Source organism: Mizuhopecten yessoensis, unplaced genomic scaffold (genome assembly GCF_002113885.1).
Source record: "Mizuhopecten yessoensis strain PY_sf001 unplaced genomic scaffold, ASM211388v2 scaffold8333, whole genome shotgun sequence".
NCBI lineage: Eukaryota > Metazoa > Mollusca > Bivalvia > Pectinida > Pectinidae > Mizuhopecten > Mizuhopecten yessoensis.
This window is the reverse complement of record NW_018407495.1, coordinates 23,428-158,572: the sequence shown is the minus strand read 5'-3', so window position 1 is coordinate 158,572 and position 135,145 is coordinate 23,428. Positions and strand designations below refer to the sequence as shown.

General features: G+C 38.3%; 5 protein-coding genes across 12 annotated transcripts in view; all 5 read right to left on the bottom strand.

Annotated features, from left to right (window-relative positions):
- Positions 1 to 1,817, bottom strand: part of LOC110455611 (coronin-2B-like) — a 118,575-nt gene extending 116,758 nt beyond the window's left edge. For all 6 annotated transcript variants that reach the window (XR_002463471.1, XR_002463470.1, XM_021505818.1 and 3 more), the window contains exon 1: positions 1,734 to 1,817. The gene's annotated coding sequence lies outside the window, so the exon portion shown is untranslated. The remainder of the gene's footprint in view (positions 1 to 1,733) is intronic.
- Positions 1,818 to 13,886: 12,069 nt separating this feature from the next.
- On the bottom strand, positions 13,887 to 39,812 carry LOC110455615 (CTD small phosphatase-like protein 2). 2 transcript variants are annotated; one of them, XM_021505825.1, is made up of 13 exons: positions 39,725 to 39,812; positions 34,670 to 34,833; positions 34,178 to 34,364; positions 33,565 to 33,681; positions 31,942 to 32,028; positions 30,621 to 30,786; positions 27,882 to 27,992; positions 27,402 to 27,513; positions 26,712 to 26,798; positions 26,153 to 26,295; positions 25,272 to 25,398; positions 23,931 to 24,023; positions 13,887 to 18,017 (listed from the first exon to the last, which is right to left on the bottom strand). In XM_021505825.1, the coding sequence occupies exons 2-13, from the start codon at positions 34,802 to 34,804 to the stop codon at positions 17,955 to 17,957; spliced, it is 1,428 nt and encodes a 475-aa protein (XP_021361500.1). In that variant the 5' UTR covers positions 34,805 to 34,833; positions 39,725 to 39,812; the 3' UTR covers positions 13,887 to 17,954. The 2 variants fall into 2 exon arrangements, with proteins under 2 accessions (XP_021361500.1, XP_021361501.1); XM_021505826.1 differs by having other exon boundaries at positions 33,565 to 33,678.
- Positions 39,813 to 49,593: 9,781 nt separating this feature from the next.
- Positions 49,594 to 79,449, bottom strand: LOC110455607. The gene is made up of 9 exons (XM_021505812.1): positions 79,396 to 79,449; positions 75,757 to 75,801; positions 72,260 to 72,336; positions 66,836 to 66,907; positions 65,528 to 65,657; positions 63,959 to 64,291; positions 63,426 to 63,704; positions 61,946 to 62,032; positions 49,594 to 51,457 (listed from the first exon to the last, which is right to left on the bottom strand). Exons 1-9 carry the CDS (start codon positions 79,406 to 79,408, stop codon positions 50,238 to 50,240), a joined length of 2,256 nt encoding a protein of 751 aa, XP_021361487.1. The 5' UTR covers positions 79,409 to 79,449; the 3' UTR covers positions 49,594 to 50,237.
- Positions 79,450 to 100,237: 20,788 nt separating this feature from the next.
- Positions 100,238 to 117,188, bottom strand: LOC110455610. 2 transcript variants are annotated; one of them, XM_021505813.1, is made up of 8 exons: positions 117,081 to 117,188; positions 110,845 to 111,008; positions 107,246 to 107,370; positions 104,887 to 105,041; positions 104,102 to 104,162; positions 103,393 to 103,552; positions 102,653 to 102,809; positions 100,238 to 100,647 (listed from the first exon to the last, which is right to left on the bottom strand). In XM_021505813.1, exons 1-8 carry the CDS (start codon positions 117,160 to 117,162, stop codon positions 100,442 to 100,444), a joined length of 1,110 nt encoding a protein of 369 aa, XP_021361488.1. In that variant the 5' UTR covers positions 117,163 to 117,188; the 3' UTR covers positions 100,238 to 100,441. The 2 variants fall into 2 exon arrangements, with proteins under 2 accessions (XP_021361488.1, XP_021361489.1); XM_021505814.1 differs by lacking the exon at positions 117,081 to 117,188 and adding an exon at positions 116,539 to 116,642.
- A 7,337-nt stretch (positions 117,189 to 124,525) lies between these two features.
- Positions 124,526 to 135,145, bottom strand: part of LOC110455606 (E3 ubiquitin-protein ligase MIB2-like) — a gene marked incomplete at its 5' end in the record, with an annotated part of 29,964 nt that continues 19,344 nt past the window's right edge. The window contains 6 exons of the mRNA XM_021505811.1: positions 124,526 to 126,290; positions 127,728 to 127,936; positions 129,489 to 129,500; positions 129,967 to 130,154; positions 130,357 to 130,442; positions 131,807 to 131,909. Of these exons, the coding sequence (XP_021361486.1) occupies positions 126,250 to 126,290; positions 127,728 to 127,936; positions 129,489 to 129,500; positions 129,967 to 130,154; positions 130,357 to 130,442; positions 131,807 to 131,909 (639 nt within the window). The remainder of the gene's footprint in view (positions 126,291 to 127,727; positions 127,937 to 129,488; positions 129,501 to 129,966; positions 130,155 to 130,356; positions 130,443 to 131,806; positions 131,910 to 135,145) is intronic.

Here is a 135,145-nt window from a genome sequence, read left to right as displayed (position 1 = left end):
GAGTAACCTACATATCAGGTTGTGATAGTCTCAGTGCCCAGAGTAACCTACACATCAGGTTGTGATAGTCTCAGTACCCAGAGTAACCTACACATCAGGTTGTGATGGACTCAGTACCCCGAGTAACCTATATATCAGGTTGTGATAGTCTCAGTGCTCAGAGTAACCTATATATCAGGTTGTGAAAGTCTCAGTACCCAGAGTAACCTACATATCAGGTTGTGATAGTCTCAGTACCCAGAGTAAGCTACATATCAGGTTGTGATAGTCTCAGTGCCCAGAGTAACCTACACATCAGGTTGTGATAGTCTCAGTACCCAGAGTAACCTACACATCAGGTTGTGATAGTCTCAGTACCCCGAGTAACCTACATATCAGGTTGTGATAGTCTCAGTACCCCGGGTAACCTACATATCAGGTTGTGATAGTATCAGTGCCCAGAGTAACCTACATATCAGGTTGTGATAGTCTCAGTACCCAGAGTAACCTAAATGGGTAGCCTCATGGGCTGCTTCAACTTATTAGCATTATTATTAATGCAGGTTCTTTTGTCTTCAAACTTCTCCGGGACTTATTGAAAATGTTTGTTCACTTTTCATCAATAAATACAATACCCTTTTATAGTAAAAGTTGATATTTCCAGTACATGGTTCTTTAAATAGAATGCAAAATACTGTGGCAGGTTTTAGTTGTACATAGGATTAAGGTTACATTCTCGCTTCAAGCTCGAGGGAATTTCCCTTTAGCTCAGTGGTAGAGTGTCCGACTAGGAACCTGGAGAATAAGGGTCCGATCTCCGGTGGAAGCACACTATATTCTCTTTCCTGTTACAAAAGTATCAGAGTCACAAGCAGGAACTTATTTAAGGGTCAATTGAGCTAGGTTCTCTTAAAATTTTCTTCAAGCTAGCATCGATAAAGTAACAATTCTCAAAATGACATCCAAATAAATAGCATGCATGGCATGTTAATTAAGGAAGTTGTGATTACGTCATTATATTTCCAACCTAAACATTTCCATGTAACAACCATCACCAGTCAGCTAACAATGCTGATGTACAGTCAAATTGACATGGCACTGAAAAAGTACCGGCATTCGGGAAAATGCTTCTTTGCACTGCATACCAATTTATTGAGCCACTTTTCCGTTTTGGGTTCACTGATGTTAATAAACTGTTTTCTATATAATATGTACTGTCAGTAAGAATCTAATAGGGATTGTTCATTGATGTGTCAGACATTGGCGTCGAAATAATTGTGATGCATAACAGCAGCATATTGATCCTAAATGAAAAATTGCATAATGATCCTTAGGTTGTGAAACTAATATAAAACGTTCAAGTGATGTTAATGGTCTGACAGGTCCCTGTGTTAATTACGATTGAGTACACAGTCGTTACGGTTGTATGACCATGTGTGTACACATGTGACATTAACCGTACGGTAAACATACCGTTAACTTTCCATATATGGCCAGGTTATTCGGCGTCATTCACGTCAATAAAAAACCTTTCTGTGAATCAGACTGCCCATACACAATGCTCGGCTACATAAGTGACACACACACCGATACGAAAAATCGATAAAATAAGGCGCAACAGCGTCCCAACATCGGAATCTGCAGTCCCAACCTGTAGCGCACACGACCCAACTTTTAAAATAATTTCTCATCAAATTTCTTCAATTATTTTCAATATTTCTACCATATTTAAGTGCACAATATCACAGTCTTACCTAGATATATATCCCCGCAGCAGACAGCTCCGTGTTGTTTGTGCTACTGTCAGCCATGTGTAATCGCTCTCGGATAAGTCACGTGACTTTTGTGTTTATTCTTGGATACTCTTGGCAATGTGTATTGCAATGCAGATAAACCAAAAGAGAGCTCGAAGATGGCTTGTAACTCTTCACGAGTGAGATAAAAAAAAAAATACCATCTCAATCGCGGGAAATTCAAAAGAGCATATTTCTTCGTTTTCATAGTCTTAACGTCCTAAGAACATTAGGGAAGGTCATATTTTGTGAAGTTATAATTTTCAATTAAAATAATGATGTTAAAAAACCGAAAAAATAACTTAGATCCCTAAAATCGATGGGTTGAAACCTGCGCATAAGTTGGTTACTGTAGAGTTTCCAGTCACGTCTAACTAAACATAAGTGGTTAACTTTAACCGGTGTCTTTTGTCTGATGTCTTTTTAGAACTAATTTTGCTTGTAAACCCCTAGCTTCTTATTGGCATCAATATTTAGATAAAAAAAAACACTCTAAACACCGGTTAAAGTTAACCAGAGACGTATATATTACAATATATACGCCTCTGAGTTAACCAATCTTTGAGCAACCCACATATTAGTCCTTAGCTGTTACTACACTGTTCCCCCGCTAGAAGTCTCGTCCCAAGACTACGCTGCTACCATGTAACGTGGGGCTGTCACCCATCCTACTGACCACAGGGACCTGATAATTTGTTACAGCTATACTTCTTATTAAACCTAAACTAAGGTGTTCTGAGTAAGTTTACACGTTTAGGGGGTTTAGATCGATTTTCGGTAAAAATGTCACCCTCAATGATCATATGTACGAAATGATTAGGTCCAAATATAGCTGTAACAAATTATCAGGTCCCTATGCTACTGACCACGCTTGACGTTGCTGAACTAGTGAGCGGGTCCCTGGACCTGTTTTATACTTCTTTTATCGGATTGCATCAAAGCTCAAATGGAAATAGAAAATGTTCTGAATATCAGTTTATAGGCAAGTAGGATTTGATTCAAATGAGATGTTGCATAAATTGATATCTCTATACAATATTTTTTTTCACAACTGAAAGTAGATATATGTTTAAGATCATATAGAAAAATTTGATCAGTGTGAAAGTTGAAAGTTGGTCTTCGCAAATTCAGGTAAGAAACTTACCAGGGCATAGCTTCTTGTGTGCATGATTCATGGATCGTTTGATGGTCATTTTGTGTATACTGTTCAACTTACATCAAGTCCATCACCCTCATGTTTATATAATAAAACATAATTATAGTTTTGCAAGGAGAATTACATTTATTCTTTTTATACTTCTGCTTCAAGTCGGGGTATATAGAATTCTCTTAGTCTGTGCATGCAACCGTCCCTACTGACTGTGGTTTCTTGAACATATCTCTGTCACTGTTTCATAAATGGGCACTGACTTTGTATATAGGTACATTATGAGATGGTAGTGTGTCACATCCCATAACAAGGTCGCTGTGACCTCAATTTGACTTTTAACCAAGATAGAGTTGCATGACATTTATAATATTGTTATATTACAACCATTTGAATTGTTCTGTTCAGATATTAATACAAAGGAAATTAATTGTTATCAGTCATCACACTTAATACATAAAACAGTAGGCTATACTAATATGTATTTTAACAAGAATGTCACAGTATTTCATCCCTCGCCAGCCCCCACTTTGACCACCAACAGCAATAAGTTTGAGAATCATTTAACATTCATGATGACCTAACTTTATTGATGTTTACTTAATTTAAATCTTTCAAATTTAAATCAAATTAAAATTTTCCATCATATGCAAGATGAAATTGGTGTTAATAAAATAAAATCCTAGTCCTATGCATTTAATGTGTATATAAGGGTAATCTTCTATAACTGTCCATTCACAGAGACTCTTCCTTCACCACTTCCACTTGGTATGTCTCTAAATTGATGTCCTCTGCTATGTTGAACAATAGGAAGGGTGAGAAGACATACAATACTATCTGTGCCATTTACTGCAAACGCCATTCCATCTTGCCAATCTCTCTGATTGTGATGCCTTAAAATTCCAGCGGATACTGGTGTGTAGATAATCTATAATGGGAAATATATGTATTTTGATAAAGGTCAGCTTTTGCACTACAGTTGTCTACAGACCTAATTCAAAATTGAACAAAAAGAGTACAGAGTTGAATATTAATTCCCATCAAATCAAATTGAAATCCAGGTACAGGGTTCTCAGTTAATTGTTTAATATTATAAGAATGTAACTTAATATCTGCAATAAAAAAAAAACACAATAAAGCAACACACTGAACGATGAAGATAACAAGTATTGGAAGAGTAAACCATATTGATAGTTTTTCCTTTGACAGAAAAGTTTACCTCAAAAATAAATCTAGGCCTCCACTAATTTTATAACACAGGGTTCTATTCAATTGTTCAATGCACAGGAGCCTGAAGTTCTGTCAAAATTTAATAATAACAGTAATAGTAAAATATTTCGACCAATCAGAGCTAAGTATTGCCAAATTCATCAATGGGATTAATGCCAACTATTGCCCGCCAGGTGGCATCGTAGATTTTGTCAGCTAACGTAAGTGCAGGCAAATTCGTCACATTAGTAAGGGTTTCAGTTAATAATTTGTCCAAATACACATGTATCAAAATGCCATTGAGCACCAGTACAGAAGAAGATTTGACTGAAATGCCTATAAATAAACATTGTTGTAAACACGCCTGGTTGACGTCACGCAGCAACATTTGTGACGTCATCAGACCTTCCGTGGTTTTGCTCAAAGGTGCAGGCAGTTTCGCCACATACTGTACGTTTATGTTAAACAAGTCGTACTGATACTAACAGCTCCAAATGTGTGTGTGTAACAATGTTTAACATTGAAATAAAGGAATTTTCTTAGTTGTGATAGTTAATTTTCGGTTTCCCCAGGAGGTAAACGTGAGACCCTAGGGTCATAAACCTTAAGACCCTTCCATCTATGAAGAGTGTTTGATTCTACCATATCTGGGTCTTGAGAAGAAGATTTTTGAAATTTCAGTAAATTTGACCTTTTTGACCCCACCCATCAGCCCCGGGGGTCAGTCAGGGCTCATATGTACATACCATTAAACTGCTACCCAATACTGATAATGCTAACCTAAATTTAATTACTTCCAATGGAAATTAAACAAATGTTGGTCCAAAATGTGATTTCCCTATATAAACTATAATAAAGTTTACCCCCCTCCCCAGGGGGAAACATGATACCCAAGGGTCATGAAATTCACAAGTTTGGTAGAGCACCTTAAGACCCTTCCATCTATGAAGAGTGTTTGATTCTACCATATCTGGGTCTTGAGAAGAAGATTTTTGAAATTTCAGTCAATTCGACCCTTTTTGGCCCCACCCAAATAGCCCCGGGGGTCAGTCAGGGCTCATATGTGCATACCATCAAACTGCTACCCAATATTGATAATGCTAACTTAAATTGAATAACCTCCAATGGCAATTAAACAAATTTTGGTCCAAAATGTGATTTCCCTATATAAACTATAGTAAAGGTTACCCCCTCCCCAGGGGGAAACGTGAGACCCCAGGGTCAAGAAATTCACAATTTTAATAAAGCACCTTATAATAAAGACCCTCCATCTATGAAGAGTATTTGATTCTACCATATCTGGGTCTTGAGAAGATGATTTTTTTTGAAATTTTAGTCAATTTTACCCTTTTTGGCCCCGCCCCTCAGGCCCCTGGGGGCCGGGGACCAAACGGGCGACTAGTTTTGTTGACCTTTGGCCATGGAAGGTTTCTGCAAAATTTCATTGAAATTGGTTCAGGGGTTTTGGAGAAGAAGTCGAAAATGTAAATTGTTTACGGACGCACGACGGACGACGACGGACAAAAGGCGATCGCAATAGGTCACTTGAGACTTTGTCTCAGGGGACCTAAAAACTTCCAAAGCGGTGCCCAAAAATATTTGTCACATCTTATGTATTATGACGGGTGGCGAATTTGGGTGCATTGCGAATTTGCCTGCACTAACGTTAATATAAATTCTACCAAAAATGTACCAAACCCCAGTAGACGATAGAATCTACAACATAGAAAACTACGATCATGGGACAACATAGGAAAAGAGGTGTGATCATAAATGTAACCGCCACTATTGATTGTGACCCTCTACAGCAAACAGGACCCTTTGAAGAACAAGTATCCTGTATACTTAACCTAAAGGATAGGGACAAACTTGCTATCTATTGTATCTACAGAAGCCCAAACAGCTCGGCAGTAAATAACAACCACCTTCACCAAGTCTTAGAAAACCTATGTCACCAACCAGTCTCACACATACTAATCTTAGGGGACGTTAACTATAAAGAGATAAACTGGAACCAGCGTTAGTGAGTCACATCCAAAAACACTCTTTTTAGAGTGATTAGGGACAACTTCTTGTACCTTGTTCTTTAAGATTCACAATAATTTTACTCCTAACTATCTAAACACCCTACTCCCTCCTATTGTTGCTAATATTTCTCAGCTCTATCTTCGCAATGCACTATCTTAGCTATCAGGCACGATGTATCATTTACATCTTTTAAAAATTCTATCCGTAACACAGATTTATCCCAGGTACCTAAATTTTATTTCTATGGAGAAAGAAAAAATAACATCTTACATACAAGATTAAGAAATCAAGCTAGTACATTGAGAAATCACTTATTTAGATTTAATCTTGTCGCTGATCAAAATTGTCGCTGTGGCTATCCTAATGAAGACACCTATCATTTCCTTTTTAACTGCAATACTTATGCTGAACAAAGAATAACCCTCTTTCGTGAATTTAATGCATATATTCCTTACTCCTTTTTAGAGATACAAATTTATCTGAGCAGGAAATGAATCAATCTTCATGCATACTCAGCAATATATTCATGATACAACATATTTTAACCCACTCCGCTTCCTTCCCTTCTTTCTATCTCTCTCTGTTATAGTTAAAAATCAAATCAAGGCACCGGAGTGATGGACAATAGTAAAAGCAGAATGTTTAGGAAAGTGTATAGTGTCAACTCCTGCCGTCAGTGTCGGAAAAGATTGTCCACATAATGAAAAAAATACATATTTAAAATATCTCTCTCTCTCTCTCATAAGATATGTACAAATGGTTGTGTATATTGTTTATACCATCTCGAATTTTGTAAATATATATATATATATATATATTTTTAAAAAAAAAATAAAAAAATATCTTTTATTTATCCAGGGTTACATATTCAGACAATGTCTAGTTTACAATATGGCCCTGCATTAATACATATATACAAGCATGACAACAATTTTAGCATAATAATAGGATGATATGTTACATAAAATAGAATTACAACATTACGAACAGTATATTTAATATCATAGATCAGACAAATCAGGGTTTTGTAAAGTAATGATCCAGATATCTGCCTTTAAAAACACTAACACTACATGAATCTCTAACTGTGTCACTTGTTTCGTTCCATAACACTGAACATGTATATGCAAATGATCTCTTAAAATACGTGGTTCTGGCTGCTGGAACATACAGTTTATTTGTTACAGAAGCTCTAGTAGTTCTTACAACAACATTTCTAACATAGGAAAACATATTATCTAACATCCCCGGGGATTCACAGTGTAGAATTTTGTAAGAAAGAACCATTTTTCTAAAAACATAAAAATCTGCTATTGGCATCCATCGCAATTTTTCAAAAAGAGACCTGGATGCAGTAAGAATGTCACTAACTTTTAATAAGATCCTAGCTGCTCTCTTTTGTAATTTAAAAATCTTATCCGTATATAATTTGTTGCTAGGTTCGCTCCAGACAGTTGAACAATACATAAAATGAGGAAAAACAATACTGTTATAAACTTTTTTGATAACATCATTTGACATGAAAGACCTAAGTCTTCTCAACACACCAATCTTTTTGGATATTTTCTTTGATACATACTCTATATGCTCTTTCCATGAGAGACGACTATCGATAAAGACACCCAGTAGTTTTGCACATTTAACTGTTTCAATCGTAAGGTCACACACTTTCAAAACCACCTGTCGACATTTTGCGAGCTTTTGAGAGGACCCTATCATCATACATTTGGTTTTTGTTAAGTTAAGGCTTAGTTTATTTGCCTTCATCCATTTAACTGTACATTCAAGATCTTCTGACATTTTTTCTTCCAGACTCTCTGCTGTTTTACTCTTTATACTGTGTGACGTATCGTCTGCATACATCATAACTGTAGAATGTTTTAAACACTTAGGGTAATCGTTAATGTTTAAAATGAAAAGTAGTGGCCCTAAAATTGAGCCCTGGGGTACACCAATATTTATTGGTTGAAAACTTGATAACACACCGGAAACACTTACTGCTTGTAATCTTTCAGTGAGGTACGATTTGAAAAAATTTAAGGCTGAGGACGATACACCATATGCTTTAAGTTTATGTAACAGAACAGTATGGTTAACTGTATCGAAAGCCTTTCGAAGATATACAGATGTTTTATTTTATATTAGGAAAAGGGCTTTAAATAAGTTGTACAACTCGTGCCCAATCCTGTTGCTTTAAAGGCAATAAAATATGTTTGAATCAAATCAAAATCTTGTACCAACATGTTACAGAAACTACTAGATACAGAGAAGGACAAACACAATCAACATTGGATATAATCCTCTCTAATGAAGAGGGAAAGGTTGAACATCTGAATTATTATAATGGACTAGGGAAAGCGACCAGCTTGTACTAACTCTCGACTTTATCTGCTACAGTCAAATTCCACGAGTAGAACAAGGTTGGGCACCCACGAAACATAATTTCTTCAGAGGCGACTACCAAGAAATCAACGAGGACCTCAAACAAATGGACTCTCAGCAACTTGTTAGGTGTTCAGATGTCAATGAGGCTTGGGAGGAACTTTCTGTAATTATCAATAAAGAAATAGAGAAGCGTGTACCAGTGAGGAATAACTCCCGATCCCTCCCAACAAGGAAAATCAACGTCAAAGCTTCAAGAGACTCTATTAAGAAACAAGAGGCCCATGAGCATTAACGGTCACCTACAGTATTTATTTTTGTTGTTGAAATATGTACCAATTTGAGTAAAACAATGTTAAGTATAACGTTAACTTAAGTTTGTCAGGACCATGAGCTGATCATTCCTAGACCGATTTTCAGTTAGACCGGCCTATTAGAACTTGTTTTTAAGTTTGAAATAGGTACTTTCAAAATAGCGGCCATGGCAGCAAAATTGTATTTCTGATCGACCCGAAAAATAAACAACACTTTTTCAGGACCACGAGTCGATCATTCCTACAAAGTTTCAGTTCAATCGGCCAAATAGAACTTCACTTTAAATGGCGGCCATGGTGGCCATATTGGATTTCTGATTGACACGAAAAATAACAACAATTTGTCAGGACCACGAGTCGATCATTCCTACAAAGTTTCAGTTCAATCGGCCTAGCAGAACTTGACTTTAAGTTTGAAATAGTTTGTCAAAATGACGGCTGTGGCGGACATATTGGATTTCTGATCGACCCGAAAAATAAACAACACTTTGTCAGGACCATGAGTCGATCATTCCTACAAAGTTTCAGTTCAATCGGCCGAGCAGAACATAACTTTAAGTTTGAAATAGTTTTTCAAAATGGCGGCCATGGCGGCCATATTGGATTTCTGATCTACCCGAAAAACAACATCACTTGGTCAGGGAGATGCCAGTAACCTTCCCATGAAATATTAATGAAATCCCTTTGCAACAATTTCAGCTTAAGTTGAAAATGTAAAACGGACAACGGACGACGGACGACGACGGACGAAGACGGATAGCAATAGGTCACTTGAGCTAAAGCTCAGGTGACCTAAAAAGGTCAACTTTGGCAAATCTATCTTCAATGTAAAACATCAGTCAACTTCAGAAAAAACAAGACTGAGAGAAATAGAAGCCTTCATCTAATAAGAAGATCAAAATCTACTTTTGAAAAGGATTTGACAGACAACATTAAAACAAACCCAGAAACGTTCAGAAACAAAAAATGTTCGACCAGTCACAAGTGGAGTACAAGTGGAGTTCCCCAGGGTAGCGTCCTTGGTCCTATACTATTCTTGATTTACGACAATGACATGCCGGAACTTCTCAGCTGTATAACCAAATTATTTGCGGACGATACCAAACTCTACTCAAAAACGGGTACAGAACTAGAAAGACAGCAACTCCAGACAAACATCGACAACATAAGTAATTGGACCGAGACCTGGCTGATGATGCTAAACACCATGAAGTGCGAACATATGGAGATTGGTAATAACCCCAAATCATCAAAATACTATTCAAAGCAAGATGGACAAACAACCAAAATAGAGAAAGTGCAGCAGTGTCGAAAGCTATCCAAATGTTAGGTATTATGTTTAGAACTTTCGTTTTTATGGACTCAACTCATTTTACAATCCCGAACAAGTCCCTAGAATCCGTTCACATCTGGTATTCGCTATGCAAGTGTGGTCACCGTCTCTAAACAAGGACAAAATAGTATTCGGAGTGCAATCCAGTAATCTACATGGTGTATTGTAAATCACACAACAGTTTTAACACAAACACAACACTTACATCGAAATAATACCCAATACTTTTGCAACTATACTCAATAATTAATGCACGAATGTGAGCAGTATTTCTTGCGAATGAACGCAGTATTTATGGTAAATGCATCTTGGGGTAACTTACGATAAAACCTCATACTGCTGTGAGGATTGTACTTTCAAATAAAGGTTGCCGTTTGAAAAATATGCAAGCCTGCATGATTTCTTTGGAAAATACTCTATTTCGTTTTGTAATAAGGTCAATATTTTTGTATTATGCTTATAGTGTACATTGTTTAGATAGCACTAGCTCCGGAAGATCCTTCCACTACTTCGTAAGTAGCCATACAAAATTTAACTGTCAAATTCCAATTTGTGATCGTTTCAAAAATAGAACTGGCAGAGATGAATTTAAAAATTCTCTCTGGTACTCTCTGGCTAATAATGAGAATAATCGTTAAAAGTAAAATTCCAAGATTGCAACCAGGCAGCCATCCTCTTTTCCAGATCAGTCTCAAAATGAAACACGCACTAATCAAGTCAAGGAAAACAACCTACATCTGAAAATGGAGAAAGATTTGTATGATGTTATATCAATATGACCTTTAAGTATGTGACCTTGACCTTATACCAAGGAGCAATTGCAATAAATCCAAATTATTTGGCTCAGTCCCACGATGCAAACATCACTGCTGAGAGTATGGAAGTTGATGTCCCTGACCGTGTCCTTATACAAACCAGGAACCACATACAACCTGCGTACAAAGTTTGAGAAACGTCAACCGGTACACATACTTTCCTAGAAAAGAAACTGCGCTAAAACTTCAAATCCAAGGCAACCAATAGAATTATTCAGATAAAATATACTGAACAAAAAAAGAAATGCACAAAGTTCCCCCCTATAGTATACCTTAGCTGTAAGGAAATAATGGAATATTTGGTCAGGTGTTACATCAAGAACGATCTCCCTTCTCAACAATCTACCCTAAAATCAGCCAAGCGTGACGATGTCATTGTGTGACTTTGTGAGCTTCTTTAGTCCAAATCACGCGGCGTGATCAAGGCAAGCCGGAGTTTTTTAAACAAATAATCTCAACGAATACTCTTAAGTTCAGCCACATTAATTTTCCACGTTGGCATTTTGATTTTGCCATTGACTGAGATGCCACGCTTAACGCAAATTCAGAGGGGTAGAGCAATTGCGATGTTGATTAATGGTCATAGCCAAACTGCTGTCGCACGGCAGTTTGGTGTTGGCCCGTGTACAATTAACCGTCTCTGTACACGTTTCCTGGGTTGGGTTTCGATCGTACAAGGAGCGGTCGTCCGCGTGTAACGACCGCACGACAAGACAGGGCGATTCGATTGTCGCACTTGCGCAACAGATTCAAGACTGCTGTAGACTGCGTCGCATACCTTAGGTACTCATGGCAGTCATCAAACTGCCAGGAACCGATTGCGTTCCGAGAGAATCATTGCGCGCCGACCTTATGTCGGGCCACCTCTGACACCACAGAGGCGGCAAGTGCGTCTTGACTGGATGCGCAGACATGGCCGAATAGGTTTGGGATGCGTCGATGGAGGCGTGTGATGTTCACCGACGAGTCTAGATTATGTCTGTATCGCTCAGACGGAAGAAAAAGGGTATATCGCAGACACGGTGAGCGTTTCGCCGACGCATGCGTGGTTGAACGCGATAGATTCGGTGGGGCTTCTGTAATGGTTTGGGGAGGCATCTCCCATGGAGTAAAATCCCCCTTAGTGGTCCTGGATCAAAACCTCAATGCCGTTCGATACAGAGACCAGATCCTCCAACCACATGTCCTTCCACTTCTCAGACGTCATAACCTAATTTTCCAGCACGACAATGCTCGACCGCATGTTGTCAGAGTCTGTCGTGATTTTCTCACGGCAAACAACGTTCAGTCTCGTGAATGGCCGACATGTCTCCCATTGAGCATCTTTTGGATGAGCTGGACAGGCGTATTAGGAAACGTCAAAAAAAAAACCCACTAACCGCGCCCAGTTGATCGCAGCATTAACACAAGAATGGAACAACATTCCCTTAAGGCGAATAATGTTCTCATGAATTCAATGCATATGAGAATCCGTGCAGGGAATCGTGCAAAAGGTGCCCACACCAGGTACAGAAGTGTCATTTTGTTTTTCGCAGGTATCCCACTTTGAGTAACTACTGATGACACGAGTGACGTCACACAGACTTTTCTTCTACAGTATTGTAAAGAGTAGACTTGTCCCTTCATATTGATATAAAATTTTGTACAAATTTCCCAAAATATCATAGGCTATTGATTGCATAATCTCAATGTGCGTTTAATTTTTTGTTCAGTATATGTTTAAATTAAACCAATAGCCATACTGTTCTTATTTACAAACAAGTGGCTTTTGCAATAGGACCCAAGTAATTTCTGTGAAACATAGACTAGAATTGTTTACAGATGGAAGAAAGGCCATTTGAAAGGCTCTCACCATCGTCAGATGGATGGCTTAAAGGGCTTAAGACAATCTTTCACCAATCAGCTTACTAACAGTTAACGCTTGGCTAATATTAACTAGAATTTTGTTTTTGTGAACAAAAACATGTCTCCCCTTATTAGCCAATTGAAAAACTTCAGTATAAAAAATTAACAAAAGGGCCATATCTCTATATAGTGTGGCACGAGACCCGAATTTAGAATGCGACACTCCTTCTTCCCAAGATACATTGTACTTTAAAACTTTAGCAAGTTTGGTCAACGTAGGTGAAATAACATGGAAGTTAAGCCGTGGCAAAACTTCAGTATTAAAATTAAACAAAGGGCCATAACTCTGTATAATGTGGGGTACGAGACCTAGTTCCAGTGCACTGCACACCTTCTGTGGGTGATGCAGGTATACTTCAAGTTAATATATCTTTAATGGTTTAGAAGTAATGCCGTGGACAAACTTCGGCATTAGAAATAAACAAAGGGCCAATACTCTGTATATAGTGGGGCCCAAAACCTGATTTTAGTGCTAGAGATTCCGCCTTCCCAAAATACATAAATATGCTAAGTATGGTCAACGTAGGTGAGATAGCATGGAACTTATGCTCCGGACAAACTTCCGCATTAAAATTAAACAAAGGGCTATAACTCTGTATATAGTGAAACATGAAACCTAATTCTATTGCACTGCACACCTTATGTGTGTGATGCTGATATAGCGCAAGCTTGATCAAGATATCTTTACCGGTTTAAAAGTTATGGGCCAGACAATAATTTACTGAAAATGTTGCACTTATTTGACCTTGAGGTGAAGGTCACAGTGACCTAATTCCAGTGCACTGCACACCTCCTTTGGGTGATGCATGCATACTTAAGTTTAATCAAGATATCTTTAACGGTTTAAAAGTTATGGCCCGGAAAAGTTAGATTAGAAGAACCAGAAGAAGAATTAGAAGAACTAGTACTTATACAATATGTCTCCCTTCATTCGAAGGAGAGACATAATTAAACAGTTAAAAAAGATGTCAAAAAACAAAATGTAAGAAGAAATGTTTATTCAAAAGCACTTAGATGATAAATGCTTAAAATAACAATACAAGACACAGAATATATATATATGATCAATGTTGAAATTATTTTCATTCTAAAATGTCATAAATCATATCTATTTAAAAAAGACTTAAAACTTCATGATTGCATACATTCCCAAATTATGAATATTCATCAGATGACAATTTCACATGCTATAAATATTCATCAGATTAATCATGTATCCCGACAAAACATTCCTCAGAATACAAATTACTACTGCTGACTGCCAGAACAGGACTCAGCAGCTCCGTACACGTTGCATCCCCTCCCATGTAGAACCATCTATAGTGAATACTCATAAGGGTTAACATTTGTGCCACAAGAAGATTATATGATTACCCATGATTATTTTAATTTAGAAGTCATTACTTAGCATTAAAGCCCTGCCTTAACTTATACAGATGTCAATGGTTTGATAGCTGCCAGATTAATTACATGATATATGCACAATAATCCCACTTATGAATATTCATGCATAGTCATCCACTCATTTAAATAAGTACACATGTTTCAATATTTCTAAACAATGATTTATCTTGAATAGCTGTAAAAGTATAATAACCTTATTTTAAGAAGACTCCCTCAATAGAGAAAACATTCAATGACAGCGAATCTGATGTCAATTTCACTCATGATGGTTTAAATGGTTCGGACACATTGCTGTATAGATGACCAGTAATCAAACAATGATCAACGGAGCATACACCCTGTAACAAGTTGCAGTTTATTAAACAAATGTTGTCTTCATCTTCCAATCTATGAACATTTCTGTCATGAATGTGATCTTAACTTCATGAATAGTCTAGAACTAGTCCTTCAGGATTACTGTTAATTTGATCAACTCATCGTCATTCTGCCATGGATGTTGGATGTAAGGAAAGTCAAACCAATGAGTGAAGGACGGACAGCCCAATTCAGGAGGATGATAATGTCAACAAGGACACACAGTGATAACAGAACACATCTATTACACATAGCAAGTAGTAATTGTAACAAGTTTAAATGCAACACAAAAAATATACAAAATCAACTGTTCATGTATCCGAAAGCTGCAGTTTTATTGGGAGTCTGTGAGGGAAGGAAAGGTTACATGTTAAAATAATTGTTACATCACATATTGGGAGTCTGTGAGGGAAGGAAAGGTTACTGGTTAAAATAATTGTTACATCACATGTTGGGAGTCTGTGAGGGAAGGAAAGGTTACTGGTTAAAATACTTGTTACATGTTGTATCACTTGTATAAGTGACTTTAATTGGCCGGGTGTTTGCAGGGGCTCGGGTTTATTGATAGGGGTCAGCTATATTAGTTTGGGATCAGTTCTAAGCAACAAATTTGAGATTTTTCTTATAAACAGCAGCTGCACTTTGCATATATGCCCTATGGATTAACATAATAAAAACAAATCAACATTATGACACTTGAATTGAAAATGTAGGAAAATTCCCAAATGCTACTGTATCTGACAAAAGGAACATTGGATTGGTTTTACAGCAAATAAATCAAAACAGATGTACACTATTATTTTATACCTACGTTGTGTTTCTGTCAACAACGTGTGATATTCATGTTAAATATGTTTAGGAAGTTCGTATAAAGGATCAAACATAACAAGCTTTGCTGTGGCTTGTCTGTCTGAATCCTGAAACACTTACAATATTTGTCTAAAACACACCATAGATGATTGGTTGAAATCTCGGATGCAAACTGAAATGTGTATCTGTTTTCACTCAAATTGGTCCACACATATCTAGTACAATACTGCAAATTGCTGAGACATTTTTTCCAACATACAATACACAGTGTTTTTTTGAACAGGTATCACCAGAGAAAAAAAATCACCATCAGTACATGTGTCTTAATACTTCTATTAAAAAGATAAAATGTATTTTTTATATAAAATTGAAAAAATGGTTATATAAAGCTATTTGTCATTCTTTCCCCCAGAACCAATAAAATAACTTGTCAGTGATAGTACATCATATGGAGAGCCCTCTGTGGGATACCAAACAGCTCTGAAGGAAATCTCACCAACTACTGATGACAACTGAAATTGTCTCAAAAATTAAAACTACAATCTACGTAATCTGTAATTCAATAGAAGATTGGATATGTACATCACAATATTATCAGTACCATAATCAGCCAACTTGTTCCTGTTTATTTATCAAATGTCTTATGGTATTTTTTTTTTACAAATTCATGATACACAATCCTAACAATGAAGACAGTAGACCTTTTGAGACAAACAACCTGTACTAAGTCCTAACCTGGCCAATGATTAACTCCTGTACTAAGTCCTAACCTGGCCAATGATTAACTCCTGTACTAAGTCCTAACCTGGCCAATGATTAACTAACAGGTTCCTTGGGGTGCGTGACTAAGTACAAGTTGTTCAGATTATGTTTTCTAACTATTTTCAATTGCACAATAAAATTTCAGTTTCTATCTCCTAAATTGTCATGGTTTTACTTAGCCTAGCAATATTATTCAGGAAACTGAACTGCACAACATCTTTCGAACACAACTAATCTTCCATTTAAAGTTACATTCATGTTATAATAAAATTTTGCAATAATGTAAAGTTTAACTAAAATCATATTTCTACAAGCTAACACAAAATCAACGTGCCACTCATTATTCACAAGCATCAGCAGCTAAGATATTAATTACAATATGGTTTTCTGCAGATAAAGCATTAAAAAAAAATCTGAATTTGAATAAAGTAACTGATTCGAAAAGTCAATAATCACATCAGAGGGAATGGTTTTATCTTTCACCCTTGAAGCATAACCAATGGGCAATAGTAAGTTATGCAGTATAGAAATTACACACTAAAATGTGTAAATAACAAATAATATCTGCAAGAACCATCCTTACATTCTTAAATGGGTAATATTCACAATCAGTCTAGAAGCCTCTAAAATACATTTAAAATACACAACTTTATCTTCACAATAAATGCAAACAAAAATTAAAATCAAGGATGAAATATATATTGCTGCTTATGTTCCTACAGTCTGAAGTGTCCTCTTCTCCAACCAAAATACCATTTTCATTTCTCCGGTGACCTTAGATTCCTATTATATGTCAGGTTCACCTAGTCACTAAGGATATACACAATTTACACATTGTACCTGTGTTTGTTAAATTGCTTCGTCTGTTACACCAATTCTACATCACAGGGGTATCATCAATGCATCCCATTTACCTTTCAAACATGTCATTAATTAAGTCTAGATCTAGGTTTACCTTTCATTTTCAATGTTTGATAGATTAATGATTCTGTATATTAAACATATATTCACTTACCAGCATATCCATCAATTAAATGTTTTTTAGCAACAGGTAAAAATATGGCTTTCAGTCGCAACAGATACATCAACTAACACTGTTCTTTACATGGCAACTAGAATAAAGGCTGAACAAATATGGTCTAAAACATTACAAATACCGTCTAAAACATTACAAATACTCAATATTGAATCAAGTTTGACTTCACTGCAGAAATCAAATATAAATCTTCAAGCAATATATTAAAAAGCAAAATAAAATTCTATGGGGTTTTCAATGTCAACCAATCAGATTGTAGGTAACAAATTATTTAAAAGATAAAAATTTAACCAATCAGATTGTAAGTAACAAAACAGTACAATGGTTAATATTTTGAGTAACGATATTGTATGATGCCATTAACACTGATGTAAAATGTTTACCAGTTATATTTAACAAACAAGACTGGTGTAAAGTTCAACAGGTTTTACTTAGTAATGATTTATATGCTACACATAAAATGATAATAGTACACTAACAATACAATTGGTCAAAGGTAAACTACAATTGGCCAATCAGATTGCAAGACATATTTATGAAATGAACCAATTCTGCAGTGATTGTGACACAACTATGTTTAAGAAGATGCATTGTCTCAGGCCAAAGTTCAAGGGGTCACTGTAACAGAATGTAACATGATGGAGTTGTCTGCCCTTGAATCCTGCGTCCTTGTTGGGTTGATTTCATGGAGGAATGAGTGAGTGTAGACTGAAACTATCATGGATGTAGGGTCGAACATCATCCTTCTGTAAAATTGTTAACATTAAATACTATTTAAGTGTCGAATTCAGTCAACTTGAAATTTTGAAACAGTGCTAACATGCAAAGCTTGGAACATAGTAAAAAAGAACTGACAGTTTAACTGTTAACATCAGGTAATTACCACTGCTTGAATGAATCTTACAATAGAGGTGAGAAAAATCAGCTTTGTTTGGTCTATAATACTATTATCTTTAGATCAACATTTAGATTTCACCAGGACAAAGTATCCTTCTGAAATGAATCTTGGCCACACAATCAATGCAAGTTTCAAGTCCAGACATTATAATGCTGACAATAAGTTCCGACAATTGCAATTAGTATCGAGCAACGATGTGCAATGATATATGCTCGCAGCATAGAACATATAAAATCCAACCACTAGTGAAGGTGATGTCACCGTGCGATGGACATGTGCAATGATATATGCTCGCAGCATAGAACATATAAAATCCAACCACTAGTGAAGGTGATGTCACCGTGCGATGGACATGGGCAATGATATATGCTCGCAGCATAGAACATATAAAATCCAACCACTAGTGAAGGTGATGTCACCGTGTGATGGACATGGGCAATGATATATACTCGCAGCATAGAACATATAAAATCCAACCACTAGTGAAGGTGATGTCACCGTGTGATGGACATGGGCAATGATATATACTCGCAGCATAGAACATATAAAATCCAACCACTAGTGAAGGTGATGTCACCGTGTGATGGACATGGGCAATGATATATACTCGCAGCATAGAACATATAAAATCCAACCACTAGTGAAGGTGATGTCACCGTGTGATGGACATGGGCAATGATATATACTCGCAGCATAGAACATATAAAATCCAACCACTAGTGAAGGTGATGTCACCGTGTGATGGACATGGGCAATGATATATACTCGCAGCATAGAACATATAAAATCCAACCACTAGTGAAGGTGATGTCACCGTGTGATGGACATGGGCAATGATATATACTCGCAGCATAGAACATATAAAATCCAACCACTAGTGAAGGTGATGTCACCGTGTGATGGACATGGGCAATGATATATACTCGCAGCATAGAACATATAAAATCCAACCACTAGTGAAGGTGATGTCACCGTGTGATGGACATGGGCAATGATATATACTCGCAGCATAGAACATATAAAATCCAACCACTAGTGAAGGTGATGTCACCGTGTGATGGACATGGGCAATGATATATACTCGCAGCATAGAACATATAAAATCCAACCACTAGTGAAGGTGATGTCACCGTGTGATGGACATGGGCAATGATATATACTCGCAGCATAGAACATATAAAATCCAACCACTAGTGAAGGTGATGTCACCGTGTGATGGACATGGGCAATGATATATACTCGCAGCATAGAACATATAAAATCCAACCACTAGTGAAGGTGATGTCACCGTGTGATGGACATGGGCAATGATATATACTCGCAGCATAGAACATATAAAATCCAACCACTAGTGAAGGTGATGTCACCGTGTGATGGACATGGGCAATGATATATACTCGCAGCATAGAACATATAAAATCCAACCACTAGTGAAGGTGATGTCACCGTGTGATGGACATGGGCAATGATATATACTCGCAGCATAGAACATATAAAATCCAACCACTAGTGAAGGTGATGTCACCGTGTGATGGACATGGGCAATGATATATACTCGCAGCATAGAACATATAAAATCCAACCACTAGTGAAGGTGATGTCACCGTGTGATGGACATGGGCAATGATATATACTCGCAGCATAGAACATATAAAATCCAACCACTAGTGAAGGTGATGTCACCGTGTGATGGACATGGGCAATGATATATACTCGCAGCATAGAACATATAAAATCCAACCACTAGTGAAGGTGATGTCACCGTGTGATGGACATGGGCAATGATATATACTCGCAGCATAGAACATATAAAATCCAACCACTAGTGAAGGTGATGTCACCGTGTGATGGACATGGGCAATGATATATACTCGCAGCATAGAACATATAAAATCCAACCACTAGTGAAGGTGATGTCACCGTGTGATGGACATGGGCAATGATATATACTCGCAGCATAGAACATATAAAATCCAACCACTAGTGAAGGTGATGTCACCGTGTGATGGACATGGGCAATGATATATACTCGCAGCATAGAACATATAAAATCCAACCACTAGTGAAGGTGATGTCACCGTGTGATGGACATGGGCAATGATATATACTCGCAGCATAGAACATATAAAATCCAACCACTAGTGAAGGTGATGTCACCGTGTGATGGACATGGGCAATGATATATACTCGCAGCATAGAACATATAAAATCCAACCACTAGTGAAGGTGATGTCACCGTGTGATGGACATGGGCAATGATATATACTCGCAGCATAGAACATATAAAATCCAACCACTAGTGAAGGTGATGTCACCGTGTGATGGACATGGGCAATGATATATACTCGCAGCATAGAACATATAAAATCCAACCACTAGTGAAGGTGATGTCACCGTGTGATGGACATGGGCAATGATATATACTCGCAGCATAGAACATATAAAATCCAACCACTAGTGAAGGTGATGTCACCGTGTGATGGACATGGGCAATGATATATACTCGCAGCATAGAACATATAAAATCCAACCACTAGTGAAGGTGATGTCACCGTGTGATGGACATGGGCAATGATATATACTCGCAGCATAGAACATATAAAATCCAACCACTAGTGAAGGTGATGTCACCGTGTGATGGACATGGGCAATGATATATACTCGCAGCATAGAACATATAAAATCCAACCACTAGTGAAGGTGATGTCACCGTGTGATGGACATGGGCAATGATATATACTCGCAGCATAGAACATATAAAATCCAACCACTAGTGAAGGTGATGTCACCGTGTGATGGACATGGGCAATGATATATACTCGCAGCATAGAACATATAAAATCCAACCACTAGTGAAGGTGATGTCACCGTGTGATGGACATGGGCAATGATATATACTCGCAGCATAGAACATATAAAATCCAACCACTAGTGAAGGTGATGTCACCGTGTGATGGACATGGGCAATGATATATACTCGCAGCATAGAACATATAAAATCCAACCACTAGTGAAGGTGATGTCACCGTGTGATGGACATGGGCAATGATATATACTCGCAGCATAGAACATATAAAATCCAACCACTAGTGAAGGTGATGTCACCGTGTGATGGACATGGGCAATGATATATACTCGCAGCATAGAACATATAAAATCCAACCACTAGTGAAGGTGATGTCACCGTGTGATGGACATGGGCAATGATATATACTCGCAGCATAGAACATATAAAATCCAACCACTAGTGAAGGTGATGTCACCGTGTGATGGACATGGGCAATGATATATACTCGCAGCATAGAACATATAAAATCCAACCACTAGTGAAGGTGATGTCACCGTGTGATGGACATGGGCAATGATATATACTCGCAGCATAGAACATATAAAATCCAACCACTAGTGAAGGTGATGTCACCGTGTGATGGACATGGGCAATGATATATACTCGCAGCATAGAACATATAAAATCCAACCACTAGTGAAGGTGATGTCACCGTGTGATGGACATGGGCAATGATATATACTCGCAGCATAGAACATATAAAATCCAACCACTAGTGAAGGTGATGTCACCGTGTGATGGACATGGGCAATGATATATACTCGCAGCATAGAACATATAAAATCCAACCACTAGTGAAGGTGATGTCACCGTGTGATGGACATGGGCAATGATATATACTCGCAGCATAGAACATATAAAATCCAACCACTAGTGAAGGTGATGTCACCGTGTGATGGACATGGGCAATGATATATACTCGCAGCATAGAACATATAAAATCCAACCACTAGTGAAGGTGATGTCACCGTGTGATGGACATGGGCAATGATATATACTCGCAGCATAGAACATATAAAATCCAACCACTAGTGAAGGTGATGTCACCGTGTGATGGACATGGGCAATGATATATACTCGCAGCATAGAACATATAAAATCCAACCACTAGTGAAGGTGATGTCACCGTGTGATGGACATGGGCAATGATATATACTCGCAGCATAGAACATATAAAATCCAACCACTAGTGAAGGTGATGTCACCGTGTGATGGACATGGGCAATGATATATACTCGCAGCATAGAACATATAAAATCCAACCACTAGTGAAGGTGATGTCACCGTGTGATGGACATGGGCAATGATATATACTCGCAGCATAGAACATATAAAATCCAACCACTAGTGAAGGTGATGTCACCGTGTGATGGACATGGGCAATGATATATACTCGCAGCATAGAACATATAAAATCCAACCACTAGTGAAGGTGATGTCACCGTGTGATGGACATGGGCAATGATATATACTCGCAGCATAGAACATATAAAATCCAACCACTAGTGAAGGTGATGTCACCGTGTGATGGACATGGGCAATGATATATACTCGCAGCATAGAACATATAAAATCCAACCACTAGTGAAGGTGATGTCACCGTGTGATGGACATGGGCAATGATATATACTCGCAGCATAGAACATATAAAATCCAACCACTAGTGAAGGTGATGTCACCGTGTGATGGACATGGGCAATGATATATACTCGCAGCATAGAACATATAAAATCCAACCACTAGTGAAGGTGATGTCACCGTGTGATGGACATGGGCAATGATATATACTCGCAGCATAGAACATATAAAATCCAACCACTAGTGAAGGTGATGTCACCGTGTGATGGACATGGGCAATGATATATACTCGCAGCATAGAACATATAAAATCCAACCACTAGTGAAGGTGATGTCACCGTGTGATGGACATGGGCAATGATATATACTCGCAGCATAGAACATATAAAATCCAACCACTAGTGAAGGTGATGTCACCGTGTGATGGACATGGGCAATGATATATACTCGCAGCATAGAACATATAAAATCCAACCACTAGTGAAGGTGATGTCACCGTGTGATGGACATGGGCAATGATATATACTCGCAGCATAGAACATATAAAATCCAACCACTAGTGAAGGTGATGTCACCGTGTGATGGACATGGGCAATGATATATACTCGCAGCATAGAACATATAAAATCCAACCACTAGTGAAGGTGATGTCACCGTGTGATGGACATGGGCAATGATATATACTCCCAGGATTGAACATATAAAATCCAACCACTAGTGAAGGTGATGTCACTGTGTGATGGACATGGGCAATGATATATGCTCGCAGCATAGAACATAAAAAATCCAACCACTAGTGAAGACGATGTCACCGTGCGATGGACATGGGCAATGATATATACTCGCAGCATATAACATATAAAATCCAACCACTAGTGAAGGTGATGTCACCATGCGATGGACATGAGCAATGATATATACTCCCAGCATAGAACATATAAAATCCCTAGTGAAGGTGATGTCACCGTGTGATGGACATGGGCAATGATATATACTCGCAGCATAGAACATAAAAAATCCAACCACTAGTGAAGACGATGTCACCGTGCGATGGACATTGGCAATGATATATACTCGCAGCATATAACATATAAAATCCAACCACTAGTGAAGGTGATGTCACGATGCGATGGACATGAGCAATGATATATACTCCCAGCATAGAACATATAAAATCCCTAGTGAAGGTGATGTCACCGTGTGATGGACATGGGCAATGATATATGCTCCCAGCATAGAACATATAAAATGCAATGCAGTAAGCTTTATGTTAAGGAACATGCTGTGTTTGATTTGACCTAAGGTACCAGGGAGTTGAGACGAGGGCTGACTTACATCTACAAGGCTCTCCAGAAACGGCACTAGGTTGATGAGTTCTCGGTCTCTTTTATCCATGAACCAGCTCACTATAGGTATTCCGTTGTCTAGCTGTAGCAGAGAACATCAACAATTAACACCAGCAATGATTCGCGTAGTTGTAGACGAACTGAACATTAATCAATCTACAACGTTTTATATTACAACTTGTAATGATGATTTCCAAATTGGCAAAATCTTGTAATGCTGACAACAACTTATGTTTGGGGAGATATCAAATGGATAGGAGAATACACATGCCAGGTGCACTGTGGTTTACAGGGTCAACTAAAACTGTCACCAGAATGGCATACTTATAGCCCCCATTGCACTAAAAACTGTAGGAATAGTTCTTTAAGAACATTTTTTTAATAAACAAGACAAAGTAATGCATGACAATCCATCATCCCCCTAGTAATGCTTTATTTATTTACCTGGCTGTACACTTATCTCAGGATATAGGTCACAGTGACATACTTTATTTATTTACCAGGCGGTACACTTATCTCAGGATATAGGTCACAGTGACATACTTTCTTTATTTACCAGTACACTTATCTCAGGATATAGGTCACAGTGACACACTTTATTTATTTACCAGGCTGTACACTTATCCCAGGATATAGGTCACAGGGACATACTTTCTTTATTTACCAGGCTGTACAATTATCTCAGGATATAGGTCACAGTGACATACTTTCTTTATTTACCAGACTGTACACTTATCTCAGGATATAGGTCACAGTGACATACTTCTTGAACTCCAAACTCCGCTAGCCAAGACATACTTGCATACCAAATCTGGTCACTCCATGTGAAATACTATAGATGATATGTCCCTTACAAACTTGTTCAAATGTTGAAGTAACCATAGGCCACAGTGATTTACTTTCTGTACTGGACACTCCACAATCCCAAGAAAATAATAGTATAGATGATATGCCTCCAACAAACTTTTTCAAAACTTTCATAAAAAGGGGCACAACTCCCATAACAATGTCTGGATCAAAACTCAAGGTGCTCACTTCTGCAGGTGTTGATAACATCAGCAATGTTTTATAAAATTCGGCTAAAAACTGTAGGAGAAAATATCCAGACAAAAGTGTGTCTACAGACGAACAGACAACCCAATTCTCGCCCCTTTCCATCTTTGTTGCAGGGGGTTTAACCATACAAACAAACATAGGAAAAGCCACATTTTATTTTGATCATGCTACTAGTATTTTGGCAGGTATGGTGTGCACAGTAGTCTTTTATATCATGTAGAATGACAAATATAGTTCGTTCCATTTTGCCATCCTGCTTACAAGATTAACGTACCTGGTAACCGAAGGCTTGAGGAGAGTTGTCAATGATGATGGTTTTGGTCAGGTCACGCCCCAGGATTGTTAGATCTTTGATGTAGTTTCCATTTACACATAGGCAGTGTTCCCGGAACAAACGGTGTCTGTAAAGGATGACACTACAGCTGTAGCAGGCTATTGTTACACACAAAGTATCAGGCCTGTTAGGTTATCACTAACATTCAGAAGGAATAACTACATATCATTATCCTTTGCACTGGTTTCTCTGATCAAGTGAAGTGCAAATGATTTTCAACAGATACAGTGTTTGAATTTGATGTCTCCTCAATCTGGAGTTTGATAATGCTTTAACCCTTTCACCCCAACGTAACTTTCGAGACTCTACTCTGCAATGATATCGATGAGTCCATTGTAGTCTGCAGTGGTGAAAGGGTTAACTACCGCAAAGATACTTTTAGAGATCAATTCCTTAGAGATGACATATTACTGTACAATCTTTCTGATAAAATAAGCAAACTGGAGGAATAAATAAGAGTACACGCAGAGAAGTGAACCTAGCAGTGATCTCGCAGACTTTTTATGTTACTACAATTTCACCTTATGCAGCTATTTCCCCAGGAATGTGCATTATCATTGATTTCTCCATTGTATGTAGAGCAATGTATGGTAATAATTGAATACACAAATCAATGGTTTCGTGTTACTACATGTACCATGTAAAATGTTGCGTGTCCCACATTGCTACCTTGTCATGGATTGTCTTATTGCTATCGCTGTGGCCCTCCTGTATGATTTTTTTTTTTACTGGGATTTTTTTTTGTATTAACTGATCTAGTCATGTTCCTTTATTGTGTAAAAATTGATAACCACTTAACACTTCCTGTAGTATAAGCTTACTTAATATAGCGTTTATCAGGATCCAGTAAATTCATCAGTTTGTCTGCGTAGACTTTCTTGGAGGCAGTGAACAAAATGACCTCATAAAGCTGCGAAACTCGCTCAAGGAATTCGCGAAAGTGGGGCCGAGTACGCACAAACACCTGAAACAAATGACACATGTAGAACAGGGACATAGAACAGGATTTAATGAAATAAAACTGATATGTAGCTTCCAATTATTTCAATAAGCAAGCTCAAAATTATTATAGCTATTTCAGTATGGGGCAAGGCCCTGCCCTTCCAAATTCTTTTTTAACACTTTTGTAATTGATGGCAATTCTGGTGCTTTGGGTTTTTATATACCTTGTTTTAAAACATCTTTGTAATAAAAAAAAATAACAGATGTAACAGTGGTCACTGATGTTCCCCGATGTTATCAACAAAATTTGTGGGAGGATGTATTTTTTCATAAATATTAAAGTTAAATAAGCTAAGTGGAAACCACACACAAACTACCGTAATTCCTATTATATCGCTCCCCTCATTTATTATTATTTTTTGCACATATCAGTTTTACCTGGTAGGTGACATCTTGGAACAGGACGGGAAATGTGAATGCAGCATCCTCAAGCTCAGTCAGGCTACAGTGGACCAGGGTCTCATCCTGAAAACCAAATCTCTTGTTCGAGATTATCCTTATCATAGACAAGAGTTCAGTTTGTCTACTGATTGTTTTAACAACATTTGAGATAAAGGGTAAAATTATCATTAAAGTCATCTATGCAAGTTACTGATATTAAAGAAACATTTATGAATCATTAGTGTCTTTTCTTAAGTTCATGGAAGGGGATGTTTTAAGATATACACCATAATTTTATATACAAGAGGCCCAAGGGCCTTAGCGGTCACCTGAGTTATATCATAGATNTACCCGATCTCAAGACACACTTCACGTAAAAACTAAACGTAGGGTTTCACACTATATACACAGAGATGTACAAGTCCCATTTTCAATACGCAAATCTTGTCTTTCGCATAAAAAATCCCAAAATGATAGCTGGATTGGACACATCAACATGTTGTGAACAAAGGACCACCAGGACTAATTTTAGTACCTCACATTCCATTATCTGTAGAGGTAGTACAAACCTAGAGTAAATAGTACCAGCGAGAGATCACTGACAAACTATTGTAAAAGCATAATATTTAGTGAACTCATTCCCTATGCACTGGTCTACTGGTTTTAATTCTGAACGTAATAAATTACCAGGTCAAGGACCAGAGAGAACTCGGGGGAACTCCTGGTCTTTAGAGGTAAGGCAGGCATGCGGACACGCAGCTCATCTGTGAGAGGTGGTAGGTTCTTTATAAACAGGTATCTACAATAAATACGTCTCTTTATGATCACACAATGGACTGATCTACAACATCACTAATCTGACATGCTAACCAGACAACAAATGCTCACTATGACACTCATATGTTTAATACACATTTTAAACTAATCTGGTGAAATTTTATATTTCTATATTTGTTAATAAGTGATACTTAAAAACACAAAAGTTTGAGGCCAAATCTTTCTTTGAATTATTTCACTTTCTTCCCTAGGTCTAGCCGATCATTGCTCTAACTGTTGATCATTGTTATGATTTTATCATATTTGATTTCCTAATCGTAAATTTACGGATAGTTAAAGATAATGAGTTGAAACTGTGATCTATAAAGGACTCAATTTGTATCAACTTACGGATCGAATGGTTCCACCTCCCAGTCTCCCTCCTCAAACGACTCCTCTGTTGTATTCTGTTCCTCCTCACCCGGATAAACCACTATCTCCCCTTCTGAACCCTCCACCTTCCTGTAATTAAGCAATGGATTGACAATACTTACACATGTTAAAGGTATGCCCAAGGCAAGTTTATGTATCTAGATTTCTGAGAATCTGTTACAGCCACTTTCAGTGATTACAAACCATTTTGTATAAGAATTATATTTTTAGTAACAGCGACCTTGACTTTTGACTAATGATACTAATCAGTGCAAACACAACTATGAAGTTTCAAGAAAATCTCTCCAGACATACGGCCACTAGATTGATGACAATGAGTGTGACAGTGAACTTGACCTTTGACTTACAACTCCCACCACGACAAACACTACCAGGAAGATTCATAACAATCTGTCAATACTGCTGCTAGAGTGTTGATTAAGGGATATGATGATAAAGTCTCACTCTGTTTTTGACCACTGACAGATAATGTCTATATTCAAAGTTGTTGAAGGTAAGACAATGGCAAACAAACCTGCAGAGTTTCAACAAAATGTAGCTGTTGGAGTGATGACAAAAATAGTGTGATACAGTGGAACCCTCTTATTATGATACATCGGTTATTATGATATTTTTCCCATGTACCGATTTTTTCCTCCTTTAACTCATTCACCCCTGAACACACATTTGAACTCTTTCGATTCAAAGGTTGGAATAGTTCATTACGAAATTTCAGGGGTGAATGAGTTAACTAAGCAAACAAAATTCATTTATTATGATGTGGTCAAAGGTAGGACCCCGCTTATTATGGTATTTTTTTCTGCCGCGAATGGATTTTATAAGGTAAAAACTCAGGTAAGTTGTCTGTGTGAAACACCTGGACAATTACGCAACAGGTCCGGCTAACTGTACATCGCCCGAGGTAATCATCTGTCCACTCAAGGTACATTTTTCACACCTCGCTTAACCCCAGTCAGCGGAAAACAATAGATCGACCATCGCTTGCTGGTCATACATTTTAAACAAAACATTTGGTGAAGTTAAATGCTGTAGGACTGTATATCAAATTAAAATAATTAGGCCAATTCCGATAAGAAAACGAGAATGCCTTTCACAAATATTCATGGTAACCTTGACAGGTCATGTGAGAAAATCATGCCGATTTCAATGAAAATATTACTTCAGAAAGAAGACCTGAGTTTTTAATCATTTAAGCAATAGTTTCTTAATTGCATTAGAAGTTTATTTCACCATGTTTCCGTTGAAATAGTGCCGGAAATCGATCAAAATTTTACGTTATTGTCGTAAAAAATTTACGACGGCTGCTTTATTTACAATTTACACCATTTTCGTTAAATACAATATTTGATTATTGTTAAAAAGGGATATATTGTGTTTTTAATTGTTATTGTTTCTTTGCAAGTTGATTTCACCGAACGACTTGCGAGGCATGTGATTGTCATGTGATCATAATTGACATAGCGCGGCAAAAAATGTTTACGCTTACGGGACAAATTGTTACACAACTTCTCGTTGCAAAATAGGTAAATCATGACTATTTATATCACTTCTTTCATACTACTGACTGTAACATTACGATATTGTAAGCTACAAGTGTAGGATGTAGTATAAAGATAGTTCTAAGGAATATTCTCGAAGTTATTTGAAAGTGAAAGTAGAATTTACATACTGATCATTACGACGGCAAAACGACAACTTCTCAAATTTTTCCAACACGCTGATATGAATAACAATGAACAAATTATTTCAATTATTAATTTATGTTTTTCCAAATTTCCACATCAATCTATGTCTGATTGATATAGGGCATCTCACTTCCGATTCCGACAATATAAAAACGATTGAAAACAAATAGCTTGATCGGTTATTATGATATATCGGTTATTATGATATTTTTCTCAGGCAAATAGGTATATCGTAATAAGCGGGTTCCACTGTATTGAAATTCTATTATTAAAGGGCCTGACACACCTAGCCGATTTGGGTCGCCCGAGCTATACCGGAGCACAAATTTGGCGATTTTCTGGGATCGGTATTAGTACAGCAGCGTAATGGTACACGTCGCTAAGAATGATATTACATAAACAGGACATCGTCGAAAAAATTAGCAACGGCAGGTGACGGTAGATTTTTCGAACACGCTTACAAGTTTTCGCCGTAACGCTGCCAGAGGGAGCAACAGGACTACAACGGAAGTACATCGGCAGTACTCTCCTGTTGCCTCAATGTGTACCTTACTGGTACCAATGTGATACCAGAGTACTACTGAATACCATTGAAGTGGTACTGATGCGTCGCCGATGTACTACCGTAACATTGGCAGCACAACGGTATCACTCCGCTATAGCTCCGGTCAACGATGGCATATTGTTAGAACAACGGCGGTAACACTGAGGTGACAGAAAAGTCATATTAGTTGGCACATCGGCTCTTACATAGGTAGAACAACAGGAACGCCAGTACTTATCGGTATTTTTAAAGTGCTTTGACGCCGGAACCCTGCTGATTTTCTCGTCGTTATTTTTTGCTGCGGTTTAGTCCCGGCGAGGTACAACAGTAGTGTGTGACAGGCCCTTAAGTGGCCTTGACCTTTGAAAGATGATGAAGCCTGTATTTAAACCTATCCAAGTTGTGTCCAAAACTATAGTGGGTGCACATGATTGGAAACTAATGGATTTCTATTATCTTCATTCTTACCTGTAGACTAGGTTATTATTATCTTCAGTGACTACTCTCTCGTCGTTGTCAAGATAACCAACATTGTTGGTGTTGTTGTCAAGGCAGCCATTGTTGTTGTCTAGGCAACTGACATTGTCAAGGCAAGCCAAATTATTGTTGTAGGCAGGTTCCTTGTTTTCTTTTGCTAAAAAGAAATAACTTGATCAATTACAGATGTTTGTTTACCTACCGGTAATACACTTAACACTGTCCAAACTTGAAATTAAAAAGGTTTTTTGTCTTATTATAATAAAAGAACTATAAAGTCACTTTTCTTTGAGGAACACACCAGGTCTAGGCCTACTGCTTACCCAATGCGATGTACGGTTTCTTCTGCAAATTGATAATTGAACCGTTCTCATGGAAATGATTGGAATTAGTATTGTTTTCACACAGGAGGTTATAACTAGTTGGAAATCTTAAAGGTAGGCATTAGCATTCGTTGTATGTTTGCTTCTTTCAGGGCCGTTATTGGGGGAGGGGCAGGGATTGTGCATTATATATTTTAATTGGTCGTATTTTACTTCTATTTCCACTTATTTTAGATAAATGCTATCTTTGATGGGTTCCATTTCAATTTTATTCAACTGATCCGATACAAAAGGTCGGTAAAAATTGTGAAAGTGTTATATATATGTATATTATAAAAAGAAAAATTCTCAACGAGTCTTTAGTACTTTCATCTCTTCTAGGAGATTCTTCAGACTGTTGAATACAAATGAGTCAGTTGGTAAATATGTATATATATATATAGTATAGTATAGAAGTGTCACCTTGCGCACATACGTGTTTTGAACAAATGATAACCGGTTTGACAAGTAATGCGCTTTTTATACCCAGCGAGACCCATGCATACTCGTTACCAAGTGAAGGACAAACTAAAATGTTGGCACTTCCTTAGAAACAATCATCGGAAGAGAAAGGTTTTAAACTTGCACTGTCAGCTTTAATCAAGACTACTGCATATTATAAACTTATGAAACATTTTTTTCCCACTCAAAATGCAGTTGAAAAAAGTTGTTTTCACACAATAATTTGGTATAAAAGCCTGCTGAATTTTTGTGTGAAAACAACTAACAAAATAATATACAAGATTTACCTCCTCTTTATCAGTATTAGTATCGCATTTTGACTAACACAAACTCATAAAAACTACTTTTAAAGTGTGTTTTTCAAATTACTACAAAACAATACCTCATTGTTCAAATTAAGGTGTTTTTCACAGAACACAAGAAGTATCTTTTAGGTTTTGACCCGAGATATAACGGACATCAATAAATCCATTGTTAAGTCTACTAACCTGAAGACGAATAATCAGAATCGTCACTTTCTTCTACTCCAAAGTCAAGCGACTTGGCAATGAGATCCAAATCATCAGTCTCAGGTCCTGGAAAACAGTATCATTATTTCTTCAAGTTTAGTAACTATAAGAGATTTTTCTTTGTCAACAAAAACGTGTCTCCCCTTATCAGCCAATATGTATATTTGCTGGTTTTGGGTTAGATCGGATGCACAAAAATATATTAAGGGTTGCGGGTTCGAGTCATGTAACAGCATTGTACTTATCTTTGAATACGATTCTTTACCTCCACTTGTTCCAGTCTACTCAGCTGTAAATGAGTATGTGGCTGGGCAGTGCTGGAATCGTTGAATGCTAAATGTGAGTGCCTAAAGGGCAGCACCAGCTGTATGCTCCCCAGTGAGTCGAGAAAGATATTGGCCCAATAACAAGGGATAATAATTTGTGAACCGTTTTGAGACGACCTACGTTGTGATAAAGCTGTATATAAGAAGCGAGAGTTATTATTATTTGATCCACCTTTCTACTGCAGATGTTTATATTTGTCTCCACATGTGAACCTACCTCCGAAAAATTGTGGAACTGTTCATCCATTTAATCCATTAATTATACATACTCTTCCCACAAACAGCCACATAACTCAAAAGTTCAGTTGGTAGCTAACCTCACCGAGTTAGTGAATTGGTAACATACCTCGCACAGTTTGTGGTAGTTTCTTTATAGCACGTTGGTAGTTTATTACCTTGCCCAGTTAGTGGTCAGTTGGTAACTCTATTACCTTGTCTAGTTAGTGGTCAGTTGGTAACTTTATTACCCTGTCTAGTTAGTGGTCAGTTAGTAACTTTATTAACCTGTCTAGTTAGTGGTCAGTTGGTAACTTATTACCTTGTCCAGTTAGTAACTAATCACCTTGTCTAAAGTAAGTGGTCAGTTGTTAACTTTATTACCCAGTCTAGTTAGTGGTCAGTTGGTAATTTTATTACCCTGTCTAGTTAGTGGTCCGTTGGTAATTTCATTACCCTGGCTAGTTAGTGGTCAGTTGGTAACTTTATTACCCTGTCTAGTTAGTGGTCAGTTGGTGACTTATTACCCAGTCTAGTTAGTGGTCAGTTGGTAACTTTATTACCCTGTCTAGTTAGTGGTCAGTTAGTAACTTTATTAACCTGTCTAGTTAGTGGTCAGTTGGTAACTTATTACCCAGTCTAGTTAGTGGTCAGTTGGTAATTTCATTACCCTGTCTAGTTAGTGGTCAGTTAGTAACTTTATTACCCTGTCTAGTTAGTGGTCAGTTAGTAACTTTATTACCCTGTCTAGTTAGTGGTCAGTTAGTAACTTTATTACCCTGTCTAGTTAGTGGTCAGTTGGTAACTTTATTATCCAGTCTAGTTAGTGGTCAGTTGGTAACTTTATTACCTTGTCTAGTTAGTGGTCAGTTGGTGACTTATTACCCTGTCTAGTTAGTGGTCAGTTGGTAATTTTATTACCCTGTCTAGTTAGTGGTCAGTTAGTAACTTTATTACCCTGTCTAGTTAGTGGTCAGTTGGTGACTTATTATCCAGTCTAGTTAGTGGTCAGTTGGTAACTTTATTACCCTGTCTAGTTAGTGGTCAGTTGGTAACTTACCTTGCCCATTAAACTGATAAGTCGGGGAAAATATTGTCCCGTGGTTAGTAGTACGTGGAGGACTTGTTGGATCGTTATTTTCAGTCACTTGATTCAATGGTTTCTTTTGACCTCCTGCTAAAACAAAGATTCACAAAACTGTTCAAGAAACTAATTTCTGTTGAAATGGTACCTAGAGTCAATTCTCTACAACATATCCCAATCTGTTCATGATTTCCCCTTTGCACAATTGTGACAGGTGACTGGAACCCTATTGAAAAAGGACCCTGATGGAATACAAATGTGTTATTTTTCCCATGTTGGTTCACTTATTTGACACATCTAGATCTAGATCGATTCATTTCAGAGAACAAGTTGTAACAAACTAGCATCCATTTTCCTATCATTCTGGGTTGATTTTACTCCTTCATAACCAAAAAGCAGTGTTTTTTCTATCTAAACTTTACAACAACCTGTTCCTACTCGAATATTTTTTTCAAATTGGGAAGATGTTTTTGATATTTTGTATTTGAGGGAGTAGGATGTGGTGGCTGTTCCCACACTTTTCAGACACAAGATGAGAGGTAATGTTAGAGATGTATATACAGTTCATCACACTTTATCGCTGACATACCCATTTTCTTTGCCTTGACTGGGTACGGTGTGGAGGAGATGAGAACCTCTACATCTCCACCGAGGGTCTGGGCGTCGTCTTCGTCAGCCAGCACTTCCTCTTCCTTTGGAGGGACTCCAGTAGTTCCATCTTTCCGGCCAAATATTCCTGAGGCTTTTTTCCTTTTCATGGGGGTTCCATCCTGGACCTTAATTATAACCAGGAATTTAGAACCAATGACTTATTCCCAAACAACTGACTGGTATCAACGATTTCAAATCTTTAAAAAACAAAAGTTCATCTAGATGTTAAAAAGGTTGCCTCCAATTATTTTGGTCAACATGTCATGTCTTGAAGATAAAAAAATATCTTGCACTTTGAAATTCTTAAAGTATATTTATTTTACAATATTTACCAGCCTTCTTGCATTTTACTTTGAAATTGATTTAAGCTGTCTGAAGACACTGTACATAATTAATACAGTTCTTTTTTTATAACAGAATGTGCTGTTACCTCTGCTGAACCCCCTGTGACGAGTGTGCGCTTAAGCTTGCGACCAGTGGGTTGTGATACAACTGATGAACCACGCTCTCCTGTCTTCGGTTTTCGGAGACGAGTCACGTTCCCTTGTTTGTGGCGTAGCTGCATTCTGGTATAGCTACATTCCAAAGAAAGACCTGAAAGATAACAAAAACATTCCTTACTTACTAACTTGTTTATTAGCTCTGCCTCACAATAAATATTCTGTTCACGCTCAATATCCTCACATAGAAATTATAAATACTTTATTTGATAATGCATTTTTGGATAAAATATCATGATCAACTGTTTTCCGGGTTAAAGTGTCAATCTTAGCCTACATACATATATCTAATTGAATTATACACAAAATGTTATATCTGGTTGAGGATGCTCCTCTAAGAGGTTATTGCCTCTCTCTGCTACAAAAACGAAATTTGCCATAACATTACATATTTTTTAAACTAGCGTGATGCAAATATTGCTACATCAGAGAAGTGCTGGAATTTTAAGCATAATCTAGTTCTAATGGAAGCATGCCTATAAGTGTACGCTTGACAACACTTCAAAGCTTCATTTTGAATGGGTTAGTCATTGCAATTCTGCCAATGAATTGCTGCTATTATCTGGTAAGATTTTGAAACAAAAAATACTGTACATCAATTGCAATGGTGCAGTTATATAAATAGCCTATTGTATATATGTTACAAAGGTGGAACAAAACAACCAATTGTTCGGTGTAGTTATATAAATGGCATATTGTATATGTTACAAAGGTGGAACAAAACAACCAATTGTTCTGCCAATGCAGAAATAGGACATTTTCACTGAATCATGGATGTACAGATTAAATTATAACTCCTTAATTACGATATATATCATATATAAAGAATAAAAACATAAATCTTTCAGATCGTCTGCTAGCTAGGCCTTTCTGCCTTCTTGGGCTTCTTCAGGCGCTTTCATATATATATATATATATATAGATATCCAATTAAAAGTGTGTGTTCAGTTCGAAGACCAATTTTGGTCGGTTTCGGCATGTATAGCATGACTGGGGTTAATATTGTATCAGAAGTTTACTGTACAGCATGACTAGGGTTAATATTGCATCAGAAGTTTACTGTATAGCATGACTGGGGTTAATATTGCATCAGAAGTTTACTGTATAGCATGACTGGGGTTAATATTGTATTAGAAGTTTACTGTACAGCTTGACTGGGGTTAATATTGTATTAGAAGTTTACTGTACAGCTTGACTGGGGTTAATATTGTATTAGAAGTTTACTGTACAGCATGACTGGGGTTAATATTGCATCAGAAGTTTACTGTACAACATGACTGGGGTTAATATTGATCAGAAGTTTACTGTAAAGCATGACTGGGGTTAATATTGTATCAGAAGTTTACTGTACAGCATGACTGGGATTAATATTGCATCAGAAGTTTACTGTACAGCATGGCTGGGGTTAATATTGTATCAGAAGTTTACTGTACAGCATGACTAGGGTTAATATTGCATCAGAAGTTTACTGTACAACATGACTGGGGTTAATATTGCATCAGAAGTTTACTGTACAACATGACTGGGGTTAATATTGTATCAGAAGTTTACTGTGTAGCATGACTGGGGTTAATATTGTATCAGAAGTTTACTGTACAGCATGACTGGGGTTAATATTGTATCAGAAGTTTACTGTATAGCATGACTGGGGTTAATATTGTATTAGAAGTTTACTGTACAGCATGACTGGGGTAAATATTGCATCAGAAGTTTACTGTACAGCATGACTGGGGTTAATATTGTATCAGAAGTTTACTGTACANGGCATAGGAATTTGGCTAAACTTTTTTTGATAACGGTTACCTATTTAATAATACTTTTCACATAAACTCACATAACAACACATTATGTATCTTTTATTAATGTTTGACATAAATAAATTTGTTGACCGTCAGTTGTCTTAGAGCTCCGTGTATAATAAATAAGGGAAATAATCCAAGATGGCGATCTCCCAGAATCGTCGATCTTTTCCTGAAANATTGACTGAAAAGTCTTGGTCATTCAATTGAAAGCTGCTCCCATTTTCTGGAGGTTTAAGCTGAAGGTGTTTTAACTTAGACTGTAAGACATGGTGAACACATGTACATGTATATTGCTTTCTAAGTTTCTAGTCTACATACCTGGACTTCCAAATAACAGTAAACATTCAACAGAATTAAAATCCAATATTAAGAGGGAATTGGAGAAGCTGGCTATTAGTTTCAAGTTTTAACTAGACTTCAGCTGTTCACATCAGCGTAATGGAATGTTGATCATATATGTAGAGTTCATTTGACAGTCCGACTTAGGGTGTGTAACATACTACTGTAGGATTGGTCAATTTTCTCACGTTCAACAGGCAGATGTGAAATTTCCCATGTCGTTGTCTACACAACACTGAATGATCCAAACAGAGATTAAATCTCTCCACTGATTAAACTTCTAGCAGAAGCACTGACTGACAAGTTACCTGATCATTTCTTAAGCTCAACTTTTTTAATCCTGAAACAGATTTTGTTCATTTCTTTCCTGATTGAGTTAAATTTAATTTCAAATGACTCATCCAACTATATAAAATATATATATTTATATCATTACTTCTGATGCCAAATACTATATCTAGCTATGGATATTTACAGTTAAAAACTAGTAACAGAACCACATAGATTCTTACATATGTAACATTCCTGACAAACCTACAAATGGTCTTTCTTGTACAGGTTTAATATGTGGCCTAATATAAAATAATTTTTGTCATAACCCGACTGTCCCAGAAAAAAGACCCTACTCAAAACATTTTATTGAACTTGGAAATTTTATTTTACTGTACAGTACAGCTGTATAACCCCGATATACTGCCACTGTCCGTTCATAGACATTTTGGCGCTACAACGAGTTGTCCCTGATAAATGACAGGTGGATGAATGCTTGTTTGTTTTGGGGCACATATATATCCAACACTTACCAATGAAAACTCAAATATACATGTATATATGCAGTTTTCAATATACACACTGTTTTTGAAAGAATAATTAGTTCGGAAATATTGATTTAGATCTGGTATTACGATCAGTGTGTCATATGCAAGATATACACTTTACGAGTACCGCGGCGAAAGTGGCAGTTTTACGTGCCCGTATTTACAGATTTACAAGTAATGTCTGCATGGGGTGCCAATATTCACATTTCTCTACTGCAAATGCCATCATTTCTGTACGTCAGACTCTGTAGTCAAGTGCAATTGTTTGACTAAGTAAAGAACCGTCTCAATATCCTGTTTCGCTGCTGCACAACCAAGGCGGATATCGTTTAGAGTTCGTCTCGTCTGGATTTTTTCACATCAAGAATATCATTGTCCGATAATACCTGAGTGGGTTGCGTCACAGTCACGTGGCAAAAAAAAATTACATGATGAGCACAGCGGAGTTGTCCTGTCGGTATCATCAAATCAATTTAGATTTGTTGGTCCAATTACCATCCACAGTCCGACGTTTCATTGTAAAATGAATTGAATATCTTCACAACTTGTTTCCTTTTTTTGAGAAGCCATGTGGACAGCCATATGATGTGAATGAATGAATAAATAACTGACGGAGGTAATATGGTCAATTGTATTCAGATGTAAATTAATACATTGATTATAATTTAAGTTCTGAATTTCCATTGTCCAGTAACTAGAACAGTTGTACTACAGGTAGTTGCCAGGGTGTACAACAAATTGATCATGATCACCCTTGGTATACTTTACAGGAACCTTTGTTTTTGTTTTTTTAGCACATGGTGTTGCTTACTGGTTGTATGCACAGGGACCTGAGAATTGGTTACAGCTATTTATATTTGGATCTAAACTAAGGTGTTCAGAGTAATCTTAGTTTAGATTAATTTTCAGTATATATATACGAGAAGACAAGAAAGCTTTCTGTGTCGAAAAATCGACCCCAATTAACTTTCTTGCAAAAAAACACATTTCTAAGTGATGTTTGAAAAAATGTTTGGTACCATTGGAAAGATGGATGGACTTAATTAACAACAAATTCTCAGGTCCCTGTGGTTGTGTGACGTAGCTTTGGTGCATCCATTAATGCACTCATTGAATGATGATGTACTTATTTTGGAAAAAATACAAATGATGACATCAACTTTATTGAGAAACAGCATCTAAGAAAGAATATGTGGTTAAAAATATGCGCTTTTATTTTTTAATGTTAACAAACAGTCAAACAAAACAACGGCCAAATATTGGGTCTTTCTATCCCAAAATAGTTGCTGTATACCTCAGATTCCATGGCCTGTCCTCTATATAAGTTGTTCATGCAACTCGAGAATCAATTCTTGAAATTCAGCAAAATTTACCCAAACCCAAAATCCACGGGGTGCACTAAATAAATGAAAAATTGTCAAATGTCTGAGGTGTGTTGTAATTTGTTGCATGATCGGCCTAATAAATATGCCTACACCGACTTGGACAGACACCTCGTTGCATAAATTGGGTTTTTTCATGTTGAGCTATTGGAATCGATGCACAATGTCGCCTACAGCCGAGTTGGTTGTTGTCCGTCGTGTTATGAATGGAGAAAGTAGGTCAGCCACTCACACTCTGACGTCACTATGCGAGGAAGAGTTCATCGATTTTTTCGCGTAAATTCTGAATCATCTTTGAAAATAGATCGCCGATTTCCAGGACAATTTTGGGAACTTCAACATTGGTATGCAGAAAATATATGGTAAGATCCCAAATTCATTGTGAATAAATATTGCAACACAAAACCTGATTAACAGCCGTGAAGATCAAGGTCAGGAATTTTCTTGCATGAAGTTTGTACATAGCGGGCAAGACATCCCGACATGGCTGTCTGCCAACAGTTAGACCAAACCGACACCTCAAATATCATCTCGATTTAAAAGTTTAAACTTATTTGGCGCATTATGATTAGTATAAATGAAGCACAAACTACAATACTGTATATACTGGAAAACAGGACATATCGAAATATCAACAAACTTACCCCAAATAAACTGTTTACTCCGACTCCATTTCGCGCGTAGGCTTGAAGACCCGGATGTACGTATTTGTACGCATGCGTGGTACTACAACTAAACAACATTGTAAACATAGACACACACAAAACCACGTGGGCCTATATCAGGCCACAAACGTAAAAATCATATTTCGAAAACTATATTGACACGTATGTCATATGTACAAAGTGTGTTATTATATTTGAAAACTGCATTCTGTCCAAACGGGGCTCTGTCTAACCCACAGAGCCTCTCTGTTTCGGACCAGTTAAAGAAACCGATGTTGCGAGGTACTTGAAGATGATTGGTCCCAGGAAGGCTACTGGGGTAGACAACATTTCACCAAAAATATTGCACCTTACTAAGGTGAATTTTTAAATCCAATCACTTCTCTGATCAATAGGTCTCTTGCAGAGGGATGCTTCCCTGATCAATTAAAATTGGCCAGGGTATCACCAGTCTATAAGAAAAGGGTTCCCTCTGCAAGGGAAACTATAGACCAGTAAGTATTTTACCTGCCATGCCCAAACTGTTTGAGAGAGCCATATCAAAACAGTTGAATGGTTTCTTCCAGACAGTTTTCCATCCAGCTCCCTCTACTTTTCGAGGGGAGGACAGTTGTCAATCAGCTTTATTATTTATAACAGAGGAATGCCGGCGTGCCTTGGATAGAAATGCCTTGGAGCCATACTTATGGACCTATCCAAGCTTAAGGCATTCGTCTGCCTGCCGCACTGTATCATCCTCGAGAAGCTGAGAGCGTATGGTCTCTTTGAACACGCCTTACAACTAATAAACAGTTATCTATCACACAGAAAGCAGTGTGTGAAAACAGGTAACTGTTCTAGTACATATGAATACATTGTAAAGGGTGTACCCCAAGGCTCTATCCTGGGGCCCCTACTTTTTAATGTGTTCATAAATGATATTTTTTACACCATTAATGATGCAACATTACTAAATTATGCAGACGACAGTACTTTATCATATGCAGATTCTTGTTATCAGAAAATGATAGAAGTTTTAGAAAGGGAAAGTTTAAATTCAATAAATTGGTTTGATGTAAATCAGATGCAAGCAAACCCAGAAAAAATTCAGGCCCTAGCTATTGGCAAACAAACTTTTGAACAAAAACCCATTTTTTTTTCATTGGCGACACTAGTATTCCGTGTGAGGAATCAGTAAAACTACTTGTAGTCGAAATTGACTTCCTCCTAATTTTTTCTCAACATATAACAAATATCTGCAACAAGGCATCAAGACAGATAAATGTATTTTTAAAGGACGGAAGGCAATTTATAACTCTTTTATACTTTCAAATTTTAACTTCTGTCCCTTAGTGTGGCATTTCTGTAATAAAGGTAGCACTGACAAAATTGAAAAAGTAAACTATAGGGCCCTGACATTTATTTACCAGGATTTTCACTCAAGTTATGAGGTCCTTTTAAGAAAGTCTCAGACAAACATGCTACATGTGGAGAGACTAAGGAAAATAGCCATTGCAACTTTTAAGTTTGTCTATGGAATATGTCCATATTATCTAAAAGAAACAATACAAACTAATAAAAATGAACATTATTCTGGTACCTACGGTACCTCGCGGCGAAACTATGGCCGAGGCAAGAAATGCTGTGGATGTTGCCAGTTTCAAGACATGTATGGGAAGCTGGAACGGCCAAACCTGTAGATGTGCTATGTGTAAATCCCTTACGTCTTAACTATGTGAATATTTTTAAATGTTTTGCATGCCCGTTTTAAGTTACATCTGTGATTATGAAGCTAGCTGCTGCTCCTGCTTTTGTGCTTTATTATGATTAGCTTGTGTACTGTAGTATGCTTTATATGTATCTTAAAAAAAAAAAGTTTTTGTTTTGTTTTGATATATTATCAGCCTGTGATATGTTTCTAAATTTATCTGTGATTATGTTGAATATATGACCTTTTATAAGAAAATAAGAATTTAACAAAATCCTGAGTTACTGGGGTGCAGGTCGAGCATACCATGCTGGTAGGGGGCTCCCCAACCCTTGGTGCCAACCATGTACCACTGGGAAATCTTTTCTCAAGTTCTTGTATATCTTTCCTTCATCACAAATCAAATTATAAGCAAATGTGATCAAATAATAAATTAAATTCAAAATGTGATAAATGTAACTTGCCACTTTTACCGCATTAATATTATTCTTATTTAATTAAAATCAAATGTTTTATTGGATGCTTCCTCCCTAATTGTATCTTTTACAGCATGAACATATCTTGTTTAATTAATGAAACCTTGTTTTATGTATGTTTTATTTGTTATGTGATTGTAAAAGCTCACTAAACGAGCTTGTGTTTTATCTTTGTAATCATGTCGACGATAAATAAAATTTACTTGACTTTGGTAGGGGAGAGCGGGGCTAGTTCGGCCCATATTTAGTCGTTTTGGACAATATGACATTCGTTGAAATGTATGTGTTTATACGCCATTCGGAAGAAAAATCAATACCTGTCATAAAAAATGACAAAATGGCAAACACGTCCGTATTTGACTAACTATTTAACTTTTTTTCCGTCTGAAAACTGGAGGGCCAATCGTGCTCCGGGGCCAGGCCACCTTAATGGCGTCATAAAGTAAGAAACGTCAGAGTTCCCGTCAATTTCACGATTTCTTTTCTATGTGTTTGATGGGCCGAACGATTACATGAAATCCTTATTAATTATAAATTACATCTCATTGACCAACATTATCTCAATTCTTACCTCGTTAACAGATCTCATATGTTGCTCAGTAAGATCTGTCTATATGTGCTTCAATGCTGTCTGTCTCTTATCAACTTCTATAGGGTCTTTGCGTGAAAGTTTTTTTTACATGTCAGGAACTTCCTAAATCAGATTTAGATTTTTAGCCGTTATATGTTCGCCTCCGCCAGGTAATTTTCCCACGCACAACGACTTTAATTATTAAATACTTAAGGTTAAGTTATAAATAACTGATGTATTTGTAAAGTTCTTTTATGACCTTGGGATGCATCTCCTCAAAAGTGTAGATGATATTCCTGTCTTCAAATTCTGGTAATTATAAGTCGCCTGGAGGGAGGGAATCCCGTGTAAAAACAATGCTGAAAAACTCCCAACACTTCCGGTTTATCTAAGACTGGCATTTATTGACCATCCCCACTTAATCCACTTAAGTCTGAAATCCCAGCTTTCACTTTCCTTTTAGCATTTACATATTTCCAAAATTGTTTTGGTTGCAATTTAAAATTAATTGTGCACTCCGTCTTACGGAAAAGTTAGTTCATCAAAAACTGTGGTTGATGACCAACAGGGAAACGCTTTAAAATTCGTTGAGTTAAAATTAGAAATCAAACTTTTATACAATATTTACGGAAGTAGAATGATTTATACGCGACTACCATTTTGTATTCTGATATAGAGGCTTTACGTCTGCGTTCACCATTTATCGTAATAACTCGTAATCACTCCATGTTCTCACTGATTTTACAGTCAAATTATATATGTATCTGTTTGGGTTTCGTTTTTTCTTAAAATTATAAAGGTTATGTTTAAAAGTAAACAATAATAGTAATAATGCAACTACATGTATAGTGTAAATCGACCATCTCCTATGTTATGACGTCGCTATAGTAACCACTTCAGATTGGTGTTCTCATAGGTCCCACATGACTTTATAGTAGGTTTATATCTATTGTTTATGCACAGCAAATACACTGTGATGAAAACGTCAGTACATCTTACGGCAGGTCCATGCCTATACTATCGAAAATCAGTAAAACGTCAGTTCATCTTACGCCAGGTCCCTGGCTATACTATCGAAAATAAGTAAAACGTCAGTACATCTTACGTCAGGGGCCTGGCTATACTATCGAAAATCAGTAAAACGTCAGGACATCTTACGGCAGGTCCCTGGCTATACTATCGAAAATCAGTCAAACGTCAGTTCATCTTACGGCAGGTCCCTGGCCATACTATCGAAAAACAGTAAAACGTCAGTACATCTTACGGCAGGGCCCCGGCTAGTAAAACGTCAGTACATCTTACGGCAGGTCCCTGGTTATAATATCGAAAATCAGTAAAACGTCAGTACATCTGACGACAGGTCCCTGGCTAGTAAAACGTCAGTACATCTTCCGACAGGTCCCTGGCTTTACTATCGAAAATCAGAAAAACGTCAGTACATCTTACGTCAGGTCCCTGGCTATACTATCGAAAATCAGTAAAACGTCAGTTCATCTTACGGCAGGGCCCTGGCTATACTATCGAAAATCAGTAAAACGTCAGTTCATCTTACGGCAGGTCCCCGGCTATACTATCGAAAATAAGTAAAACGTCAGTAAATCTTACGGCAGGTCCCGCGCTATACTATCGAAAATCAGTAAAAAGTCAGTACATCTTACGACAGGTCCCTGGCTAGTAAAACGTCAGTACATCTTCCGACAGGTCCCTGGCTTTACTATCGAAAATCAGAAAAACGTCAGTACATCTTACGTCAGGTCCCTGGCTTTACTATCGAAAATCAGTAAAACGTCAGTACATTTTACGGCAAGTCCTGGCTTTACTATCGAAAATCAGTAAAACGTCAGTACATTTTACGGCAGGTCCTGGCTTTACTATCGAAAATCAGGAAAACGTCAGTACATCTTACGTCAGGTCCCTGGCTATACTATGGAAAATCAGTAAAACGTCAGTACATCTTACGGAAGGTCCCTGGCTATACTATCGAAAATCAGTAAAACGTCAGTACATTTTACGGCAGGTCCTGGCTTTACTATCGAAAATCAGTAAAACGTCAGTACATTTTACGGCAGGTCCTGGCTTTACTATCGAAAATCAGTAAAACGTCAGTACATTTTACGGCAGGTCCTGGCTTTACTATCGAAAATCAGGAAAACGTCAGTACATCTTACGTCAGGTCCCTGGCTTTACTATCGAAAATCAGTAAAACGTCAGGACATCTTACGGCAGGTCCCTGGCTATACTATTGAAAATCAGTAAAACGTCAGTTCATCTTACGCCAGGTCCCTGGCTATACTATCGAAAATAAGTAAAACGTCAGTAAATCTTACGGCAGGTCCCGCGCTATACTATCGAAAATCAGTAAAAAGTCAGTACATCTTACGACAGGTCCCTGGCTATGCTATCGAAAATCAGTAAAACGTCAGTACATCTTACGGAAGGTCCCTGGCTATACTATCGAAAATCAGTAAAACGTCAGTACATCTTACGTCAGGTCCCAGGCTATACTATCGAAAATTAGTAAAACGTCAGTTCATCTTACGGCAGGTCCCTGGCCATACTATCGAAAATCAGTAAAACGTCAGTACATCTTACGGCAGGTCACTGGCTTTACTATCGAAAATCAGTAAGAACTCGTTTTTATCTCAGATTTACGTATAACTACTTTTCAACCGACCCTTTCAGCATACAGTAATTTAAGATACAGTAGGTAATCGTAATATGTATTTTTAGATGACCGTGTTATTGAGTTGTAGTTTGAAACATATTACTTAGTTGGTGGTAAACGTAGCGTTTAGTTGTAGGTATAAGTATTATTTAGTTGTAGATAAACGTAGCGTTTAGTTGTAGGTAAACGTAGTATTTAGTTGTAGGTAAACGTATTTAGTTGCAGGTAAGCGAAGAACATGTAATTAGTTGTAGGTAAACGTAGTATTTAGTTGTAGATAAACGTTTTATTTAGTTGTAGATAAACGTAGTGTTTAGTTGTAGGTATAAGTATTATTTAGTTTTAGGTAAACGTAGTGTTTAGTTGTAGGCATAAGTATTATTTAGTTGTAGGTAAACGTAGTGTTTAGTTGTAGGTATAAGTATTATTTAGTTGTAGGTAAACGTAGTATTTAGTTGTAGGTATACGTAGTATTTAGTTGTAGATAAACGTTTTATTTAGTTGTAGATAAACGTAGGGTTTAGTTGTAGGTATAAGTATTATTTAGTTTTAGGTAAACGTAGTGTTTAGTTGTAGGTATAAGTATTATTTAGTTGTAGATAAACGTAGTGTTTAGTTGTAGGTAAACGTAATATTTAGTTGTAGGTAAACGTATTTAGTTGCAGGTAAGCGAAGTACATGTAATTAGTTGTAGGTAAACGTAGAATTTAGTTGTAGATAAACGTTTTATTTAGTTGTAGATAAACGTAGTGTTTAGTTGTAGGTATAAGTATTATTTAGTTGTAGATAAACGTAGTATTTAGTTGTAGGTAAACGTAGTATTTAGTTGTAGATACACGTTTTATTTAGTTGTAGATAAACGTAGTGTTTAGTTGTAGGTATAAGAATTATTTAGTTGTAGATAAACGTAGTGTTTAGTTGTAGGTAAACGTAGTATTTAGTTGTAGGTATACGTATTATTTAGTTGTAGATAAACGTAGTATTTAGTTGTAGGTAAACGTATGATTTAGTTGTAGATAAATGTAGTATTTATTTGTAGGTAAACGTAGTATTTAGTTGTAGATAAACGTAGTGTTTAGTTGTAGGTATAAGTATTATTTAGTTGTAGATAAACGTAGTATTTATTTGTAGATAAACGTATTATTTAGTTGTAGATAAACGTAGTGTTTAGTTGTAGGTATAAGTAATATTTAGTTGTAGATAAACGTAGTATTTAGTTGTAGATAAACGTAGTGTTTAGTTGTAGGTAAACGTATTATATAGTTTTAGGTAAACGTAGTATTTAGTTGTAGGTATAAGTATTATTTAGTTGTAGATAAACGTAGTGTTTAGTTGTAGGTATAAGTATTATTTAGTTGTAGGTAAACCTAGTTGGTAGAGTTGTTCTTTAATATTTAGATGTCAATAATTAAGAGTAGCATTTCGATAAATGTGTAACATTTGGTTATAAATAAGCGTGCCATTCAGTCGTCGATTACCCATCGTATATCTCTATCATTACTAATATCTTTCTCATTGAAGTTGACACAGTAGGTCGGTTCATCATATATTACGTGTTGTTTTGTTGTTTCTGAGTTAATTTTCTGGTGTGTTATTGGTCTCCTGTTTGTTGTGGTGTCTGTGATCCTGAAAAAGTGGAGGAAGCTTTAAATAAAACAGTTTGATTCACAAGGTACGTGGTCACACATTTGGTATTTGTTGGTAGTGACTCGCACATAGAACATTGAACGTGTTTAATGAAGGGGTTGGTGAGCCGTAATCAACTACTAGTAGCTATAGAGGATTATTATACGTACCTCTTCTGAGTTTTCCCTATATAAAAACAATACAATAAAATGTCCTATTTCCCTAAAATCACTTATATTTCTCCATCTGAGGGCTACTCCCTTCCCAAAATAGGACTACTCTGTGCAAGAAAGGACTACTCCCTGCCAGGTAGAGGACTACTCCCTCATACATATTTGTAGGCGGAGCTTATAAAATCCCAACCAATGAAAACATTTGGTAGGCGGGGCCTTCTCCGTGACGCAGGCGAGGTCACAATTCAGAACCAAACGACAACAGTGAAAATGGCCTTTTTCATACGGCGTCAACAAGCCGTGTCAACAAGCCGAACACGCCCTCAAACCGAACGGTTGTTTCAGCGTGTCACTCACTGCATCTGGCTCGTCGATTGGTTGATAGAACGTTAACGGTTTGAGGTTGGTGTCGTCCTTGATTTCAGAAGCAGTGTACAACATTGTATCTTTTTCGGAGACTTGTTGTTTGTGCGCATTGTCAATTTGAGATAACGCATATATGGAAATGTAAAATTTACATTGCATGTACATGATTCAAACCATGTGTCATGACTTGAATGTTTCGTTAAATGTATACCTATCCACATTTTCGTGAACTATACTGGTATTTATTATTACAAGAGGGCAAAAGGAAGAATATTACACGTGCTTGAAAGCTGTCTATACCGGCCGCTGCACTGAAAAGTAATACCGAACGGGGCAAGATTCGACAACTCGTTCAAATATATTTGTAAATTATATAAAAACAATGATGTGCACGAAAATGATGACAATTTATTTTATAATAAAAGTAAGTGTACAATTGGCCCAAGAAACTTTCATTCCATGCAAAGATGCATACAGTTTTATTTGAGAATACTTTTCATGACAATTAAACTGTATAAAGCTTTATTGGTTGCTGATTATCGTTACATGAACAATTTAAAGGTAAGAATAATTACCAAAACAAGTATTTCCTGATTTACGTACCGTGCGTCGCTATTTATTTGAATATCATTTTCAAAAGTCTATTTTATCAAAACTAATGAGAGTTTGGAGAAGAAATTTAATCTCAACCCTCGTTGACTCTAAAATATTTCAACTATGCATATTTTCTGCCGATATTTATCGTATATCCCCAAATATTCGCCAAAATACCGGAAGTGTCCCTTCCAGGGAACAGTAACGCCGGTTCAACGGCCTACGTAAGTCTGATGGTATTTCCCGTTCTTTTTATCGAACCACTCGCCCGAAATATCAAATTGTGATAAAAATGAAAATTGCATAGCATCTATTTATGAAAAATGAACTAACATTTTTGGAACTGATAGTTAAGTATTGTATAAAGAACATTGATATTTATCTAAAAAGTGTCCCGATTTGGGTACAGTGACGTTAGATAACCTGTGTGCCGATAGTACATTGAGTACCCACGAATGTCAGCTGCAGTGTCACTCTCGATGGAGCGTATCCATGGAGATAATTCCCCGGAAATTTATACCTAATTGTTTTCGTTTTTAATAAGTTTTTGTTCAATATTGAATAAATATTGCAATTACAATTGAAACTGTTTAGTTTTTATCAAGACAGGAAATACTTATACCGGCAAATATATGCTGCCGGAATAAAAAAAAAAATCATGCAATTTTTGCATATTCTTACACTTTCGTATGGTTGTATATGTTGTGAATACATATACGCAATCACACGTTCCTATGACCCAGCATGAAAGGTATTTTTTTTCATTCTGGGTCATAGGAACGTGTCAAGTTCCTGTGCAGTACGCAATAGCATGTGGATATGCTCAACGAAACATTCTAATGTGGCAATTAATTGCTATAGATATATATGTATGTAGCTTGAAACATTTACAAATATATTTAACACGTATATATTTGCATGTTAACGTTACAAAAGTCAAGCGAATGATTACTTTTTCAGTGCAGCGGCCAGTATGGACAGCTTTTCGGTATTTGTAATATTCTTCCTTTTGCCCTCTTGTAATCATAAATACCAGTATAGTTCACGAAAATGTGGATAGGTATACATTTAACGAAACATTCAAATCATGACACATGGTTTGAAACATGTACATGCAATGTAAATTTTACATTTCCATATACGTGTATGCGTAATCTTAAGTTGACAATGCGTGCAAACAACAAGTCTCCGAAAAAGATACACTGCTTTTGAAATCAAGGACGACACCGACCTCAAACATTCTATCGACCAATCGACGAGCCAGATGCAGTGAGTGACACGCTGAAACAACCGTTCGGTTTGAGGGCGTGTTCTTTTTGAACACGGCTTGTTGACACCGTAACGATTTTGATTGTAAATATGATAGGAAATCAATGGTGACTATAAGATAAGGTCTATAAAAACACTTCTTGAATGCTGGAAATGAAGATATCATCAACAACGATGCATACAGCACTTCCAACTTTGATTAGTTTTTTCTCTTTGAAATTGTTTAAAAAATGAATTTATAAATTCATTTGTTACATTGAAACTATGCAAAATATTACAAAATTCACTGAATATTCATTTTTTTCTCATTTATGCAAATTTGAACTTGTTACCATGGCAACAATAATTAGAAATACAAATGTATATTTTCATGATAGTATTTGGGAAATATTCAAAATACTACAGTCATTTCAAAGTTCACTTAAAGGTTTTGAATTTTGATGCATCTGGTTGGGGGCCAAAACACGCCCAAACCATACATAGTCCTTAGTTCATTAATATTGCAATCCGTAGTTTTACGACAGTCAATATTTTCATCATTAAACTCATAGACCTTCATTGCAACACTGAACTTATCTGCCTTTGCCATTTTATATTTTGTGAAAATCAAAATAGAATATTCGAAGTAATTGATATACATTATCATAATCTTAAAAGATTACGAACCCAAACACAATAGTCATGTTCGTTTGAAGCATCTTGGGAGAGATTGGAATAAAAACCGGAATTGGAGCGACGTCAACACTTGACAATATAATCACTTGTTAAAAAATTTCGAAGTTCTTTTAAAGCGATAAAATCATATTTCCGTTTATCTGTAATAATTTAGATATTAGAAAAGTTCTGATACTTGTATTCAGTGAGGTCACATGAATACGATTATGACATTTGCCCCCGTAGCGTCATTTTACTAATAAATGTAGATCATTTCGAGCTAAATGATAGACGTTGTAAAATAACAAGCAGAACATATTTCAAAACATTTTAATAGTCTGGTTCTGGAAATGATGACAGAAATCCCCTCTTCACGTAGATTATCTGTAGGAACATCAAACGTAGCGCTGCTCAGAGACCACCGGGGTATTCATACGCGTTTTCGCCCGACACACCATACACAAGTAGTCCAAACTCGGTGGTAGGAGGCTCGCACGTGACATGATACCTTCCTGGATCAACCTTGACATCGACGGCGCTGTACACAATCGAATCGTGAATACCATGATGCTTGTAAACATCTGCAAGTGAGCTCAAAGTGACGCCATTGATCATGACGTCATTGATATGATTCGTGGGAATAATAAGTGCTAAGTAATTTTCGTATCCCTGTCGATCCGACACCGATATATCGTACTCCGTCCGATATTGATATAGTGGTGGAATTACTGTCATAGCCGGCTCGCCCCGATGTGCGCCCTCCGCGTAGTGTGTTACCAGCACTGGCTGACTGCTGTTTATAAAGGTCAGTGCAGAACTAGTCACTTCAATATTGCTGAAGTTACCGGCCTCCGGTAAAATGAAACCAGAAAGTTCCGCATGGTCTCCGTTTTTTATGTCGACAATGGTAGTAGGATAAGCTGCAATAATCCGAACGATATATCCCTGACTGCTAACTAAGGGTGGGACAATGTAAACGGATCCTAATCCGGACACTGGTGGCACCATTTCCTGTAGATGATTACAAGTCCCAGTACCGACTGGAACACTCGAACACTGACTTCCGGTCTGAACGGCTATTGGATGGTTACTAGAGATCAGAGTTCCTGTTACGTCACCGGTATGGGCTAGTTCGAACGCTTCCAGTGCATTGAGATAGATCGTGAGCTTGTCGCCATCCCTGTACGTTCTGCCGTTCAGGAAGTAGTCATGGTTTGTGTGTAGCTTCATTTCTAGTGTTGTACCGTCTTCCACGGCTGTCACGCCAATAAACGTCTTAAATATCCCGTTCTTGTCGTAGGAGGGTACAACGTACGTATCCGACAATTCACGAACCGGAAGTATCAAAAACCCATCCGTGGTAGACGGGTCGTGATACATCGCGTGCAGAGTGACGTCATTTGACGTTATTACTTGGATGCCATTATTTTCAATTCTTTGTTTACCAATTTGTAGTAACTGTGGAACTTGTATTGTTTTACTTTCGTTAGTGTATGTGTAGTTAAGACACACGTGACCTCCCAATCCTCGAAGTGTCAGACTTCCGGCTTCGTTTGACGCGAGCAGGAGGTCGAGATGGGAGTCGGCGGGCACTTTATTGGTTGGGTACAGGAACACATACTCCTGGCCACCTGTAACAAAAAAATGCCACCTTAGTGTAGAGCACAAACCCCCGAATCACACACACAAACACATGTCGGATGTCAGAATTCTATAGAACCATATAGTTCCAGGATAATAGTCCCATTAACGTGAATTAAACATATATTCAAATCATGTTTATTAAATCCAATTTTTTCACTTCCGAATTATGATAGGAGACAAAATACATGTATAGAGACTCTATTCTGCGGAGTCTTATATTTCCTACAAAAATTTAGAAACCCTTTTCTCCATAGTTTTATATATCAGACAACGTTGCGAGACTCATATTCTCCGAAATCTTAAGGACGTTTGCCGACTTTGTTCCGTGTGTGCAAATTGATTGTTAATGTGAATACAAAAAACAAGACACAGTCATATTTTCCCTATGTTACTCCGGGTCGAGTAAAAACATTTATTTGTACAGGCCATCAAAGTTACTTCATGTACTTTGAACAATACGCAATAAAACATTGCAGTTTCATCAACTTTAAATGCGTTTTTGACAGAAAGGTACCAATTAAGTTTGAAGCTGTTGAACTTGAATTCATAATCAAATTAAAGTTAAACCCTTTTCATAAAGTGTTCCAAAAAAGTTTGAATTAGGTTGGAGCTCAGATACTACATGTCACACTTATAACAAAACGCATTGTTGGAAAAAAGTGGAACACGTACTGTGTAACTGCTGTCAGCAGAACTATCACTAAAATTTGACTGTCACGTACGTTTCGTAATCGTCACGTGACGTTATCGGCGCTACATTTAATGAGCCTTTCCGGTAAAAATCGAGTGGTCAAACTGGACATTTGGAATGGACTATGAATATGGGGATAGCAAGGAAACATAACTAACAGTGCAGTAAATTCAATAAATAAAACATTATTTTTCCAGATATGTCTACTACTATGTGTAATAAGCACTGCTGTAATACATACAAACCATCCATAGTACAGCAGAACATTTATTTAATAAAGATCTGCACATTATATAGACACGTGTAGTGTAGATGTTAATAATAATCTGAACAGTATATAGACACGTGCAGTGTAAATGTCAATAATGATCTGTACAGTATATAGACACGTGTAGTGTAGATGTCAATAATAATCTGAACAGTATATAGACACGTGTAGTGTAAATGTCAATTATTATCTGTACAGTATATAGACACGTGTAGTGTAGATGTCAATAATGGTCTGTGCAGTATATAGAAACGTGTAGTATAAATGTCAATACTGATCTGTACAGTATATAGACACGTATAGTGTACATTTCAATAATGATCTGCACAGTATATAGACACGTGAAGTGTAGATGTCAATTATGGTCTGCACAGTATATAGACACGTGTAGTGTAGATGTCAATAATGATCTGTACAGTATATAGACACTTATAGTGTAGACGTCATAATGGTCTGCACAGTATAATGACACTTGTAGTGTAGATGTCACTGCAGAACGGGTGTTGAATGCAGAGAGAGAGAGCGAGAGAGAGAGAGAGAAATGCCTCACATATAGTATATATAGATACCACAGAGAACTGTAGCACGGTATCTGCCTCAATTATAGTATATATAGATACCACAGAGAACTGTAGCACGGTCTCTCCCTCACTTATAGTATATATGGCTACCACAGTGAACTGTAGCATGGTTTCTGCCTCACTTATAGTATATATAGCTACCACAGTGAACTGTAGCACGGTCTCTGCCTCACTTATAGTATATAATATAGCTACCACAGTGAACTGTAGCATGGTTTCTGCCTCACTTATAGTATATATAGCTGTAGCATGGTTTCCGCCTCACTTATAGTATATATAGCTACCACAGTGAATTGACTAAAGCCGTCACATTAAGTGACTTATGAAAACATCTGGTTTAGTATATACATTGTTTTATGAACAGAGTAATTTCATTCTCAATTCTGGTATAAATTCCAGTTTGGTTGATAAAACCAAAGATCATTGATTCTTTATTTAGTGAGAAAGGAATAGTGGGAGCACTTTAAAGACAAAATTGCTCAGAAATTTTTGTACTTCCCTGCATTCCCATAAAACAAGGGTAATTGTGTACTGTAAGATATAGAACGACATGTGTTGATGAGAATTACATGGATTGGTGAGAACGACATGAGTGTGCTGTTAGATAGTGAACGACATGGGTTGGTGTGAACGACATGAGTGTACAGTCAGATATCGGACGACATGGGTTGGTGGGAACGACATGAGTGTACAGTCAGATATAGAACGACATGGGTTAGTGAGAACAACATGAGTGTACAGTCAGATATAGAACGACATGTACTGGTGAGAACGACATGGGTTGGTGAGAACGACATGAGTGTACAGTCAGATATAGAACGACATGGGTTAGTGAGAACAACATGAGTGTACAGTCAAATATAGAACGACATGGGTTGGTGATAACGACATGGGTGTACAGTCAGATATATAACGACATGGGTTGGTGAGAACGACATGGGTGTACAGTCAGATATAGAACGACATGTACTGGTGAGAACGACATCGGTTGGTGAGAACGACATGAGTGTACAGTCAGATATCGGACGACATGGGTTGGTGAGAACGACATGAGTGTACAGTCAGATATAGAACGACATGGGTTGGTGAGAACGACATGGGTGTACAGTCAGATATAGAACGACATGTACTGGTGAGAACGACATGGGTTGGTGAGAACGACATGAGTGTACAGTCAGATATAGAACGACATGGGTTGGTGAGAACGACATGAGTGTACAGTCAGATATAGAACGACATGGGTTGGTGAGAACGACATGGGTGTACAGTCAGATATAGAACGACATGTACTGGTGAGAACGACATGGGTTGGTGAGAACGACATGAGTGTACAGTCAGATATAGGACGACATGGGTTGGTGAGAACGACATGAGTGTACAGTCAGATATAGAACGACATGGGTTGGTGAGAACGACATGAGTGTACAGTCAGATATAGAACGACATGGGTTGGTGAGAACGACATGAGTGTACAGTCAGATATAGAACGACATGGGTTGGTGAGAACGACATGAGTGTACAGTCAGATATAGAACGACATGGGTTGGTGAGAACGACATGAGTGTACAGTCAGATATAGAACGACATGGGTTGGTGAGAACGACATGAGTGTACAGTCAGATATAGAACGACATGGGTTGGTGAGAACGACATGAGTGTACAGTCAGATATAGAACGACATGGGTTGGTGAGAACGACATGAGTGTACAGTCAGATATAGAACGACATGGGTTGGTGAGAACGACATGAGTGTACAGTCAGATATAGAACGACATGGGTTGGTGAGAACGACATGAGTGTACAGTCAGATATAGAACGACATGGGTTGGTGAGAACGACATGAGTGTACAGTCAGATATAGAACGACATGGGTTGGTGAGAACGACATGAGTGTACAGTCAGATATAGAACGACATGGGTTGGTGAGAACGACATGAGTGTACAGTCAGATATAGAACGACATGGGTTGGTGAGAACGACATGAGTGTACAGTCAGATATAGAACGACATGGGTTGGTGAGAACGACATGAGTGTACAGTCAGATATAGAACGACATGGGTTGGTGAGAACGACATGAGTGTACAGTCAGATATAGAACGACATGGGTTGGTGAGAACGACATGAGTGTACAGTCAGATATAGAACGACATGGGTTGGTGAGAACGACATGAGTGTACAGTCAGATATAGAACGACATGGGTTGGTGAGAACGACATGAGTGTACAGTCAGATATAGAACGACATGGGTTGGTGAGAACGACATGGGTGTACAGTCAGATATAGAACGACATGTACTGGTGAGAACGACATGGGTTGGTGAGAACGACATGAGTGTACAGTCAGATATAGGACGACATGGGTTGGTGAGAACGACATGAGTGTACAGTCAGATATAGAACGACATGGGTTGGTGAGAACGACATGAGTGTACAGTCAGATATAGAACGACATGGGTTGGTGAGAACGACATGAGTGTACAGTCAGATATAGAACGACATGGGTTGGTGAGAACGACATGAGTGTACAGTCAGATATAGAACGACATGGGTTGGTGAGAACGACATGAGTGTACAGTCAGATATAGAACGACATGGGTTGGTGAGAACGACATGAGTGTACAGTCAGATATAGAACGACATGGGTTGGTGAGAACGACATGAGTGTACAGTCAGATATAGAACGACATGGGTTGGTGAGAACGACATGAGTGTACAGTCAGATATAGAACGACATGGGTTGGTGAGAACGACATGAGTGTACAGTCAGATATAGAACGACATGGGTTGGTGAGAACGACATGAGTGTACAGTCAGATATAGAACGACATGGGTTGGTGAGAACGACATGAGTGTACAGTCAGATATAGAACGACATGGGTTGGTGAGAACGACATGGGTGTACAGTCAGATATAGAACGACATGTACTGGTGAGAACGACATGGGTTGGTGAGAACGACATGAGTGTACAGTCAGATATAGGACGACATGGGTTGGTGAGAACGACATGAGTGTACAGTCAGATATAGAACGACATGGGTTGGTGAGAACGACATGAGTGTACAGTCAGATATAGAACGACATGGGTTGGTGAGAACGACATGAGTGTACAGTCAGATATAGAACGACATGGGTTGGTGAGAACGACATGAGTGTACAGTCAGATATAGAACGACATGGGTTGGTGAGAACGACATGAGTGTACAGTCAGATATAGAACGACATGGGTTGGTGAGAACGACATGAGTGTACAGTCAGATATAGAACGACATGGGTTGGTGAGAACGACATGAGTGTACAGTCAGATATAGAACGACATGGGTTGGTGAGAACGACATGAGTGTACAGTCAGATATAGAACGACATGGGTTGGTGAGAACGACATGAGTGTACAGTCAGATATAGAACGACATGGGTTGGTGAGAACGACATGAGTGTACAGTCAGATATAGAACGACATGGGTTGGTGAGAACGACATGAGTGTACAGTCAGATATAGAACGACATGGGTTGGTGAGAACGACATGAGTGTACAGTCAGATATAGAACGACATGGGTTGGTGAGAACGACATGAGTGTACAGTCAGATATAGAACGACATGGGTTGGTGAGAACGACATGAGTGTACAGTCAGATATAGAACGACATGGGTTGGTGAGAACGACATGAGTGTACAGTCAGATATAGAACGACATGGGTTGGTGAGAACGACATGAGTGTACAGTCAGATATAGAACGACATGGGTTGGTGAGAACGACATGAGTGTACAGTCAGATATAGAACGACATGGGTTGGTGAGAACGACATGAGTGTACAGTCAGATATAGAACGACATGGGTTGGTGAGAACGACATGAGTGTACAGTCAGATATAGAACGACATGGGTTGGTGAGAACGACATGAGTGTACAGTCAGATATAGAACGACATGGGTTGGTGAGAACGACATGAGTGTACAGTCAGATATAGAACGACATGGGTTGGTGAGAACGACATGAGTGTACAGTCAGATATAGAACGACATGGGTTGGTGAGAACGACATGAGTGTACAGTCAGATATAGAACGACATGGGTTGGTGAGAACGACATGAGTGTACAGTCAGATATAGAACGACATGGGTTGGTGAGAACGACATGAGTGTACAGTCAGATATAGAACGACATGGGTTGGTGAGAACGACATGAGTGTACAGTCAGATATAGAACGACATGGGTTGGTGAGAACGACATGAGTGTACAGTCAGATATAGAACGACATGTACTGGTGAGAACGACATCGGTTGGTGAGAACGACATGAGTGTACAGTCAGATATCGGACGACATGGGTTGGTGAGAACGACATGAGTGTACAGTCAGATATCGGACGACATGGGTTGGTGAGAACGACATGAATGTACAATCAGATATAAAACGACATCGGTTGGTGAGAACGACATGGGTGTACAGTCAGATATATAACGACATGGGTTGGTGAGAACGACATGGGTTGATGTGAAAGACATGAGTGTGCTGTAAGATATTGTACGACATGGGTGTACAGTCAAATATAAAACGACATGGGTTGATGTGAACGACATGAGTGTACAGTCAGATATAGAACAACATGTACTGGTGAGAACGACATCGGTTGGTGAGAACGACATGAGTGTACAGTCAGATATCGGACGACATGGGTTGGTGAGAACGACATGAGTGTACAGTCAGATATAGAACGACATGGGTTGGTTAGAACAACATGAGTGTACAGTCAGATATAGAACGACATGGGTTGGTGAGAACGACATGAGTGTACAGTCAGATATCGGACGACATGGGTTAGTGAGAACAACATGAGTGTATAGTCAGATATAGAACGTCATGGTTGGTGATAACGACATGGGTGTACAGTCAGATATATAACGACATTGGTTGGTAAGAACGACATGAGTGTACAGGCTGATATAGAACGACATGGGTTGGTGAGAACGACATGAATGTACAATCAGATATAAAACGACATCGGTTGGTGAGAACGACATGAATGTACAGGCTGATATAGAACGACATTGGTTGGTGATAACGATATGGGTGTACAGTCAGATATATAACGACATTGGTTGGTAAGAACGACATGAGTGTACAGGCTGATATAGAACGACATGGGTTGGTGAGAACGACATGAATGTACAATCAGATATAAAACGACATCGGTTGGTGAGAACGACATGAATGTACAGGCTGATATAGAACGACATCGGTTGGTGATAACGACATGGGTGTACAGTCAGATATATAACGACATTGGTTGGTAAGAACGACATGGGTGTACAGTCAGATATATAACGAAATGGGTTGGTGAGATCGACATGGGTTGATGTGAAAGACATGAGTGTGCTGCATGATATTAAACGACATGGGTGTACAGTCAGATATAAAACGACATGGGTTGATGAGAACGACATGAGTGTACAGTCAGATATAGAACGACATTGGTTGATGAGAACGACATGGGTGTACAGTCAGATATATAACGAAATGGGTTGGTTAGATCGACATGGGTTGATGTGAAAGACATAAGTGTGCTGCATGATATTAAACGTCATGGGTGTACAGTCAGATATAAAACGACATGAGTGTATAGTCAGATATAGAACGACATGGGTTGGTGATAACGACATGGGTGTACAGTCAGATATAAAACGACATGAGTGTATAGTCAGATATATAACGACATGGGTTGGTGATAACGACATGGGTGTACAGTCAGATATAAAACGACATGAGTGTATAGTCAGATATAGAACGACATGGGATGGTGAGAACAACATGAGTGTACAGTCAGATATCGGACGACATGGGTTAGTAAGAACAACATGAGTGTATAGTCAGATATAGAACGACATGGGTTGGTGATAACGATATGGGTGTACAGTCAGATATATAACGACATTGGTTGGTAAGAACGACATGAGTGTACAGGCTGATATAGAATGACATGGGTTGGTGAGAACGACATGAATGTACAATCAGATATAAAAAGACATCGGTTGGTGAGAACGACATGAATGTACAGGCTTATATAGAACGACATCGGTTGGTGATAACGACATGGGTGTACAGTCAGATATATAACGACATTGGTGGGTAAAAACGTCATGAGTGTACAGGCTGATATAGAACGACATGGGTTGGTGATAACGACATGGGTGTACAGTCAGATATATAACGACATTGGTTGGTAAGAATGACATGAGTGTACAGGCTGAAATAGAACGACATGGGTTGGTGAGAACGACATGAATGTACAATCAGATATAAAAAGACATCGGTTGGTGAGAACGACATGAATGTACAGGCTGATATAGAACGACATCGGGTGGTGATAACGACATGGGTGTACAGTCAGATATATAACGACATTGGTGGGTAAAAACGTCATGAGTGTACAGGCTGATATAGAACGACATGGGTTGGTGATAACGACATGGGTGTACAGTCAGATATATAACGACATTGGTTGGTAAGAACGACATGAGTGTACAGGCTGATATAGAACGACATGGGTTGGTGATAACGACATGGGTGTACAGTCAAATATATAACGACATCGGTTGGTAAGAACGACATGAGTGTACAGGCTGATATAGAATGACATGGGTTGGTGAGAACGACATGAATGTACAATCAGATATAAAACGACATCGGATGGTGAGAACGACATGAGTATACAGTCATATATAGAGCGACATGGGCTGGTGAGAACGACATCGGTTGGGGAAAACGACATGGGGGTACAGTCAGATATAGAACAACATGGGTTGGTGATAACGACATGGGTGTACAGTCAAATATAGAACGACATTGGATGGTGAGAACGACATGTGTGTGCTGTAAGATAATGAACTAATTATCCTACATGGATAGATTATTATCTACAGACCGGTGAGAACGACATGTGTGTGCTGTAAGATATCGGACGACATTGGTTGGTGAGAACGACCTGAGTGTACCTTCAGATATAGAACGACATGGGTTGGTGAGAACGACATGAGTGTGCTGTAAGATATCGGAGAACATGGGTTGGTGAGAACGACATGAGTGTACAGTCATATATAGAGCGACATGGGTTGGTGAGAACGACATGTGTGTGCTGTAAGATATCGGACGACATCGGTTGGTGAGAACGACATGAGTGTGCTGTAAGATATCGGACGACATTGGTTGGTGAGAATGACATGAGTGTGCTGTAAGATATCGGACGACATTGGTTGGTGAGAACGACATGTGTGTGCTGTAAGATATAGAACGACATGAGTGTGCTGTAAGATATAGAAGGACATGGGTGGGGGAGAACGACATGGGTGTACAGTCAGATATCGGACGATATGGGTTGGTGAGAACGACTTGTGTGTGCTGTAAGATTTAGAATGACATGAGTGTTCTGTAAGATATAGAACGACATGGGAGGGCGAGAACGACATGAGAGTGCTATAAGATATAGATCGACATGAGTGTGCTATAAGATTTAGAACGACATGAGTGGGTAAGAAAGACATGGGTGTGCTGTAAGATAGAGAACGACATGAGTGGGCGAGAACGACATGGGTTGGTGAGAACGACTTGTGTGTGCTGTAAGATATAGAACGACATGGGTTGGTGAGAACGACATGGGTTGGTGAGAACGACATGAGTGTGCTATAAGATATAGAACGACATGAGTGTGCTGTAAGATATATAACGACATGAGTGTGCTGCAGGATATAGAACGACATGAGTGGGTAAGAAAAACATGGGTGTGCTGTAAGATATAGAACGACATGGGTGGGTGAGAACGACATGAGTGTGCTGTAAGATATAGAACGACATGGGTGGGTGAGAACGACATGGGTGGGTGAGAACGACATGAGTGTGCTGTAAGATATAGAACGACATTGGTTGGTGAGAACGACATGGGTGTGCTGTAAGATATAGAACGACACGGGTTGGTGAGAACGACATGAGTGTGCTGTAAGATATTGAACGACACGGGTTGGTGAGAACGACATGAGTGTACAGTCAGATATCGGACGACATTGGTTAGTGAGAACGACATGAATGTACAGGCTGATATAGAACGACATGGATTGGTGTGAACGACATGAGTGTACAGTCAGATATAGAACGACATGGGTTGGTGAGAACGACATGAGTGTGCTGTAAGATATCGGACGACATGAGTTAGTGAGAACGACATGAGTCTACAGTCAGATATAGAACGACATTGGTTGGTGAGAACGACATGAGTGTGCTGTAAGATATAGAACGACATGAGTGTGCTGTAAGATATAGAACGACATGGGTGTACTGTAATATATAGAACGACATGGGTGTGCTGTAAGATATAGAACGACATGGTTGTGCTGTAAGATATAGAACGACATGGGTTGGTGAGAACGACATGGGTTGATGTGAACGACATGGGTGTGCTGTAAGATATAGAACGACATGGGTGTGCTGTAAGATATAGAACGACATGGTTGTGCTGTAAGATATAGAACGACATGGGTTGGTGAGAGAGTTTTTACGGGAATCTTAAGCCTAGAACGACATGTAAATGTATTCTATTCATATGTACTAACAAACCTTGCAAAATGTAATGGAATTCGAAAAGTGTGTGACCGTGTTCTCCACATCATAATAAAAAAATAACCCTGAACTGTTTAGCAAAACTAGAATTATTTCATCAATATAATTGATATACATTGCATTTAGAATATTTTCTGTCTTTTCTTCACTTAGTGTGGAGTTTAGTATCTAAAACATTCTTAATGGAGTTTTTACGGGAATCTTAAGCCTGAATCGGCAAAAATGGTGGTCAAAAGTGTGTCCGTGATCTCCGCCTGTGACGTAGGTAAGTACCCCTGTTATATATTCTTATCGCATCGACATCCTGTGACATGACGTGTAAAAGTCTTACCAGTAGGCGGCGTGACGTCACATAGCCTCGGCGTGGTAGTAGGTGGAAGAGTGGTCGTCACTGCGTAAGTTGTGTCTGGTAGGAGATCTTTAAATTGTAAAAGCCATGAGTGTTGTTAGGAGGTACGAACAATATGATATATACGGGTGTCTGACTATGACATACACCTAGTATGATACGACCTATGTGCCCCCTCCCCTGCAGAATCAGCAGTTTTCTTCAGTTCTACGTTTCTGCTTGGATTGATCTACTGCCCGATACACGGACTTCTGTCTGATTGATCTATTGCCCGATACACGGACTTCTGTCTGATTGATCTACTGCCTGATACACGGACTACTGTCTGATTGATCTACTGCCCGATGCACGGACTACTGTCTGATTGATCTACTGCCCGATGCACGGACTACTGTCTGATTGATCTACTGCCCGACACACGGACTACTGTCTGATTGATCTACTGCCCCACACACGGACCTCTGTCTGATTGATCTACTGTCCCATACACGGACTTCTGTTTGATTGATCTACTGCCCCACACACGGACTTCTGTATGATTGATCTACTGCCCCACACACGGACTTCTGTATGATTGATCTACTGCCCCACACACGGACTTCTGTATGATTGATCTACTGCCCCACACACGGACTTCTGTCTGATTGATCTACTGCCCGGTACACGGACTACTGTCTGATTGATCTGCTGCCCGATACACGGACTACTGTCTGATTGATCTCCTGCCCGATACACGGACTTCTGTCTGATTGATCTGCTGCCCGATACACGGACTACTGTCTGATTGATCTATTGCCCGATACACGGACTACTGTCTGATTGATCTGCTGCCCGATACACGGACTACTGTCTGATTGATCTACTGCCCAATACACGGACTACTGTCTGATTGATCTACTGCCCAATACACGGACTACTGTCTGATTGATCTACTGCCCAATACACGGACTACTGTCTGATTGATCTACTGCCCCATACACGGACTACTGTCTGATTGATCTACTGCCCCACACACGGACCTCTGTCTGATTGATCTACTGTCCCATACACGGACTTCTGTTTGATTGATCTACTGCCCCACACACGGACTTCTGTCTGATTGATCTACTGCCCCATACACGGACTTCTGTCCGATTGATCTACTGCCCCATACACTGTCTTCTGTCTGTTGCTTTGTCTACTACCTGACCTTTCGGCAGTGTTTCCCTGACATCTCTGGTATCATCATGTCCAGCTTGGGACAGTTGATTAAAATGATACTTTTAAAGAGCAGGCCTAGAATATTGTATCAATGCGAACTGAGATTGGATCCTAAACATGAGGTGGTTAAGTGAACAGCATTATAGAACAAAGAATACTACAAATAATAATACAAAACATTCTGTGTGAAACATCTCGTTATAAACACACACAAAACACGCGGAAACATACGGTCTATATAACACACACTATATATACCTACGTGACGCGGACGTTCTGTATTGTTCCTGTAGATCTGTTGTTGTGACAGGTGCGTGTGGGGTAGACCTTGATGGAAAAGTTTCTCCGCTTAAATTTTCTGTAGAACGTGGCTGGAATGTATATGGTGTGGAGTTCTCTGTGGAGTTAGGTCGAGTAAGGTATTCTGTATACCTTTCTGACGTTGCGTAAATGAGTTCTGTACTCTGTGGAGTAGAATCTGGCTCTGTAGTTTCCGTTGTTAGCTTATTTGATGTGTTTGTGACATCCGGAGGGTACGTTCCTGTGGATATTAAAGTAATGTAGGTTATTTGTGTTTGTGTGTGCATTTTATAAGAGGGGTATTAATGTGCAAAGATAGTGTTTTAATTTGATGAAATTTCATCAATCATTTATAAGACTGAAACGTCTAATGTTTTCTTTTTTTCTAGAACACGGTGCTTTCGTATCTAGGTAATCTGTGTGTAACCATTAAACTGTGAGTTGATCTATATACTGGCACTGTCACCAATGACGACAGTCCGTTTGGAGACTTACCCGTAGAAGAAATAGCATCACACAAGTTACAGGTTTTCTGACATCCTAAATGTATGGCCACCTCATGATGTTCGCACATGCGTACAGTATCGTCTAGATAAGCACAGTTTGTGTTCGTGTCTCGGCAAACACTAGGCGACATCACCTCTAAACCGGAAGTAACAGAGCCTGACATTGGTACATCAGATGTGACGTCATTGCACCGATTGCACATCGACGGACATAGCCGAATGGCTATATCGTCGGAGTCGCACGTTTGTACTTGTAAGTGTTTAAATACTTCACAAACGCTGTTGTCATGACATCCCAGAACTGTCGTTGAGTCTATAGGTACTGCAAAACAGAGAGAAACTGTTAGGATTTTAAATTTGAGATCAATCATTAGCTCATATACTGTAGTGACAATGATCTACCAATCATGCAATAGAACATGACCGTAGGTCTTACCAGTTTGTGTTATCTATTGATGGCACTTTACGGTAAATCGTTTTTATTCACGGGCAAGATTTTGTTAATTATATGTATGCAATTCAAACGCAACACTGACCCAAATTGATAATAGGTTTGGTTTAAAAGGAAGCGAGGAGAGACAGCCTGAAACGTCGACCGAACACCGACTTCGTCAGTGAAGTGTAGACGATAAACCAACCAACCAACCAACCGACAGCCTGGACATAGGAGGGCAGCGGGGACTACTAGAAGGACATCGATCCGTGGACCACACACAGCTGCTGCGACAGTGAGCAGCTGTCCGACTTCAGAGCGTGAGCTGGATGGGCAGGACTTTTGAATCCCCAAAGGGCCCGGTAAGCGCCAACTTACCCCCACAAGTCGACCGAACACCGACTTCGTCAGTAAAGTGTAGACTGTAAACTCAGCAACCAACCAACCAACAGCACGAACTTCAATTTCTGCGCTGAAGCTGTACGGACCTCCGGGACCAAGCCAAGATAGTTGTTGTGGATAGCTAGAAGTGACTACGGTCTTTGCCTAGATCCACGAACAGTAGCTCGCCTTTAGCTATGCTGTAGAGTGTTTGGCAGAGGCTGACTAGTTAGCGACATGGTACCTACAGGGTAGTTGGCGACTAGGTCAGTGACTTCGCTAGTGTTGGCGGTCTGTGGTCAGCGACAATAGGGTGTCAGCAACCAACACTGGAATTTTATGTAGTCGGGCATCGTGAGGTGTTGACTACGTACGGAGGCTTGAGTGTACGTTATTGGTCACAGTAGTCAAGACAGGTCTGATAACCAGACATGTCTTTTCACATGTTATCACAGGAGAGCCAACGCGTGCACACCAACAGGAATGGAAGAATATGACGTCATCAATTGCCGTTAGGAGGAATTAGGCCTTCAGTTCTTTGTTCAGAGAGTTCTGAGATGATATAAAGTCAGAGCTTCAATCGTATAAATCGTCTCTACAGTGTCGACATGATTCGGGTTTCCGTGTGTTCCTTTCTATCCATCCTACCTAAAACCATGGTCTGTAGTAATGTGCAATAAAAGGACCTCTATAACGTCAAATCTGATACACGTATTGTATAGCATATAATAATAGAAGACTCACTTTCTGTGGTAGCAGCTATGTTGTTTCCATGGTTACAAAGGTCGGTGTCACAACACGTCACTTCCGACTGGTAGGAATCGCGCTTTCGCCTCCCAACAAAAGTGGGCGGAGACTCCGAGCCTTCACATATCTTCAAGAAGGCAGAAATGTTGGTGTATGTGGACGTATCAACAACCTAACTTCTTCATTTTACAAAATGTTAATGTAAATTTGACTTGTAATTAGATTACATAAAGGCTGCAATGTACATGTCAAAGAGTATTGTAAACTTATTGCTTTTGACGTAATAAGTCTGTATACCAATATATTAAAAAAAGATTCCACATGATTTGGGAATCGAGGCTATTATCTATTGGTTGAACAAAGAGAAGTTTATTGTTGAAGCATTGAAATATTGGAAAGCAATACGTTTGTATTCACCACCAACGTAAAGGTACCGCAACGTAAAGGTACCGCAACGTAAAGGTAAAGGTACCGCAACGTAAAGGTACTGCAAAGTAAAGGTACCACAACATAAAGGTACCGCAACGTAAACGTAAAGGTACTGCAACGTAAGGTACCGCAACGTAAAGGTACCGCAACGGGTACAAAGATGGCTCCTTCAAAAGTGTCGCGGCTACAATATTAGGAGATAAACTTTACAAAAAATGTTTAAAATACGTTTAGTGTTTAATTTTGCAAATTATTTAAAAAAAAACAACACTTTCGTTTTAGATTTGGTGATGATTGCTTTATAGTTTGGCCTCCAGGTGCGAATCTTCTGGATATTATTAATATGCTAAATGCATTGCATCCGATTTAATTACACAATGGACTTCAGTAAAAAAAGAAATACCTTTCTCAGATATTTTTGTACAGGATATTGTTAGCGATATATTCTATAAACCGACAGATTCTCACAATTATTAGGCTTGTCTTTTCCAATCACGCCAATTATACGAAGCTTAACATTCCATATGGTTTAGCATCTAAATGAATCATGGTTGTTAGAGATAAAAGAAACATTAGAAAATAGATTGGACGATTTGAAACTTTAACTTAAAAATAAAATAATCGTGATCCCGTTGATGTGGTACAAAACGCTATCCAAAGGGCTAAAGAGAAAGGTCGTGTCAGTGTTAACTCAGACAGAGCTAACACAACTATGCTGATTTCATAGCATTTGTTACTACGTACAATCCAAATAATTGTGCCATATTTCCTCTCGTTAAACATAATGTAAATTTCATGAAAAAACATTGAATGTAATGACTACGGTGTTGCGAATGGTAACAAAATAGAAATTGGATCAGACATTAACTGTATTACCGTATCGTATAGACACTCCAGGTGATATACAGTCGCTCCATAATTGTCCCGTGTCTTGTGTGTGCCACATTTCTGTTAAAAACATCGAATCGATAAAGTATACACTAATCAAATAAAGTGTACCGTAATTAGATAAAAGATACTGTAATAAGACTGTGTATATGTAATAAGCAAATGCTAACTGTAAATAGGCAATATGTACTGTAAATAAATAAAGTGTATTGTGATTATATAATGTGTACTGTGATTATATAATGTGTACTGTGATAATAAAATGTGTATTGTGATTATATAAAGTGTGTTGTGATTATATAATGTGTATTGTGATTAGATAAAGTGTACTGTGATTAGATAATGTGTACTGTGATAAGATGATGTGTATTGTGATTATATAATGTGTACTGTGATTAGATAATGTGAACTGTGATTATATAATGTGTACTGTGATTATATAATGTGTACTGTGATTATATTATGTGTATTGTGAATATATAAAGTGTGTTTTGATTATATAATGTGTATTGTGATTAGATAAAGTGTACTGGGATTATATAATATGTACTGTGATTATATAATGTGTACTGTGATTGGATGATGTGTATTGTGATTAGATAAAGTGTACTGTGATTATATAATTTGTATTGTGATTATATAATGTGTATTGTGATTATATAATGTGTATTGTGATAAGATAATGTGTACTGTGATTATATAATGTGTACTGTGATTAGATAATGTGTATTGTGATTATATAATGTGTATTGTGATAAGATAATGTGTACTGTGATTATATAATGTGTACTGTGATTAGATAATGTGTATTGTGATTAGATGATGTGTATTGTGATTAGATGATGTGTACTGTGATTAGATAATGTGTACTGTGATTAGATAATGTGTATTGTGATTAGATGATGTGTACTGTGATTAGATAATGTGTACTGTGATTAGATAATGTGTATTGTGATTAGATGATGTGTACTGTGATTAGATAATGTGTACTGTGATTAGATAATGTGTATTGTGATTAGATGATGTGTACTGTGATTAGATAATGTGTACTGTGATTAGATAATGTGTATTGTGATTAGATGATGTGTACTGTGATTAGATAAAGTGTATTGTGATTAGATAATGTGTACTGTGATTAGATAATGTGTACTGTGATTAGATAATGTGTATTGTGATTAGATGATGTGTACTGTGATTAGATAATGTGTACTGTGATTAGATAATGTGTATTGTGATTAGATAATGTGTACTGTGATTAGATAATGTGTACTGTGATTAGATAATGTGTACTGTGATTAGATAATGTGTATTGTGATTAGATGATGTGTACTGTGATTAGATAATGTGTACTGTGATTAGATAATGTGTACTGTGATTAGATAATGTGTACTGTGATTAGATAATGTGTATTGTGATTAGATGATGTGTACTGTGATTAGATAATGTGTACTGTGATTAGATAATGTGTACTGTGATTAGATAATGTGTACTGTGATTAGATAATGTGTATTGTGATTAGATGATGTGTACTGTGATTAGATAATGTGTACTGTGATTAGATAATGTGTACTGTGATTAGATAATGTGTACTGTGATTAGATAATGTGTATTGTGATTAGATGATGTGTACTGTGATTAGATAATGTGTACTGTGATTAGATAATGTGTATTGTGATTAGATGATGTGTACTGTGATTATATAATGTGTACTGTGATTAGATAATGTGTATTGTGATTAGATAATGTGTACTGTGATTAGATAATGTGTATTGTGATTAGATGATGTGTACTGTGATTAGATAATGTGTACTGTGATTAGATAATGTGTATTGTGATTAGATGATGTGTACTGTGATTAGATAATGTGTATTGTGATTAGATGATGTGTACTGTGATTAGATGATGTGTACTGTGATTATATAATTTGTACTGTGATTATATCATGCGTATTGTGATTAGATGATGTGTTTTGTGATTATATAAAGTGTGTTGTGATTATATAATGTGTACTGTGATTATATAAAGTGTGTTGTGATTATATAATGTGTATTGTGATTATATAAAGTGTGTTGTGATTAGATAATGTGTACTGTGATTAGATAATGTGTATTGTGATTAGATGATGTGTATTGTGATTATATAAAGTGTGTTGTGATTAGATAATGTGTACTGTGATTAGATAATGTGTATTGTGATTAGATGATGTGTACTGTGATTAGATAAAGTGTACTGTGATTAGATAAAGTGTACTGTGATTATATAATGTGTATTGTGATTAGATGATGTGTACTGTGATTAGATAATGTGTATTGTGATTAGATGATGTGTACTGTGATTAGATAATGTGTACTGTGATTAGATAATGTGTACTGTGATTAGATTATGTGTATTATGATTAGATGATGTGTACTGTGATTAGATAATGTGTACTGTGATTAGATTATGTGTATTGTGATTAGATGATGTGTACTGTGATTATATAATGTGTACTGTGATTAGATTATGTGTATTGTGATTATATAAAGTGTGTTGTGATTATATAATGTGTATTGTGATTAGATAAAGTGTACAGTGATTATATAATATGTACTGTGATTAAATAATGTATACTGTAACTAGATAATGAATACTGTACTTATATAATGTATACTGAAATTTAGTAAAGTATACTGTAACTAGATAATGTATACTGTTACTAGATAATGTATACTGTAAATAGATAATGTATACTGTATTTATATAATGTATACTGTAACTAGATAATGAAGACTGTACTTATATAAAGTATACTGTAACTAGATAATGTATACTGTAATTAGATAATGTATACTGTAACTAGATAATGTATACTGTAATTAGATAAAGTATACTGTAACTAGATAATGTATACTGTAATTAGATAATGTATACTGTAATTAGATAATGTATACTGTAACTAGATAATGTATACTGTAATTAGATCATGTATACTGTATTTAGATAATGTATACTGTAACTAGATAATGTATACTGTACTTATATAATGTAAAATGCAACTAGATTATGTATAGTAAGGAGCTTTGCAGTCGGTGTAACTTGACCCATCCAAAAAAGACTATCCTTTTATTCCAAGAAATTTAAAAATATTTGCTAAAAATCTGAAAGGTACAAAAGTTTTTCATAATTTGCTTAGTAAAAATGATTTAATTGCAAGTGGAATAAAAAAATGGGATGAACAATTTGAATTCGATGAAGGAGATAGGAAACTGATTTTTAAACTCCCTTTTTCTGTAACAAAAATTACAAAATTGCAATGGTTCCAATTTAGGGTTAATCACCATATTCTAACAACAAATTCGTATTTATTTAAAGTTGGTTTAGTAGACAGTCCTTATTGTAACATTTGTAAAACAGAAATTGAAACGATAGTGCATACGCTATGGAACTGTGAAACGTTCAAATTTTACTTGTAAACTTAAAAAGATTGTTGAATTCACTGTTTATTCCATTTGAATTTAATAAGAAATCTTTTCTTTTTGGTACATATCGTCAGAATGGAATAAACAGAATAGTGGATAATGTGATAATCTTAACAATAAAACAATATATCTACAAAGCAAGGTGCCTCAGGAACGAACTCTTCACTATTGCCCTGAAAATTCCACTAAAAGATACATATACAACTCAAAAAAACATTGCTAGAAGTAAGGGAGAAAGCTACTTAAACCAGTTTCAAAGAGAATGGGCCAAATGGCAAAACTGTTTTTGAAACACACAAACTTGAAATTACGACTGATTTACCTGTTTAGCTTATCAATTTATAAATATAATTGTTTTATTGAGTAAATGTAAATATTGATTACGCTCACACTGACAGCTAGCTTACAGAGAAATTCAAAATGTAATACACATTTTCAACAATCCTACCTTTCCTTTCTGATAATTGTATTGGTATTTGTAGGATAATGAATGAGTGTGTGTGTCTTTATATATATGTTTGTGTTATGTCATGTTATGTATATATATTGTAACTGTATAGTATACTAGTGTAAAAATTTGGCGCCCCCCCCCAAAAAAAAATCCCACCATGTATAGTGTAATTAAATAACGTGTACTGTAATTACATAATGTGTATTGTAATTAGATAATGTATCCTGTAATTAAACAATCTGTGCTTTAATAAGATCATGTAAAGTGTAAATAGATAGCGTTTACTGTAATTACATAGTGTGTACTGTAAAAAGATAATGTGTAGTGTAATTAGATATGTGTATTGTAATAAGATCATGTATAGTGTAATTAGATAATGTAAACTGTAATTATATACTGTGTGTTGTAATTAGATAATGAAAACTGTAATTATATACTGTGTGTTGTAATTAGATAATGTAAACTGTAATTATATACTGTGTGTTGTAATTAGATAAATGTTCTTGGCTTCGACACATTTACCTATGTGATCGATACCTTGTAGATATGCTATATTATCATGTTTATAACAACGTCAGTAACAGAATGAACGTAATGATGCTGATGTTATATAGTGACGTCACATAGTCAAATTGACGTCCTATTATAATTTTACAATAAAAACTTACATTGTGATTTAGAACTCGCTGGTTGGGTAGCATTGTGTGAAAGCAAATACGAAAGTGTATACAGTATTCTGTGTGTATCAGTATTCTGGGTTAATCAGTATTCTGTGTGTATCAGTATTCTGTGTGTATACATTATTCTGTGTGTATACATTATTATGTGTGTATACACTACTCTGTGTGTATCAGTATTCTTTGTGTATCAGTATTCTGTGTGTATCAGTAAGCTGTGTGTATCAGTATTCTGTGTGTATCAGTATTCTGTGTGTATACACTACTCTGTGTGTATCAGTTTTCTTTGTGTATCAGTATTCTGTGTGTATCAGTATTCTGTGTGTATCGGTATTATGTGTGTATACACTATTCTGTGTGTATACAGTATTCTCTGTGTCTCCTAGTGGTGCATGTTGACTTCTGCGACTGATCGGCGGATAGACGAAGTAAAATCTTTGATTTTCACAGTTAAGTTTTAGTTCTGAAAAATGTACTGAATGGATCCTTCTCCAATTTTATAGGTGTGTTCCCTTTGTTCTTTGCCTTTATTGACAGCACATCGATTATGTAAGAATTACATGTTTTGGTATTTTATATATAGTTATGTAATTAAAATACAGTAACATCAGCAATAGTGAGCAAATCACATGACATTACGAAGTTTAAGTTAAATCCCGTTAAGAATTTCCAACATTGAACTTGGTAGTAGCATAGGAAACAAAATAAATAAAGACCAAAGACATGTCACGATTAGAAATCAAAAGTTCAAACTGAGTCTGCAAGTTCTGTGTTACTATGATTTCATAGTGAGATCTGAACATTCTTTAATGAGAAGAACATTTACCTCGTTTTGGCCACACTCGCGATGGTACGTACAAAGCTGGGGTTCCCGAGCAGAATAACATTCGTAACACGTCAGGCCTGTTCGAACGGAAAAAAACGTTACTGGAAAATATCATCGTATCCAATTCATTAATGTAAATTGCACAGGTCAGCTTTAAACTTCTTTCTTTGTCAACACAAGAGGATTAAAAAATATAGAAACATTTTGTCTTATCAAACTTTACAACAGTGTAAGTACTCTTATTGTCTGTTTAAACAGAAAAATACTAGTGGAATGTCAGTGTATACTAGTCCAGGCCAGCGAACTAGAGAAACAACAATATCTAATTGTTCTTATAAACATACTAGAGAAACCACAATGTCTAATCGTCCTTACAAACATACTAGAGAAACCACAATGTCTAATCGTCCTTACAAACATACTAGAGAAACCACAATGTCTAATTGTCATTACAAACATACTAGAGAAACCACAATGTCTAATTGTCATTACAAACATACTAGAGGAACGTCAATGTCTAATCGTCCTTACAAACATACTAGAGGAACGTCAATGTCGAATTGTCCTTACAAACATACTAGTGGAACGTCAATGTATAATTGTCCTTACAAACATACCATAGAAACGTCATTGTCTAATTGTTCTAACAAACATTTTAGGGGAACGTCATTGTATTATTGTCCTTACAAACATAATAGAGGAACGTCAATGTCTAATTGTTCTAACAAACATAATAGAGCAACGTCAATGTCTAATTGTCCTTACAAACATAATAGAGGAACGTCATTGTCTAATTGTCCTAACAAACATACTAAAGCAACGTCAATGTCTAATTGTCCTTACAAACATATTAGAGGAACGTCAATGTCTAATTGTTCTAACAAACATTCTGGAGCAAAGCCAATGTCTAATTGTCCTTACAAACATATTAGAGGAACGTCAATGTCTAATTGTTCTAACAAACATTCTGGAGCAAAGTCAATGTCTAATTGTCCTTACAAACATTCTAGAGGAACGTCAATGTCTAATTGTCATAACAAACATACTAGAGGAACGTCAATGTCTAATTGTCCTAACAAACATACTAGAGGAACGTCAATGTCTAATTGTCGTTACAAACATTCTAGAGGAACGTCAATGTATAATTGTTCTAACAAACATATTAGAGGAACGTCAATGTCTAATTGTCCTAACAAACATTCTAGAGGAACGTCATTGTCTAATTGTTCTAACAAACATTCTAGAGGAACGTCAATGTCTAATTGTCATAACAAACATTCTAGAGCAACGTCAATGTCTAATTGTCCTTACAAACATAATAGAGCAACGTTAATGTCTAATTGTCCTTACAAACATTCCAGAGGAACGTCATTGTATAATTGTCCTAACAAACATAATAGAGCAAAGTCAATGTCTAATTGTCCTTACAAACATAATAGAGCAACGTCAATGTATAATTGTTCTAACAAACATTCTGGAGCAAAGTCAATGTCTAATTGTCCTTACAAACATAATAGAGCAACGTCAAAGTCTAATTGTCCTTACAAACATTCTAGAGAAACGTCATTGTATAATTGTCCTAACAAACATACTAGAGCAACGTCAATGTCTAATTGTCCTAACAAACATATTAGAGGAACGTCAATGTCTAATTGTTCTAACAAACATTCTGGAGCAAAGTCAATGTCTAATTGTCCTTACAAACATAATAGAGCAACGTCAAAGTCTAATTGTCCTTACAAACATTCTAGAGAAACGTCATTGTATAATTGTCCTAACAAACATACTAGAGCAACGTCAATGTTTACTTCTTCTAACAAATATACTAGAGGAACGTCATTGTATAATTGTTCTAACAAACATTTTAGAGGAACGTCATTGTATAATTGTCCTTAGAAACATTCTAGAGGAAAGTCATTGTATAATTGTCCTTACATCCATTCTAGAGGAACGTCATTGTATAATTGTCCACACAAACATTCTAGAGGAACGTCATTGTATAATTGTCCTTACAAACATTCTAGAGGAACGTCATTGTATAATTGTCCTTACAAACATTTTAGAGGAACGTCAATGTCTAATTGTCCTTACATCCATTCTAGAGGAACGTCATTGTATAATTGTCCTCACAGACATACTAGAGCAACGTCAATGTCTAATTGTCCTTACAAACATTCTAGAGGAAAGTCATTGTTTAATTGTCATAACAAACATACAAGAGGAACGTCAATGTATAATTGTCCTAACAAACATACTAGAGGAACGTCAATGTCTAATTGTTCTAACAAACATACTAGAGGAACGTCAATGTCTAATTGTCCACACAGACATACTAGAGCAACGTCAATGTCTAATTGTCCTTACAAACATTCTAGAGGAAAGTCATTGTTTAAATGTCATAACAAACATACTGGAGGAACGTCATAGTCTAATTGTCCTAACAAACATACTAGAGGGACGTCAATGTCTAATTGTCCTAACAAACATGCTAGAGCAACGTCAATGTCTAATTGTCCTTACAAACATTCTAGAGGAAAGTCATTGTTTAATTGTCATAACAAACATACAAGAGGAACGTCAATGTATAATTGTCCTAACAAACATACTAGAGGAACGTCAATGTCTAATTGTTCTAACAAACATACTAGAGGAACGTCAATGTATAATTGTCCTAACAAAAATACTAGAGGAACGTCATTGTATAATTGTCCTAACAAACATACTAGAGGAACGTCAATGTCTAATTGTCGTAACAATCATACTAGAGCAACGTCAATGTCTAATTGTCCACACAGACATACTAGAGGAAAATCATTGTATAATTGTTCTAACAAACATACTAGAGGAACGTCAATGTCTAATTGTCCTTACAAACATACTAGAGGAACGTCAATGTCCAATTGTCCTTACAAACATACTAGAGGAACGTCAATGTCTAATTGTCGTAACAAACATACTAGAGCAACGTCAATGTCTAATTGTCCTAACAAACATACTAGAGCAACGTCAATGTCTAATTGTCCACACAGACATACTAGAGGAACATCATTGTATAGTTGTTCTAACAAACATACTAGAGGAACGTCATTGTATAATTGTCATAACAAACATACTAGAGGAACGTCAATGTCTAATTGTTTTAACAAATACACTGGAGGAACGTCAATGTTTAATTGTCCATTCTAGAGGAACGTTATTTTCTAATTTCCCTAAAAACATATTAGAGGAACGTTAATGATTTATTTTCCTTACAAACATTTAAGAGGAAATTCAATATGTAATTGTTTAAACAAAGAACCTGGAGTAGCGTACTGAATTTAAATCTCATTTCCTAATTGGCCGATACAGACATTTTCTCAGACTAATCAGGTTCTTCTATATACACATACAAATGATAAAGGTCTACTGCATATATCGAGTAAGTAAACTTACAAGATTTCCCTAAAGTTCCACTAAATACATAAACTTCCAATAGATTCAAAGAATAGGTTACTTACCTGAGCTCTGTAGCACCAAACCCACGAATACCGCCCCAATCAACGCTGTAAACGATCACAATGACGTTATCACCAATACAATATTGACTTATGTTGGGTATGAGTGGCACCAGTGACGGGGATACTGGAACAATCTAAGTTGTTTGAGCCGGGTAAAGTGTTTCCTTCAATGATTTCACGTTTCAGTGATGTGGCACTGCATTAAGCCACCAAATTAGCTACCTTACAAACTATTTCAATAAAAAAGAATGTACCTGAGTACAAATTCGCTCCAACTTTAACAATACTATATACAGATGGGAACGGAATGAGGAACAATCGGCCAATGTTACTGATAAACATATTAATGTCTAAGGTACATGTTTTTACATTCAAAAGGGTGAACATGAAATAAGTATCCAACTTCACGTTTACTTAACTTGTCCTTGTTCATTCACAGTCTCTCTGAATCAACCTTTGCCTCCATACCACCTATTTCATACCCGCTATCCGCCCTTACCATGCGTCCTAGCCCCGACTCCCTACAACACCCGTCCTACCTCTGTCTCTCTACATCACCCGTTCTTCCCCCGCCTCCCTACAACACCCGTACTATCTCGTCTGTCTTCAACAGCTGTCCTACCCCGCCTCCCTACACCAACCGTCCTACCCCGACTCCCTACAACACCCGTCCTAGCCCCGACTCCCTACAACACCCGTCCTACATCTGTCTCTCTACACCACCCGTCCTACCCCCGCTTCTCTACATCACCCGTTCTTCCCCCGCCTCCCTACAACACCCGTACTATCTCGTCTGTCTTCAACAGCTGTCCTACCCCGCCTCCCTACACCAACCGTCCTACCCTGTCTCTCTAAAACACCCGTGCTACCCCCTCTCCTACAACACCCGTCCCACCCCGCCTCCCTACACCACCCGTCCTACCTCTATCTCCCTATAACACCCGTCCTACTCCGACTCTCTGCAACACCCGTCCTACCCCGCCTCCCTATACCAACCTTCTTATCCCTGTCTCTCTACCCCGCCTTCCTAAACCAACATTAGCCTCATTAGCTACACAACTTGTCCTACCTCTGTCTCTCTACACCACCCGTCCTACCCTGTCTCCCTCCACCACCCGTCCTATCCCTGTCTCTCTACCCCGCCTCCCTACACCGACCGTCCTACCCCGCTTCCCTACACCACCCATCCAACCTCTGTCTCCCTACACCCCCCGTCCTTCCTCTGTCTCCCTACACCACACGTCCTACCTCTGTCTCTCTTCACCACCCGTCCTACCCCCGCCTCCCTACACCAACCGTCCTCCCCTCATTAGCTACACACCTTGTCCTTCCTCTGTCTCCCTACACCACCCGTCCTATCCCGCCTCCCTACAATACCCGTCCTACCATGTCTCCCTACAACACTCGTCCTACCCTGTCTCTCTACAACACCCGTTTTACCACGTCTCTCTACAACACCCGTCCTACCCCTGTCTTCCTACAACAACCGTCCTTCCACCGCATCCCTACACCGACCGTCCTACCCCGCTTCCCTACACCACCCATCCTACTCATGTCTCTCTACACCACCCATTCTACCCCCGCCTCTCTACATCATCCGTCCTACCCCCACCTCCCTACAACATCCGTCCTACCAAGTCTCTCTACAACATCAATCCTACCCCTGTCTTCCTAAAACACCCGTCCTACCCCCGCATCCCTACACCGACCGTCCTACCCCGCTTCCCTACACCACACTTCCTACCCTCGTCTACCTACACAACCCGTCCTAGCCCCTACCCCTACCGTCCTACCCCTGTCTCTCTACAACACCCGTCTCTCTACAACACCCATCCTACCCCGCCTCCCTACGCCACCCGTCCTACCTCTGTCTCCCTACAACACCCGTCCTACCCCGTCTCTCTACAACACCCGTCCAACCACGCCTCCCTACACCAACCGTCCTATCCCTGTCTCTCTACCCCGCCTCCCTACACCAACCGTCCTCCCCTCATTAGCTACACAACTTGTCCTCCCTCTGTCTCCCCACAACACCCGTCCTACCTCCGAATCTTCACAACCTCGTCCTACCTCCGCCTCCCTACACCACCCATACTACCTCTGTCTCCCGACAACATCCGTCCTACCTCTGTCTCCCTGTACCACCCGTCCTACCCCCGCATCCCTACACTACCCGTTCTACCCCTGTCCCCTAACACCACCTGTCTTACCTCCGCATCTGTACACCACCCGTCCTACCCCTGTCTTCCTACAACACCCGTTCTACCCCCGCGTCCCTACACTACCCGTTCTTCCCCTGTCCCCTAACACCACCTGTCTTACCTCCGCATCTGTACACCACCCGTCCTACCCCCGCATCCCTACACTACCCGTTCTACCCCTGTCCCCTAACACCACCTGTCTTACCTCCGCATCTGTACACCACCCGTCCTACCTCCGTCTCCCAACACCAACCGTCTTACCCCCGTCTCCCTTCACCACCCGTCCTACACCTTTCTCTCTAAACCATCCGTCCTACCCCGCTTCCCTACACCACCCATCCTACTCATGTCTCTCTACACCACCCGCCCTACCCCGCGTCCCTACACCACCCGTCCTACCTCCGTCTACCAACACCAACCGTCTTACCCCCGTCTCCCTTCACCACCCGTCCTACACCTTTCTCTCTAAACCATCCGGCCTACCCCGCTTCTTAACACCAACCGTCATATCCCTGTCTCTCTACACCAACCGTCCTATCCCTGTCTCTCTCCCCCGCCTCCCTACGCCACCCGTCCTACCTCTGTCTCCCTACACCATCCGTCCTACCTCCGTCTACCAACACCAACCGTCTTACCCTCGCCTACCTACACCAACCGTCCTAGCCCCGTCTCCCTATACCAACTCTCCTACCCCGCTTCTCAACACCACCCCTCCTAGCCCCGCCTCCCTACACCGACCGTCCTAACCCGCCTCCCTACACCAACCGTCCTACCCCTGTCTCTCTACACCACCCGACCTACCTCCGTCTCCCAACACCAACCGTCCTACCCCCGACTCTCTACACCACCCGTCATACACCTAACTCACTGAAACGCCGATCCTACCCCAGACTCTCTACACCACCCGTCCTATCTCCGTCTCCCTAAAACGCCCGTCATACCCAAGTCTCTCTACACCAACCGTCCTACCCCTGTCTCTCTATAACGGCCGCCCTATCCCCGTTTAGCTACACCACTCGTCCTAACCCGCCTCCCTACAACATCCATCCTATCCCTTTCTCCCTACACCACCCGTACTACCCCCGCCTCCTTACACCACCCGTTGTACCCTTGTCTCCCGACAACACCCGTCCTACCCCTGTCTCCCTACAACACTCGTCCTACCCCGCTTCCCTACAACATCCGTCCTACCCCGTCTCTCTACTACACCCGTCCTATCCCTGTCTCCCTACAACACCCGTCCTACCCCCGCTTTCCTACAACATCCGTACTACCCCGTCTTTCTACAACGCCCGTCCCACCACCGTCTCCTTTCACCATCAGTCCTACCCCCGTAACCCTTTACCACCCGTCCTGCCCCTGCCTTCCCTCACCGCCCGTTCTACACCACCTCTAACGTTAATATAATATTGTGAAGAAGTAACAAGAGATAGTTTACCTTTCGTGGCCATGTTCCCGCAGCAGGTACCGCTGAGTGAGACCTATATATCCCTAGCAACCTGACTATCCCTTATCAACCCGACCTAGTTCTGGATGCGCCTGCATACTGTTGTTACGGTTCTCGGAAAGAAAAAGCCATTTTTTTTTTAAATATCAGTATGTACCTGGCTTGTTACCTCCTAGTGAAGTTAACATCTATGTGAAGAATTAATCTCCTCTTTTTGTGTATGTTAGCTTTTATTAGCGCTTTCTAGTTTTTTGTGTATTAAAAAAAAGGTTTCATTAAACCAATAAGATAAGAATTCTGAATACATTTATCGTTAGTTTGATGTAAATTGTTTTATGCTATCCTTTTCTTGCTATAAGCCCCCCCCTCCCCCCCTCCTCACGATATCTCGGAAATTTTCATGAAAGATTAACCAATAGGTGCTGCCAAGGGTTGGAATGCCTTATATAATTAGTCAGTCTATCAGTTAATATAAAAAACGCCTTAATTTACGTATATGGAAATATATCCATATCCGACATAAGTGCTATAACCGTACAACAATCAACTATGAAACGTGTGTGTACTGAAACATGTGTGTACCGAAACGTGTGTGTACTGAAACATGTTTGTACCGAAACGTGTGTGTACTAAAACATGTGTGTACCGAAACGTATGTGTACCGAAACATGTGTGTACCGAAACGTGTGTGTACCGAAACGTGTGTGTACCGAAACGTGTGTGTACTGAAACATGTATGTACCGAAACGTGTGTGTCCTAAAACATGTGTGTACCGAAACGTGTGGGTAGTAAAACATGTGTGTACCGAAACGTATTTGTACCGAAACATGTGTGTACCGAAACGTGTGTGTACCGAAACATGTGTGTACTAAAACATGTGTGTACCGAAACGTGTGTGTACTAAAACATGTGTGTACCGAAACGTATTTGTACGGAAACATGTGTGTACCGAAACATGTGTGTACCGAAAAATGTGTGTACTAAAACATGTGTGAACCGAAACATGTGTGTACCGAAACATGTGTGTACCGAAAAATGTGTGTACTAAAACATGTGTGAACCGAAACATGTGTGTACCGAAACATGTGTGTACCGAAAAATGTGTGTACTAAAACATGTGTGAACCGAAACATGTGTGTACCGAAACATGTGTGTACCGAAACGTGTGTGTGCCGAAACGTGTGTATGCTGAAACATGTGTGTACCGAAACGTCTGTGTACTAAAACATGTGTGAACAGAAACATGTGTGTACCGAAACGTGTGTGTACTGAAACATGTTTGTGCCGAAACGTATGTGTACTAAAACATGTGTGTACCGAAACGTCTGTGTACCGAAACATGTGTGTACCGAAACGTGTGTGTACCGAAACGTGTGTGTACCGAAACATGTTTGTACCGAAACGTGTGTGTACCGAAACATGTGTACTGAAACGTGTGTGTACCGAAACTTGTGTGTACTGAAACATGTGTGTACCGAAACATGTGTGTACCTAAACGTATGTGTACTAAAACGTATGTGTACCGAAACGTGTTGTACTGAAACGTGTGTGTACCGAAACGTGTGTGTACGTGTGTACCGAAACGTGTGTGTACTGAAACATGTATGTACCGAAACGTGTGTATGCTGAAACATGTGTGTACCGAAACGTGTATGTACTGAAACATGTGTGTACCGAAACATGGGTGTACCGAAAGGTGTGTGTACCGAAACGTGTGTGTACTGAAACATGTATGTACCGAAACGTGTGTATGCTGAAACATGTGTGTACCGAAACGGGTGTGTACTGAAACATGTGTGTACCGAAACTTGTGTGTACTCCGAAACGTGTGTGTACTGAAACATGTATGTACCGAAACGTGTGTGTGCTGAAACATGTGTGTACCGAAACGTGTGTGTACCCGAAACGTATGTGTACTGAAACATGTGTGAACCGAAACGTATGTGTACTGAAACATGTATGTACCGAAACGTGTGTATGCTGAAACATGTGTGTACCGAAACTTGTGTGTACTCCGAAACGTGTGTGTACTGAAACATGTATGTACCGAAACGTGTGTATGCTGAAACATGTGTGTACCGAAACGTCTGTGTACTAAAACATGTGTGAACAGAAACATGTGTGTACCGAAACGTGTGTGTGCCGAAACGTGTGTATGCTGAAACATGTGTGTACCGAAACATGTGTATACCTAAACGTATGTGTACTAAAACGTATGTGTACCGAAACGTGTTGTACTGAAACGTGTGTGTACCGAAACGTGTGTGTTCCGAAACGTGTGTGTACTGAAACATGTGTGTAACGAAACGTATGTGTACCGAAACGTGTGTGTACTGATAGATGTGTGTACCGAAACGTATGTGTACTGAAACATGTATGTACCGAAACGTGTGTGTACCGAAACATGTTTGTACCGAAACGTGTGTGTTCCGAAACGTGTGTGTACTGAAACATGTGTGTACCGAAACGTGTGTGTGCCGAAACGTGTGTATGCTGAAACATGTGTGTACCGAAACATGTGTGTCCCGAAACGTATGTGTACCGAAACGTGTGTGAACCGAAACATGTGTGTACCGAAACGTGTGTGTACCGAAACATGTGTGTACCGAAACGTGTGTGTACCGAAACGTGTATGTATAGAAACGTGTGTGTACTGAAACATGTGTGTACTGAAACATGTGTGTACCGAAACGTGTGTGTACTAAAACGTGTGTGTACTGAAACATGTGTGTACTAAAACGTGTGTGTACCGAAACATGTGTGTACCTAAACGTATGTGTACTAAAACGTATGTGTACCGAAACGGGTTGTACTGAAACATGTGTGTACTGATACATGTGTGTACCGAAACGTGGGTGTACCGAAACGTGTGTGTACCGAAACGTGTGTGTACTGAAACATGTGTGTACCGATACATGTGTGTACCGAAACGTGTGTGTACTGAAACATGTATGTACCGAAACGTGTGTATGCTGAAACATGTGTGTACCGAAACGTATGTGTACTGAAACATGTGTGTACCGAAACATGTGTGTCCTGAAACATGTGTGTACCGAAACGTGTGTGTACTAAAACGTGTGTGTACTTAAACATGTGTGTATTAAAACGTGTGTGTACCAAAACATGTGTGTACCGAAACATGTGTGTACCGAAACGTGTGTGTGCCGAAACGTGTGTGTACTGAAACATGTGTGTACTGAAACATGTGTGTACCGAAACGTGTGTGTACTAAAACATGTGTGTACCGAAACTTGTATATGCTGAAACATGTGTGTACCCAAACGTGTGTGTACTAAAACATGTTTGTACCGAAACGTGTGTGTACTAAAACGTGTGTGTACTAAAACATGTGTGTACCGAAACGTATGTGTATTGAAACATGTGTGTACCGAAACGTATGTGTACCGAAATGTGTGTGTACCGAATCATGTGTGTACCGAAACATGTGTGTACCGAAATGTGTGTGTACCGAAACGTGTGAGTACTAAAACGTGAGTGTACTAAAACATGTGTTCACCGAAACGTGTGTATGCTGAAACATATGTGTTCCGAAACGTGTGTGTCCTAAAACATGTTTATACCGAAACGTGTGTGTTCTAAAACATGTGTGTACCTAAATGTGTGTGTACTGAAACGTGTGTGTACTAAAACATGTGTGTACCGAAACGTGTTTGTACTACAACATGTGTGTACCGAAACGTGTGTATGCTGAAACATGTGTGTACCGAAACATGTGTTTACCGAAACGTGTGTGTACTAAAACATGTGTGTACCGAAACGTTTGTGTCCTAAAACACGTTTGTACCGAAACGTGTGGCTACCGAAACATGTGTGTACCGAAACGTGTGTGTACCGAAACGTGTGTGTACCGAAACACGTTTGTACCGAAACGTGTGTGTTCCGAAACATGTGTTCACCGAAACATGTGTGTACCGAAACGTGTGTGTACCGAAGCGTGTGTGTACCGAAACATGTTTGTACCGAAACGTGTGTGTTCCGAAACATGTGTACTGAAACGTTTGTGTACTGAAACGTGTGTGTACCGAAACGTGTGTGTTCCGAAACGTGTGTGTACTGAAACATGTGTGTACTGAAGCATGTGTGTACCGAAACATGTGTGTACTAAAACATGTGTGTACCGAAACGTGTGTGTACCGAAACATGTGTGTACTAAAACATGTGTGTACCGAAACGTGTGTGTTCTAAAACATGTGTGTACCGAAACGTGTGTGTCCTAAAACACGTTTGTTCCGAAACGTGTGTCTACCGAAACATGTGTGTTCTAAAACATGTGTGTACCGAAACGTGTGTGTACCGAAACATGTGTACTGACACGTGTTTGTACCGAAACGTGTGTGTACCGAAACGTGTATGTTCCGAAACGTGTGTGTACTGAAACATGTGTGTACTGAAGCATGTGTGTACCGAAACATGTGTGTACTAAAACATGTGTGTACCGAAACGTGTGTGTACTAAAACATGTGTGGACCGAAACGTGTGTGTCCTAAAACATGTGTGTACTAAAACTTGTGTGTACCGAAACATGTGTGTACCGAAACGTGTGTGTACCGAAACGTGTGTGTACCGAAACATGTTTGTACCGAAACGTGTGTGTACCGAAACATGTGTACTGAAACGTGTGTGTACCGAAACGTGTGTGTACCGAAACGTGTGTGTTCCGAAACCTGTGTGTACCGAAACATGTGTACTTAAACGTAATTGTACTAAAACATGTGTGTACCGAAACGTGTGTGTGCTGAAACCTGTGTGTACCGAAACTGTTGGAAAGCATGAGTGTCTATGAGTCTCTTTTTTGGGCCCCGGTTTATTGGGAATTACACCTCCTTAATTTGTTCAAAGATGTCCTATTGTATGACATGCGGAAAAAACCAAGGTAAAAGTTTGACCGAAAATGGGTTTTGGGGGATACCAAAAGGGGTAGGGTAAATCACAAATATTGTTTGCTGTTTTCAAAGCGAGCTTAAAAACCAAAAAAAAAACATTTCCGTTTTTGGAAACATGTGAAGATTAAACAGGCATATATAAAATAATGAAACATGACAGAATTTCAATCGTCACTTAAAGATTGTTTATATAAAACGAGGGATTAAGACAGGTGGTTGTTTTAGGTAATTTTCAAATGAAAAGTGTTTTGATTTCTCAATAATTTCTTTTCCTATTTATATTTTGACTTGAAGTTTTCACTCATTTAAGTAGACTTATATAAATTGCATATTCACTACATACTTTCCTTCTGTTTTATACTGAGTTATGGCTTCTGGGCACATCTCAAACTTGGCTATTTCAAATATCTCTCAATCTTAAGTGAATTAAAAGGTGCAGGACACCCTTCATATGCTATAAGTATAAGATATCAATTGTTAGTATTGTATATTATATAAATCATAAAATATTTGCTCAACACCTGTGGCTGAAGTGGGTTCAAGGTCCTGATTTGTTTTTTTACTAATAAAAGTTAACTTACAAATTAAAAATGGCATTTGCAATCAAAACTACTGTAAAATGATTAATTTAATATATGAAGCTTGATTTGCTGGTAATTTTAAGTCTCCTAGCCTCAAGGAAAATGTCTGCTTTAATCGCTTATCTCCCTATTTCCAATGTTTGCTGATTGTACATAAAAGGCTTTTGGGGATAAGCATGTAACTTGGCATAGATGTTAGTTATATGATGATAATTAATTTGTAAAGGTTTCATACTTATCCCACAATGCCTTTTTACTTAAAAACACCTTTTCTTGTGATTTGGAGTACAATGACCAAAGTGCATCGCCTTGCCTAACACCAAATATTTCCTGACATATAAAACAGGCTCAGTAGAGGTGTTTTTTTATAATTACTTTTTATCGCCTGAGCACATTTATAAGGTTGGCTAGGGTTAGGAGCCCTGGATTCCCTCCTTGTACAAAAACTGGCCCTCACAAGAGGCATCTTTTCTATTCTTTCACTCATTATATTTGCTATGAGAAAACGTGTGATTTTTATCAAAATTTCAAAATTTCCAAAACCATGTAACCCAGTGGAGGAATCTCGTCTGCCAGTATCCACCCGCTTTTGTAAAGTCTTTCACATCATAATTAATGTATATGGCAGAACGTGAAACACCCCAACTGCATGCACAGTATCATTTTCAATTAATTCGAATTCAATACTAGTATGTCTTCATTCTTTCATTCATCTTTCATTCTTGTCAAATGGTTGCAGACATCTTTTTTTTCAGTCACCATTTACATAGGAATTTTGGTAAAATGTTCACCAATAAATTAATACATTATATAATACATGATACACATTTGTTTTCACTGAAGTTTTGTATCTATAAACCCGTGTTTATATGCATTTTTTATACTCATTAAGAATCAAACACATTCTTTAATGACTCCCAGATATAGGAATACTTATTTTCAATATTGAAATGTTCATTTTTAAAAACTGTTTTATATTGTTTACAGTGTATTGACTATTTACAACAACATCATTTTCAAATTTCAATTTATTTCTTGATTTCCAAATATACCATTTCGTTGTAAGTATCATTAGATTGATAACTAGATTTACATTTATATTTAGGTTATAGCATCCGAACATTTCAGAAAGTTTATAAAGGAAGGAAATATACTGTTTATAGCTTTATTTATATATGGTATAATTAATTTCCATATTCCTTTAGTGAAGTTACATCTATAAAACAAATGTTGTTGTGTCTCGAGGTCGACATCACAGAAGTGACATTTTCCACCTGAAAGTCCCATCTTCATTAGCTTCAAATTAGTTGAAACTATGTTATGAAGACATTTCCATTGGAAATCTTTACATTTTCTGTCAGCAATAGATTGGTTTACTATTTTCCATATGCTTTCCCAATTAAATATTTCATTCTCATACAGTGTTTCCCACGTTTGTTTAGCATTTGGTTGGTATTCTTTATCTAGTATTATCTCCATCACCACTCTATTTTTGCAGTTTTCTGGTTTTATAACAGTGTTATGTTTTTTGAGTAAGAGATCGCCTGATAAAGTAAAATTACTGTCATCTTGCACATAGATATTTGTTTTTAAGTTTGTTATCCAAACCTTAGGTATAGATTGTTTAATTCTAGAAAATTCAGATATCCAATTTTCTTTTTTTTTAATGTAGTTGTTGTAGTAGTGCTACTGATGAAATAAAGTTATTGTTAGTTTCATCCCAAATGTCTTTTATTTTAAAAATGTCTGATTTCATCCAGTTCTTAAAAAATAATGGGTTCCTTTTAAAAATAATGCTATTATTACCAAATATCATTTGGTTTTCAATTTCTTCTTTTCCAGATGCCTTTGATAGGCTCTTTAATACATATTGCCAATCATATAGCTGTAACTTATAGAATTCTGGTATTCTACGTAAATCTAGGGATTTTGTGCTGCTACATTTGCACAAGAAAAATTTCATACCAGATTTTTTGTTATATTTCTGTAGCCAATATCTGCCAAGAGCATTCCAGGTTTGTTGCTCTGAATTGATTAGTTTATACATGTTTTAATACAATGATTTGCTAAATGAAGTGGAATTTAGCGGGAAAGGGGCAATAGTTCTTTCCTCGCGAATAAATATACCTACACAAGCTGATGACATATGTATTATCAGCAATAACGTAAATAGTTTACAGTATCTACTATCTATTTGCGAGCAATACAGTAGAAAGTGGAGATTTACATTTTCCTCTACTAAATCTAAAATTGTTGTTTTTACTGCTAAAAAGAAACCCAATATTAATTGTGATATAACTGTATATGGAAAGAAACTACCAATTGTAGAAAGTATTACTCATGTCGGAGTTTTATTGAATAGTAGAAATAACAATGTCGAACGTACAGAACGTGCTTGTTCCAAATTAAAGAGTGGTGTTATGTCCTTAATTCGTTCTGGAGCACATCCATGTGCTCTGAATCCTTTAACCACTGCAAAAATTGTTAAGTGTAAAGTATACCCCTCAGCACTGTATGGGTGTGAATTGTGGCAATTAAAGCAAAATGAAATTTACATGTTAGAAAAAGCACAAAACTTCATTGTCAAATCAATCCAAGGTTTTAATGTAAGAACAAGAACAGATATGTGCACGTCCTTGATTGGTTAGTTTTCTGTAGAAGTATACATCAGCGTAAAGAAAATGTTATTTTTTGGTAGAATATGTTCCATGGAAGTTGGCTGTTTAACACGCGAAATCCCTATCAAGCGTCTATTCGAATTCAATCTGTCTCAATTTAGTAGAGATTTTGTTCCCGACATTGTTAATGTTTTACAAAAATACAATTTGTATCATGTTATTGATGAATTTTTGAAGAGTGGTGTATTTCCAAACAAATGTCAATGGAAGCGTTTAGTCAATGACCATGTAAAAAACTATGAACAGTTTAACTTATGTGAAAGAATGAACGCTGATAGGGACTTCTCTCGCTTCACTCTTTTACATAATAAGATACAACCGTATGCTATATGGAAACTTGCTTTACGCTTTCCACAATACAGTCCATGTTTTAAGAAAATTGTTAAACTTTGTGTTGAAATGCGCGATAATGAAAATATATATTTGTGTCATTACTGTGGATCTATGTACAAAGATACTATTATGCATAGTGTACTCGAATGCTCACACACAGAGCTNTTGTACGTGTATTGTTCGTTATTTCTGTAACTCTTCATTTCTGGAGGAAATAAAGGAAATAATAATAATTATTGTTTGAGCTGTCTCATATGTTATTGTAGAAAATATTAAAGTTTTGGTTAATAAGTATTTTTCCTTGCAAAGAAAGGTTTCGTTTTTCCTATAAAGCAATCATTGCTTTTATTCTATGTATTTTAGTTTCCCATAGTGAGGCTTTATTCCTAGCGCTTTTATATTTTGTACCCATATTATTTTATCATATTTTGGTGGTCTTTGTTTCCAAATACCTATTACATACCTTTTGTTTTTTGGTGATTTATTTTTGCTCCAGATGCTTTCACATATTTGCTAAGCGTTTCAAAAAATTCAGTTATACTGTTTTCTGTGCCTGCGAATAGTTGTGAATCGTCAGCAAACATACTTATTTTAGCTTCAATATCATTATTATTTGAACATGGAAGAGTTATGCCAGATATGTTTTTATTTTTACGTATAGAACCGGCTAATGGTACAGCTTGCATAATATAGATTAACGGGGCGAGCGGACAGCCCTGTTTTACGGAACGACTGACTTAAATAGATTTGAACCCATTTGTTATTAACTGACTGTGTGAGTTAATGTACGTCATTTCAATCCATTGAATAAGCTGATCTCCAATACCATATATGTTTCAAAACACACGCGTACCCATTTCCTTTCAACTCGATCAAAAGCTTTTTGCTGGTCTAAAACAATTATCCCACCCCAACTCTTAGTAGGTTTGAGTATTCTATGATATCTTGAATTAGTCGTATATTTTCTTCAATATTTCTTCCTTTAACAATGCCTTTTTGGTCTGGTTGTATGATATGTGGTAAAAAAAAGTTTAATTCTCTCTGCTATTATTTTTGTAATTATCTTATAGTCATTGTTTAGTAGGGTTATTGGGCGCCAATTTTCCATTTCCTCGCGCTCTCCTTGTTTGTACATCAAAGTGATGATGCCTCTGTTCTGGCTATATGTTAGTTCATTTTTTATCAGGTACCAGTACTTTTTGTAGAACTCTGAAAGAATACCATCAGCATGGTGCTTTGTTACTTTTTAGATTAACTATTGCAACTTTTGTTTCTTTCTCCTTTAATATATCCTCAATTTCATATTGATATGTTCCATCCTCACTTTTAGTTGATGTCCATGTTTTATTTTTACCTCTAGAATTTTCAAGTCCGAAAAACCACTTTGTTGATATCTCCCGTTCTTCGTACCATTTAACTCTTGGCCTAACTCTGGCTGCTGTTGCCTTTTTTTTTGATAATAATATTCCAGGTTGTTTTCGATATGTCTGAGTCTGTTTTATTCTGAAACGTTTTGGTCTTTTTATTTGTTTTTCACTTGTATTTAATATTTTACTCGTTGATATGCAGATATCTTTAATTCTAATTTTCGATATATCCCACCATTCTTTGATGGAGTTATAATTGTACTTCTGTGTTTTTCATATATTGCAAAAAATTGTAAACACATTTTTAAAATGATCAGTGTCTATAACGTTCACGTTCATTTTCCAATACCCAGGTCCTTTTAGGGTATTAGTGAAATTAATGGTTAAAAAAGGGACACCATAGTCGTCTGTGTTAATAAATGGGCAAAATTCTATCGAAGTAGTAGTAGCATTTAAATCAAGATCATTTATAAAAGTTGTCGATCCTAGACGGGTTATTCCCCCTTCTGAAGGTAAATGCCCTTTTTTTACGATTTCTTTTCCTCCATATGTCTTCAATTTCTAATTTATTTATCATATCTCCTAGGTCTAATTTCCCAGCATCATTTTGGTCTCTAGTGTTATCTCTATCCAATTCCCTGTTTAATACGCAATTAATATCCCCCCTATATTTGGCTTATTTCCTTGGTACTTTTCCTCTGATAATTTCTGCCGTATTCGTGTGTAAAAAAGTGTCTTTTCCTTTGCATCATTAGGTTATGTTACTCATCACACTATTAGAATGTCAAAACAAAACCATTAATTATAATGATTAACTACTTAAATTCCTTTATTATTTATTTATTTGATTTACTACAAATGTTTCTTAATTGTTTACTTAATAATGTTCTTTAAACTTTCACTGTGACATGCAAGCTGTTAACTCAAGGGAATCTGTTCGCGGACACTTGCTGTCGTTGAAACTGACATCTGATGTCTCACTTCGATTGCGTTTCTTTGTTTTCACCGTCACAGTCTATGGCTTTGTTGGTGTCATAGATCAAATCTAGGATGCCGGTCAACAGAGCTTGCGCACCTTTACTGTTAACATGTATTCCGTCCTTTGGATAAAAAAAGGTTACCAGCAGGCTTATCTCCCTCTACAAACAGCTGATCATTTTCTATATGTTGTAAGCCATATCTTTCGCAGATTTTTTTTACAAAATTGTTTACCACTTTCGCTGTGCGATTTGCGCTGTTTGCACTTTGGTTAGTGCCCACTCGTGGTAGAATGCTAGATACAGTTTACCTCGCATTTTCCTGTACTTTTTCACCGCGGTGGTCACATTGAGATTGACCGTGTCTGGGCCTTTCCTGTGTCGTGTTACGTCATTTGTTCCCAGTTGTATCACTATATCATCAATATCACTATTGTTGAAGGAAGAATTGTTCTGTGCCATTTCAATTATTTCGGCCACGCCCTCCGCTGTAGCCCCAGCTTTTGATATTATTTCTACGCCTGGATCAGTGTTTACAATGCTGTTACAGTTGGAACCTCCTTGTACCAATGCATGAATGTGTGTTGTCTTAGGTGGTCAAAGACACTGTGTGGTACCTGCGTAAGGTTGTTTTCTGAACGTGTGCACCCTGTGTATTCATCATGTGGCTTGGAGTACTCCATCTGTTACCTGTGCCTGTAGTATCCCATACAGTGGTGTTCGGTCGTGTACCTGTACCCATGCACTCTCTGACCTGGGTCACCACACTTGTGACACCGCCTGACTGTTGAGGGGCACTGAAAGGATGTATGTTCAGTTTCTCCACAGTGATTACATTTTGTTCATGAAGATTGATCAGAAGTATTGATCAACATCTCATCTTTTTAATATGCCGCATATCATATCTAGTAAATTTAGGTAAATAGCATTATGCGCATATTTCTGACCCCCGTGAGCATTTCTATGAGTGTATTTCAAACATTGAGAAGTAGGTCACACTGACCTGGTTTGGTCGGACGATGGACTCAAAGATGCGAAATGAGATCATTTTGGTTTTTCGGTCAAGGTGATGGTCCGTTTTCAACGCGAGAGTCTGTTTTTTCCCCGGTGCCATTTTCAACGTTAACCACTGACCCTGGTTCCATTTTCAACGTTTCACCGGCATGAACATTGAAAAAATTCCATTCAAGCATCATATCTCGTTCTAAACTTTCTTATATTTTCGATATTGAAGTGTCTGTGTCGTCATTGCAAAGAGATTCCTGGAACAGCCTAACGTCACTTAAAGTCTTTACTCCTACCGGTAGCCTCATGTTAATCGAGGCTTAAGGATAAACAAATGACACTACACCAATTGCGTTCATAGCCCTATGAACACAATTTCTTGTGGTAATGGTTATAAAGGATTTTGCAGTGGAAATGTAAATAAAATGCAAAGTTGGTGTCACAAGCTTACGGCAATGTGACATTATTGCATTGTTGGCGTGACGTCACACAATTGTTTTGATAAAGGAAAGCCCCGTTTCAACACTAGAGGGAGACTCATACATTCTCGCACCTCAGATAGAGATATCTCACGTCATAGCCCATGCTAGATTTTTCGATCTCGTCCGATCTGTCTGGTACCTTTATGTGACATTTCGCGGAATTTTACACTGTGATGCCCTTATCCACGCGTTTACGGCTTGAAATTGATGCTTTACATTATAAAAATTCTATTTTGTCGTTATATGTATTGTTTACATTTTTATAGATATTTGATGTTGTAGATAAAATATAATCTACACTGAAATACCTTGTCTCCGTTGTAAGGACGCACTAAAGTTTCACGCGGAAGCATTCAAACGTAGTTTTAGTAGTGTAGAGGCCATTTTTTAGGCTCTCGACGCGAGTCTTTAGCAAAATTGAATAGGTTCTTTTCGAACCAAAAAAGGTTCAAGAAAAGGATATCTCATACTACTGTAGTAAAAGTGTAGATACACCTGTCCAGGGTAAGAGAAAGTTTTTTTCTCAACAATTAAACCCTTTGGGTCACAATACTCGACACTAGTGAAAAATGAGATTAAGTCCAAATTCCCTGGGTTTGGAACCGGCACAATTATTGTGTAAAATGAGATTTTGTAAAAATATCATATTGTTCATGGCTCTGGCTCCCCCCCCCNNCCCTGTCTGTTGTATCTTTTATAGATGTACCGTTTGTAGGAGGCTCACTCGAGACGACAATCATAGATAAAGCTTCATTTCAAGTAGGATAGTAATATAACACAAATAGATCAATGCTTTTCAAATGTGGAAAGGGAAGGCATGAACAAAAGAACATGGTCGGGGGAAATTTTCTACAGCACGTGATTTTATCGCTATCAGTAAATGTACATAGAGTATAATCAACTACCATGTGCAGATTTATCAATATTTTTGTCCTAAAACTCTCTATGAGGCGTATCATATCTCAATACACTTAGATGTACGAGGCTCATTCGTTTCCATACGAGAGACGAAACAATTTTTGAATAAAAGTATTTTCATAAGATTAAAACTGATACTATATACTTGTAAAGAGACATCATTTCTCCTTGTGTCTCTGTCCTAAAATAATGACGTCATATCTCCTTGTGTCTCTGTCCTAGCGTAATGACGTCATATCTCCTTGTGTCTCTGTCCTAACGTAATGACGTCATATCTCCTTGTGTCTTTGTCCGAGTGTAATGACGTCATATCTCCTTGTGTTTTTGTCAGAGTGAAATGACATCATTTCTCCTTGTTTCTCTGTCCTAACGTAATGACGTCATATCTCCTTGTGTCTCTGTCCGAGTGTAATAACGTCATATCTCATTTTGTCTCTGTCCGAGTGTAATAACGTCATTTATTACATACTTACTAATAAATACGGGTTTTTTGTATATGCAATACGACCCAATTGCTCTAACCCATATCAGCCCTCGCCGTATCACCCCCCAAAACCCGTATCAGCCCCCGCCGTATCACACCCCAAAACCCATATCAGCCCGCAAAACCCATATCACACCCCATTTGGAAAAAAAATCATTTTTCAATATTTCAAAAATGAAAATAAATCATAAGATATTAGTTTTTATTAGTAAGTATGTAATAAACAGAATAAAACACGCCTTTTTCCATATCACACCCAGTATCAACCCTCGACCAATATCAGCCCGCGGGCCTTCGGCCCTTGGGCTGATATTGCAGTCTCGGGTTGATACTGGGTGTGATATGGAAAAAGGCATGTATTATTCTCTATACCTCATTGTGTCTCTGTCCGAGTGTAATAACGTCATACCACATTGTGTCTCTGTTCGAGTGTCATGACGTCATATCTCCTTGTGTTTTTGTCCTAACTTAATGACGTCATATCTCCTTGTGTCTCTGTCCGAGTGTAATAACGTCATATCTCCTTGTGTGTTTTTGTCGAATGCGGCAAACGGCAGCTGTGTAAAACTAGCTTTGCGCTCGCACAATTTCGTATTTCTCTACCGCAAGTATAACTAACACCAATATAAAATATTATCAATAAGTTTAGTTGATATATTTAAATATGAATTATTATATTAACGCATATATTTTCAAAGATTGGTATTAGGAAGCACACATTACTATATACTAAAATGGCTGGAATAATCCCGAGTTAAAAACTTTTCCGAACGAAACTCGGATGTTCCGAAAAGCCTTTGGGAACTTAGAAAATGTCTGTGAAGTTGCTGGGTTTGATTCTTCAAATGACCATTGGTTTTGTTGGCCAAAAAGAAAAAGGGTCAGAAATAGTTCTTATTGGTGAGAAACACAGTCATTTGTTAATCTGTTGCACGTCACTTTCAACCAGAATGAGACAAATGAAAGTAGTTTGCTGAGGATTTATATGGTGAGGGTCCAGTAGTGCAGCTGTAATGATGCCAAACTCGGTAAGAGCGCAGAATTATTGTCATAATCAGTCACCACATACTCAAATATAAAATGGGATTTTAAAATTCATCTTGATTTGTGTTATTTTTCGTACACAGCCTCGTTGAAGAATTCTAGTTTGGTTTGATTTGGGGTGGGGTGGGGTGGGGTATTTGGCTTTATATTATTAATGAGGAAGTATTGGTTTCTTTGACATGTGTCTACCTGAGGTATGCCGTTTATTCCAAGTTTCTGGTTAATAATTTTACAGCAATTATCAAGAATACAAGTAGTTACGTATGTGTACATATCACTATAGCGAGGTTATTTTATTAGATTAAATTAATCTCATCATCTTTATTTATGAAAAGTGTCTGGCACTAGATCATAAACTAGGGAACTTAGATATAATTTCAAAAATGAAGAATGTCTTATATTTCAGTTCCTTTTCCAAATGACTTTTATCACACAGGGGAGCATATGGTAACTGGACTTTTCCCCCAAAGTTTGAAGCAGATTCCAAGAGAAATATTAAGTTTACTAATACATGAGCAAGAGACTTGACTCCGCTTGTTCCAGTCTACTCAGCTGTAAATGAGTGTGTGGTTGGGCAGTGCTAGAAATGTAGAATGCTAGCTGTTAGTGCTGAAATGGCAGCACCGGCTGTATGCTGCCCATGGAATTGAGAAAGATATTGACTGGTTGCAAATATATACAATGGAAGACATAATATATAATAAATGAGCATCACAGTATATATGTATTTTGCTGCACACTTAATAAGCATGTGACATGTCCCTGTAATCCACATATAATTATAGGTAAGTAGGGGAATTATTATTGGAAGCCAATATCAGCACATCCAACTAATACAGCACATTAAAGCAAGGGCCCCATGGGCTTAACAGGTCACCTGAGTTGTAATACAATTGTTATTTGTTGTTGTGATATGACATTTTTTTTTTTATTACATATGTATAGCAGGGAATTTTCCCTCCCCAATACTGAAAAGTCTCATTTCCATAAACTATAGCAAAATGTACCCTCTCCCTAGGAATAAATGGGTGACAATTGATAAAAAACCCCACTTATATATCAGATATACACCACCTATACATCAGGTTTACACCTTCTCTACATCAAGTAAACACCTTCGGGTCACTCCCATATATCAGGTACCAGGTATACTCCTCCCATCAGGTATATACACCTCCAGATTATCAGGTATATATACCTCCTATACATCAGGTATACACCTCCCATACATCAGGTATATTCGCCTCCTATACATCAGGTATATACGCCTCCCATACATCAGGTATTCACCACCCATACATCAGATATACCCCTCCCATACATCAGGTATAGACCTCCCATACATCAGGCATATACACCTCCAATGCATCAGGTATATATGCCTCCCATACATCAGGTATTCACCACCCATACATCAGATATACACCTCCCATACATAAGGTATATATACCTCCCATACATCATATATACACCTCCCATACATCGGGCATATACGCCTCCTATACATCAGGTATACGCCTCCCATACATCAGGTAAACACCTCCCACACATCAGATATACACCACCTATACATCAGGTATACCCCACCCATACATCAGGTATATATCCCTCCCATACATCAGATATACACCACCTATACATCAGGTATATACACCTCCCATACATCAGGTATACCTAATTTTATATAAACACCTCCAGTACATCACTCATCAGGTATATACACCTCCCATACATCAGGTATATACACCTCCCATACATCAGGCATATACGCCTCCTATACATCAGGTATATATGCCTCCCATACATCGGGTATACACCTCCCATACATCAGGTAAACACCTCCCATACATCAGATATACACCACCTATACATCAGGTATATATACCTCCCATACATCAGGTATACACCACCCATACATTAGGTATACACCTTCCATACATCAGGTAAACACCACCTATACATCAGGTATATATACCTCCCATACATCAGGTAAACACCTCCCATACCCCAGATATACACCACCTATACATCAGGTATAAACCACCCATACATCAGGTATACACCTCCCATACATCAGGTAAACACCTCCCATACACCAGATATACACCACCTATACATCAGGTATAAACCAACCATACATCAGGTATACACCACCCATACATCAGGTATATACACCCCCATACATCAGGTATACACCACCCATACATCAGGTACATACACCTCCCATACATCAGGTATACACCACCCATACATCAGGTATATACACCTCCCATACATCAGGTATATACACCTCCCATACATCAGGTAAACACCTCCCATACATCAGATATACACCACCCATACATCAGGTATATATACCTCCCATACATCAGATATACACCACCCATACATCAGGTATACACCTCCAATACATCAGGTATACACCACCCATACATCAGGTTTACACCTTTACACCAGGTAACGCCTCTTATTCATCAGGTATCACCTCCTTTACATCAGGTAACGCCTCTTATTCATCAGGTAGCACCTCCTTTACATCAGGTTTTAGGTCCCCATTATCTGTACGGAAGTTATCATTCTACCTCATCTATATGAGAGTTGTCTTATTGGTTGTTTAGATTACCTCTTAACATACAAGAAATATGAGCTTGGGGATCTCAACAATTTCCATGCTATGACCCAGGGAGGAAGTCCTCAGGGATTGGTTGAGCTCTATTATGGACTTGATATCATGAGTGTTATTTTCTCTGCATGCCCAGCAACATATGAAAGGGGTCTGAACTGATTTCATGTTAAGGCCTGGGGAATAAGCCCTCAGGAGCAGGGAAGGACCCTGGAGCCAATCCTGTAAGCATGGATGTGTTCAGGGTATGGTTGGGAATCTTGATCATTTAAAGTACATACATCTTTATACCAAAAATTCCTCTATGACTGCTTTGTCCCAGTTTTTCAGACCTGAGATATCCTACAATCTGTACAGTCATTAAGGGAAAGTATTTTTTTGGAGATGAAATTGTCTTATTTTGCTCTTTATTGGGCCCATCTTATGCCATGCCCTTCTAGGTTGTAGAAACTTGACTGATACAAAAGATGGCCACCTTATTGCCTCAGCTTTCTTACCGTACATTGTAACAATTTAAATGGTGACAGGTCCTTCGAGAAAGTAGTCTTTTACAAGTTAAAATTTGCCAATTTCCCCTTATTGGCCCAGCCCCTCAACTCTAAGGTGGCCACATCCTTTCATAATATAAAAGGCCAAAAATATATTGTGTTGTGCCTACCCAAAACTTTTTTGCCAATTTTCAAAGGAAGAATTGTTCAAGTCAAGATTACTCTCCTTTCTATGTATAGGCTAAATAAAAATAAATGAAAATTGAATTTATTACCTATTTATACCTATCCGTATTTTTTTCCAAACATGTAACAGAAAACAGACATCTTTTGTTGTATATAGCCAATAAGTGATGACTCGTTATGAGGTAAATCAAATAGTGTAAGTTTATATGCAAAATATTATCAACAAGTTTCAGCAATTTTTGGTCACACATAAAGATGAATCCACACAGCTAGAAACAATCTGAAGATAATGTGTATCAATTGTCTATAATACATGTGATATACCTTTTTACTGTGATAGTAAATATATATGTATGTACACAGTCTGAAACAATGAATAAAAGTTCCTCTGAATATACGTGAAAGTTAAGATAATTAATTGTAAATTTATAACCAGTCTGAAGCAATCAATAATTTGTTCTTACATGTCTGTGATAGTTAACACAAGTTTATGACTAGCCTGAAACAATAATTAAAAATTGATAACCCACTTGTGATAGTAATACAAGTTTTATAGCTAGTCTGAAACAAGTGATAAGTTTTCCTAACATGTCAATGATAATAAATATAATTAATTCCACATGTATAATCATGCAGTTTTAAACAATGTTATTTTTCTGTTACATGTCTGTTAAAGTTAACACAAATTTATAACCAGTCTGAAGCAATGATTAAAATTGCATAGCCTGTCTGTAATAGTAAATACAGGTGTAATTATTGACACTGAAGATGGGTCTGAAACAACGTTGGTTCATATGTACATGCAATGTTCATGATCCGTGAAATTTAGTACTTGTGTATTACCAATCTGAAACAACAAATAAATGTCCATAACCTTAAACAAATTTGTTATTTTAAATTCTTGTGAATTGCATGTGTAATAATTGTGAAAATTGATGTAATATGCCTGCGATAATATAAACAATTAATCCGCATAAATTTATTGTTAAAAAGAGTTATAAGTAATTTAACAAGCATTGTTTTAAGTGTTTGAATTCAGGAGCCCGCTATCAAAGGCTTCTGATCGTTTTTGTAGGTGTAGTAATTCAATTTAATAAATTACTGAAAATAATAAAAGAAAATCAGGGAAAACAATACAGATCTAAACATTTTAATGACTAAACAGTAAGCTATACATGCAGGAATTATTTTCCTTCCGTTGTGGAATACATATTAATAACCCTTTCTCCACCAATTACCCCTATATACCTCCTATTGCTTAATGTAAATCCCGCTACAACTAGTCGTATATTTGTTGACACTCATCTTCTACTTTCACTTTCACATACTCCATTTCCGGTTAAAAAATTCGCGACTCTGCGGCTACCGATTAACTGCTCATTCGTTTTTGTCAGAGTGAAATGACATCATTTCTCCTTGTGTCTCTGTCCTAACGTAATGACGTCATATCTCCTTTTATCGCACCTCGGACAAAAATGTCCAAAAACTATTGGTTTAGAACTGTCACGTGGTGACCCTCTAATTTTCTATAGAGGGTCATTAGGATGCCATTATAGGGCAATATGGCCGCCCATTGCTCACCGCTTCAAAACTTATTCTAAAAATGATACAATGCTCACCGTAATTCCTATTCGCTACATTGTATCGTAAGATGATAGGAGTTGCCTCCCCTACGCCAGGCAAAAATAGTAAGACGTTGTCGCCAGCGACCGTCTTTTGTTGTAGCGTGGGTGCTGTCCCCTTATCTAAGCGTTTCGGCGACATTGACAGACAACAACAATGGAGAGATTTTGGCAGACGACCACGCAAAAAGGGTCCTCGATGCGATACATTTGTAATATAGTCAGTAACTGACCCTCTACAGAACCAAATAGGGTCAGTAAGATGTATAGGAGGCTCAGGCGGAAGGGTCAGTAACTGACTATATAACTAATAGTGTCTTTGTCCGAATGTAATGACGTCATATCTTCTTGTGTTTTTGTCAGAGTGAAATGACATCATTTCTCCTTGTGTCTCTGTCCGAATGTAATGACGTCATATCTCCTTGTGTCTTTGTCGGAATGTAACGATGTCATATCTCCTTGTGTCTCTGTCCGAATGTAATGACGTCATATCTCCTTATGTCTTTGTCAGAGTAAAATGACATAATTTCTCATTGTGTCTCTGTCCGAATGTAATGACGTCATATCTTCTTGTGTTTTTGTCAGATTGAAATGACATCATTTATCCTTGGGTCTCTGTCCGAATATAATGACGTCATATCTCCTTGTGTCTTTGTCCGAATGTAATGACGTCATATCTCCTTGTGTCTCTGTCCGAATGTAATGACGTCATATCTCCTTATGTCTTTGTCAGAGTAAAATGACACCATTTCTCATTGTGTCTCTGTCCGAATGTAATGACGTCATATCTTCTTGTGTTTTTGTCAGAGTGAAATGACATCATTTCTCCTTGTGTCTCTGTCCGAATGTAATGACGTCATATCTCCTTGTGTCTTTGTCCGAATGTAATTATGTCATATCTCCTTGTGTCTCTGTCCTTATGTTATGACGTCATATCTCCTTATGTTTTTGTCAGAGTAAAATGACATTATTTCTCCTTGTGTCTCTGTCCTTATGTAATGACGTCATATCTTCTTGTGTTTTTGTCAGAGTTAAATGACATCATATCTCCTTGTGTCTCTGTCCTTATGTAATGAAGTCATATCTCCTTGCGTTTTTGTCCGATTCACTATAAAACTGAACTCTCAAGTCATTTCCATGGAATATTGTTTATTTCAGTACATCTTACAATACTTGCAAGGAATCTACACTGTTGAACATTTATCCTTGACACTATATATTTTCGAGTTAGATTTTGCACGTATCATCGTGCTTGATTAATTTTTGCATTCACACTCTGTGTGCGCGTGCGTGTGAACATAGCAGTTATCGGTGTATACATGATATAAGCAGTAGACACCACGTTTAATGGAGAATAGCGGCGGCCGACAACTTCTGTGACGTCGGCTTGCTGAAGTAGGTGGCTTCCTGGAGCATGTCTTGACAACGCACCAACTTCCGATACAGTGTGAAACATCCAATAGATGGCGCTACGATACCGGAACATAAACATATGATCAGTAAACACAGTGCCAACTTGTCACAGCAAAACTCTTCATTCGTCAGAATTTCTGTCAAATAGAAACAATGACAACGACAAATCATTTCAACGTTTCTTATATTTTTTTCATTGCATTTAACTAAAAAACAGAATAATAGTAAATAACTAAATTGACGGAATACACAATTAATGTTGTTCTTATTGCTATCAAACCCCACCTAACAGCGGCATAGTTAGCTTGCTTATTCAGAGACTGTGGGGCGGGGGCTAATGTAGTCACCCCGGCGTCGGCGTGAGGTTTAGATGCGAGTTCTGTGTACGAGTTCGACATTCAGGAAGGATAGTAGAAAATGTATTTAAAAAAATCAAAATGTTTTACTTTTTATTTACTTTACCTTTTTGCAAGTGCTGCGATTCATTCATATACATGTAACATAGAATATTTGTAATAGGATGCTGATTATTGCAAAGAGGTTCCCTCAATAAATGCAAAAAGAAATGAAATACAGTTTGTTAAAATGTCCCCGCACTTTCGAGCCTCTCTTAAAATACAGTAGACCATTCGTTTTCCAGGTAAGGTCACGAGTAATTGAGAAAACTTCGGGGTTTTGTCCGGGACCGGATCTTTAGGCACTGGTTGAAAAAGACACGTAAACACTTTCCTATTTTAACTTATGTGTATCATCATTATGTTACAATGCACAAGAAGACTGTCGATTTTTTTCTGCATCCTACATCATTAAAATTGGCCTGATTTATTTAATGAAGATCCGACCCAATTTGAAGACCAACTAGATTTACCTGGAAGTGGAGACTTCAAATACAAAACAATCCACAATACAGGTATGTGAGACCTGTACGGGCACGCTAGTTGATTTGGGTATGTGAGCCCTGTACGGGTTCCGGGATACATCTCGCTAGTTGATTTGGGTATGGGAGCCCCGTTACGGGTTCCGGGACACATCACGCTAGTTGATTTGGGTATGTGAGACCTGTACGGGTTCAGGGATACATCACGCTAATTGATTTGGGTATGTGAGCCCTGTACGGGTTCAGGGACACATCACGCTAGTTGATTTGGGTATGTGGGCCCTGTACGGGTACCGGGACACATCACGCTAGTTGATTTGTGTATGTGAGCCCTGTACGGGTTCCGGGACACATAACGCTAGTTGATTTGGGTATGTGAGACCTGTACGGGTTCCGGGACACATCACGCTAGTTGATTTGGGTATGTGAGACCTGTACGGGTTCCGGGATACATCACGCTAGTTGATTTGGGTATGTGAGCCCCGTAACGGGTTCCGGGACACATCACGCTAGTTGATTTGGGTATGTGAGCCCCGTAACGGGTTCCGGGACACATCACGCTCGTTGATTTGGGTATGTGAGACCTGTACGGGTTCCGGGACACATCACGCTAGTTGATTTGGGTATGTGAGACCTGTCCGGGTTCCGGGACACATCACGCTAGTTGATTTGGGTATGTGAGCCCTGTATGGGTTCCGGGACACATCACGCTAGTTGATTCGGGTATGTGAGCCCTGTACGGGTTCCGGGACACATCCCGCTAGTTGATTTGGGTATTGACAGCAAACTTGTTGTGTATGTACATTATGGTCAAGCAGTGTTGTCGCGTACCAAAATGCAACAGATAGAACCTCTGTTTGACTTTGCCCTTGAATTAGTACTGAAATACAGGTTTCCAATTCGTATGTCGACATTGATTCAGATAGGGAGATCACGCACGGTTTGTACACATTTCATGGTTCTGTGGTGTTTCACGTACCACAATGAGGCCCAAACAGTCACATTTTACCTATTTACCTCAAGTACAGAAATACCGGTTTAATGGCTGTATCTCGTCCACTGATTGGTTTAGGTACAGATATACAACTGTATGTAACCATATATTGATGATGGTAAACTACTCTATAGTGTGTACGCAACATGACAGCTATATTTTAGGCCAACGCTTTTTAATATATATATCTAGTTATCAATAACAATCGAAAACAAATGAGTTTCCACCACCTGGCGCTACTACTCCAATACAAGCCGCGATATCTACTTACTGATAGTAGAGTAATTTTCCACTACATTGATAGATCCGCCAACGTCAATTGTGTCGTCATTTCCTGTCTGTCGTCGAAATCGTTCATCTCCAGTTATTTCCCGATTCGCATCACGACGCTTCCGGCCCCAACCTGTGTAACTGTCGTCACACTTTTCCTGATTTCGAAAATTTGAAAACCAAAATTTATTATTTAGGGAAGATATCCGGTACACTAATACAACACATATATTATTATGTACATGTATATTATATTTATAACTTTAACCTAATATATCTGTGTTTAGTATGACGTCGCAAAGCGTTCTGACGTTGCATTTTTATGCGGTCATAACCTGCATATTACAAAGTGTATGATACTAATTTAAGGATTGCTAGACCGAAGTCATTTATGTATATGTGTTTTCCTACTTTGTCTGACATTCATAACAGTTTTCATGTTTTCTTTCTTGACCAAACACATTTTACCAGACATCATTTCGGTCAAGCGGTGTTTTGGCACACACTTGTATAAACCATTGAAAACGCTCAAACATTATGCCGACACGATGGTTTGATTAACCGACATATTGAACGTAGATCGAATGTCTTTCGAGCAAACATTCCATTAGAAGCTTTGCGAGCGCAGTTCATAGAATTGATATATTGATTTCAATTTTCAGAACTTTTCAGAACATTAGAGTTTTGAATTTACAAGTTACACAAAATAATACAATAAATTTCCATACAACATCCACTCACCGGAACGCACGGCCCCTGACAGAGTTGGAGAATACAGGTAAAGTTCATCATGACGGACCCACCGTCAAGGGCAGTCGTTCGGAAGGCACTGAACTCATTCATTAGGTTCCCCTGTTTTACCTTCCAGAAGTTTCCGAATAGTTCTGGTTCTACAGAGCAGCTGGAATAGTTTACCAGGATGAAGGCTTAAGTCATCTTACAAGGGTGATGTTTTAGTCAACAGTTCATCAGATGTATTCAGAATTAAATCTTAAACTGTCAAAAATTCAGTTCCTCGTCAACAAAACCTTTATTCGGAACTTAAAAGAGCGTTAAAAATGTAACACTGCAACATCTGTTTTTGAATATCTATTCATAGAAGTAATTTATTGCACTGTAATCAGCAATTTATTCACGACACAACCATGGCTCTTCTGAAACTTCCCGATAACAACCAAAGGATCAAACTGTCGACAGAAAACATCTCTGAGTGCATCAACAATAGAACCATTCTGATAATTATATCGGAAGGTTTACTCAGATAGACATCAGCTATACATGGTTATTGTTGAAAACAAATATAAGTGTTGATTAATGAAAGCCTACATATCTTATGTTATTAACAACCACGGATCTGTGTTATATAGATAATCAGTGATGAACATAATACTCCGTACGTCACCGCCAAATACATTATCACTCGCGAAAAAACATCGTAACAAAGACTTACAAGTCCTCGATGATGACAATGTCGGACGTCTGGCAATACCTGGCCTTCATGTCAAAGTCATCTGCAGATACATTTAAAGGTCAAATGTATGTTAAGGTCAAAATTTAATTGTAAGTTCAAAGTTCAAATAACATACCAATGAGGTCAAGGTTTACACAAAGGTTAAAACTAAATGTACACTAAATTAAGGTACAACTGCAGTTCCCTAAATTATGATTTATTTAGAGTCAACATCGTAGATAGTCCCGCCTGTGTCTGCGGATCTCCATGTGAAAACGCCTATCATTTCTTTTTTGAATGTCCAGTTGATACACACCAGAGGTTTGAATTGTTTCAAAATCTAAATTTTGTTAATGAAATCTCTTTGGATATATTGTTATCTGGTATTAAGGATCTGTCTTCTCAACAAAATAATGATATTTTTCGTAACGTGCAAAAATTCATAAAGACCAGCGGTAGGTTTTAATTCGTAAGGCGTTTTATATTTCTATACTCAATTTGTGAGACTGTTCAATGTTGTTCTTTTCCTTTTTCTTTTTCTTTCTCTTTTTGTTTCTGTTGTTGTAATGCTACTATTATACATATTATTTGATACCCAGTTGTGCCATGTTTGTAAATCTGATGTATATATTTGAGGAAAGGGCGTAAATAATGTTGTAATAACTTGTGCCCAATCCTGTTGTCACTATTTTGGCAATAAAATATGTTTAAACTTGAAAAAGGTTAAACGGTTTCAAGCTTTGTATCGATACATTAACCAAAATTCAAAATAATGAAAGATTTACTGATAAATTCCTGCTCCATCTGTAGCGACATGATCAGGCGATCAGTCAGTTTGACCTCTGACCCTATGACTTCCTCCCCCGTGATCACTTTGAAGAAGGATAAGGAGGCTATCGGTTTGGTGGTCCTGTTGAGGCCAGCGTCATCGTCTTTGTCTCTGTGTAGCGACAAGTGATCAGTTTTAAAATCATAAAAACAACGAGGTCACAAGGTCACATTGGTACACTTTACGATGTGGGAGAAACAGAAACATGAATTATTGTTAAAAACTGTTAGGATGCAAAAAGATCACAGTCGACAGAAGAAAACTCTATCGATCAAATCCAAGATAATGCACAGGGATATACCTGGTAAGTTCCCCGAAGCTGTTTGTGTAAACTATGAGTGTAACGTGCGCGGGCACTGTCACTGACCTAGCTCGGCGGTGCTGAACAGCTGAGTATGTCACAGGGTAATACCGCATCGCCAGAAAAAAAAACTCGCTGGTAGAAGCCTCCTCACACATAGGCGAATCCATTAAACGCAACCTGGCGAATTGGGTAAATTTGTCAAATCTACCGAATTTTGACCGAAACTGTTTGAATATGTGTTACATAATTTGAAATATAACGAAAGGTAAACGTAGGGGAACTATTTGTTGTGAATGATTTACGAAGTGTGACGAACGGTTACTGTTATTCGCTAGAATGCGTTGGGTCGCGCAAACAATCTTTGTTCTTTCCGTTAGCGATCAGGAACGCAAACATGCGAACCGAAGCGCAACTTTGCGCATGCTTCCGAAGCCGTCCGAAGCTTTCCGAAAGGGTTTTTCCGCATCCGGTCGTTACCGGACGCTATACAAGACTGGCGAAAACCAGGTGGGGTCATTTGCCTTCTAACTTTCTCCGACTCGATTCCACGTCGTATTGCTGTTTGGTTTTTAACTTTTTTTAAGTTTTGTAAGATGATGCTGAAGAAACCCTAATAATAATAATATAAGGAACCAGAGCTGGCAGGCTTTCTGATGGCTATGTGTTTGCCATCAATGGCAGCAACACAATTAGGAAAGTTCCACTTCTTGAAGAAACTATCAGCCAGTTGTTTTCATTCTTCAGGTGAGGAGGGGGCTGTCATAACCTCATCAACATATTCCTCACACATATCATGACACATTTCTCTGACCACTACAGAGAGGGTATTTTCAGCGACCCGCCAGGAGTACTGCATGTCTGAGTACATGGCACCGGAAACCAGGTGGCGTAGAGTGGCAGCTAACTTGAAGCCTGGATCCAAGAACTCCCTGTACCAGGTGTGTTGTTTCCAGAGGCGATGACGGACCCTCTCGAATATTTCATCATACATTTCAGTTGGCATGCAGAAGAATTTCTTGAAAGTTCAAGGATCTTTTCTTCTGAGCTCAACCATGAGCTGATCATAGATGCCACATTGGCGCCGTCTCTCGGGATGCGGCCATGGTCTTCTCCAGACGTGCTCTGGCTCCTCTTCTCCACCTAAATCGGCCTCTGATGAACTGGTGGATGTTAAAGTGTTGCTGGGAGTCTTCTTAATGGGCCATAGCAGCCACATACTGCAGCCTCAGGCGTTGTATATCTTCCATTTTGACGAAGGAATAACTAATAACCTTGATATTTAGCCTCCTACTTTTATATATGAAATTCAAGAACTACACAAAACTGTTGAGATACTCAAGAAATGTAGATGCGTTATTATTCGCGTCGTCCTCGATTGCTTGATATGCAAATTAACTGATCACGACGTGATAACTTGCGACCTCTAACGCCAGATGACGAACGCTTTGCGAAGACTTTCCGATTGGTAAACGTATTGAAACGAATTTTAACGAATGATAGACGAAACTTTTAAGGACTAATCGCAACGGACACAAAAGCTCACAAACGCATCCATACGAACACACCAACGATGTACAACGTACATATACTAATGGGAACGAATTTTACTCAAGTCCTATTCGCCAGGACACGCAGTACACGGGGGATGTAACTCGTCCATTATCACAAGAGTCTGAGATAATGGACGAGTTACTGAGATAAAAGGAGGTAAAGACATTCACTGGTCGCCTTGGAAACAAGAGTCTGAGATAATGGACGAGTTAGCTCGTTAAACTTCATTGCATCCTGTATCAGAAGGACCAAGTTTTGGCTCAGTTCAAATCCGATGGTTTAAAGGGGACATATTTGTGACCGATGTTCAAAAGCTAAAATAAATAAAGTCAAGGTCCCAATTTAATTTTATCACTTTAACAAATAAAACAACGTTGCAACAATTCATTTTCATTCAGATTACGCTTTCTCATGCTTTTGGAGTATTTGTGTATATGAGAATCCGACTGGTAATACTCACGCAGCGCCAAGGAAGCTACTGACAACCACTTCATTCGTGTCTGCTATACACATGACTGGAATCTGTTTGTCTGAGCCGGTCTGGAATGATCGAAGCTTCTGGACTATTATCCGGAACGTCATTTCCTGTCCAACATCAACCAGATATATATAGGACTAAGATCTGATTACTAGAAATATAACCATAGTCTAGCTAAAGTTATGGAATTTATCGCCTATTCTTTATCAGATAGAGTTGTGATGCCACACATCATACCACGAATATCGTGCACACAAAGCGTGATTCGCTTAGATTAACTGATCAATATTACGAAATGCGAAAACATCCGGAAGTCTCGTATAAAAAGATGCATTGCAGATATTCAACTTCTTACAAGTATATTTGAAATTACCATTCAAATTACAGAATATTTGAAAAAATTGTAAAACTCAAGAATCAGGGTAGACTTCAAGATACAGTGTTCCTCAATAGGGGTAGAACATTTTGATTTTGGAGTTTTTAGTGAATGCAGCTGTGTCTGGTACGTGTTATAATCGTTTCGATTTAAGCTGAAATATAAATTTCTCAATAAAATGATATAGCAGGCTAAGGTTATAGATAGAGTTAAAATATGGTAACATACTTTAAATTCAGGTATAAACTTAAACACGAAATTATTACCATAAAGCCATAAGCGAATAGTTAATTAATTTACATTAACCCTGATAGCTATCATACTTCCCAGAGTGCCGGGCAATTACAATACACATATCAAATATGTATAACATTTTAAGGATGCGTCTAGTGATTTTCAACATGCGAGTGAAGTAGAGTCAGTATCAAGTCACTGTAACAGTGTCATTTACGTGTTCAGGTTAACTATATTTAGATAAAACACCGACTTTGTAATTCCTTGTCGAAGTTCATATCCTACAGTTTTCTTGTGTGTATCGTGTTTAAACTAGCAAACATTGTATTTTTTTATGTTCATATTTATTTGTCATAATAATTAGTCTATATATTAGCTTCTATGGAATTAAGTCTAATTTGTGGATTTTCTCTGTACGATTAACATGTTGTGATATAAGTTCCTCCCAATAACTTCCTGGGTATGCGTTGTACGGTGTTCTTCCTCTTCTTCTTCTTCTTCTTCTTCTTCTTCTTTTCCATACAGTTATAAACTCAGGCGCATGTCGGCACACAGCTAACAACCTCTCGGCATATTTACATTTAGAATTGAATAGATGGCTTAGATGGTGAATGCCCCGTGACCAGCTGGTAGCCTGTACAACATGGCCTGAAGCCCTCTAATGATGACACTGATGTTATATCTGAAGGGAGCTTGTTCAACTGCCTGATGGTTCGTGGGTAAAAGAGTGTCTGTATGCGTCTTTGGATGCTGCAAGTTCCCAAAAATGTGTTTGAACCTCGGTTGCGACTGTCTCCTGCCACTAGTTGTTTATGTGGAACGTCAACCAGTCCATGGGTGGTCTTAAACATCATGGACATTCGACTCTTCCCTCGTATGGTTGCCAAGCTCTCTCAGCCAAGTTGTTGTGTATTGCTGGTAACCGCTCCAGGAGTGTAATCACTGTAGTTTATTTTTTACGAATCTTCCTTACGAATGGCTGGACCTTCTCAGCTGGTGTTATTTGTTGGTTGGTGTATTGGTCCCAGACGGTTGCTGCGTACTCTAGTGTTGGTCGTACGATGGTGTTGTATGCTACAGCGTATAAAGCCCAACGATCTTTTCGCCTGGGTGGCAATGTTGTTTACGTGTGTGTTCCATTTTTAGTCCTGGCTGATGATAATTCCAAAGTTCTTGCTGGTCTGCTCCCTCTCCAGTGTATGCCTTTGGAGCCGGTAGTTGGTAATCAACGATTTCCTCTTGTTTGTGAAATGTATAACTGTACACTTCTCAGGGTTAAAGGCCATCTGCCAATCAGATTCCCATTTCTCCAGTGCTGCTTGTTGCAGTATAGCTGTGTCGTGACTTGATGTTATGCGTCTATATAGAATTGAGACATCCGCAAATTAGCGAATGTCGGATATTACCTCCGCCATGTCGCTTATGATTGACAGAAATAACAGTGGTCCAAGTACTGCCCCCTGTGGCACTCCGGATAGTACATCTGCTATTGTTGATGTTGTTCCCTCGAATACTACCTATTGGATTCTGGATGTTAGGAAGTCCCTGATCCACTGGTTGCTGGTACCTCTTACTCCAGCTTGTTGAGTAGACGAAAGTGTGTCACTTTGTCAAATGCTTTGGAAAAATCAAGTTAGATGGCGTCGACTTGCTCTCCTACTGATAGACTGTTGACTAGTTCCTGGATAGTTATTATGAGTCTCGCATGATCTTCGGCAGCTGAACCTGTGCTGTTTGTCGGTAAGTAAACCCAGGCTATCATAATGATCCATGGAGGTGAGTGAAACTGGTCTGTAATTAGAAGCCTTGTGTGTGTCGCCTTTCTTGAAGATTGGAACAATGGACGCCTTCCGCGAATCTGAGGGTATATTGCCATAGTCAATGGATGCTTGGAAGAGTCTGGTGAGCATGATGGAAAAATCTATGGCATATCCCACGAGTAATCCGGTCATGTTGCTTTACGGGGTTTGAGTCCCTTCAGCAATTTGTGGACCCCTCTCTTGTCAACCCCAATGTCCGGCATATGGGGATACACCTGGCATATTGGGGATACACCTTGACTTGGGATGTGTAACAGATCGCCCCTAGTGTAGACAGACTGAAACTGTGTGATTAGGATCTCAGCTTTGGTTGCAGCATCATTGTGGAGCAATCCATCAGTATACTTAAGTGGTGTCCTGTTTGTGGCTCTTCAGGTAAGACCCGAGTCTTTTAGGATTTCCTAGCATGTCACCGTTAATCACCTCGTCCAAAGGCGAGACAAATGCTTTTTTAACATGGTCTTCTTTTAGCTTGATCATGGGAACTGGTTTAGAGATTAAGTCATGGTTTCAATGATCAAGTCATATCGTTGTTATGCTAAAAATTGACATCACCCGACGTCTCTTGAGTAAAATTATCGTTGCCAGTTTTAGACGGTTGTCCTGCGGGTCACACCATCACCCCTATCATTCCTTCCTCACACACGAAGTTATCTCTGTTGTACACTGGTGTAATCTTCAGTCGGAGATTAAATCCCAACTCCCCAACACATAAATAAATTCCTAACCGACCTACCCTATTTTTCTAGGTCATGTTATTATTAGTGAAGGGACACGCCTTGCTTACCTGCCTGCGGATTGTCGTGTTTGGTCAGATTTGACACCACTATACGAGTACGGCAATAATGGCAGTGAAAGCAAATCGTTCCTTCATCTACGTCACTTCCGTTTATAGTAGAAATGGAATTTTATAGGTATTGTATTTCCATGTACTCAACATTTTTAGAAATAACTCGATAGTGTATTAACATATTTTGCTGAAATTTGCTTTATTGTATTAAGAAATGATGTACCTATCATTTCACGTGAACGTTAAAAATCACTAGATGCATTCTTTGAACCCTATATGTGTCTTGCGGTAATGATACTAGTCGAGCAATGACGTCATTCCCACGCTCAATTTCTTAAACAATTCTTAATACTTAACGTACCCATTCGATATTACAGGAAGCAAAATCGAATTCGTAAAACTCTTCTCCGCTAGATGTCGTCTGTTTACAGTTTTCTCCTTGACCTTTAATGAAAATGAGTCCATCGTCTGCTGCTCCAGTTACCTTGACGACGAGATTACTCCGCGTACAGCTGATGACACGAACTAGAATGTAACATTAAATAGTAGTATCAGTTACCTTGACGACGAGATTACTCCGCGTACAGCTGGTGACACAAACAAGGATGTAACAATAAATATTAGTATTAGTATTGTCCAATGAGTTACACATGGTATTGTAGTTACATGATTTAACTGTTTACAGTAACAGTGTTATTGCTGAAATTAGGAATAATTGTAGTTGACAGCACAACATATTGGCGCCAGAAACTCTCTTATGTCTCGTATGCAATCAACAACTACATCTCACATGAAGGTAGTTAAAATGTTGATATTGATATTTTACCAGGCGTTTGAGAATTTCTAACTAAGACAGGAAATGCGAGATGACTAGAATACCGTAACACATATCTGCTGGATATTTTAGATCACAACCGACCCTCCTCGCGATCAGCATGTTATGATATTTTACATCAATTATCATACAGTATCTATACAGGCTATGTGACTCAATACTATAAGATAATTAGGTTACATGGTAAGCTATTTCGTGCTGTAGGAGTACAAGATGACCCACACAGTGTGATGGTCTAGATTCGGAGTGACGGTGGTTATTGAATTATTACGCATTGACCTAATAATACTCTGATCAGTTACGTTATCAAATATGTATATACTCCCTAACGAGTCCGACAACGCTCTATAAATAAATATATTGTCCTGTCCGAATCGACGTACCATAAATATAATGTCCTGTCCGACTCGAAGTACTAAACATATAATGTCCTGTCCGACTCAACGTATTATAATTATGATGTTCCTGTCCGACTCGACGTACTTTAAATATAATGTCATGTCCGACTCGAAGTACTATAAATATATTGTCCTGTCCGACTCGACGTACTATAAATATAATGTCCTGTCCGACTCGACATATTATAATTATAATGTTCCAATCCGACACGACGTACTTTAAATATAATGTCATGTCCGACTCGACGTACTATAAATATATTGTCCTGTCCGACTCGACGTACTATAAATATAATGTTCTGTCCGACTCGACGTACTATAAATATAATGTTCTTGTCCGACTCGACGTACTATAAATATAATGTTCCTGTCCGACTCGACGTACTATAAATATAATGTTCCAATATAATGTCCTGTCCGACTCGACGTACTATAAATATAATGTCCTGTCCGACTCGACGTACTATACATATTATGTTCCTGTCCAACTCGAAGTACTATACATATCATGTTCCTGTCCGACTCGACGTACTATAAATATAATGTCCTGTCCGACTCGACGTACTATCAATATAATGTCCTGTCCGACTCGACGTACTATAAATATAATGTCCTGTCCGACTCGACGTACTATAAATATAATGTCCTGTCCGACTCGACGTACTATAAATATAATGTCCTGTCCGACTCGACGTACTATAAATATAATGTCCTGTCCGACTCGACGTACTATAAATATAATGTCCTGTCCGACTCGACGTACTATAAATATAATGTCCTGTCCGACTCGACGTACTATAAATATAATGTCCTGTCCGACTCGACGTACTATAAATATAATGTCCTGTCCGACTCGACGTACTATAAATATAATGTCCTGTCCGACTCGACGTACTATAAATATAATGTCCTGTCCGACTCGACGTACTATAAATATAATGTCCTGTCCGACTCGACGTACTATAAATATAATGTCCTGTCCGACTCGACGTACTATAAATATAATGTCCTGTCCGACTCGACGTACTATAAATATAATGTCCTGTCCGACTCGACGTACTATAAATATAATGTCCTGTCCGACTCGACGTACTATAAATATAATGTCCTGTCCGACTCGACGTACTATAAATATAATGTCCTGTCCGACTCGACGTACTATAAATATAATGTCCTGTCCGACTCGACGTACTATAAATATAATGTCCTGTCCGACTCGACGTACTATAAATATAATGTCCTGTCCGACTCGACGTACTATAAATATAATGTCCTGTCCGACTCGACGTACTATAAATATAATGTCCTGTCCGACTCGACGTACTATAAATATAATGTCCTGTCCGACTCGACGTACTATAAATATAATGTCCTGTCCGACTCGACGTACTATAAATATAATGTCCTGTCCGACTCGACGTACTATAAATATAATGTCCTGTCCGACTCGACGTACTATAAATATAATGTCCTGTCCGACTCGACGTACTATAAATATAATGTCCTGTCCGACTCGACGTACTATAAATATAATGTCCTGTCCGACTCGACGTACTATAAATATAATGTCCTGTCCGACTCGACGTACTATAAATATAATGTCCTGTCCGACTCGACGTACTATAAATATAATGTCCTGTCCGACTCGACGTACTATAAATATAATGTCCTGTCCGACTCGACGTACTATAAATATAATGTCCTGTCCGACTCGACGTACTATAAATATAATGTCCTGTCCGACTCGACGTACTATAAATATAATGTCCTGTCCGACTCGACGTACTATAAATATAATGTCCTGTCCGACTCGACGTACTATAAATATAATGTCCTGTCCGACTCGACGTACTATAAATATAATGTCCTGTCCGACTCGACGTACTATAAATATAATGTCCTGTCCGACTCGACGTACTATAAATATAATGTCCTGTCCGACTCGACGTACTATAAATATAATGTCCTGTCCGACTCGACGTACTATAAATATAATGTCCTGTCCGACTCGACGTACTATAAATATAATGTCCTGTCCGACTCGACGTACTATAAATATAATGTCCTGTCCGACTCGACGTACTATAAATATAATGTCCTGTCCGACTCGACGTACTATAAATATAATGTCCTGTCCGACTCGACGTACTATAAATATAATGTCCTGTCCGACTCGACGTACTATAAATATAATGTCCTGTCCGACTCGACGTACTATAAATATAATGTCCTGTCCGACTCGACGTACTATAAATATAATGTCCTGTCCGACTCGACGTACTATAAATATAATGTCCTGTCCGACTCGACGTACTATAAATATAATGTCCTGTCCGACTCGACGTACTATAAATATAATGTCCTGTCCGACTCGACGTACTATAAATATAATGTCCTGTCCGACTCGACGTACTATAAATATAATGTCCTGTCCGACTCGACGTACTATAAATATAATGTCCTGTCCGACTCGACGTACTATAAATATAATGTCCTGTCCGACTCGACGTACTATAAATATAATGTCCTGTCCGACTCGACGTACTATAAATATAATGTCCTGTCCGACTCGACGTACTATAAATATAATGTCCTGTCCGACTCGACGTACTATAAATATAATGTCCTGTCCGACTCGACGTACTATAAATATAATGTCCTGTCCGACTCGACGTACTATAAATATAATGTCCTGTCCGACTCGACGTACTATAAATATAATGTCCTGTCCGACTCGACGTACTATAAATATAATGTCCTGTTCGACTCGACGTACTATAAATATAATGTCCTGTTCGACTCGACGTACTATAAATATAATGTCCTGTCCGACTCGACGTACTATAAATATAATGTCCTCTCCGACTCGACGTACTATAAATATAATGTTCCTGTCCGACTCGACGTACTATAAATATAATGTCCTGTCCGACTCGACGTACTTTAAATATAATGTCCTGTCCGACTCGACGTATTATAAATATAATGTCCTCTCCGACTCGACGTACTATCGGTTGTTCATGTTCAACTGAATACTGTTTGATCAGAGAAATGAAAACGAAGAAGTCAACTACATTTGTTTGTTAATTGAACCTAGATAATTAAACTGGTTATTTTATTATTTCATATAGCAAAATTTATTCTGGCTTTGTACAACTCAACGTGTTTGGAAAGCGAACATGTAACCTTGTTAAGTATATTTTAGTAAATTGCAATAGCTTCAGTTTAAAATTAAAAGTTATATTTTAACCACTAATTCATATTTATTCAAAATTGGTCTTGTTATTTATCCTTATAGTTTTCATTGTAAAACTGAAAATGAAACATTAGACCATTCATTATGGGAATGTGAAAAAGTACAAATAGTCTTAGCAGATTTCAAATTTCCATTAGATTTGTTATTAATTGCTTGTAACAAAATATTTTTACCTTTGGTCTCTTTAACGAAAACACCCCAGTGTAGATAACCTAGTATTTATAAAACTATACATATAAAAGCCTAGATGTCTGCAGACTCACCTTTCAATTCTAGCTTAATTCCAATTAAATTCAGGAAATATATAATACTCAAAAATCCATCGCTACAGGTAAAGGCAATACTTATCAGCATGATTTAAATAATGATTGGACAATATTGGGACAGATTATTGCTCTCTCCATAGCAAAAACCGATACAACAGTATATTGTTGTAATCCCCTGGAAATACGTGTACACATAAGTCTGTCACATGTTATACTAAACCATTGTCACCAAGACACCACTTTATTACTTCCTACTTTGTCATTGTCTCCTCCTGTGTCTTTATACCTTTCTTTTCTTTCTGCTGAAACAGTACATACCATTAACTTTAATGTTACAACTTTCACTTCAAACTATCGTGTTCTGCTGGATTACTACATACTATAGGTGTTATTCCTTTTGTTTGTGTTGTTGGTTTATTAGAATACATTATCAGTATCAATTAGGTAAATAAGGACAAAGTATGAATGGTTGAAAGAATGTTAACAAGTGAGCGTGCACACTAGAGTACATCTTAAAGGTTGATATTGGAAAGTATTGTACAACAATCCTGAAAAAATACAGAATTACAAAAAAAACAAAAACAAAAACAAAATACAATCGATTATGGCTAAGTACAGCTCAACGCATTTGGAAAGTGGAAATGTATCAATGTAAAGTTAAAGCATATTTCCTTATATTTGCAGTTTCAAGTGTAATTGACTCAATAACCTTTGTTGAGGTCATTGTCATTATCACTCGATAACGACAGTCATTCTCGTGCGAGTAGTGATATAAACATCGTGTACATATATGTGTAAGTTAACAACCCGGGTTTCCATTGGGGTTTTTTTTGGAAGTAAAACAGAATTACCGGGGATACCAGATTTGTACATTTCATGCAAAAGATACATTGTTGAAATGTACACATACATTGTTGAAATTCATACATTCCGATGACGTCACGTTGTTGACAGCGCACGGTGATTACTGCGGATGAACGTTTACTTTGATCACATAGTGTAAACAATACCCAGAAATATTCAATTTTGACAATAACGTTCGATATACGGCAGTTTTGCCGTAATATTTTCAACTGCACTCGATAAGGCTATTAGATAACGGATAACTGTTGAGATAAACTTATAATGTAATGACAACGATATGATTTTATGATAACAGTTTACGAGTGCGAGTGAAATATTGTACGAGTGCATCGGATTACGCAACACTTTGCAAGTTGTGCTAAAAATAGCCGCATAGAGCAACTTTGAAGTAAGAATTATCGCTTATGATTACATGTTTAAGAGCAAATATACAAACCAATGTGTTGTTTATGTTGAAGATATGCAGCCGATTTCGTTCGTATAAGTCCTAGTTTTGTCGTCATGTCAGAGTGGCTTTCGAAGAGTGGCGCGAAGCGTAACCGTATCACACATCGAGCTTAAATGGAACGCTTGTTATCCTCCCGCGGGATATATTCCGTTTAAAAGAGTGCGTTTTATGTAATATTAAAGAAAAATACTATAATCGTAAGGATTAAATTTCCATTTAGTTTAGGTTATCGGGTGAAAACTACAATGGAACTCGGGTAAATTAATCATAATCGAGTTCCATTGTAGTTATTACCAGATAACCTCAACTTAATAGAAAGTTAATCCTTAAATAAAATTAAAACTAAAACTTTTTCCTGTAAAATAAGCATATTTTGTTAAGGGAAATATGTGTCTTGTAATATAAGGAATGTTTGGTAAAACATGCCCCTCAAGTTTTATTGTTTTGATACTTAAATAAAACAGTTTTTAAAAGCGTAACAATCACACACCTGGACGCTACATGCACTCTGACCTTGTTTGTTTACGTACGTGAAGGGTCAAATGTCGCAGCGTTAATATACGTCAGGAACATGCATATGGCGGCACAAACAAGTGAAGTCATCACGTACATCGTGGATATGGTCAGCTGTCCAACATTCGGTCATCAGCCAAGGATAGCTCTCGTCTCTGAGGGTGAACATAAAACAATGTCATCTCTCTCTGTTTAGGATTCGAACTTATATTCTACTTTTCTCGAAAACTATAAGGCGGAGGTACAGTTCATTGGTCTTCAAGAACTTATATTAACTTGTGCGTGCTGAGTGTCACTGGAGGCACTGAAAAACTGTGGAACTAAAAATAGCACAGCCTCCCTCCTTCTATCTCAGTAACTATTTCCTATTATCACTCCACTCCAAACCTCACACCCTCCTTCTATCTCAGTAACTATTTCCTATTATCACTCTACACCAGACCTCACACCCTCCTTCTATCTCAGTAACTATTTCCTATTATCACTCTACACAAAACCTCACATCCTCCTTCTATCTCAGTAACTATGTCCTATTATCATTCCACACCAAACCTCACACCCTCCTTCTATCCCAGTAACTATGTCCTACTATAACTCCACACCAAACCTCACACCCTCCTTCTATCTCAGTAACTGTTTCCTATTATCACTCTATACCAAACCTCACACCCTCCTTCTATCCCAGTAACTATGTCCTACTATAACTCCACACCAAACCTCACACCCTCCTTCTATCTCAGTAACTGTTTCCTACTATAACTCCACACCAAATATCACACCCTCCTTCTATCTCAGGATCTACTTCCTACTACAGGGGTGTCAGCGTATTAGGTAGTAACATTTTCCTTCCGTCCCTATACCATTGTCTTAACAACTTACCTGATCTTACGGATGCAACGTCACCCTCTGGGATGGAGCTGAACAATCTGACCACTGCTCTATTATCTCGAAGTCTCCTGTCATATAAATTATTGATGACATCAGACACACGAGTTAAGCTGATGCTGGTCAGCTACTAAATAATCTATGTCCTCTTAGCAGTTATAGTTATCGGTACTGACACGTCCGAATGGTACAGGTCTTATAACGTTATGACAAGTAGTACAATTTGTTATTTGACCTTCTATTTACTATCTAATCTGAGTATGTAGCAAACATGTCTTCAACTAAAATTGGAAAGAAAACCAGGGGTTACATACTCGTAAATATTGAAGGTTTTGGATTTTTTATATAAAATAACATTTGACTTTGGTTAAAGTTCACAGTTAATATAACCTATGACCTTGAAGCCGGGGAACATTCAATATGTCAATATTGGGTTTGTTTAGCTATAACGTAATATCCACAGGCCAGTTTTTAGTATTTTAGACGCTACATCATTCATAACAAAACTTAAAGACGGTTTAAAATAAGTAATATGATCTTTATCTATTGAACAACAACTGTGAAACAAGTAAATCAGCTTACATTAGTCATTTTTGATAGTAGTGCGCAAGGTTTGAGGAAACTGGAGTACCTGGAGAAAACCCAGGTGTTCGGGTTTCTCCGGTTATTCTGGCTAACTTTCAAAAATAGAAATACGAAGTAAGGACACACGAATTTACAGATAGCTTTGGATGTATCGGAAAACATCATATCAAAGACATTTAAAATATTCAATTTCATTTGAAGATGTCGTATGTCATTTTAAAGATGTCTTTTTAACATTGCTATAATTTCTATTCAAAAATTATATAGGATACCTTTAAGGTATCGTTAATGCATCTTTAGTGCATTCTTTAAGGATGTACTCCTCGGAGGTTTCAGTCACGTTCAAGTCTCGTTTTGATCTGGTGTAATGGGTTTTTGTAATATTTAACAAATTATTATCAAGTTTATTAGCAAACACGCATCTAAAAAATTTGTCAAAAAACTAGATGCCTGTTGTTTGTAGAACTTTTTTTTAACAAGAATTTAAAAAAAAATACCAATTCGGTGGCCATTTTGAAAATGTGTATTTATGTGCATTTCTTGCGCCTCAAAAAAGGTCAAAATTTCACCTTTTTTGACACAAGATTGATCCCTTAAATTGTCATTGTGTTGCCATTTTTAATTGTAGCAGTTTCAATTTTGCTGTACAACTTTATAATGTTCAATATGATAAATATTATGCAACAAACTGGAAAGTTATACATTATTGATATTTTTTTTTTACATATTTACTGTAACTGAAGCATTTTTGATTTTTGACCCCGAAAAAGGTAAAAAATAGTATTTTTTCATTAAAAAATAGGGGGTAGGGGTAACTAAAATCGGCTTTCTGAGTTAAAAGAATAAGATTAAGAAATTTTACTTCCATAATTTAAAAGAAAATAATATTTTCATCTATTCTACAAACAGTCATACATATCTGATAACACACTTTTAAGAAATTGTATGAATTTGTTCTGCAAATGGTCAAAACCCAAAAAATCACCTAAAATCACATGTTGTGTTAAATTGGTTTCTTTGACCGATCATAGCACATTGTAAATGTGCAACCACCTCCCCACCTCCAGGCTCCTCCTCATATTACATGTAGTCTCAGACACTGGGAACTAGAACTTTCTCCTCGGATTGAATGTATTTGACTCAGTGCATCTCAAAAAGTGAAAAGAAAATCTATAAAGTAAAAACTTTGTACATTAATGTATACTTGGGGAGCTGTCTTAGAGATGTGTAACTGGGGATGGTATTCAACCTGGCCTTTAATCCTTCCAATGTTGATGCCTCCACTACTGATTCTGGTGCAAGATATTATTTTAGTTTGTTACTTTGTCCTGTCTAGATCTTAGCATGACATGTGATGTCCTCAAGTTCTGCAATCACTTGCTGTGGACTATACTACTGGAACTGCTTTAACAGCCTGTAGATATGCTCTGTGTGACCAAAAGAGTAATAATAAGGTAGACAAGTACTCGAATGAATGAAAACATAGTGTAACAGTAATATGTCTATCATGTGTAATTGTTTACATCTATACATTGAATTGTCATATATTAAAATCAGCTTTTAAACCATTTTGAATGTCTAAAGTATTTAATGCTCAGGGTATACAAAAAGTGTAAGACACATGACCAAAATAATTTGCGAAACTTATTTTTAGTTCCGAAATCCTGTATCGCGGAAACGACATATTCCGCTCGTACTTCTGTAACACTGTGTTTTGAGCTCTATTGTCTATGGTACGATAAATATACAGCAATGATTAGATGTAGACTAGGTAATGGTAGCAAATATACAGGAACTACACAACAAATAGTGAAATCAAGCACAACACGTTTGGAATGGCGCGCTAACATTGTGTACGGAAATATAATTTCGTGTATAAAACCGGATCCGGAGGCGGTCCAAAGATATATCGATCCGGAATACGAATCGGAACTTCGAAAAATTGATTTTTTATTAAAGTTCCGAGCATTAATGCTATTTGATTTTAATGTATATCAAATATAAGTGTGGGGACACGATACAGTATTATATTTGTGACGGTACGGATAATAATATGACATAATTTTGCCTTTTACGCTTTAAAATAGGAATAGGCAAAATGGAGATGGGGAATGGAGTTCTAACTTCAAGTGAGCGAAATCGCAAAATTTTCACCGGGAACCCCACATTTTTTATGCTTACCGAAAATCATATATACTTGGCTGTCTTCTGTAAAAGTTTTATAAAAAGACATGGGTTTTGATCGCATTTTTGTTTGTTTTTAATGCATTCGTTCGATGTAAATGTGTTAAAATTGCATTTTGAAAAGAATAGATGGCCATGAAAAATGCAGGAATTTACCAAATATAATCATTTTTGTTTTATTTCTGCTTTTGATAGTACATCACGAGATGTGTAAAAAATATTCAACTTTGTCGTAACTCAAATTTTGTAAATATTATAGAAAACAATTTTTTACTTAATTTTCATATTTTGGGGGAAATTTGCAGAAAAGTAGCTACCTTACAGCGGAAATATCTCAAAAAGTAAGTCGAGAACCCCCTTTTTTCTTTTCTTATATGGAATCTACATAACACATGCAAGAAAATAAGCCTAATTAGAAAAAAATGACATGGGTTTTGCAAAAAGGATGGACCCACCTTAATGTTTAGTTGATTTGCCCTATATGGATGTATGTGGTATTACTCTGACTACTTTTTACAAAAGAGTTCTACGTTGTATACATGTATTATTTCTGTTGGTAGTAGTTTAGTTCTACATTGTATACATGTATTATCTCTGTTGGTAGTAGTTTGGTTCTACATTGTATACATGTATTATCTCTGTTGGTAGTAGTTTGGTTCTACATTGTATACATGTATTATCTCTGTTGGTAGTAGTTTGGTTCTACATTGTATACATGTATTATCTCTGTTGGTAGTAGTTTGGTTCTACATTGTATACATGTATTATCTCTGTTGGTAGTAGTTTGGTTCTACATTGTATACATGTATTATCTCTGTTGGTAGTAGTTTGGTTCTACATTGTATACATGTATTATCTCTGTTGGTAGTAGTTTGGTTCTACATTGTATACATGTATTATCTCTGTTGGTAGTAGTTTGGTTCTACATTGTATACATGTATTATCTCTGTTGGTAGTAGTTTGGTTCTACATTGTATACATGTATTATCTCTGTTGGTAGTAGTTTGGTTCTACATTGTATACATGTATTATCTCTGTTGGTAGTAGTTTGGTTCTACATTGTATACATGTATTATCTCTGTTGGTAGTAGTTTGGTTCTACATTGTATACATGTATTATCTCTGTTGGTAGTAGTTTGGTTCTACATTGTATACATGTATTATCTCTGTTGGTAGTAGTTTGGTTCTACATTGTATACATGTATTATCTCTGTTGGTAGTAGTTTGGTTCTACATTGTATACATGTATTATCTCTGTTGGTAGTAGTTTGGTTCTACATTGTATACATGTATTATCTCTGTTGGTAGTAGTTTGGTTCTACATTGTATACATGTATTATCTCTGTTGGTAGTAGTTTGGTTCTACATTGTATACATGTATTATCTCTGTTGGTAGTAGTTTGGTTCTACATTGTATACATGTATTATCTCTGTTGGTAGTAGTTTGGTTCTACATTGTATACATGTATTATCTCTGTTGGTAGTAGTTTGGTTCTACATTGTATACATGTATTATCTCTGTTGGTAGTAGTTTGGTTCTACATTGTATACATGTATTATCTCTGTTGGTAGTAGTTTGGTTCTACATTGTATACATGTATTATCTCTGTTGGTAGTAGTTTGGTTCTACATTGTATACATGTATTATCTCTGTTGGTAGTAGTTTGGTTCTACATTGTATACATGTATTATCTCTGTTGGTAGTAGTTTGGTTCTACATTGTATACATGTATTATCTCTGTTGGTAGTAGTTTGGTTCTACATTGTATACATGTATTATCTCTGTTGGTAGTAGTTTGGTTCTACATTGTATACATGTATTATCTCTGTTGGTAGTAGTTTGGTTCTACATTGTATACATGTATTATCTCTGTTGGTAGTAGTTTGGTTCTACATTGTATACATGTATTATCTCTGTTGGTAGTAGTTTGGTTCTACATTGTATACATGTATTATCTCTGTTGGTAGTAGTTTGGTTCTACATTGTATACATGTATTATCTCTGTTGGTAGTAGTTTGGTTCTACATTGTATACATGTATTATCTCTGTTGGTAGTAGTTTGGTTCTACATTGTATACATGTATTATCTCTGTTGGTAGTAGTTTGGTTCTACATTGTATACATGTATTATCTCTGTTGGTAGTAGTTTGGTTCTACATTGTATACATGTATTATCTCTGTTGGTAGTAGTTTGGTTCTACATTGTATACATGTATTATCTCTGTTGGTAGTAGTTTGGTTCTACATTGTATACATGTATTATCTCTGTTGGTAGTAGTTTGGTTCTACATTGTATACATGTATTATCTCTGTTGGTAGTAGTTTGGTTCTACATTGTATACATGTATTATCTCTGTTGGTAGTAGTTTGGTTCTACATTGTATACATGTATTATCTCTGTTGGTAGTAGTTTGGTTCTACATTGTATACATGTATTATCTCTGTTGGTAGTAGTTTGGTTCTACATTGTATACATGTATTATCTCTGTTGGTAGTAGTTTAGTTATATATTTTGTTTAATCATACAATTAAAAGGTACACAAGGATTTATGAAAATATAGCGTAAAGTAAAGAGGACACGATAAAAGCTGATTCACAATAAATAAGGTTTATCCGTGATGCAACTCATAGAATGTAGTCTAAGTCGTCATCGTTATAGACGTTATTTGGACAAATAAGAGGGCAAAACTGTGTATCCAAAAATGTAAAACAACAAGAGCTCCCAGAGGGATCTTGGCGCCCACCATTGTACCATCTCCATTGGTTCTTTGTCAGTTCGATCTATTCTCTTCTTTTCTTTTATCTGTTTGATCGAGTCACGTAAACAGTAAATGCACCTTCTGATCTAAACTTAATACTGATGTGTATGAAAGACTACCTTCAAAGTGAGTTTGTCATGTCACATATTTACTAGTACAGTCCTTAATGTGAAAGAAATAGAACCGATCTGTTTAGTTTTTCCTTCGGCCATTTTGTTTTTATGATCAGTCTCAAAATATAACATGCACATCGAGGGATCAAGGGGAGCCTAAATATCAAATTTGAGAAAAAAGTTATTCCTGAGAAATAGCACTTACAAACCTTCAATGTAAAAAAATTGAAGATGGCCTCCGGTCGGCCATTTTGTTAATCTGATCAGTCTTAAAATTACACATGAACAATAACGGACAGTTGGGAATTTGCATATCAAATCTGAGAAAGAACCTTCTAGTACTTCCTAAGAAATAGCGATAACAAACTTTCATTGACAAATCCAAGATGGCTGCCTGTGGGCCATTTTGCTTATCTGATCATACTGAAAATTAAACATGCACACCAACAGACCAAGGGGAATCTACATAACAAATTTGGGAAAGATCCCTGCAGTACTACGATAACAAACCATTAATGTCACAATTCAAGATGGTGGCCTTTCGGCCATTTTGTTTATCTGATCAGTCTAAAATGTAAACGTGCATAACGACAGACCAAGGTGAACCTACATATAAAATTTGAGAAAGATCTATCCAGTCCTTATTTAGAAATAGCTTTAACAAACATTCACTGACAAAATTCAAGATGGCTGCCTTTCGGCCATTTTGTTTATCTGATCAGTCCAAAGTAAATATGCACAACTAGGGACCAAGGTGAACCTACATATAAAATTTGAGAAAGATCCTTTTGGTACTTCCTGAGAAATAGCGATAACAAGAATTGTTTAAGGACGGACGACTGACGACGCACCATGGACCACGGACGCAGGGCGATTTGAATAGCCCACCATCAGATGATGGTGGGCTAAAATGACAAAAACAACATGTTCCAATATAATTTACCAAAGGTTTATTTATATAAGATGAACCACGACAAATTAAAACTACAACATAATAGTCAAATTAAAACTACAACATAATAGTCAAATTAAAACATATAATATACGACTACGTTATGGAGCGCTACTGGTCGCGACTACCAATAATGGCTGTAACATTAATCCAGGTGTCGTGAATATGTAGTACACAGTACTAACGAGGTTCCATAGTATTCAAACACACAGCCAATGGTATCAACTTATCATATACTCCGTGTTCTAGATCTAATTTACCGCGTACAATTAAAACAACAATCAAAACATATTCAAAGAAATTCGCAGTACAGACAATTCCTGGAAACCAAACATCACATTAATACAATGCAGGATAAATGACAAAATAGTTTCAGCATAAAACATGTCTATGTAATGTAATGAATGGCTCAGTAAATAGACCTTATAAACTCTCAAAGAGAGGCTTTCTACCGACTTATTTCTATTGACTAATTGGCGTTAGATGTTTGACTCCTAACGCCAATTAGTAACTAGAAATAGGTCGGTAGACTCTCAGTCCTCGAGGACAGCCATACAATACAATAACAGTAGTTCAATATTTACATTTTTTTTCAACATTAAGCAGTACTTTCTTTAGTAAAAAACATTAAACATGAAACAACCAGATAAACAACGTCGTCAGTATCACAGTTCAGCCTGTAGTCATTATATATCCCCTCCCCCCATCATATCTATAATCCGATATTATCTCGCTTTGACATATACATTTTTTCTCCAATCAAATATAAGTATCTCCAGTTTTTACAACGTGTTATTATCTATCCTTGGTAATTCATCCTCTAATTCTCCCGACATTGTCACTACCTCCTATTGGGTAATTTACATTAAACACTGAATCACTTTGGCTGAATGCAATCAGTAACAGTGTATTTGTTTAGTTTACATTAATTATCATAACTAACACAATTGTTAGCCGAGCGAATAACTATTATTTTCTTAATACATGTAAATATGCACTGTAAAACAGACATATTAGTTTTGGAAATAATTTGATAAGATATTTTGATACATAAAAATTATCTACATTTTCCATAAATGAAATCGGTTGTTAATGATTAGATTTAATCTGATTTATGGAAAAGCGTACATTTGTAGTTTTTCGGTCTCTAAGACTCGATCGTGAATGATACCTTTAACAATGACATCAGTGTGTCACACCCATTTACAGCTCTAGTCGAGTTATAGTGGTAATGACCGCTGATTCCTAAATCAGATACGCTCACCTAAGGTTTACTCTCAACATTATCTCAGTATCAGAGATAACGTAACGTATACATATATTTACCGACTTACTTTAGCCTACCATTTCTCGAAGTTTTTCCTTTATTTTCTAACAGTTCCTGTCTTCAACTTCCTTCAAAGGAACCCGTTATTAAGCCAACTATTTACTATTTTCCTCTTCACGAAGTCACAATGAGACATTTATAGACGTTCCCGGTATATCACGTTTTGTCATAGAATCTTATATAAATATTTATTAATATGTCGATAAGAAATAGAACACTGTCCTATTAATTGGTTACAATTAAACACTACATGTGAGTACGTTTATAACACATTATACAGGGATATAGAGTCACTAGTAACTTAACTAATTAGCTACAACCGTCTGTATCCCCAAAGGGGAACAACTCAGTGACAAGGACACGACTCAAGTCCGAGAATATTACTGCACATGACAAGGAACCTCCACAATCTGTCTGCCGTCTGGATATGAAAAATAAATTTGTTTAGATTAAACAAGATTAAATTGTATGTGTACATATAACAAGAGGCCCAAGGGCCCTAGCGGTCACCTGAGTTATATTATAGGTACTAGAAGCTTTATTTTATTGTTTAGATGTGATGTGGAAATCAACATGTAAACTAAGTGAAATACAATACTTGTCATGTCATAAAAGGATAAGAATTTTAAAATATTGGTAAATGTTCCCTTTTGGGCCCCGCCCTAGCCCCTGGGGATGGAGCAGGAATCCCAATTTTACAATGTAATACCCTTATCCACCAAAGATGATTCTGATCAAGTTTGAATAATTTTCTGCTGAAAATAGATAAAATATACCAAAAAGTGTTATTTCCCTATATAAACTATAGTAAACTTTACCCCTTCCCAAGGGGGGAACGGTTGGCTCAGGGGTCCTGAAATTGACAACTTCCATAAAGTTCCTGCTGATCTTTCTATCCATGCACTGAAATTGTCTATAGTACCTCTGAGTATTGAGGAGAAGATTTTTGAAATATTGGTAAATTTTCCCTTTGGGGCCCGCCCTGGCCCCTAGGGTTGGGATAGGAATCCCAATTTTACATTTTAAAACCATCTTCCTCCAAGGATAATTCTCACCAAGTAAGAATAATTTCCTACAGAAAATTGTAAAAATATACACAAAAGTGTTATTTCCCTATATAAACTATAGTAAACTTTACCCCCTCCTACAGGGAGAACGGATAGTTCGGGGTCCTGAAATTTACAATTTAAATAAAGCCCCTGATGATCTTTCCATCCATGCTGAGAAAAGGATTGTAGTACCTCTGAGCCTGGAGAAGAAGATTTTTGAAATATTGGTCAATTTTCACTTTCGGGCCCCGCCCTAGCCCCAGGGGTTGGGGTAGGAATCCCAATTTTTACACTTCTGTAGCCTCATCTACCAATGAAGATTCTGACTAAGTTTGAAAACATTCCATCCACTGGTTCTTGAGAAGAAGTTGAAAATGTAAAAAGTTTACGGACGACGGACGACGACGGACGGTAAGTGATCGGAATAGGTCACTTGAGCAAAGCTCCGGTGACCTAAAAACCATATTAAGCCATGATTGGTTACTTTATGTAAACATACGCACATGCCATGAATTTATTATTTGGAAGTACATTTACAGACATCCCTTTGTTCTCTGTATCAATAATTTTCAGATAACAATTAACTGTAGAGCATTTATTGATTAGATATGTGTCGAACAGGAAGATGTAGTTTGTGTACAGCAATAAGATATTTGACAAGCATTACATGTTAATAAAAGTCACGTTAGTCTGGCTAGTAATTTATGATGTGCAGCTGATGTTTGTTGTCTATTTACTAAACAATCCACCCGCCTATAGTTACGTAGGACCAATCAGATGTATGAACAAGACCAAGAGAACGTGTTTACCCATGCCCACGCATCGAGCAACATCCTGTTTACACATCGGACAGCACCGGAACTTGAGGCAACAGGTCCTACACGACACCTTGTGACGACAAGGGAGAAACCGTGCGTCCGACAAGCGCTCCTTACACAAAGCGCATGGTAAAGGGAGCTCCGAGAATAGGTCAGCCAGTAACTGTTCCCCTAGGGTACGCTGGGCTGCCTGGGGTCGCCTAGAAGTCAAAGTTAAAGGGAAATTATTACATTTCATCATGTATACTATTGAAATGATCTATTTGACAATCACGTTCATGTTTTCAAAGATTATCTTAGATATATGCATATTATTAATTAGTATTAGAACTTGTTTCGATGTCAAAATATCTTGTTCGGGAATGTGGGTCACTTTAAGGAAGCTTTGTCAAGAAGAATAAGAAGATATACAATTATCATAAAGGCGAAGAAGAGTTGGAGGAGTGCATACGCTTGGTACCCAGGAGAAACAACGTATCCTGAATTAGTTTTGGACCGACGCTGAAGGAAGTGAAGGAAATCGCGAAGCAGGATCTGCGCGAGGAACAAATACAGTCTCACATTTTCCAAAGCTTTGTAAGCTGAGACGAGAGGTGCAACTTTGTGGTAGATTATACGAGTGCTGGATGACGGCAGAAGGACATGCGGAACATCTTTCATTTTTGTCCATTGATTCGAAGAGGGAAAAATGATAGAAGCTTATAAGACATACATCGATGAAGGTGGGGAAATGCGGATTTCCCTACAAGAAGAAAGTGAAGAATAGAAAAAGTTTTACGATAACAGAATGAAAACCCCAACTTTGTGACAAATGTATGTCTGAAACAAGGGTCTCGTGAGTTAAACGTGATGGTTTGAAAAACACGCGGGAGCAGAGGACAGGGAGACCTAGTGCAAGATGATATAATAGAGGCAGAGGAGACAAAGCACCCCAGTGGAACTGAGACAGCATGACGTCAAAGAGGTTGACGGGACAAAGCACCCCAGTGGAACTGAGACAAAATGACGTCAGTGAGGTGGAGGAGACAAGGCTGGCCAGTGGAGCTAAGACAGCATGACGCCAGTGAGGTGGAGGAGACAGGGCATGTCAGTGGAACTGAGACGGCATGACGTCAGTGAGTTTGAGGAGACAGGGCATGTCAGTGGAACTGAGACAGCATGACGTCAGTGAGTTTGAGGAGACAAGGCACGCCAGTGGAACTGAAGCAGCATGACGTCAGAGAGGTGGAGGGGACAGGGCATCGCAGCAGAAAACAGACAGCATGACGAAGAGAAGTAGATGGCACAAGGCATCCCAGTGGATATGAGACAGCATGACGTCACAATGGTGGAGGAGACAAGACTACCAATAGAATTAAGAATGCATAACGCCAGAGGGGTGGATGGGACAAGGCACGCCAGTGGATATGAGACAGCATGTCGTCAGAGAGGTGGATGGGACAAGGCATGCCAGTGGATATGAGACATGATGACGTCAGAGAGGTGGATGGGACAAGGCACGCCAGGTGAACTGAGACAGCACGACTTCAGAGAGGTGGAGGGGACAATGCATCCCAGTTGAAGTGAGACAGCATGACGTCAGAGAGGTGGATGGGACAATGCATGCCAGTGGATATGAGACAGCATGACGTCAGAGAGGTGGATGGGACAAGGCCCGCCAGTGGAAATGAGACAGCATGACGTCAGAGAGGTGGATGGCACAAGGCACACCAGTGGAAGATGGATGTACCGGGACAGTATTCCAATTCTTACCTCGAGGGACGCCTGAAATACGGACACATATAGCATTAGATTTTAACCTACGGGCAGTGAACGAGCTGTTATCAAACTCGGCAAACACCTGTACTTGACGATAATAAATTGACAGACGATATCCATGGCAACATGACCATATGCTTTAGGATATTGCTTCGAAAACTAGCTGCCCACCTCTCCCATCCTCAAGGTAAAGAAAGAGTGATAAATAGACATTTAACTACTTATAGAGTTTTAGAGTTTTCAGAATGTCATCCTCACGATAGAGAACATGTAAAATTATAAATGATACTTTGCTAATGGCAAACATAGCGATGTATTTACCATGGTTAACCATTCAGGCCCCAAAAGACTCAAAAGGACGTGCTAGATAGAACATGTTCCGAAGCATATTACCTATATTTAATGATAAATCACCGTGTGAACTTTCCTCTCAACCTCTGTTATTTTGACTAATTTGATCTTTGTGGCTTACATTTTTGCGGCGAAGTTGCTGACGGCCTCCTTCACCCTTTCACTGCGACAGACTTCGAGGGGGGTCTTGTTTCTGTTGTTCCTGGCTTGAGGGTTAGCTCCCTTCTCTATGAGCTTACCCGCCACCTTACAGCGTTCGTTGTCTTCTTGAACATTGGCGCGCATCGTTAGGCCAAACAGCTGTAGCAACTGCACAAAGGGGAGAAATAACAATGACAACGTCATGTAACAGAAAAGATAACGCTATAAACTGGTCCAGACAAACACTCGGCAGGTTACACATATGTAAAGAAGAGTATCATAGCATCCTTCTTCTTCAACAGTTCTAGTTTTCGAATCATGAAATTCACACTCAATAGTAAACTTGTTACACTCTTCTAACTCTACTTACTGGGTCCCCTGCCCCGCCCCTGTGTCCCATCAGTGCCACGTGAAGAGGCGTGTCTCCATCCTGGTCAGTCACGGTCACGGAGGCGCCTGTTGGGGCACATAATGTAGACAGTTATAGCGATTAGCATTGGTACTGTCTACCTGACTGGCTCGTATCTAGAACATATGTGGATGTAAATGTAGGGTGAACGCCTATGGAGACTAAACGTTAGCGTTGGCCCTCATTGACTTACACCTGTGTTGGTGTTAACGGTGCGGTAATACAATTCCTCCTAGAGCATTTAAATGACAAAATTACTATAAAATTATATCACCATATTGTGCAACATATTCCAACTGTTATTTGGATACCGAATATTAAACTATTTCAAAAAAAGAATTGTTCTTTTTATTGAAGATTTAAGCAGATAGTATGTGAATAGTATAGTGAGAGAAATTCCCAATTTTGACATGTTAAATTGCTTAGATCTAAAACGAGTCAATTTTTAATACTTGCTTAAACGTTGGCTACCAATAATATCTTTCGACATCAGGAATTCCAAAACGAAAATGACGACCGGTAAATAGGTGTTAAGCTTTGACTAAAAAACAAAACAAACCACATAACTTTCTTTCTTTTAACTTGTGTTTTTGCTTCATGACCAAAAGTCCTTGGATCTTGATATTTGGCAAGTAGGTTGTTCAGGTGTATGGATATAAGTGTTGTAAAAATTGGTGACCTTAACCTTCGTTCAAGGTCATAAGAATCAAATGTGCTAAGATAAATATTCTGAACGGGAAGCAGACAAGGACATATTTAAAGCTGAGTTAAAGATATAAAATAATGTAATATTCTTTCATATTGTGTTTATGATGGGAAATGGGCAAAGACAAAATAAAATAATAAATCAAGTGTATATTAGATTTATCATTAGGATTATTTTATTGTTTTTAAATATCTGCATATCTTGGTCTATTACACAATCTTAACCTTACTATAAGTAGTTCTCCAGAGGATGATTTACTTTCGCAGAATACATATTTACGAGTTATTACTGCTGCACATAACTTTAAAACATGCTTAACCATAATGAACATTGATAATCAAATCTTCATGAGTATGTGAAATCGTGCATTGGACATGTTTAGCTAAACAAGTGTTTTACAAATTACGTTTTCACACCATTGGTACGATTTATTTTTATTTTTGTTGATAGTGTCTGCATGGCGCTAAATTGTGCTTGTCGACTGTTTAACTCAATAAAGCAGAACCTATTTTTGCGTTATAACGACCATTTCCAATAATGGAAGGGAATCTCTAACATAACACCGATTACTTACAGTGTTGTACCTGTGACACTCACTTTAGTGCATTCGGTAGAGCACAAGATTAGTAAACCAGAGGTCCTGGGTTCGATCCCTAGCGAAGGCATTGAAAAACTATTGACCTCTGTTACATGACCACTACTCACCGTTCTGTAGTAGTACCTGTACGGTCTCGAGGTAACCCTGGTGAGCGGCAAGGTGTAATGGCGTCAAGTTTTCCTGGTTCTTGATGTCAATGGTAGCTTTGCCCTGGATAAAGACACAGACATAGTTACACCTAAACAGTTTACATTTACATCGTTTACAAAGTGAGCTGGCCAAAGAAATTGTGACGTCAAAGTCATCAGACAATATTTAACTACGTGTATAAGAAACATACCTGAAATAAAGGAAACAAGAACAAAACGCAATAAAAGAGGAAGCTGATGGCGATCTCACCGTGGCCGATGAGTTGGCCACTTTTATTTGTATATCTTTCTGGTAGAACATGAATATTGGTGTATATCCTACTTGAATAACGCGACGATCTTGAGATGTCTATACGCTGTGAGTATTGTTGTTACAGCTGTAACAGGAAAGAGAATAGTGTGCTTTCACCGGAGATCGAACCCTCGATCTCCAGGTTCCTAGTCGGACGCTCTACCACTGAGCTAAAGGGAAATTCCCCCTAGCTCGAAGCTAGAAGGCTACCTTAATCCTATGTACAATTGAACCCTGCCACACTACTCCCCGCTTTTTAAATGTGTTCGCCCTCGAACACCACAACCCAGGTTCTAACTCCCTGTCATTACAGAGAGGGCCACGGACACCATTTGTAACAGGAAAGAGAAAAGTGGGCTTCCACCGGAGATCGAACCCTCGATCTCCAGGTTCCTAGTCGGACGCTCTACCACTGAGCTAAAGGGAAATTCCCCCTAGCTCGAAGCTAAAATGCCGCCTTAATCCTATGTACAACTGAACCCTGCCACACAGCTTACACCGATCCCTGGAACATCTCTCGGTAGTTACCTAGACGGCTAACACCATTCCCTGGGATATCTCTCGGTAGTTACCAAGACGGCTGTCACCACTCCCTGGGATATCTCTCGGTAGTTACCAAGACGGCTGTCACCACTCCCTGGGATATCTCTCGGTAGTTACCTAGACGGCTGGCAACACTCCCTGGGACATCTCTCGGTAGTTACCTAGACGACTCACACCACTCCTGGGACATCTCTCGGTGGTTACCTAGACGGCTGACACCATTCCCTGGGATATCTCTCGGTAGTTACAACAGCTCACACCAATCGGTAGTTACCTAGACGGCTGACACCATTCCATGGGACATCTCTCGGTAGTTACCTAGATGACTCCCACCCCTCCCTGGGACATCTCTCGGTGGTTACCTAGACGGCTGACACCATTCCCTGGGATATCTCTCGGTAGTTACAACAGCTCACACCAATCGGTAGTTACCTAGACGGCTGACACCATTCCATGGGACATCTCTCGGTAGTTACCTAGATGAGTCACACCACTCCCTGGGACATCTCTCGGTATTTACCTAGACGGCTGACACCATTCCCTGGGATATCTCTCGGTAGTTACCCAGATGACTCACACCACTCCCTGGGACATCTCTCGGTGGTTACCTAGACGGCTGACACCATTCCCTGGGACATCTCTTGGTAGTTACCTAGATGACTCACACCACTCCCTGGGACATCTCTCGGTAGTTGCCTAGACGGCGGACCCCATTCCCTGGGACATCTCTCGGTAGTTACCTCGACGGCTAACACCATTCCCTGGGATATCTCTCGGTAGTTACCTAGATGACTCACACCACTCCCTGGGACATCTCTCGGTGGTTACCTAGACAGCTTACACCATTCCCTGGGACATCTCTCGGTAGTTACCTAGACGGCTGTCATCACTCCCTGGGACATCTCTCGGTGGTTACCTAGACAGCTTACACCATTCCCCGGGACATCTCTCGGTAGTTACCTAGACGACTCACACCACTCCTGGGACATCTCTCGGTGGTTACCTAGACAGCTTACACCATTCCCCGGGACATCTCTCGGTAGTTACCTAGACGGCTCACACCAACCCCTGGGACATCTCTAGGTAGTTACCGAGACGGCTGACAGCACTCCCTGGGACATCTCTCGTTAGTTACCTAGACGGCTTACACCATTCCCTGGGACATCTCTCGGTAGTTACCTAGACGGCTCACACCAATCCCTGTGATATCTCTCGGTAGTTACCTAGACGGCTCACACCAACCCCTGGGACGTCTCTCGGTAGTTACCTAGACGGCTGTCAACACTCCCTGGGACATCTCTCGGTAGTTACCTAGACGGCTTACACCAATCCCTGGGATATCTCTCGGTAGTTATCTAGACGGCTCACACCAATCCCTGGGATATCTCTCGGTAGTTACCAAGACGGCTGTCACCACTCCCTGGGATATCTCTAGGTAGTTACCTAGACGGCTGACACCACTCCCTGGGACATCTCTCGGTAGTTACCTAGACGGCTGACACCACTCCCTGGGATATCTCTCGGTAGTTACCTAGACGGCTGACACCACTCCCTGGGATATCTCTCGGTAGTTACCTAGACGGCTGACACCACTCCCTGGGACATCTCTCGGTAGTTACCTAGACGGCTGACACCACTCCCTGGGACATCTCTCGGTAGTTACCTAGACGGCTGACACCACTCCCTGGGACATCTCTCGGTAGTTACCTAGACGGCTGACACCACTCCCTGGGACATCTCTCGGTAGTTACCTAGACGGCTGACACCACTCCCTGGGACATCTCTCGGTAGTTACCTAGACGGCTGACACCACTCCCTGGGACATCTCTCGGTAGTTACCTAGACGGCTGACACCACTCCCTGGGACATCTCTCGGTAGTTACCTAGACGGCTGACACCACTCCCTGGGACATCTCTCGGTAGTTACCTAGACGGCTGACACCACTCCCTGGGACATCTCTCGGTAGTTACCTAGACGGCTGACACCACTCCCTGGGACATCTCTCGGTAGTTACCTAGACGGCTGACACCACTCCCTGGGACATCTCTCGGTAGTTACCTAGACGGCTGACACCACTCCCTGGGACATCTCTCGGTAGTTACCTAGACGGCTGACACCACTCCCTGGGACATCTCTCGGTAGTTACCTAGACGGCTGACACCACTCCCTGGGACATCTCTCGGTAGTTACCTAGACGGCTGACACCACTCCCTGGGACATCTCTCGGTAGTTACCTAGACGGCTGACACCACTCCCTGGGACATCTCTCGGTAGTTACCTAGACGGCTGACACCACTCCCTGGGACATCTCTCGGTAGTTACCTAGACGGCTGACACCACTCCCTGGGACATCTCTCGGTAGTTACCTAGACGGCTGACACCACTCCCTGGGACATCTCTCGGTAGTTACCTAGACGGCTGACACCACTCCCTGGGACATCTCTCGGTAGTTACCTAGACG

Excerpts from the sequence above, each read along its gene's own strand:
- LOC110455607 (XM_021505812.1), bottom strand. Across the intron at positions 72,337-75,756 it reads TTTGGTGCTACAGAGCTCAG|GCCTGACGTGTTACGAATGT; the intron begins GTAAGTAACCTA and ends CCGTTCGAACAG. Across the intron at positions 63,705-63,958 it reads TGATGCTATTTCTTCTACGG|GAACGTACCCTCCGGATGTC; the intron begins GTAAGTCTCCAA and ends TAATATCCACAG.
- LOC110455610 (XM_021505813.1), bottom strand. The coding sequence starts at position 117,162 with ATGTACGTGATGACTTCACTTGTTTGTGCCGCCATATGCATGTTCCTG. Across the intron at positions 102,810-103,392 it reads GTCAGGGGCCGTGCGTTCCG|GAAAAGTGTGACGACAGTTA; the intron begins GTGAGTGGATGT and ends TTTCGAAATCAG. Across the intron at positions 100,648-102,652 it reads GGAAAATTACTCTACTATCA|AAATTCTGACGAATGAAGAG; the intron begins GTAAGTAGATAT and ends TCTATTTGACAG.
- LOC110455615 (XM_021505825.1), bottom strand. The coding sequence starts at position 34,804 with ATGCAGCTACGCCACAAACAAGGGAACGTGACTCGTCTCCGAAAACCG. Across the intron at positions 30,787-31,941 it reads TTCTGATTATTCGTCTTCAG|CAAAAGAAAACAAGGAACCT; the intron begins GTTAGTAGACTT and ends ATTTCTTTTTAG. Across the intron at positions 24,024-25,271 it reads CTCAAGCCTTCGGTTACCAG|CTAGACAACGGAATACCTAT; the intron begins GTACGTTAATCT and ends TCTCTGCTACAG.